Below are 144,179 nucleotides of genomic sequence, written 5' to 3'. Positions count from 1 at the left end.
AAATAAGGCCAATTGCCAGTCCACACAAAAGTCCTTGTAGGGGGACGTTGGGTAGGCCGTCTACCCCTAACTTGCCTGCACATGGGCTATTTAAGGGGATGTAGACCCTTGGGGGGCATCATCAGGGGCAGGACCAGGCACCGCAGGGAGAGGAGTGGGAAGGGTAGGTATGGTGGCTGCAGGGGTAGACGTATCCTCCTCAGTGGCTTGTGTAGAGCCAAAGGTGGACAGATACTCTGCGCTGCACACTGCTGCTAGTTCCTCCAGACCAACCCCTGCACCCGAGGACACTATGAGAGTGGAGGTAGAGGGCTGTGAGGGTTGCGGACTGTGACTCTGGCTGCATGTCTGCGGTCTAACCCCAGTCCCTGTGGGTGTGCTTTCAGCCCCCTGAGTGTGCATGCCAGGAGGTGTGCGCTTCGATTTTTGTGGGGTGTGCTGCCTGTGTCCGTTGGTGTGCGTGATCGTGTCTTTCTGCGTGTGCCTTGCACAGGTATGGGAGAGGGGAGTGTGGATGGGTCCGAAGGAGGGGGTGACGGACTGCTGCAGGAGGGAAACTGCTGCCATCAGTGGTGAGTCCATGGACTGCATAATCCGACATTGGTCAGACATCGTTGCTGACAAGCCCTCCATGAAGGACAACAACTGTGTCAGGATTCGAGTGTGGCCATGGAGGACATTCAGCATCGATGTCTGACCAACATGTAACTGGCGGAGTAAGTTCACAGACTCCGCACTGAGGGCAGCAGGGGAGACAGGGCAGGGGCTGCGGTGCCGGGCCGAAGGAGAAATGGGGGGCTGCACGGACAGAAGGGACGGGAGCAACTGGGAGGGTGGAGATGGTTCTGGAGGAGGCGGGGACAGACTCAGTGATACTGCCAGGTGTTGCAGCAAATTCCTCCTCCTCCAGGGAGTCGGAATCGGATCCATCGGCGTGGTAGGATGTGTCACCTTCCAACAGGTCCGCAGACTGACTCCCCTCACCCTCCATGCCACTAGCTTCCTCCGACTCCTCAGCGCTGGTGACACTGTGGCTGGGTCCCTCCTCCAGGTCCGTGCAGCTGTTTCCTCCAGTTTCGGGTGATGATGCTGTGGGTAAGGAGAAGAAACAGAAATGCATCAGTCACCTGTATACATCTGACACATGGGCACAAAATCAATAGGTCACAGTGCAAATCATGCCATGCATCATGAGTAACAGCCAGATAACTCTGCACATCTTTGAGCCTTGTACTGCCCAGTTAGTATAGACACAATGCTACTTGGACACAAGGATACAAAGAACGCACCAGGCCACAATTTGAATGAGAAATACCCAGAGAAGGTAGTGTTTGCTTACAGGATAGCAGATCAATACAATGAAGTGATGCCACCTCTTGTACACCAAGAAAGAAACAGTAGTGGTGCCCCTCAGGGCAAACTAACCCACCTCACTCATAAGGTGTCACCACACTCTGAGCCCTGTAAGTACATTGGTCAAAAAGTTAAAATTAAATAAATGTTGGTACCTTGGGACTCACAAAACTTTACACAATCGACATGTATTGAATGCTGTAATTCGCCATTTTGTGAAAAGAACACTTATGTGCCTGCATGAAAGATGTCTCAAAGGGAAATGCACACTAAAAAATATTTCCACATTCATTGAAAAAGCTGGCACACTTCAAAATAAAACACTGATAGGAACAAATGGTGTTGCAGATTGTCCATATACATGGTCCAACGGAGGTCTTGATGTCTTGACACTCCTTAGTTTGTATAATCGACAACAAAGGACTTTCAAGATCCCAAGACCACTGGGGGAACATGTATATAGAGATCAAGGCACACCATTTATTGCTAACACTGGCCTCTTTGAAAAGGTGCCAGTGTCTTACATGAAAGTGTAAATGTTGTTTTGTGTGCACTACCTTGTGAGACATCTATCATGCAGGCCCATACGTGTTACATACACAATTCGTCATATTAACACATTCTAAACATGAACAACTTTTAACAAGTGTTGTGAGTGCCAAGGTACTATCATTTATGTGACACAACTTGAATGATGTCCGTCCTCACATGGGCATCCATTCACTGATGACACAGTTGCTTGCACATAAAACCTACTGGCTGTCATGTGGAGTGGCACACATGTCCCAACTCAGGACAATGCTTAAGCTAATGGGCCTGCAATTGTGATGAAGAAAATCATTGCTGCATTGTGGACACACCCTTAACCCCAGGCAAAATGTCGACACAGATGTGTGCACACAAAGACAAAACAGCGATGCATCTGAACTACATACATGTGTGCATGAGACATCATATTTCCCCATGCATACATGTCTGCGTCGTGTCAATGGCTGTGTTGTTTTGTTGTCACGTGTACACCTTATTCGCAGTGTGTTTGATATGTACATTTGACATTCCATGTGACTTGTGCGTGTGCCTTGCACTCAGCTGTCTGTATGGGATGACAACTTTCCCCTGCAGGTATTGTGAGGTGTGTCACTCCGGTGATATCTCGGGCTGTTTACTCAGACCGGCCCAGCATCTCATTTCAGGGCATGTCATATTGGTTTGTCAATCAACATGTGTATCTGGCTTTTTTCGTAGGTGTGACCTGGATGTATTGCACACTCCAGACTCCATAGTGACCTGATGTCTAGTAGCAGTTTTGCATGTGCTATGTACCTTGCCATTGATGTTGGCTGACTGTCAATCTCCGTTATTCCAAAATATGTCCTGCAGGGCACCACCTGTACCAAGGCCATTCCCGGACTTGGCTACCATGAGGGAACGTGCCTGCATCCGACGTTACAGATTCACTCAACAGTTGATTCAGGACAAACAAACTGGCACCACATCTCCAACCGCAACACAGGTATCCTACTGCGCTGACCCCCAAGATAAAGGTGATGGGAGCCCTACATTTTTTTGCAACAGGTCCCTTTCAATTAACCATAGCTGATGTTGGTGAAATGTCACAGATGATGTTCAGCCATGTCCTGCGTGATGTTTTGCCAGCTTTTTGGAGCACATTGATGAATTCATCAAATTTCTGACTCCTGAAGAGTTGAGAGATGTCAAGGGTGATTTCTATGCCCTGGGAGGGATGCCATATGTCATTGGGTCCATTGATGGGACACATGTCGCTTTGGTGCCACCACAGGCACAGGAGAAGGCTTACCGCAACCTTAAACATTACCATTCAATAAATCCCATTGTGGTGTGTCTTGCTAACATGCTGATTTCCCACGTTTGTGAACATTTTCCAGGATCGGCAAACGATGCAATCATCATGAGGCGTAGCAGGGTGCCACAAATGATGCTGCAGCTGCGCAACGAGAGGGCATGTCTTGTTGGTGAGTAAACTCTGTTTGCCCTGAGTGTTTCAGTATCTTTCGCTCTTATGGCATCTCCTGACCCACTTATTTACATGATGTATCTATGCAGGGAACTCTGGATATCCCAACAAGCCATGGCAAATGACACCTCTCCGCAACCCAAGAACAGCTGCAGATCAGCGCTACAATAATGCACATGGGCAGACCAGGCGAGGGATTGAGAGGACGTTTGGCCTCCTGAAGAGCCGAGTCTGGTGCCTCGGTAAGACCGGCGGACCCAGCAGTGATCAAGCCATCAGGGGGAGAGAGGTCAGACGCAGGGTATCAGAGCCTCGACAAACTGGGCACATTCCCCCACAAAGAGAACCAAGCCGGCAGGTCTAAATCAATCGAGGACCAAGACCCAGTCGTGGCTAGAGGTCACTCACCCATACCGGGCCCTACCGCGCACCGAGAAGAAATATTACCCCAGGTCAACCAAGATAGGTTAAGGAAACTAATCCTGAAAGGCAAACTCGAGGGGGCCCCCGGTCCCAACGGGATACCGCCGATCCTATACAAGCAAGACCCAGCCTTCTGGTGCAATACTCTGACACCAGTATTTCAAGCAATAAGAGGAACGGCCAGCATACCAACATCCTGGAGAGGCTCAATAATTAGCCCATTCTACAAAAAGGGAGCCAGGAACGACCCAAGTAGTTATCGCCTTATTGCCCTCATCGATACAGAGGCCAAATACTATGCAGGCCTCATTTTGGAGGAATTAACATCTTGGGCAACAGGAAAAAACATCATCGCAGCAACTCAAACTGGATTCCGCAGCGGCCAGGGCACCTCAACCAACATCATGGCGCTAACCCTTCTGTCCGACGCTGCAAAAACCTCTAAGGGGGCACTCTTCACGTGCTTCATAGACTACAGTGCCGCGTTCGACCATGTGGATCGGCAAAAACTCTGTCGGAAGTTGGACAGATGGGGAATTCCAGGCCCACTTTTACAACAGCTGATAATGCTATATACCGACACCTGGGTCAGGATCAAGTTAGGTTCTGGCACGCATCTTTCGAGACAAATCAAGACCAGTAAAGGCCTGAAACAGGGCTGCGTCCTAGCCCCCACGATGTTTAACCTTTTTCTCGCAGACCTCCCCGACGACCTGGAGACAGTCAAATCCCACGCCCCAAGACTAGGCAACATCACGCTTTCAAATCTTCTATATGCTGACGACCTAGTCCTCATCAGTCGGTCCCCTATCGGTCTTCAACATCTCCTCAATAAAACCAATGCATTTTCAAAAACCAACTCATTAACTATCAACTTAAACAAAACAAAAGTAATGACAATAAACTACCATAAAAAACGGAAACCTGCATGGTTCCTGAACGGACAGAGGTTAGACCAGGTAACCTCCTACAAATACCTAGGAGTCATAATAGACGGCAATGGCTCCTTCAAACAACAACTAGATGCCATTCGCCGAAAGGGTACGACATTCCACCTGTCGATAAGACCCTTGCAGAAAGTACTCCCAGACCGGACTCTGGGCCCTCTCCTACAGGTAATAAAAGCTCGCTTACAGCCTATGCTCACCTACGGCAGCGAGGCCATGAGAGGGAAAGACGCAACAACACTAGACAATACCATCAGTCGAGCATACAGGGCAATACTCCATCTCCCCAACAACTCATCACCAGCACAAATTCGGCTAGAATTCGGCCTGCAGAAACAAGCAGTCGAGAGAAGAGGCGCATACCTAAAAAGCTGGCGGAAAATCAGTGATGCGGACCAAGGGTCCTTAAACGCCCATCTGTGGACGGAACTATCGATTAGAGACAACTCACCTGCAAGGACTTACTTAATGGACTCACTGAAGGTCTTAGGACTCACAGACTTATGGGAGTCGGCAACTGACCCTCGTACCTTCAAAAAAGTGGTGTCAAAAGTCACCAAGATGGTTTCACTAATCGAGGACAAAGCCACCCTAGCTAAGAGAGCGCACGGCTGGGCGGTGCTGAAAGGTTACAGCGCTCTAAAACCACAAGACTACCTAATGATGGGCCTCACACAAAAGACAAAAAACAAGTTTCTTACAATGCGCATGGGCAGAATTCCTATAGCTCCGCACCTGGCACCATGGGCAAGGGAAAACCCCGCAAATCAATGCCGTCTCTGTCTTTCTGCGAAAGAGGACCTTATACATATAATCTGCATTTGCACAAAACTCCTGGACATAAGGCGCTCACTGCTACGAACATTATGGAACCAGAAAGGCATAACGAGCTGCAGGCAGGCCGTGATGCTCTGTTTTAACCCTGATGAAACTCAGCTAAACTGCAGAATAACAAAATACTTTGAGATAGTGGCCAAAAGACTAAACGAAAAAACCAGATGGTCTTCTCTAGCAGAAGTCAAATAACAACAAAACAAACACCCCTGGCTACCACGGTCATCAAAGTGGAAGCAGAAAGGACACGAAAACTCCACAGACTCATATACAACAATAGCTGAGACTTTTTACATCTGAACTACTGCACTTTATTAGTTTTAACGAAGACACCGACTTTTTTAAAATTTGTACGTTTTATAATTGTGAGTTTTTATTAACTGTACAATAAACAAACCTTAACCTTAACCTCCCATATGCACCGGACAAGGTCAGTAAGATCTTCATCGTGTGGTGCATGCTGCACAACATGGCAGTTGAGAAGGCAGTGCCACTCATCCTGGATCCTGAGGAGCAGGAACATCCACCCGTTGAGGATCAAGGGCTTGGTCACGATGCAAGTGATGAGGAGTAGGAGGAGGATGATATCCGGAGTCAGCTCATACGCAAGTTCTTCTCATAATTGTGAGTCACTGGGTATGAGTGAGCAAGCTTGTAGCATTGAGTGGTGTAGTAAAACGTTTCCGAGTACTGGAGTTAGAACCTCCTGAAGGGGACTATGCACTTGGGTTCCCGGGTACAGAATGTTTATGTTTATGTTTATGTTTATTAAAACTTTTGTAGCGCGCTCTGTTACCACGGGGTATCCTGGCGCGGTGAGTGAATTTTGAGAACAGAAGAACTGAAAACAGAGTCTGGAGGAACTACTAGTAAGGGGCATTGAACAAATGGGTCTTGAGATCTTTTTTAAACAAAGCAATGGTTGGCGAAGCTCTGAGAGAAAAAGGGAGAGCATTCCAGGCAGAGGCAGCTTTGACTGAAATGGATTGGCCTCCTATGCGTGCGTATTTGAATTTGGGGGTGATTAAAAAACAGAGGTTGGCCGATCGGAGGGCACGGTTTGGAGTGTAAAATGAAAACCTTTTCTGCAGGTATGTTGGTCACCACACTACAAATTGACACCATACCAGCGAGGTTCAGTATAACAATTTCTTTAGATACAGCTGATTCTCTTTCACAGGTTCTATACATCAGTCGGGAAGGTAGGTTCCTCTTGAAAAGGGACCAGAATGAGGAGGGCAGGTGTGCGGGAGACTTCAGGGTGCCCTGGTTCTACTCACAGTTTTTAGTCTGGCCGGCCTGCTCTGGCTGAGGGGTTTGCGCACCTGGTGCGGGAGCTGGAAGTCTGTGTCCGGCGCACGGCTCTCAATCCTCGAGCGACGGGATGGTGGGGGGAGTGGCCACACAGAGGGATCCGGTACCCAACTCCCAATCCTTGAGTCGGGAGGTACCGGGGGGGAAGTAGTCTTGTAGAACGAGGGCGCACGCCCTTCAAGGCTCTCCTAGAACGGGGCGTGCAGAGCGAGGTGCGGATCGGCCCCGGGAGCGCAGCGATCTTCCCAGCTCCCTCCTGTGGGGTGCGAATGGTCTTTTGCCCTGAGCGTACCTCGGAGCGTTGCGATGGTCCCCGCTCCTCCAGTACGAGGCGCACAGCTCTACGGACGGCGCGTACTCCGGAGCGTACGATCATCTACGGCTCCTATAACTGGAGTTGGAACTAGCGTCCTCAGCCAGGCCACAGACCACAATCGTACCCATCCCGGGCTCACACAATCATCCATCCTTCATCATGTCTACCTGTCTTGATGGTTGATGTCTTACAAAGGTCTCCTTTTGTTCAACACCTTTTGTACAAAATGCCGGTAACTATGAGGGGTGTATGCCAATGGGATCACTGACATAATATCGAGTACACAAATATAGACATACAAAAATATCGAGGATAAAATATCGACTACAAAAATATCGAATTCCTATCTACAAACAGGTAAGTACAAAAATATCGAATCAAAAATATCGTTTAAAAATAATATAGATAGTAAAAATATTGAATTTTTGTAAATGTCTTAAAAGGAATTTAAAATAAATGAAATATTAAAAATAATTAACCCAAAAACTCTTTAAAATACTTAAATAACCTTAAAATTATAAAATAATTAATTTAAGCTAAAAAACATACTATTTTATTTTTTAAAACACATATATATATATATATATATATATATATATATATTACCTACTGGCGGTTGCCAGTAGGTAGTTATAGTTAGGATTATTTTCTATAGGAAATCCGCAATATTCTATTGGGAATAACTTTGGCGCCGGTTGAGGAATCTGCCTGAAAATTTCCTCAAATTTGTCTCGCAGCGCTCCGCTCCTTCCCTGAAAGTTTGGGGGGGATTCGTCAAGCGGGGGCCGAGATAAAAGGGGGGTCCCAAAACGTGTTTTCCCCATGTTAATTTCCATAGGGCGGTCGACCTCACTTTTACCCCGAACGGCTGAATGGATTTCCACCAAACTTGGCAAAATTGTAGGGACTGGTAGCCCGATGTGCCTTTGCTATGTCTCAAGATATGTGCTCCAGTGGATTTTGAGTAATTTAGGTTCAAAAAAATATGTATATCTATAAGTGCGCCCCGGTACGCGCACCAGGCGCTAACCAGCGTGCTACGCGAGTTTGCGCGCGGAAAGCTGATTGGCTCTCGGGTGTCTGTCAACATTCCAAACAGTCCGGAGCGGCCGCCATCTTGTGTCTTGGTAGGATCGAGACACAAGAGGTGGCAAAAACAAAGGGGGAAATGACCATAAGGGGGCAGGGAAGTCCCCCCCCCTGCCCCCTAGGTTTGATGAGGGGGCTATAAAAGGGCCCCGCGGGGCAAAAAAAATGTATTTTTTTTTATTATTTGCGCGGGGGGAGCGCCCTATACGCGCACCGGGGAGCGTACCATGGGGTAAAAAGAATGATAGAGTTTGTAAAAAATTTAGCCTTTTTTTATAATTTGGAGGTAGTTCTAAAAAGAACTGGTTTTTTTCTTCATTTTGTTGTTTTATATTTTTTTTAATGTTTTTTGAACATTTTGTACATTTTTTGGCTTTTATTTTAGATTTTTTTTGTTATTTTTATGGGGAGAAACAAAAAACAGGGATTTGAAAACGGCTCAACTGGAGCAAAAAAAAATCAGGAAAAAATGATGGATTTTTGGGGCATTTGTGGTTGTCACCAGCACGGTTGATGAGCGTTATGCTTTGCTCACCATAGGTGATGGTCTTACCACAAAAAATACAAGAGATCTTGTATTGCCCAAACTTTGGTTGAATGTTTGGGACCATCTACCTTGTCTCTGGTCCCGATGGAGTGGGTTGCTTTCTTTTGGAGGTGCTGGGTGAAGATTGGGGAGGGTCACTGGCCAGTTCTCTCACCTCTGCGGCAGCATAGTTGTTGGGATGGTTGTGCTGCATGTGCCGAATCATGGTGTTATTGCCAAATGAATATTTCTTATTAGGGTTCCCCTTGAAAGTTCAATGCCACAGATTTGGCAAGTCACCTTTGGCGCATTCACTTTGTTCTTGCCCTCTGGGATGGAAAAAACCTCCCATACAATGTGCTGCTTTGGCCTATATGGGGTATTGTCTTCTGGCAGCCACCTCCTCCCCTCCTCCTCCTCCCCCTCTTCTTCTTGAGAGCTTCAGCAGAAGCGGCCGCTCCACACGCTGCTCCCAGCCTCCTAGAACCGGTATCGTTACCACTGTGATCCGATCTCGCACTCTGCCTGAGCCTGCACAATCCAAGATTCTTCCAGCTAGAGCGTAGCGCTAGATTGCCCCGCCCGCTGCGCATCATTGCTTAAATTTGCCGAGGCCATTTAAATCGTTACGCTTGACGACCAAAGTGCGCTTGTGTGACTGCAATTCTTGTACTTTACTGCCTGAAATTGTATTAGTGCCTGTTATAGTATACTGTATTTGCCTGAACGCCATTCACATCGTGCTCGCCTACATTGTGCCCCAGTGTTGTTTTCAGATTGCCTGCTTGCTGCCATTTTGTTTGTTGTTGTCCTGCCTCCTTCCCCTGATCTCTACCCCACCTCCCTGCTGATCCTCCCTCGCCCCTCCCCTTCCACTATCCACATATGACAAATGCCCTCCCGTGCAGCGCCGAAGGTGCGCCAAAGGTAAGCCCGTCTACGCCCGTCCGCGCCTGGACCGCTCCCAGCACCAGACCCCCTGGCTCCCGCAAGCCGCACCCCGGCCACATTAAGTACGACGCAGCCACCCTCCTAGCTCTTAACCCCGGACGCACACCCCATTGCTACGATGCTGCCCCGGGACGTACTCACGGGCCCTTCACCTGCCACTCCTGCAAATATACCAGCATCATGACCCTTACCACAGCCACTAACCCCAAACACAGCTCTGACTCTAACCACCTGAAGTGCATCCTGCTGAACACCCGCTCGGTCCACAGACACGCCACCGAACTCTGGGATCTACTCGACGCCATATCACCAGACGTCGCCTTCCTCACTGAAACATGGGTGAATGCATCATCAACACCCGACATCGCCATAGCCATCCCGGACAATTACAGGATCATCCGAAAAGACCGATCCATTCAAACTGGAGGAGGCATTGCCATCGTCCATAAGAACACATTCAAAATCACGACCAACTCTGACGATAACCTTACCACCGCCGAACACCTCCACTTCCAGATCCACACGGACCCCAGAACCACACTCAGAGGCACCCTCCTCTACAGGCCTCCAGGAACACGTAAACAATTCACCGAGGACATCACTGACTTCATCAGTCCTCATGCCCTCGCCTCCGAGAACTACTTTCTACTAGGAGACCTCAACTTCCACCTAGAAAAGAAAAACGACAGCAACACCACCACCCTTCTGGACAACCTGGCCAATCTCGGCCTCAAACAACTTGTTGACACCCCCACCCATGTAGCCGGGCATACGCTAGACCCAATCTTCACTTCCAGCAAACACATCTCCTTCGATCGCACCACAGCTCTCCACTGGACGGACCACAGTTGTGTTCACTTCAGCTACAAAACCACCTCGACCCACAACCCCCCACAACCCATTCCCCGAAGAAAATGGAATAAAATCACCACCGACCAACTCCTCATATCGCTCAACCAAAAACCACCTGCCCTCCCATCGGACCCAAACCAAGCTGCCATCAAATTCAAACAATGGATCACTCACAGCGCTGACGAATTAGCACCCTTGAAAAACAATCACACCAAACAAAACAGCAAAAAGGCCCCCTGGTTCAACGGCGACCTTAAGAAATCCAAGAAACTATGCCGTACTCTCGAGAAAACATGGAGAAAAAACCCAACCGCCGACAACATGACCACCTTCAAGACAGCCACCCGCAAACACCACCAGCTGATTCGATCCACCAAGAAATCAGCACTCAAGAACCGACTCGACAACAATGCCCATAACAGCAAAGAGCTATTTAACATCGTCAAAGAATTTACCAACCCAACCGCAGCCTCAAACGACATCACTCCCTCCCAAGACCTCTGCGATTCGTTATCCTCCTTCTTCTACAACCCACCTCCTAAAAACCCACCTCTTCCATGGCATTTACTCATAATTTTCTCTCCCCCCGCTCACTGCCTCTTGTTGAATAAAGTGAATAGCGCCAAGAAACCGTCCGGTGAATGCCGCGCTTTATAAGTAATTTTTACATTACATTACATTACACAACAAAATTGCCGACATACATAACAGCTTCAAAAACAGCTCCAACGAACAATCCTCCCCACCCCCCTCAGAACCTAAACCGCCCTCTAACAACCTCAGCGCCTGGAACCCAATCACCACCGAAGACATCATCCGCCTAATGAATTCCATCCACTCTGGCTCGCCAACCGACCCATGTCCCCACCACATCTTCAACAAAGCAGACTCCATCATCGCACCCCATCTCTGTGATGTTATCAACTGCTCCTTCAACTCTGCTACCTTCCCAGAAAGCTGGAAACATGCCAAAGTCAGCGCCCTCCTGAAGAAACCCACAGCTGACCCCTCTGAACTCAAAAACTACCGACCAATATCCCTCCTCCCTTTCCCGGCAAAAGTCATCGAGAAAGCCGTCAATAGCCAACTCGCCGCCTTCCTCGAATCCAACAACTCCCTCGAGCCCTCACAGAACGGCTTTCGAGCCAAACACAGCACCGAAACCGCCCTCGTCGCTGCCACAGACGATATCCGAACACTACTGGACAACGGAGAAACAGTGGCCCTCATTCTACTCGACCTCTCCGCCGCCTTCGACACAGTCTGTCATAGCACCCTCATACATCGCCTCAACAACATCGGAATACAAGGAAAAGCACTGGACTGGACCAGCTCGTTCCTCGCCGGAAGAACCCAGAGAGTAAGACTTCCGCCATTCAAATCAGAGGCTACTGAAGTCATCTGCGGTGTACCACAAGGATCATCACTCAGTCCCACCCTCTTCAATGTTTACATGAGTCCACTCGCATCCATCGCGCGTCATCACAACCTTAACATCATCTCCTATGCTGACGACACCCAGCTGATCCTTTCCCTCACCAAAGACCCTAACTCCGCCAAAACCAACCTCCACGAAGGCATGAAAAAAGTAGCCGAATGGATGAAAAACAGCCTCCTAAAACTTAACTCAGACAAAACGGAGGTGCTCATCCTAGGATCATCCCCCTCTGCCTGGGACGACTCATGGTGGCCTTCAGCTCTGTGAACAGCACCCATACCCACAGATCACGCACGCAACCTGGGCTTCATCCTAGATTCCTCACTCTCGATTACCAGACAAGTCAACGCCGTCTCATCCTCCTGCTTCAACGTACTTCGTATGCTCAAAAAAATCTTACGTTGGATCCCCTCCGAGACAAGAAAGACTGTCACCCACGCACTAGTCACGAGTCGATTGGACTACGGAAACACCCTCTACGCCGGAATTACAGCCAAATTACAGAAAAAACTCCAACGCATCCAAACGCATCAGCGAGACTCATCTTGGACATCCCTCGCCAAAATCACATTACCGGCCACCTGAAAGACCTCCACTGGCTCCCCGTCAACAAGAGAATAACATTCCGTCTCCTCACCCACGCACACAAGGCCCTCTACAATCTAGGGCCCGAATGCCTCAACTCTCGACTATCCTTCTACACACCCACCCGCCAACTAAGATCCTCCAATCAAGGCCTCGCCGCAGTTCCACATATCCAAAGATCCACCATGGGAGGTAGATCCTTCTCCTACTTGGCGGCCAAGACCTGGAACTCACTCCCCACCCACCTCCGCCTTACACAGAACCACATCTCCTTCAGAAAAGAACTTAAGACCTGACTTTTCGATAAATAATGAACCCATCCCAAGCGCCTTGAGACCCTCTGGGTGAGTAGTGCGCTATATAAATTCTTGAACTTGAACACCAATGTGATGTTGTGGTGGTCCTCTTGATGGTGGTGGTGGTGCAGATGCTCCAGCTGCTGCTGCTACTTTAGCCATTTTAAAGTACAAAATATTACTCAAAGATCTCTAAACAGGTCTTCCTCAGTCAAAGGACAAAGTCAGAATAAGGAAAAAAGGTGGGGGCTTTCATCATTTGGAAAAAAAAACTGTCCTGAACCAATGAAAAGTGTTATTTTCAGGTCACATGACCCGGGCTTTCATCATTTGGAAACCAAAACTGTTCTGCACCAATAAAAAGTGTTATTTTCAGGTCACATGAACCGACGCGCTTACGGGATGCGCCCCCGGGCGCGTCGCGTAAGCGCGTCGGATGCTTACGTTGCGCGATCGTATTAGCTCGAGTGCTTCCGGGTGCGCTTACGCCGTGCGTATCACGCGGACGCGGCTACGCGATACGTCACGATGATGTTTTCGTTCGCGGCAATATCGCTAACGGGGCGCTCACTGGTGCGCGCCCCAGGGCGCGACGGAAAACTGCACTTTGCGGTGCGCTCACCGGGGCGCGCACCGGGAGCACACCAGGGCAAAAAAAAACAAAAAAATAAAATAGTATTATATAAATATACAATATAGGATTCATTATAAAAAATATTACATTTCATAGGTTTGAGGCCTTATATATGGTTAGGAATTAGCATTTAAAAAACCTATGAAATTCACTGAAAAAGCCATAGGTTTCACACCAGTTATAGTTAGGAATTAGCATTTTTTTAAAAACTATTAAATTCACTGAAAAAACCATAGGTTTCACACCAGTTAGCTGGAAATTTTACTGAAATAAAACCATTGAAATTCCCATGTTATAGTTAGTTGGACTCACTATAACTTGCGTGCCTGCAATGCACTGCTGATGACGTCACATATTACATCACTCATGACATCACAAGGGGTAAAACTTACTATTCCCACTCTAGTGAGCATAACAGTAGAGAAAGTAAATATTTAATATATTAATAAATAAAATTAAATATCAATACCAATAAAAAATTAATTAAAAGTAGATACCAATTTAATACAATACATTAATCAATTAAAACAATATTAATTATTAAAATTCTTTAACTATTAATACAAATTAATTACCAATTTACAATTAATTAATTAAAAAATAAAATGTAATTACCAATTAATTCAAAATAAATACCAATAAATAAATAAAAACATTTAATTAATTACAATTAAATAACTTCCCACCCTATTCCCCTATAAACCCACAACCCGCTACGGAAAATAAATTAATTAAATTCACATAATTATCAATTAATCCATTAATAAAAATGAATTACCAATTAAGAATTAATTAATTACCAATTAAAAATTAATTAACAATGTATTCAAAATAAATACCAATAAATAAATTAAAATATTTAATTAATTAGAATTAAATTACTTCCCACACTATTCCCCTATAAACCCACAACCGGCTACAGCAAATAAATTAATAAAGTCACAATTATCAATTAATCAGTTAAAACAAATGAATTACCAATTAAGAATTAATTAATTACCAATTAAAAATTAATTAACAATGTATTAAAAATAAATACCAATAAATAAATTAACATATTTAATTAATTATAATGAAATTACTTCCCACCCTATTCCCCTATAAACCCACAACCAGCTACAGAATTAAATCACGCAAAAATTAAATAACATAAAATTCATTACTTAAAATAAATAAAGAAAAAATATACACTTTTCACACATATACTAATATACAAAACACTTTAAAAAAATTGATATTATTAAAAGTTCGATAATTTTCATAACCTATATTATGTAAATGTACAGGAATTTATATAGCGCAAATCACCGAGAGGTTTCTAAGCGCTTGCTTAGGGAACCCGTCCTGGTATTCCCCTGTGAGATAACCCCGGCAGGGTATCCGCAAGGTGAAAGCCAGGCATCCCGCCGCGAGGGGCCGTTGTGGAGATTAAGCAAGCTATTGCCCAGAGTCGCAGAGTGTGAACCCGTGAATCGAGTAGGCACCGGAGCGAGAATTGTCGAGTCCATGGACATTTTTAGGACTCAAGACCCCGCCGAGCCGGGAATTGAACCCTGGTTCCGGGCTGACCTCTGCTTCCAGGTCTGCCTCCTCTAACCAGTGAGCCACACTTCTCCAGTGATGACCAATTCACCTTTATAAAGGGCCTTCTACTGCTCCGGAACATATGTCGCCAATAACCTATATTATATACTTTCTATATTTATAAAAATCAATCGATATTACATTACTTACCTTAAAAACTATATTTTTAATGACTATATTCTGTCCATTCGATATTTTGTCCATTCTATATTTTGAAGTCGATATTTGTGTAATTCGATATTTTTTACTCAATATTTTGTCTGTATACCATGCCAACGTCCGAATCTACTTCAAGTCCATACAGTTTTGGCTGGTGCTTTTGATCAAATGTAATTAAACTATTCATCTTTTTTCACAACTTTATTGTGAAATTTATCGAGGGACCTTCCTAACTTCCTCTATAAAGTGACATCTACATTTTCATCATTTTTGCAGGCCTAAAATGTTTAAAGCACACTGGTCACTACCGATTTCCCAAAATGTTCTTGATAGTTATGCTCCAAGCTCTCTGTGAAGTTATTTTAAATTAGTGATGAATTAAATTAAAACTTCACTTATAAATTTGAGTGGAATTTGGAAACTCCAAACTTCACGAAGAAGATGACGTTTTCTAATTTTCTATCGTTTTGGGCCTTCCAGGTATGATAATTTCCTTATGTAGAATGTCCCGGGTAGGTGGTTCCCCTGCAAAAATATGTTGAGTGTGGAGGCTCGAAATCTATCACCTGAGGTAAGAGGTGTCAACGGAAAGGCTGTGAGATGATGCCAGCTTTAAATCCAATCTAATTATTAGGATTTGAAGTTGGATTGTGGAAAGTCAAATGACTGTACTTTAATATGTACCTTTAAAAAATCCACATATTCCTTCACATAGAATCACACAGTGGGCACCCTGATGATAATAACCACAGTATTGATAGTACAGAAAATGGATGACAGAATAACAAATCCAAAATACTGACATGTAAATATATATTTTCTATACCATACTCCACATATATGTACTTATGCGATGTATGTATCTTGAAGATATGTAGATCTGGAGCTAAGAATAGTAAATATATATGCTTCTCTATATGCACTTATCTTTCGATATTCTGTTCTTGATGTTCGTGTGCCACAATTTTCTGGGGGTCGATATTTATTAGTACAACCAGAATTTAGGAACAAATGTACCTACAGCACACAACGTTAATGTTTAGTCGCAGCTGAGGGGGATGCCACCCCAATGCCTCCCTAAAAATATGCTTCTGTCTATGAGCCTGGCTGCGTCATTATCCCTCTTTGAAGAACCATAAGTGCGCGCCTACCTTCCCACAGTGTGATAAAGGAAAAAAGCGGAGTTTTTCAATATGGGCGACACAACAATGAGTGTCAACAAAGATGTGTTTGGGGGATGGGTTCATAGTATAAAGAAACATTAAGGGGCCGATTCCGATTCGTTAAAATCCCATATAAATAGCCATACGGAGCATATTTCCCTTACAAATCGTACCCTGAAACGTCCCCGTACGTACGATGAAATACGATTTGGATCCAACGCAGATCTCCATACGATTCGTGCTAAAAACCATACGACTGAAATATACGTACGATTTATATCTGGAAGAGGCATTACACGACGTCCGTACGTAATGAAGCAGCAGTTTCCGTCCCAGCAAGTACGATCCGTCTCTGCGACACTCCGTACGACCCTTTTTCTACGAGAGCTCAAAACGTCCGTAAAAGCAGAGTCCGACCCGAACCCCATCCCCGGTACGCGACATACACGCTAAGAACCCCATTGTCCGTGTCATGCCAGTCCTGTACGCCTACGACCTGGTGCACAGAAACCGACGACGGCGCACATGGTGAGAACAACGTACCGCAACAACGGAAGTGTACTTGTACGGTGCGTCTTAAACGCTCGCGTATGGCACCATTACAATAGTGATACGATGCGCACACACGCCATGAATATTAGGGTACGGTGCATTTCATGCGCTCGCGTATGGCACCATTACAATAATGATACGATACGCACACATGCCAGGAATGTTGTGGTACGGTGCGTCTCACGCGCTCGCGTATGGCACCATTACAATAGTGATACGAGGCGCGCACACACGCCAGGAATGTTTGGGTACGGTGCATCTCACGTACTCGCGTACGGCACCATCACAATAGTGATACGAGGCAAAAAAACACCATCAACCCCATGTGGCCAACAGTATGGGGGTGGGTGGATATGACTCCCAGCAGTGCCCAACAGTATGGGGGTGGGTGCAGAGGACTCCCAGCAGTGCCAAGACATATTAGTGGTGGGTGGATATGACTTCCAGCAGTGCCCAACAGTATGGGGGTGGTTGCAGAGGACTCCCAGCAGTGTCAAGACATATTAGTGGTGGGTGGATATGACTTCCAGCAGTGCCCAACAGCATGGGGGTGGGTGCAGAGGACTCCCAGCAGTGCCCAGACATATGAGTGGTGGGTGGATATGACTTCCAGCAGTGCCCAACAGTATGGGGTGGGTGCAGAGGACTCCCAGCAGTGCCAAGACATATTAGTGGTGGGTGGATATGACTTCCAGCAGTGCCCAACAGCATGGGGTGGGTGTGGAGGACTCCCAGCAGTGCCCAGACATATGAGTGGTGGGTGGATACGACTCCCAGCAGTGCCCAGCAGTATGGGGGTGGGTGCAGAGGACTCCCAGCAGTGCCCAGACATATGAGTAGTGGGTGGATATGACTCCCAGCAGTGCCCAACAGTATGGGTGTGGGTGCAAAGGACTCCCAGCAGTGGCCAACAGTATGGGGGTGGGTGGATATGACTCCCAGCAGTGCCAAGACACATGAGGGGTGGGTGGATATGACTCCCAGCAGTGCCCAACAGTATGGGGGTGGGTGCAGAGGACTCCCAGCAGTGCCAAGACATATTAGTGGTGGGTGGATATGACTTCCAGCAGTGCCCAACAGTATGGGGGTGGGTGCAGAGGACTCCCAGCAGTGCCAAGACATATTAGTGGTGGGTGGATATGACTTCCAGCAGTGCCCAACAGCATGGGGGTGGGTGTGGAGGACTCCCAGCAGTGCCCAGACATATGAGTGGTGGGTGGATATGACTTCCAGCAGTGCCCAACAGTATGGGGGTGGGTGCAGAGGACTCCCAGCAGTGCCAAGACATATTAGTGGTGGGTGGATATGACTTCCAGCAGTGCCCAACAGCATGGGGGTGGGTGTGGAGGACTCCCAGCAGTGCCCAGACATATGAGTGGTGGGTGATATGACTCCCAGCAGTGCCCAACAGTATGGGGGTGGGTGCAGAGGACTCCCAGCAGTGCCCAGACATATGAGTAGTGGGTGGATATGACTCCCAGCAGTGCCCAACAGTATGGGTGTGGGTGCAAAGGACTCCCAGCAGTGGCCAACAGTATGGGGGTGGGTGCAGAGGACTCCCAGCTGAGGGGTGGGTGGATTTGACTCCCAGCAGTGCCCAGACATATGAGTAGTGGGTGGATATGACTCCCAGCAGTGCCCAACAGTATGGGTGTGGGTGCAGAAGACTCCCAGCAGTGCCCAACAGAGGACTCCCAGCAGCAACCAGACATATGAGGGGTGGGTGGATATGACTCCCAGCAGTGCCCATACATATGAGGGGTGGGAGGATATGACTCCCAGCAGTGCCCAGACATATGAGGGGTGGGTGGATATGACTACCAGCAGTGCCCAGACTTATGAGGGGTGGGTGGATATGACTACCAGCAGTGGCCAACAGAATGGGGGTGGGTGCAGAGGACTCCTAGCAGTGCCCAGACATATGAGTGGTGGGTGGATATGACTCCCAGCAGTGCCCAACAGTATGGGGGTGGGTGCAGAGGACAACCAGCAGTGCCCAGACATATGTGTGGTGGGTGGATATGACTCCCAGCAGTGGCCAACAGTATGGGGGTGGGAGCAGAGGACTCCCAGCAGTGCCCAGGCAAATGAGGGGTGGGTGGGTATGACTCCCAGCAGTGCCCAGACATATGAGGGGTGGGTGGATATGACTACCAGCAGTGGCCATTGTTGAAGAGAACCGTCACCAAAAAAGGAAATGTGCACACATGTTAGCACAACAATTGTGCAGCTGTCTGCAGTCAGGTGGTACAGAGGAAGGAACACTCCTTGGGACAATGTCTCTAGACAAACTGAACACACACAACCAATAAATAATTGCAGAGACATTGTGATGGCACACAGATACCATGGTCCACCTCATGACCATCAACCAAAGAACATCTTTCTGAACCCCAAAACATTACCATGATACCAACTCCAGGCCCCTCATCATTAACATCAAATACCTGAAATGCAATGGTGTTGAACGTAAACTAAAAGGCTTTATTCAGCTGGAAAAAATAAGATGTGCAAAAATGAGTTCACCTGCTCAAATAAGGCCAATGGCCAGTCCACACAAATGTCGTTGTAGGGGGACGTTGGGTAGGCCGTCTACCCCTAACTTGCCTGCACATGGGCTATTTAAGGGGATGTAGACCCTTGGGGGGCATCATCAGGGGCAGGACCAGGCACCGCAGGGAGAGGAGTGGGAAGGGTAGATTTGGTGGGTGCAGGGGTAGACGTACCCTCTTCTGTGGCTTGTGCAGAGCCAAAGGTGGACAGATACTCTGCGCTGCACACTGCTGCCAGTTCCTCCAGACCAACCCCTGCACCCGAGGACACTATGAGAGTGGAGGTGGAGGGCTGTGAGGGTTGCGGACTGTGACTCTGGCTGCATGTCTGCGGTCTAACCCCAGTCCCTGTGGGTGTGCCTTCAGGCCCCTGAGTGTGCATGCCAGGAGGTGTGCGCTTCGATTTTTGTGGGGTGTGCTGCCTGTGTCCGTTGGTGTGCGTGATCATGTTTTCCTGCGTGTGCCTTGCACAGGTATGGGAGAGGGGAGTGTGGATGGGTCCAAAGGAGGGGGTGATGGACTGCTGCAGGAGGGAAACTGCTGCCGTCAGTGATGAGTCCATGGACTGCATAATCTGACGTTGGTCAGACATCGTTGCTGACAAGCCCTCCATGAACGACAACAACTGTGTCAGGATTCGAGTGTGGCCATGAAGGACATTCAGCATCGATGTCTGACCAACATGTAACTGGGCGGAGTAAGTTCACAGACTCCGCACTGAGGGCAGCAGGGGAGACAGGGGCAGGGGCTGCGGTGCCGGGGCCGAAGGAGAAATGGGGGGCTGCACAGACAGAAGGGACGGGAGCAACTGGGAGGGTGGAGATGGTTCTGGAGGAGGCGGGGACAGACTCAGTGATACTGCCAGGTGTTGTGGCAAATTCCCCCTCCTCCAGGGAGTCGGAATCGGATCCATCGGCGTGGTAGGATGTGCCGCCTTCCAACAGGTCCGCAGACTGACTCCCCTCACCCTCCATGCCACTAGCTTCCTCCGACTCCTCAGCGCTGGTGGCACTGTGGCTGGGTCCCTCCTCCAGGTCCGTGCAGCTGTTTCCTCCAGTTTCGGGTGATGATGGTGTGGGCAAGGAGAAGAAACAGAAATGCATCAGTCACTGGTATACATCTGACACATGGGCACAAAATCAATAGGTCACAGTGCAAATCATGCCATGCATCATGAGTAACAGCCAGATAACTCTGCACATCTTTGAGCCTTGTACTGCCCAGTTAGTATAGACACAATGCTACTTGGATACAAGGATACAAAGAACGCACCAGGCCACAATTTGAATGAGAAATACCCAGAGAAGGTAGTGTTTGCTTACAGGAGAGCAGATCAATACAATGAAGTGATGCCACCTCTTGTTCACCAAGAAAGAAACAGTAGTGGTGCCCCTCAGGGCAAACTAACCCACCTCACTCATAAGGTGTCACCACACTCTGAGCCCTGTAAGTACATTGGTCAAAAAGTTAAAATTAAATAAATGTTGGTACCTTGGGACTCACAAAACTTTACACAATCGACATGTATTGAATGCGGTAATTCGCCATTTTGTGAAAAGAACACTTATGTCCCTGCATGAAAGATGTCTCAAAGGGAAATGCACACTAAAAAATATTTCCACATTCATTGAAAAAGCTGGCACACTTCAAAATAAAACACTGATAGGAACAAATGGCGTTGCAGATTGCCCATATACATGGTCCAACGGAGGTCTGGATGTCTTGACACTCCTTAGTTTGTATAATCGACAACAAAGGACTTTCAAGATCCCAAGACCACTGGGGGAACATGTATATAGAGATCAAGGCACACCATTTATTGCTAACACTGGCCTCTTTGAAAAGGTGCCAGTGTCTTAGATGAAAGTGGAAATATTGTTTTGTGTGCACTACCTTGTGAGACATCTATCATGCAGGCACATACGGGTTACATACACAATTCGTCATATTAACACATTCTAAACATGAACAACTTTTAACAAGTGTTGTGAGTGCCAAGGTACTATCATTTATGTGACACAACTTGAATGACGTCCATCCTCACATGGGCATCCATTCCCTGATGACACAGTTGCTTGCACATAAAACCTACTGGCTGTCATGTGGAGTGGCACACATGTCCCAACTCAGGACAATGCTTAAGCTAATGGGCCTGCAATTGTGATGAAGAAAATCATTGCTGCATTGTGGACACACCCTTATCCCCAGGCAAAATGACGACACAGATGTCTGCACACAAAGACAAACCAGCGTTGCATCTGAACTACATACATGTGGCAAAAATGTATGAGTCTGAATCATGTATTGAACAAAACAACATAGGCTGCAAAGCTACAAATGAAATCACTGGCCACCATCACAGGGGCAGTGCATGGTGAATCATTGTTCAGCCAGTTCACACCCACAGGTCAGATCTGGCAAGGCTAAATCAGGCGGGCCCATGTAGACCTCTCCCGCACAACACACCCATACCTCAGTCAATGTGATTAATACAGCTCAAGAAGTGAGACCTCTGAATCAGGGTAACAAAAACTGTGCAGCAACAATTCCAAAAGTAACCCAACATCACCTCGTGGGACTGGCAAAACATATTTGTGACAAACAACCATCAACAGATTGTTGTGAATAGGCACACAGGCACTGCCCAGTGTGAGTACGCACAAGCCAAATGTTGTATCCCTGTCCAGTGGACACATGTAGCAGACACAGGAAAAATAAAAACTATGCCAGGGACCAATGCCACAGAGGCAGGCCCATGCTGAACCCACGTAGAATGGGCACAGTGTTGGATGACACACATGATTAGGAGGCCAGGGTGTCTCAGGGGACTGTAGTGGGCACACTGATCCGTGGGTCTGGAATGAGCTGACTGTACCATGAGCAACCGTCATGGCACTATGCATATCTCCCACTGATGTACATCATGTCTGAGGACACTACATATGTCATGCATGCTGCAAGGGTGTGCAGTTGAAACCTTACACTCCTATGTTGAGAGTCATCATCAGTGCCAACAAATATGGAGCCCCAACACAGTGCACAGTTCACGGCACAGGCAAGGTCCCAACACATGTCACAGACCACCCTCCCACATGATGCGGAAATCAATGTGCAGTCTGATTTTCTTGCACCCTAGATGAACATGTACACATGTGATTACATTCAGACCAGGGGACACATGTTAAGGAGGAGAAGGGATGAAAATGAGCACCTGGTGACCATGGGGAGCTGAAAAGGCACGGCACATATAACCTGTCTGAGCTGACACCCCAACTGTGGGAGTGTAGCCAGGCTTCAGAGCACTTCAAAAAGCAGCTGACATACAACACAACAAACAGCCATGTACCTACCCCCTCCTTGCTGTTGTCTGTCCTGCAACTGCCCATGGAGGTCTGGGAACACCACCGCCAGGACATGGAGCATGTGGGGTGTCAGGCGATGGTGTCCACCATTGCTGGCGTGGAGGTGACAACTTCAGCTGGACCCGGTAATACGCCGGGTCGAGCACCGGTCGTCCTGCCACCTCTTCTGCACGTTCTGCAGGCGCCGGCGAGTTTCCCCTGCAGACCTGACGGCCCTGACGATGTCCCGCCAGATTTCCCCCTTCTCCTGGGCAGTTACCTGTCAGGAAGACACAGTGAAACAACATCAGTACACCTGCTCCATGTCCCAGAGAGACACACTTGCACATCTTTGATAATGTGAACAGGGCATAGGTGCGTTTCACATGCAGGGGTATGGTATGTTTCACACGCTGATGCCAATGCAGGGGTATGGTGCGTTTCACACCGTATGTTTCACACGCTGATGCCAGTGCAGGGGTACGGTGCGTTTCACACGGTGTGTTTCACACGCAGGGGTACGGTGTATTTCACATGCTGATGCCAATGCAGGGGTACGGTGCGTTTCACATAGTGCGTTTCACACGCTGATGCCAATACACGGGTACGGTGCGTTTCACATGGTGATTTTCACACGCAAGGGTACGGTGCGTTTCACACGCTGATGTCAATGCTGGGGTACGGTGCATTTCACACGGTGCGTTTCACACGCTGATGCCAATGCAGGGGTATGGTGCGTTTCACATAGTGCTTTTCACAAGCAGGGGTACGGTGCGTTTCACATGCTGATGCCAATGCAGGGGTACAGTGCGTTTCACATGATGCATGTCACACGCAGGGGTACGATGCATTTTACACGCTGATGCCAATGCAGGGGTTCAGTGCGTTTCACATGATGCGTGTCACACGCAGGGGTACGGTGCGTTTCACACGCTGATGCCAATGCAAGGGTACGGTTCGCACAAGGATGTCTATCAAGTACTTGTCATTGCATACTTTCATGTGCAGGCCCTAGGTGTGGCAGCCAGTGACATAGCACAGAGCATCTAATCTTGTTCAAGTCTTGGGTCTTGGGTCAATGTCCGTGGATTCGATAATTCTCGCCTAGGTGCCTACGCTAACCATGGGTCCCACTCTGCAACTCTGGGCAATAGCTTGCTTAATCTCCACAACGGCCCTAGCAGCGCCGGGGATGCCTGGCTTCACCTTGGGGATGCCCTCTCACAGGAAAGTCAGGACGGGTTCCCCAGCGGTATACAGCGCCAGGACGCCACGTAACGAGGTAACAGTGAGCTTTACAAGTATACATACATTACATTACAGTACATTACATTGTTGCACAATCGATGTGTGATTACCTGTGGACACATGTCATGTGCGATGGGGCAGTATGTGGCACACATCACCTTGACACTTGTCACATGTGTATCATTTGTCCACTTTTGTCATGCACAGTAACACTGGGATGGCACAGTCATCACTACCAGCACCTGTCTCCTGATGCCAGGGACTGGGGCACTTTGTCAATTGACATGTCACGCTCAGCATGACCCTATGTGACTATGTCAGGTGTGTGTCATGTGTTATATTGAGCTTGCTGTTTGTGTTCCGTAAACTGCATGTGCTTTTGGTGCATCTAACATGGGTCTGTGTTGAGATGGGAATGGTTTCACATCTACGGACACCATGCCACACGTGGATTCCCACAGCTGTTGGGTCTGTGAGCATGAGACATCATATTTCCCCATGCATACATGTCTGCGTCGTGTCAATGGCTGTGTTGTTTTGTTGTCACGTGTACACCTTATTCGCAGTGTGTTTGATATGTACATTTGACATTCCATGTGACTTGTGCGTGTGCCTTGCACTCAGCTGTCTGTATGGGATGACAACTTTCCACTGCTGGTATTGTGACGTGTGTCACTCCGGTGACATCTCGGGCTGTTTACTCAGACCAGCCCAGCATCTCATTTCAGGGCATGTCATGTTGGTTTGTCAATCAACATGTGTATCTGGCTTTTCGTAGGTGTGACCTGGATGTATTGCACACGCCAGACTCCATAGTGACCTGATGTCTAGTAGCAGTTTTGCATGTGCTATGTACATTGCCATTGATGTTGGCTGACTGTCAATCTCCATTATTCCAAAATATGTCCTGCAGGGCACCACCTGTACCAAGGCCATTCCCGGACTTGGCTATCATGAGGGAACGTGCCTGCATCCGACGTTACAGATTCACCCAACAGTTGATTCAGGAGTTGACAAACAAACTAGCACCACATCTCCAACCGCAACACAGGTATCCTACTGCGCTGACCCCCAAGATAAAGGTGATGGCAGCCCTACATTTTTTTGCAACAGGTACCTTTCAATTAACCAAAGCTGATGTTGGTGAGTGAAATGTCACAGACCATGGTCAGCCATGTCCTGCGTGATGTTTTGGCAGCTTTTTGGAGCACATTGATGAATTCATCAAAGTTCTGACTCCTGAAGAGTTGAGAGATGTCAAGGGTGATTTCTATGCCCTGGGAGGGGTGCCACATGTCATTGGGTCCATTGATGGGACACATGTCGCTTTGGTGCCACCACAGGCACAGGAGAAGGCTTACCGCAACCTTAAACATTACCATTCAATAAATCCCATTGTGGTGTGTCTTGCTAACATGCTGATTTCCCACGTTTGTGAACATTTTACAGGATCGGCAAACGATGCAATCATCATGAGGCGTAGCATGGTGCCACAAATGATGCTGCAGCTGCGCAACGAGTGGGCATGTCTTGTTGGTGGGTAAACTCTGTTTGCCATGAGTGTTTCAGTATCTTTCGCTCTTACGGCATCTCCTGACCCACTTACTTACATGATGTATCTATGCAGGGGACTCGGGATATCCCAACAAGCCATGGCAAATGACACCTCTCCGCAACCCAAGAACAGCTGCAGATCAGCGTTACAATAATGCACATGGGCAGACCAAGCGAGTGATTGAGAGGACGTTTGGCCTCCTGAAGAGCCGAGTCTGGTGCCTCGATAAGACCGGCGGATCCCTCCCATATGCACCGGACAAGGTCAGTAAGATCTTCATCGTGTGGTGCATGCTGCACAACATGGCAGTTGAGAAGGCAGTGCCACTCATCCTGGATCCTGAGGAGCAGGAACATCCACCCGTTGAGGATCAAGGGCTTGGTCACGATGCAAGTGATGAGGAGTAGGAGGAGGATGATATCCGGAGTCAGCTCATACGCAAGTTCTTCTCATAATTGTGAGTGACTGGGTATGAGTGAGCAAGCTTGTAGCATTGTGTGTTGTAGTAAAACATTTCCGAGTACTGGAGCCAGAACCTCCCGAAGGGTATTATGCACTTGGGTTTCCGGGTACAGAATCAACACCACACTACAAATTGACACCACACCAGCGAGGTTCAGTATAACAATTTCTTTATATACAGCTGATTCTCTTTTCACAGGTTCTATACATCAGTCGGGAAGGTATGTTCCTCTTGAAAAGGGGCCAGAATGAGGAGGGGAGGTGTGCGGGAGACTTCAGGGCGCCCTTGTTCTACTCACAGTTTTTTAGTCTGGCCGGCCTGCTCTGGCTAAGTGGTTTGCGCGCCGGGTGCGGGGGCTGGAAGACTGTGTCCGGCGCACGGCTCTCAATCCTCGAGCCGCAGGATGATGGGGGGAGTGGCCACACAGAGGGATCCGGTACCCAACTCGCAATCCTTGAGTCGGGAGGTACCAGGGGGGAAGTAGTCTTGTAGAATGAGGGCGCACGCCCTTCAAGGCTCTCCTAGAACGGGGTGCGCAGAGCGAGGTGCGGATCGGCCCCGGGAGCGCAGCCATCTTCCCAGCCCCCTCCGGTGTGGTGCGAATGGTCTTTTGCCCTGAGCGTACCTCGGAGTGTTGCGATGGTCCCCGCTCCTCCAGTACGAGGCGCACAGCTCTATGGACGGCGCCTACTCCGGAGCGTACGATTTCCCAGCTCCCCAAGTACGATGCGACCAGGTATTCGCCCGGAGCGTACCTCGGAGCGCTTCAACGTCCCAGCTCCACAAGTACGGTGCGACCAGGTATTTGTCCGGAGTGTACCTCGGAGTGCTTCAACGTCCCAGCTCCACAAGTACGATGCGAACAGGTATTCGTCCGGAGCGTACCTCGGAGCGCTTCAACGTCCCAGCTCCACAAGTACGGTGCGACCAGGTATTTGTCCGGAGCGTACCTCGAAGGGCTTCAACGTCCCAGCTCCACAAGAACGGTGTGACCAGGTATTCATCCGGAGCGTACCTCAGAACGCTTCAACGTCCCAGCTCCACAAGTACGGTACGCACAGGCATTCGTCCGGAACGTACCTCGGAGCGATTCAACGTCCCAGCTCCACAAGTACGGTGCGAACAGGTATTGAAGACACGTAGAACTCGAACCGCGACTCAGTCAGCTGGGTTCGAGTCGGGGGTGTCCACGATGCGTTCTCACTGGGGCCAAGAGCCGCGACCACGTCTGCAGGGCTCTCAGTCCAGGATCCAACTGGTTCTTCCCGCCAGCTCTCGTCGTTATCTTTCGCTTCCTCCTTTGAAGTCTTCACCCTCTAGTTGGTGTCTCGGGGCCTCGGGCTGGTTGCTGGCGCGCCAGGCCATCTGGGGCTCGTGGTCTTTGAAGTCTGGAGGAGGGGCGGTCCGGCTGCCTGGCAGGGAGAGGGGCCGCTCTTGGCGGGAGGTGTGAACGAAACTCCCCCACCCCATCCTGCTGGGGGGAAGGATCGCCACCCATTGCGGGACAGGAGCAGAGGGGAGCCCAGGCTTCTCGGAGCTGGGGGCTCTGGGGGGAAGGTGCTGGCGGCCCGGTGTCCCTATCGGGGGTTCCTGGTGCTAGGCTTCCTGTTACTGGGGAGAATTGGGTGGTGTCCCTGGGGAAGGGGTTACTATTCTGCGGGGATCAGGGGGTTCTGGCAGTAAGGTGGCCCATGTCAAGAAGGACGGGTCTAACACGTGGCATGTGTTGCAATGTGTGTGTCCAGCTGACTGTATGCAAAGTAACTTTGATGTGTGTTCTGATGTGTCACTCGAGTGCTGATGTCAGGCACACAGTAATACGCAATGACTTTCTTTGAAATTTGCATGTGTCCTACATTGTTCATGTTTCGTAACTGCCCATGTCTATTGCAAAGATTCTTACCGGTGACCTCTTGTGTGTCTGTCATTCCCAGGTTGCTGTGCCTGTTGTCTGCTTGTGTCATCTTTGTCCTCCTACTATTCCTCATGGTGATTGCAACGTGGGCTGAATCAGCGTTCCATGCACAGAAATGTGTAAATGTAAGTTCGGGTAAGAGATTCAAGCAGGCTTTTTGGTGTTGGCACACTTTGGGAATGTGTGGAAACTGGTTCTGTGCATGTTGTAGTACCATGCATACATGTCTCATCACCATGGATCAAATTACATGTTGCACAACTCCCTTGACATGACAATCCCCTTTCTTGACAGTCTTCTGTATTGGAGTGTGGACTCTGGTGAAGGCCTCAGTGTGTGTAAACCTTGCCCCTGACACATTGCGGAGGCCACAGGTTGACATTGTGTGGGACAGCACAACAACAGGCTCAATGGGGAATTGCAGCCTCTTTGTGTGCAGCAGGATGTGTTTGGCTCATCCACTTAATCTTGAGTTCCCGTACAATTGGATTTCCAACATCCATGTTGTGAAGGTGGGGGTCAGCATATGTCCCACATGTTCTGTCAACTGTCCTTTGAGTCTGTTGGTATGAATTCATTGCCTTTGTGCCAGTATGTCATGTCACTGTCACGTCGCTTCCTCAGGGTCTGCGGAGAACACTGTGGTGAAAGCTTTCTTGGTAAGTGGCTGAAAATTTTCATTTCCCATGAAGCCAAGAACTTGGCGCTGATGACGTCACAACGTTGCGCGGACGCGAATGTAAACGCTTCCTTGGCACCAGTCGGGTGCCGTTAATTCCAGGATTCTCTTGTGGCGTGCTGCATATCCTGGTCACAGTAGGGGTGCATTTGCGCCTTCAATCCTCATTACCCTCTGTTGAGTTCCGACCCAGCAGCTTGGCATGTTTGGCATTTCAAAGCCCAGTTGGACGAGCCGATGACTGGCTCTTGTGGGTCTTCCTTGTGTTTACCTTATTCCCTCCCTCGTTGGACAAGCTTCTTAAGGCTCTTGCGGGGGCGTTGTAATTTCCCTTCTTGACCTTCACTGATTCCCTGGGGGAACTACGGATTGTTGGCTTTGTGTGAGACGCGTAGCAGCATATTTGAATTTCTGTTTATTGGTCTTTATTCATACACTGTGATTTTCTGGATTACCGCATGCCTTTAATTTTGTTGAAGCAACCTGCAGAGCGTTATACCCCCTCATATCGCTGCAATACTCTGCTAACTTTCATGTTTCTCCTGTGATCCCTGTGCTAGTTGCACAATCCTTGGAACAGGATCATAATATTGGCCATTTCTTTTGCAACTCGTACAACATTATCTTTGGTGTGTTATGGTGTTTCATCAACTTTACATGTGCTATGGATTCATGTGGATTGTTCATCTGTTTTCACAGCAGGAGCTTGTTGAGCATGTCCGTAAGAAAGCTCCAATTCCCCAGGTACGTGGCTCTTCAGAGTTTTTTGGGTATGTTGCTAACTGCTGGATAAATACATGGAAACGTATGGTACTGCCTTCTTTGTAAGTGTGTAGTAATGTCCTTGTTCGAACCTCAGATCCACTAGCACTTTCATTACTGTGATCCCAACTAGGATACAGTGGCTGTTGTTGTTTTCCTTTACAGGTATTACTGTTACAGTATAGGTCCTGAGGTATTCTGTGATTCAGTGACAAGAAGTGTAGAATCCTTATGCTTGTTTACCTTTGTTTCAGATCTCCTTCCCTGCTGTTCCCTTCCTTTCCTTCCCTCGCCTGTTCACCCTTTTGAGTCTGTCATTTCTTCTCAGACCAAGGGGCTATCAGGAGATGGACCCCTTTGAGCATCGCACGTTTCCGAACATTCAAGGCCCTGACAGTCACAGGCAGTCCTGTGCACATTGGATCACCAGCAGTACAGGTAGACTCATTACATGACTGTTAATTTCCGCAGACCAATGGCACTGGCCATGGACATTGGCTCATGCAGCATGGCCAAAAACACATACTTGATCCGTTTTTTTAGTAAATGTGTTCACCACAGTACATTTTGCCTCATCTCTGTCACTGGAGATCTCTTTACACTTTGCATGCGTCATCTATGGCATAATTGCCAAAGATAGTGCATATGGAAGTATGTGTACTTTGGCAACATGCATGCAGTTCTTCATGGCTAATGATCCCTATTGGATATATAGGATACAATGTCCCACTGGGTATCAGTATCAAAGACAGTTTGAAAGTTGCATACAATACGTATTACAGAAAAGGAACACAAGGAGTCTCAGTATATTTGTGAAAATGTTATTAATCACCAATTTTGATGGAAATGGGAAGCACAGTTAAGAAGCAGCACTGTACATGAAGGACATTCATGGAGCAACCCAAATGGCACTTGGTGACAAGGTGATGACAAAGTGAAAGTGACAACGCAAGTGAACGTGGTGAACAGCGTGGTCGGCGCAAAGTGATAAAGAGCAATCAAACATAGGCTTCACATTGAGTATACAGGATTAAAATGTTCAAATTCGACACAGTTATGAGCCTATTGATAGTGCGCCATGAAATCGCGCTGTGTTTGTCGACGGCGTTTCGATCCTCTAGGAACGTACCCAGTCCCATTTTGGTCTATGGGTTTCACTCCTGTTCCTTTTCGCTTAATGATCCCTATTGTGCATGAAGTGCTTGGTTGTGTATGTATTTGTGCTGCTTGCTTCCCACAATACTGATGATGTGTGTCCTGTGCGCAGCTTGGCCTTTTGGAGCCTGATCCTGTGCCCGTCATTTTTGGTTATTGTTCATCCTTTTTCTTTAAGTGACCCATGAGTGACCAGACACTCCTTCCTTTCCATACACCTGTTACACTGTGGCTTTCTAACCTCCTTGTCTTTGTGTGCTATTTGTTGCTTAGTTTCTCACCCCTGCCACCTTCAGGTGTTCACGCATTCCTGCTGCTGCCTCCCCTGTGGCACCGCCCCACCGAGGGCCCTGATTCTGCAACACGCACGCCTCCCAGATGCTACTCCCTCCCTCCACCCATTCTTGATGCAGGAATCAGCTTGTCTGTGCCACTGTTGCACCAACGCCGTGACAAAGGCAGGGCCGTCAGCGCCCATCTGCGCCTACAACGTGCACAGTGCAAGACCCTCTGGTGCTTGCATGACCCACGTAACACAACAGCCTCATGCTCCAGCCACCCTCCAAGCAATTAACACCAGGTAATCAACCACCTGCTGTCAGGCAACCCCTAAGCGCGCACACACGACAGCTTTGCATGCTGGGTGTGCAACTCCTACTGTCTACACAACGCTGCCCAGCCCACCAGACCATGTCCGTACAACTAAGTCATGTGCCTACTACTCCACACCCGCTTCGTCCACCAGCACGCCATTGGACTCTGTTACCTCCTCAACACAACAGCCCCACACATCGCCTTCATTACAGCAACCTGGTTGAACACATCCTCAGCACACAACTTCAACATTGCCATAACAGACGGATACACCCGCAGGGACCGCACCATCAATCCTGAAGGATGAATTGCAATTCATTCAGAAGTACACCCTCAGAGTCACATACAACACCAAGGACATACTCATCATTGTCAAGCACCTGCACTTCAGGTTTCACCCCCAACCCTCAGACTAACAGTCATCTACAGATCTCCAGGCCGCCACCCACTATACCACTAAGCCATCAACAAATACATCAGCACACAGGCCCTCACCTCCACAGACTACTTGTGGCTGGGGGACACCAACTTCTGGATGGAGGACAACCACACCACCATCCTTCATTGGTACATCAACATTTGCATCCAGTTCTCTGACAAGCAACACATTGCCCCACACTTCGCTACAGATCCCCCAAAGATGCTTGATCTAAGTCACCACAGACGGGCTGTGTGGCACCCTTGCCCAGGACACTCCAACCAACGCCACCGCCACTCCCTGCAACCTCACACACTGGATCAGCGACTGACCCAACACTTTTGCCACATTGGCGGACTTTCCTGTGAAGCACAGCAACAGTTAAGCCACCTGGGACAAGGCAGACATACTGGACTCATACAGATCTAGCCAGACTCTCGTGCAAACCTTGCAAAAATAAACAACCATCAGTTACCTTTCAGCCCTGAAACCCGCCACACCCAGTCATCACTATGTCATCTGCACGGACAAGAGGACATCCTTCAGGCAGGGCCTATTCACCAACACACACAACATCAAGGCGCTCATCAGCATCATGAGTGAACTATCTAACCCCAGCTCTCCATCCAAAAGACATCCCACCCTTGCAAGGCCAGGGGAATCCCTCGCAACATTCTGCCACTGCAAGCTCGTGGACATGCGCGACAGCCTCGCCACACAGAGGCAGACAGCGCTATTATCCACGGGACATAACCCCCCACCCCCTCAGGTCCTGGACTCCAATCAGCAGCAAAGACACGACCCAGCTCATGTACACCATCCACTCCGGCTCTCCGTTTGAACCTGTCCCACACAACATCTCAATCACAGCATACCCCATCCTTGAAGCCCACCTCCGGCATGTCATGCATGTCTCCTTTGAGTACCCCACATTCCATGGTAGCTGGAGGCATGCAGAGACCCAGGCCCTTCTTAAACAATGGACAGCAATACCGCAGGATCTCCTGGAACATCACCCTGCTTCCCTACCCGGCAAATGTCATCTCGAAGACAGTCAATGAGCAACTGACCAACTCCCTACAAGCAAACACCTCTAGGCAACCCGCCCCAGTCCATCTTCCACTGTAATCAGACCACTGCAACTGGCCTCATTGCCACCACCAATGACATTTTGGACCCTGCTCAACCATGGTGAGACCACCACCCTCATCCCCTCGGCCTCTCAACGGCATTGTACACCATGTGCTACTACACTGTCAGATCACACATCTCCAACACTGGGATCCAGAGGAGGGCCCAGGATTAATTCACAAAGTACCTCACCAGCAAGGTCCATGGAGTCGACCTCCCCCCTTTCAGCACGTAGTACACTGGGGGTCATCTGGCTGATGCCCCAGGGCTCATCTCTCAGCGTGGCGATCTTCAATGTCTCCATGACCCCACTCTCCACTATCACATGCACAGACAAACTCATCATCATGTCCTATGCCATTGACACCCAGCCGCTCCTCACCCTCACCAAAGACCCAGCCACTCCCAGATCCAACCTTCAAGAAGGCACGAGGTCTGTTGACAAATGGATGAACATCAGCCACCTGAGACTGGACTTGGACAAGACTGAGGTCATCATCTGAGGATTGTTCCCTTACGGCTTGGACAACTCCTTGTGTCCCACTGGCCCGGGCAGCACACCAGCACCCAGTGGCCACGCACGCAAGCTGGTGTTCATCGTAGACTCCTCGCTGACAATAACCATGCAACTCTACACTATCTCTACCTCATGCTGCAACACCCTCCGCATGCTGCAAATGATCCTCAGATAGATCCACTCCTAGCCAAGACAGACAATCACCCAGGTCCACAACATCAGCCGGCTCAACTACGGCAACTCCCTCTATGCAGGAACAACAGCCAGACTCCAGGAGGACTTGTACATATCCAGGGTGCATCCGCACACCTCATCCTCAACATCCCCTGCGACAGCCACATGACCATTCACCTGAGATACCTACAATAGGCTCACTGTCAACTGCAGGATCACCTTCAGACTCCTCAGCCACACTCAGGAGGCACTCCACAACCCCAGACCCAAAAAAGACCATGGACGTCTCATCCAACACCCCATTGCCACAACTCCGTCCAGAGAACCTTGCCCTGGCCACCATTCATCACATCCACAGAACAACTGCATGTGGGAGATAGCTCTCCAACCTCACTAAACAGACCTGGGACTCCCTCCCCGGGTACCTCCACATGACCCATGACCTGTACGCCTTCATGATACTCTTCCAAACTGGTCTGTCCGAGCAGTATGGCAAGCCCCCCTCACCCCCACCCCACTCAGCAAGTTTGAAACCATCACGGGTGAATATTGCGCTCCATGTATGTATTTAATGATACATTGTGACCTATGTGTGTCCTCGACCGGACTCAGATCTCAGTGTATGGATGGCTTGAGTTTGTTCCACACTCAGGCATACTTTGACATATCCCCACACGTATGTTGTAGATTCATGCTAACTGACTGCAACATCAATTTTACTTGTGAGTGTTTTGTTTAGTCATCAGTTCAGGTGAGTGAATCGTGAGTAAGTCAATCAATCAATCTGTTTATAGAGTGCGGTACTCACCCGTGAGGGTCTCAAGGCGCTGAAGGGAGGGGGGATGCTGCTGCTGCTGCTCGAATAGCCAGGTCTTGAGGTGTTTCCTGAAGGTGAGATGGTCCTGGGTCAGTCGTAGGTGGGCTGGGAGGGAGTTCCATGTCTTGGCGGCCAGGTAGGAGAACGATCTTCCCCTGGTGGTGGTTCTGCGAATCCGTGGGACGGCGGCGAAGGTGAGGCTGGCAGAGCAAAGCTGGCGGGTCGGAGTGTAGAACGTGAGGCGATTGTTGAGGTATTCGGGGCCCATGTTGTGAGCGCTTTGTGTGCGTGGGTGAGGAGCCTGAACGTGATCCTTTTGTTGACGGGGAGCCAGGGCAGGACTCTTAGGTGGGCGGATATGTGGCTGTGGCGAGGGATGTTGAGGATGAGTCGTGCAGAAGCGTTCTGTATGCGCTGGAGTCTTTTCTGAAGTTTGGCTGTAGTTCCTGCATATAGGGCGTTCCCGTAGTCCAATCGGCTGGTGACGAGGGCCTGGGTGACCATCTTTCTGGTTCCATTAGGGATCCACCGGAAGATCTTCCGGAGCATGCACAGGGTGTTGAAGCATGAGGATGAGATGGCGTTGACTTGCTTGGTCATCGTGAGAGAGGAGTCCAGGATGAATCCCAGGTTGCGTGCGTGGTCCGCGGGTGTCAGTGCGGGGCTCAGCGCTGTGGGCCACCAGGAGTCGTCCCAGGCGGATGGGGATGGTCCGAGGATGAGGTCCTCCGTCTTGTCTGAGTTCAGTTTCAGACTACTGAGCTTCATCCATTCCGCCACTGCTTTCATTCCTTCCTGGAATTTGGTTTTGGCGGTGGCTGGGTCTTTGGTGAGGGAGAGTATCAGCTGGGTGTCTTCGGCATAGGAGATGATGTTGAGGTTGTGTTTGCGTGCGATTGCGGTGAGGGGGTTCATGTAGATATTGAAGAGGGTTGGGCTGAGCCGTAGATGATCTCGGTGGCCGCGGAGCGGTAGGGAGGGAGGCGGACTTTCTGGGTTCTGTCAGAAAGGAACGAGATGATCCAGTCCAGGGCTTTTCCTTGGATCCCAGTGTTGTGGAGGCGGGTTATTAGGGTACGATGGCAGACGGTATTAAAGACGGCTGAGGGGTCTAGGAGGATGAGGGCGGATGTTTCCATGTTGTCGAGCAGGGTCCTGATGTCATCGGTGGCTGCAATGAGGGCGGTCTCGGTGCTGTGGTTAGCTCGGAAGCCGGACTGGGAAGGGGCGAGGGAGTTGTTTGCCTCGAGGAAAGCGGTCAGCTGTATATTGACACTCTACTCGATGACTTTTGCAGGGAAGGGAAGAAGAGAGATGGGGCGGAAGTTCTTGAGGTCTTCAGGGTCTGCTGTGGGTTTCTTTAGAAGGGCGTTGATTTCTGCGTGCTTCCAGCTCTCTGGGAAGGTGGCGGACGTGAAGGAGTTGTTTATGACGTTCCGGAGGTGGGGTGCGATGATGGTGTTGGCTTTGTTGAAGATGTGGTGAGGGCATGGGTCGGAGGGAGAGCCGGAGTGGATGATGTTCATGACGTGGGTGGTGTCTTCCGTGCTGGTGGGGGTCCAGGCGCTGAGGGTAGTGGTAGGGGGCGTTGTTTTGGTGATTGGAAGCGGAGTCTGGGCACTGAAGCTGTCGTGTATGTCGGCGATCTTGCGGTGAAAGAACGTGGCGAGGGAGTCGCAGAGGTCTTGCGATGGAGTGATGTTGTTCCTGCTGGTGCTGGGGTTGGAGAGCTCTTTTACGATGCTGAAGAGTTCCTTGCTGTTGTGTGTGTTGTTGTCCAGCCGCTCTTTGAAAGATGTCCTTTTGGTGGTGCAGATCAGCTGGTGGTGTTTGCGAGTGGCGTTCTTAAGAGCTGTCATGTTTTCTGTCATCTGTTCGTGGTGCCAGGTTTTCTCGAGAGTTCGGCAGGATTTCTTTGAGGGCGTTGGTGAACCATGTGGCTTTCCTGTTGTTGGTCTTGCCTGGGGGGTTCATCAGTGGGGCAAGGGCATTGGCGCACTTGGTGATCCACTGTGTGAGGTTGCGGGCTGCTTTGTTGGTCAGTGGTATTTAAAGAAAAAGGGGTGGCCCTGTGTCCCTCAGAACCTGGGTAATTAATGGTTAATATAAAAAACGGTTCTGTCGGGTGCAAAACATGAGTAATTCAAAGAATACTATTATTGTAGTTGAGGAACCCCCCCTTAAGACAACACAATTCAGAACCTCACAATTAATGACTCGAGGTCTTATTCATTGCATTTTCATATTTATATGAATTAAATTCATTCAATTGGTATTTCATGTAAAACAGACAAAAGACTGTCAAAGTGGATTTTTGTGCAAAAATAGTGACAATAGTGAATAGTGATCAAGTGGTGAAAAAATATGTACAGTGAGAGATACAATTCTATACAATCAATACATACATATATACACAGTTATTTTTTCAGAGGCCATATACTGATGGATGTCTAGAGGTCAATGGCCTGTTGTGGGATGTCGACGTTTCGACCCTTCTGCGCCTGTGTCTAAGGTCGCGGCGGGTCAGTGGTGTCGGTTGGTGGGTTCTGGCTCAGTGACGTGGTTAGCTGGTCTGTAGTGACTTTACTCCAGCCTCAGCGGGGGATCTGTTGCGGGCGGTCGTGGGATGTAGTCTTCTTGAAGGTAAAATGGATGCAGCTGTGGTCGGTCCAGTGTAGTCCAGTGGAGTGGCTGAAGGAGACGTGGTTGCTGGTGGAGAAGATGGGGTCGAGCGTGTGGCCGGTCTGTAAATGAGGGTTCCTCTGAGGGTGGTCCTGGGGTCGGTGTGGATCTGGAAGTGTAGGTGTTCGGCAGCGGTGAGGGTATCTCTGGTGTTGGACGTGGCGCTGATGGTGTTCCAATAAATGATGGCCATTCCTCCTCGGGTTTGGTTGATGCGGTCCTTATGGGGGATCTTGTAGCCGTCTGGGATGGCTATGGCGATGTCGGCGGCTGAGGAGGTGTTCATCCAGGTTTACGTGAGGAAGGCGACGTCCGGCACTGTTGTATCGAGGAGGTCCCGGAATTCGAGGGCATGCTTGTGGACGGAGCGGGTGTTGAGTAAGATGCACTTGAGGTGGTTGTTGTTGCTTGATCCGGAGGGCGGGGTGTAGGTTCAGAGGCAGGTGAATTTGCAAGCTTGGCAGGAGAAGGGTCCGTGGGTGCGCCTCGGGGTGGCTCGGTAGCAGGTGGATGGTCGGCCGGTGTTGAGTGAGTGGAGGGCGGCGGTGTTGTATCTCAGTCGGGTTTCCTGGCTTTGGCAAGGGCCAGGGGTCCTGGCGCTGGCTGCTGTCCAGGCACAGACGGGCTTGCCTTAGGCACGCCTTTGGCGCGCCAGCGCAGCGCCCGGCCGCTGTGCGGCCTCCATATGAGGGGAAGATGGAGGGAGGAGCAGCTGGGAGGCGGGAACGGGCGGTGAATGGGGGAGCAGGGGGGCGGGCTGCATGGGACGCAGCGGTGGGAGAGAGCAAGGGAGGGAGCGGGAGGGTGGCACAAAAGGTAAAAGGGCACAAAATAGGGACACAAAATACGGCGGGGCAGGCAGAAGGCAGGCAGCAACAATGGGCACACAGTACAAATGACAACAAGAATAAAATAAACGCGGCGGAAACCAGAGGACGAACCGGGGCACAGCGAGTGGCAGCAGCAGGGGTTGCGTCAAACAGGAGGACCGTGTGGTGGCTGAGGGGGCGACCTACCTGGTGACAGGTAAGTGATAGGTGCTGTACAAAACTGCCAGGAATCCAAAGTTCACAGAGGGAGATGTGATGCCTTGCAGTTGGAGTCACCAGAGTCCAGGCCTCAGTGCTTGGCATCATTGTTCAGAATGCAACCAGCAAGTCCATGTGGCAGAGTAGGACAGTCAATGAGGTGATGCTGTTGCACACAAAGTCCAGGTGCCAGACCAGGTGACCTGGGAGATGCACATGGCCCGCTGCCTCTCACTGTCTTTTCCGTGGACGACCCACCTTCCTTGGGGGCCCCTCATATGCAGGCCTTGACGATGCATGGGATGCTCAGTCGGATGATTCCTCCTCCTCCTCCCTCCCTGTGCCTGGTGGCGGTCTTCACCTAGAAGTGTCTTGCCTGGTGACACAGGGAGGGAGCTCCATGCTGTCTGCGATCTGATGGAGTGAATAGCTTATGTCCCTTTGCACCGCCAGGAGCGCAGCAAGTCTTGCCTCCATCCGTCTTTGGTATTCGTGTTGACTGGCGTGTTGCTCGGCCTGCAGGTTTTTGATCTCTGGTAGGATCCCCACAGCCTGGCTGATCTCCCTGGTGTCTGGCCGGTATGCCTCCATGATGTTGTGGAGTTCAGACATACCAGGCCCTACAGCTGGCTGGTCAGGTTCTCGCCTCCGCCTGGTGCCACTCCTACCACCCCTGCCCACACGAGCCTGGCCTGCCGTTGTGGGCACATCGGGTCGACGGGACCCCTGAGGCATTGCAGTGGTGGTGTTGTCTGCCACCTCCTGGGTGCCCGGCGAACCTTGTCCCTCATTATCAGACTGGCTCAGTTGTTCACTGTGGGCAGGGCTTAGAGATGTCTGCTGAGATGTGGCATGAATAGTGGTGGTGGTTGGAGCCGATGTCCCTGATCCAGGTGCTGCAGGGGTTTGGGCACCAGAGGTGCCAGGTTGGTCGGATCATCCGTGGAGTGGTGTGAGGTGTCGCTGTCGGTGGGATCAGGGTCCTGCGGAGCCTGGGACTGTGAATCATCTCCCCCATTGTTGGGGGTAGATTCTGCACGTTGCCCTGTGGGTGTGAGAGACAGACAATTTCAATGCCATTTAATCCAACGTCCATTTTTCATACACATTGTACTTGGCACTGTTCCACCTGGTAGTTGTCCCTGCTTTGGATTGTCATCAATGTTCACTTGTGGATGGGTATGTTGTGGGGTCAGATTGATATGTGCTCCAGAGTCATTGACATGTGGGGGCATATTTACAATAACTGGCACAGCCCTGCATATCAGCAGGGATTCACCAGTCATTGTGCACCAAAGCTATGCCAGCATGGATGCAACACATTTACAATGCGGAGCACCATGGTAGAAAAATGGCACCGCTGCATCACGCATCTGTGCTGTATAAGTAGGCCCATTGCTGGAGTTGCGTGACCAGTGCAACGCAGCTCCAGCAATGGTCTGTGGGGCCCTATCTGCACAATGCTGCGTCAATCCTTATGCCTGCTTCAAGCATGCACAGGGTTTTGACGCAGCATGTGCTTAAAAGTGGCAGTGAAATCTTGTAGATTTCACATAGCCACTTTTCGGAGGTGTGGCTGTGCCGTAACTCCCCTCCTCCCTGCCCCCCCCCCCCCGCGCCAGAACGCCTACTTCTGGCACAGGCCTTTAGAACCTGACACATTTCCCAGATGCAAAAAACTCAGTTGATGGACATAATGCAGAACAATGTCTTACATTCACCCCAGTACAAAGATCTGGGCCTAAATCCATCGTTTTTTTGCACTCCACACCACCCTAGGTCAGACAATGGCTATATGCAAATCAGCCTTGACCCTGTGCCTCATGGGAACAGTCCAGCCCAAACTACCTAGCCATGTCTTTCCCAGACCGGAATCAAGCATCCAAGGACCGGTTTCTGGCTATCAGCCTTCTTCAGCCTGGATAGCTTGACTCCAGTGATGTGGAGTGCCTGGGACTCAGGTCTGAGCATACCCAGCCCACTCGGGGTGAAAACTGCAAAAAACTCAGTTGATGGACAGAATGCAGAACAATGACTTACATTCACCCCAGTACAAAGATCTGGGCCTAAATCCATCGTTTTTTTGCACTCCACACCACCCTAGGTCAGACAATGGCTATATGCAAATCAGCTTTGACCCTGTGCAAAAAAACGATGGATTTAGGCCTGATGTGTTTTACCTAGGAACCCGATCATTATTGTGACCTTATGCCCCTAGACGGCTATAATCAATGCATATCCCTATAATGGCATAAAAATCAAAGCCATATTTTCAGTAAATCGCCTCTGCAGTCCATGACACAGCAGAAGCTACTTCCTTAGATTCCTAGAGAGCACACTGAGTTCTTTCGACACACCAAACCTCCAGCAACCTGGGAAAGCCTCGCTTGCTTTGTTTTGATTTGTAATAGAACTCCTGCGAGCACTGTAAGAACGACCAGTTCTTAGTCACATCTTTATTGACGTCTTATGTCCAAAACGTACGTGAAACCCGGCACCTTTAAGGTATAAATATGCCAACGCTGCCTTAAGCAAATACACAGTGGTGAATTCTGGAGCAGAACAGCTGTCCCCTTGCAGAAAGCCCAGCAGACGCGAGAAGCCCACGGACGCTGCCCCTCCTCTTTGACGCGCTGAGAAAGACGCTGTCTTTTCTCCTGCCGAGAAAATCTAGCTCCGGCGTTTCCAGCCTACCCTTGCGGGTGACTGGGATATCGGGTCCTGAGAGGGAGATACCAGACCTCCTACATTCTATTCCAGAGGTACGGTGCTGACTAAACCCTTAGAGAGAATTCTTGGATCAGACTCTTGGCAAAACCAACTTAACTTAAACTGCTACTTACTTACTCCCTCCCACGTATTAGGCTTAGGTCAGGTACATCGGGGTAGGCGTAGTTAGAAGCACCAGTTGAGGTTGTTAGCCAATGTATATATGAATGTATATACTGTATATATTTTATTCATTTTAACTATCTTATGGCTAAGAAACAATATCAATGCTTATACAGTATTATTTCATAATACTCCTTTTTCTGTACGTACTTTACTTTATATTAAGTATTCCAATTGTGGCAATCCATTTCTCTTGCATAAGAAGGAAGACTGTTCAATAAATCATACCCTATATTGAAAACGCCCGTCTCTCTCTTCTCTGCACTCTGGTGAAACTAAGAACGCACGTCTGACTGAGTGAAATAATTGTCTATTGTTTTCACACGACTCTAGAGATTGACTCTTATTCTGGGGAGCAAAGTTGTCATGTTTATGCGATTGTTGGAAGCTGAATCCCTTCTTGTCTGAGCCAGGGAAGCTGATCACTTCCTATTCAGTCAAGAAAGTTTCCAGTGACCTCTGAGCTAGCTGGCGCAAACCTAAATTAAGTCTAACAAAGTCAGTAGAGACCTAGAAGACCTCAGTCCTACGTCTAAACTGCTGTTTATGTTATTCCAATGCGCAGGGCCTATAGGGAAAGTAGGAACTACACTACACGGCACCCAACGTTTGGTTAGGCGATAAAACCAACACAAGACGTTAGAGTAACTCAGTCGTGCTTTTTCACACAGACCCTTTTTCCCGTAAATACTCCAATAGACGTCTGGAGTGGGTGAAAGGTTAAAATCCGCCGGAACTTAGTAGGAAGAGATTCCTATGTAGAGTTTTTGGTTTAGTCAACGTTGAAGGATACAGTGTTCCAAAATATTGTGCACCTAATCTTTTGTCTCCTTGAAACTTGATCTGCAACAAAAAACCTTTCTGACAGTAAAATGCCAGATAGTGAAGACGAAAGGGAAGCAGCTAGATTAGCAGCCCAACTAATGGAGGATGACACAAGTCTCCTACAGAATGACCAGAATGCTATCCTTATTCCGGTCAATATAAGAAAAACTATAACTTTAAAACTTATAGAAAATGGACTGTCATCACGAGGTGGTACAGTCATTTTCGCGATAGAGGCACACGAATATCGGCAGACAGAGGTATTCTATTCATGGATAAACTTTCCAGCGGCAAACGCTACAACACACGAATTCCACTATTACAGAATAGAGGAACCACCGGATGAATATACTCCTTTCGAGGAGATTGAAATTCCATTAAAATACCAAGAGCACCTGCTCTGGTTTAAAGGCGCCCTAAAACATAATGATCACATTACCAGGCTCAGTCCACTAGGTAGACCAGGAGCAACGTGGCCGGTTCTAGCCAGCTACACACCACATCCAGACATTGATAAAATGTCAAGAGAAGAACTTTTAGCACAGCTAAAATTATTAATTAAAATACACAGACAGGTAGTCCAATATGTAATGTGGACAGCAACAGTCCAACCAGCTGTTAATATTCCACAGCTGCCCCCTCATCAGGGGAACACAAATAAAATCACACCACAGATCATACATTCATGTCTGGGAAAAACACCCGCAAAACGGGAACAAATTCCATTCTGGCTAGCACAGAAAATAACTCAAATAGAGGTAGTATTCCCGAATACTACCCCTATTGAGAAACACAGAATTCTGACTATCTGCCTTCCAATGGGGGTCGCACCACATGTGGAGGACTGTGACACTTGGGGTACAGTCTTTGCTTCCATTTACACAAAAACACATGGAGTTCCGTCCATGGCGGTAATACCAGATGTGCTAAAACAAATTCAGAATGAATACGGTCCAGAACCTGCTTTAACTCTTGGTATGAAATTGCTAAAAGACTTCAAGCAGGTCTCGGCTATATTATTAGCCAATATAAAGGGAGAAGCAGCATCTGTGGCGATCCGCCAGAAATTGAAAGAAACAGATATAACAGATCAACCAATTGAACTTGCCAGAATCATAGAAAAATGCTATGAAGAATTAGGTAGAGATAGTTTGGGTGGGAAACCAGTAAAATCCCAACTTCTTGAAAATCCTGAAAAATTATTTATTAAAAATAATCTAAAAACTCCTAAAAAGAGCTGGGATGGAAATAAACAATCCACTCCCAAAGAAAAAGTTTTCCAGTCCAGAGGAAGGTCTCCTTGGCGGAGGGAAAGAACTCCGAACCGAGAACACCAGTCCCCCCAGAGGGAGCCCTCTGGGAAAAGATATAATCTTAGAAATAGGGATAACTTGAAAAAGCTTGATAGATATCAAAGTAATGATACACGTCCCTCTCGATCTTTTTCGCAGAAATCGGAAAGAAGAGGACGGTCAGAACCAAGGGAAGAGCACACCAAGTCCATAGACAAGGAACCTGCTCAAAGTAAAAAATTACAATTTCCAAAAAAGAAGGTAGCCAGTATTAGAGTAATCGAACATGCCGAGAATACTGAGGACACAGCTGAAAAACGGAGAGTGGGCACAGACAATGCTAGACAGCGCAGCAGAAATCAGCATAGCTCGCAAGATCCTGATGAATCATCTGGAGACAGTGGACACAAATGAATACATTCAAGTGGAAACGGCAGATACCAGAGTTAGCGAACCTCATAAGATATACGAAATAACACTGCGTATAGAGGGAGATAGGACTAGGAAAATAAGGGGTCTGTTTTGGGATAACCTCTCAAAAGGCTATGACATCTTATTAACTGAAAAAGACTGGCCACCAGAATTTGTCAGGGAGTGCCCTCATGGCGAAGAAATGATTATGCCTGCCTTCTCAAATCATATTCCAATTCACACTAAATATATATATGCAAGGACATGGGCAGTAGCTCAAGCACCTGCATTATATAAAAATCATGTAGGATGGGATGAGGACTCTCCTCACAAAATCCAGTTAAAATGTCAACAAACTGCACAAAGGCAGTACCCAATTAAGCAAGAAGCTAAAAAACAGGTCAGGGAGATTTTAGATCAACTTGAATACCAAGGGGTGATTGAAACATGCACCTCTCAAATGAACAATCCTTTGTTTCCTGTCTCCAAACCAGACGATTCATATCGTCTAGTCTTGGACTACAGACACCTTAACTCATGTTGCAAAACATTTGCTGTACAAAATTCGCACAGTGCGGCACTAATGAATAACATAGTTCGCAAAAAATACAAAACAACATTAGACATCTCTAATGGGTTCTTTTGTCAAAATATTGCACCGGAAAGCAGATACTTGACCGCTTTCTCAATAATGGGGTCACAGAAAAATTTCTGTAGACTCCCACAGGGATTCAAGAACAGCCCAGGACTATTCTCAGCCAGAGTAACAGAGTTACTTCAAATGTATGATGATGAGGCATTATCTTATGTCGATGACATCTATCTCACAGACGACGACTTGGATACTCACTTGAAATGAGTGAACACCATAATACTTGGGTTTGCAGCAGAGGGTTACAAATTCAACTTTAAAAAGTCACGAATTGCCCATCTAACGGTCTTGTTTTTAGGATATGAATTATCAAGTGAAGGCAAAAGCCTAGCAGACAACTTATTAGAGAAGTGCGCTGTACTCCAAGCACCGAAAACGCTGAAGAACTTACAATCGATTCTAGGCTTTCTGAATTTCGGAAGAACTTACATTCTAAACTATGCAGAGAGGAATAAACCTCTCTACGAATTAATAAAACCTGATTTTAAACCAATCAACTGGACTCAAAAACACACAGAAATTTTGAGATCACTGCAAACAGACATGTTAGCTAAAACAAAATTAGAAACACGTGATAATACACGCAACCTTGTAATCCTGGTCATCCCAGGAAGATGTGGATTCACGTACCTGACCTCTAATGAGGGAGAAACAGTACCAATAGCTTACAAATCACATTTGTACACACAAACAGAAAAAACATTCAGTCTAACAGAAAATACTGTAAAGGCAGTGCAAACTGCTGTAGCAAGAGAACGAGCCCTAGCACAAAGCAAAAGAATAACTGTTTTCACAGCAGAATCAGCCTTCGAGGCGCTGTTCAGCCCAGTAAATCTAAAAACAGTGGCACTAGATCCGAAATGGATACAGTGGGAAAATTCTCTTGCTGCAGAAGACGTGACATACTATTTTGTCCTGAACATGAAAAAACTGAATGATTTAAAATATGAAATAGAATATCCTCTGCCAATCGAAATTCTGCCTCTAGAACAGTACTCTTGTATAATTTATACAGACAGATTTGTACAGCATTACAATGTAGATGATAAATCCTACAATGCAGCCTGCGCGATTGTTAAAGGTCGCTGGCTCTGCGGTAAATTCAGACCGAAAATAACAAAAACTGAATCACTGAGAAAATGTTCGGCTCAGCGAGCTGAAATCAGATCTTTAAAGATGGCGCTTGAAAATGCTGAACGTGAATTCCCGACACTAATCGTGTGCGATTCCCATTTTTGCGTCAATTCTTACAATAATGATTTGCAGAACTGGGTTCAAAATGATTACAAAGATGACACAGGTGCCACAATCAAGCATAAAATGCTTTGGAAACAAGTAGTTCTTTTACAGAAGGAACTACAAAAGACTCACGTGATACACACTCTGAGTCAACGTATATATGAAGCTGTTGGCAGCCATCATCCATCCATTCGGCATTAAGATCATCAGCTATGCAGCTAGTGGTATCTCTGGGCCAAGATGGAAGATCGTCTGATAGGCTGGCACCCTGCCTCGAAGCAGTGGCCGGATGGATGAAGGACTCCTACCTCCGTCTTAACTGAGAAAAAACTGAGATTATGTTACTAGGCAACTCCTCCCCCACCCACTTATTCCCTCATGGCCCGCATGCCTAGGCCCAGCTCCACCGCCTAAGTCGCATATAAAGAGTCTGGGTGTGTGGCTTGATGAAATACTTAACTTCAATCATCAAGCCACTGTTTTATCATCAACTTGTTACGGCTTGTTGAGGATGATACGTAAAATTCTCCCCCTGCTCCCTTTTGAGGGACGCAGGATCATGATCCAGGCTCTGATTCTTTCTCGGCTGGATTACGGGAACTCCCTGTACCTGGGAGCTGCACTGTCCACAATGAACAAACTACAAGTGGTACAGAACAGCGCAGCAAGATTGCTCCTCCAGGTCCCTAGGAGACAATCGGCAAAGCCAGCCCTTCGTCGACTTCACTGGCTACCTATGGGTGCCGGAATTCAGTTCAAGGCACTGCGCATAGCCCATAAAGCTATATGGAAAACAGGCCTTAACATTCTTCATTCTATACTACCACTTTACCTACCATCTAGGTCCCTCCGCTCCAGTAATCAAGTTTTAGCGACCACCAGGAAGATCAAGAAAGCAAGGTGGGGACTGGAGGACGCTCCTTCTCATACTCAATGGCCAGGTTGTGGAATGCTCTTCCCCAGCCAGTAAGAGAGATCCGCAGCCTGACTGCTTTCCGCAAACATCTGAAGACTTACCTATTCGATCGGTAGTCTTTGCGAAATTGAAATGGCCACTCCTGATTCTAAGCGCTACGAGGCCTCCGGGTAGTATAGGCGCTATACAAATATTCTTTCATTCATTCATTCATTAATTCATGGGCTGTATAGGGTGAAATCAGGACCTGTGAATTTTATGGGGAACGTTCTGCAAAACATAGGGAGCATGGCAACACCATCATCTTAAACAAGGCAATCCTCCCCATGATTTTGAAGGAGTAAGAGTGTGAGAAGTTGGCCTTGTATATGATGTCCACTATTCTAGTGGGCACCTTGCACCAGTCCAAACGACCCTTATTGATGGTAGGTTGTAAAGTCAACCTTATATAAAGCTATCCTATTGGTAGCTGTGGAGAGCAGCCTTCAGGCTAAGACTTAGAGGCGAGTTACGCAAGTTGTTTTACTAATTATAATCTCGAGTACCAAATGAAAGCACACCACACAAGGTATATATCAAATATATATGTATTTATTCTAAACACAACCCCTCTGACTCTTTATGAGGTCAGAGGTAAAAGAACAATACAAGTTCCTCAATTAGCATACGATAAGTTGCACAATGCACAAAATACAGTAATTCGGACAGATTCAAACATAGACGGGGCACGTTTTTCTTTTCATTAATTGTTCCTCTAGGTTGGCGAGAACTTGGGAATTAAAGGAGCCATGAAGTGGCCACTGTAATTCCGCGTTACTTTGTGTAGTATATTTTACCCAGAAATAGGAAAACATTATGGCAGAAGGGCCACGTTTAACATACATCGTTCGGCCAGGAGTCCCTTCTGGAGGAAGCGGACAAGGCGCCTCCAGCAGGGAGTCCTGCGTACACATACAACAACATATTCTCTTGAACTTACTACTGACTGGCATGCTTGAAAACAGATAACAGACACCAGTGGGTTTTAAAACTCACCTCGCTTGCTTGGCTTTTGCAAAAGTCAATAACAGCAGAATCATACAGAACAGACACCAGCGGGTTTTAAAAACTCACCTCGCTTGCTTGGCTTTGGCAAAAGTCAATAACAGCTTGGCTTTTGCGAAAGTCAATAACAGAATTATACAGAGTTGGAGGGTGATCAGTCCACCCTTACCTTACAGGGGTAGTTCTCTTCTGCAAACGTAGGGCTGTGTCCTGCTCCAGAAATTATTTTCTAGGGGACTCCATCGAGAATGCGGTCATGTGGCCCAGGCCGGGTGGGGAGGAACAGCGGGCGAGTTGTTCGGCTTACCGAATTGCAAGAATCCCTCGGATAGGGTACCTCCGTCGACGTTTCTCCTTGCACCTCCTCACATCCACCGGGCCTGACCTTCGTGCTCGTGGAATCCCTGTTCAGGCGCCATTTGAAGAACCGGATTAACCCACTTACTGGGTCTCGGCGGCGGGGGAACCGCCCAAGCCTTCCATACCCTTCATACGTAGTAAAAGGAGACACAGGAGCCTTCGTCTGCAGGAGGAACCCCGATTTATTCAAATAGCCCGGGTTATGGAACAGAGTCCCAAGCTTGTCAGAAACAAGACAGAGGAGGCTGCTGCTTTACTCCGCAGGTTACAAGCCTTTTATACTTTTTCATCACAGTCTTTTGGCTGTTAGTTCATTGTTCAATCAGGGCAGTGTTTGCCATCTACAAACGTCCAGACGACGTTTGGAGATGGTGACCTGGTCAAGGCTTGGTACACAAATCATTGTTCACTCGGCTTGATCATGGCTCAGTTTTTCAGGTCATTGTTTAATCACATTGATCAAAGCCCGGTCTTTCAGGTCATTGTTTAATCACCCTGATCAAGGCCCAGCAGTCAGACCATTGTCCAGAAAACCTGATCATGGTGTCCAGGATGTTTACCAGGCTGGGAGCAGGAGATGGAAAAACAAATCATTTACACAGGGTGTGAGTGTCTCATGGCTTTCTGTTGAACTGCAAGAACAGGGGGGGTTGGGTGTGCGACAGTTCCTGGGCAGAAATGCAGGCTGCAAGATGGCTGTTGTTGTGTTAGTTAGATTTTCGTCAGTCATCAGCAGAAACAACCAGGTGTGTCTTGTGGAAGTTTTTGACACGAGATGGCAATGAAAAAGCAATGGAGTCTCGGTACAAATGATGCCGATCAGAAGAACACTTTTCCTCAGGGTAGCCACAATCAACAAGTCAAGAAATGACAACTTGTGTTTATTGACCTCCACTGTAAATTTAAAAAAATAGTGCTGACCATTCAGGCAGGTAAGGAAGCCATCAATCGCTGCTATTTCCCCTCGCCAGATGACCACAATGTCGTCTATATAATGCCTCTAAAGGCGTATTGACTCGTGATAGGGATTTGTAGTTGTTAAAACATGCTCCTGTTCGAGCCCATGAACATAAAGGTTAGCCAGGCTGGGAGCAAAAATGCTCCCATACTGGCCCCGGAGGTCTGAAGGTAGATGGTATTCTAAAATTTAAAGACATTTTCCTTCATAGCGATCTGTGCACACGCCATAATAAAATGCGTGGGAGTTATAGAGTCTAGATCTCTCTCTGCCAAGAGTAATGCAATGGCATCCAGTGTCTCGTCCTGAGGGTTTGACGTATAGAGAGATTCTATGCCGAACGAAACAAGTACATCAGTTGCTCTGTTAAATTCAACATCTGGCAGTAACTTCAGGCCATCTTTAGTGTCCTGTAAGAAGGTTGGCATTTCCTTTACCATCGGTCTAAAAAAAATAATCTACGAATGTAGATAAGGGTTCCAATAAGGAACCAATGCCCGATATTATCGGGCGTTCAGGCGGGGGCCTCGTGGATTTATGTACTTTTGGCAGCACATAAAAAGAAGGCATCACAGGATGTTTGGTCTGTAGAAATGTAGCCTCCTGTTCAGTAATCCACCCTTCACTCAATGCCTCTTCCATCATGGTTGCAATGTTACTCTTGATTCTCTCCGTAGGGTCTTCTTTTAAAGGGTGATAAGAGTTCCTGTCCCCTAATTGTCTTAAGCACTCAGCTCAGTATACCTCTGTGTTGAGGATCACAATCGCCCCGCCTTTATCGGCCGGTTGAATTGTGATTCGGTCATCAGAAGTGAAACTGCGTAGCGCTGCTTGTTCTTTTTTAAGGAAGTTCCAGAACGTTTTCTGGTCCTTTTCGAAAATCGCCGTTATGTCGTTACTCACAGCTTGTTCGAATGTCAGCACTTGGGCCGGGACCAAATAAGTGGGGGGGATTAAATGTAGATCTCTTTTTGAGCCTGGTGTTGGGATCAAGGTATCACCAATACAGCATGTCTGAACTGGGGTGGCGGAGTGAGCTAAAGAATGATGATGGATTAAACCCAGATCAGTTGCCTGGGGGTGAGTGCTTTCAATGTTCAACACTCAGTCCATTATCCCCTTTGGTTTTGCTTTGCCATTGGATTCAAGCTAGCCTGGCTTATGACGGCTGATTAGCCAGAAACCGGTACCAGGATGCTTTTTTCCGGTCCAGGGAAGACATGGCTTGGCAGTTCGGTGTGGACTGTTCCCATGAGGCACAGGGTCAGACTGATTTGAATATGACCATGTCTGAACTGGGGTGGTGGAGTGAGCTAAAGAATGATGATGGATTAAACCGGATCACTTGACTGGGGGTGAGTGCTTGCAATGTTCAACACTCCGTGTATTATCCCCTTTGGTTTTGCTTTGTACGCCCTAAGTTGGCAGGGTATGCCCAGATGAGGGTCCTTTGCTCACTTTGCCACTGGATTCAAGCTAGCCTGGCTGATGGCGGCTGATTAGCCAGAAACCGGTCCCAGGATGCATGTTTCCAGTCCAGGGAAGACATGGCTTGGCAGTTCGGGCTGGACTGTTCCCATGAGGCACAGGGTCAGACTGATTTGCATATGGCCATGTATGAACTAGGGTTGCGGAGTGAGCTAAAGAATGATGATGGATAAAACTCAGAACAATTGACTGGAGGTGAGTGCTTTCAATGTTCAACACTCCGTCCATTATCCCTTTTGGTTTTACCTCCTCGACAGCACCACCCTGGAACGTATCGTTCCTCACCGAAACATGAACCAATACCTCCTCAGGACTGCACAACGCCATCGCCATCTGCCAAGGATACAAGATCTGCAGGAAGGATCGCCCCAACCGCCCGGGAGGAGTAATCGCCATTGTCCACAAATCCACCCTCTGCCTGAGCACACTCCCCAACGAGCCCACAGACCTGATGGAACACCTTCACTTAAAAGATACTGGCCAGCCCCACCACCACCCCCTGGACCCTGCGGACATTTTGTCGATTCCATCACGGACATCATCTCCCTGTAGGCCCTCGCATGCACCAACTACACCCTTCTGGGAGACCTCAATTTCCACCTCGACAACCTACTGGACCCCAGCACCACATCCCTCCTGGACAACCTCCACGACATTGGACTCCGCCAGATCGTGACCAAACCCATGCACTCAGCAGGACACACCCTCAACCCCCTCTTCACAACAGGAAACTCCATTAACTTGAGTCACATCATCGAACTCCCATGGACCAACCATCAGTGCGTCCACTTCACCTTCAGAACACCCACCATCCACAAACACCAGCACCTGCTTCCACGAAAAAAATTGACCACAATCACCGACGACCAGCTAACCTCATCACTCAGCAACTCCACCCCTACCGTTGCGGAAAACAACGACCCCAATGTTGCAGCCCAAACCCTGCACAGATGGATCACAGACAGCGCCAACACCTTAGCCCTCAAGAAAAACAACAACCTCCACGCCAAAAAAGCTAGATGATTTACCACCAAACTTCGAGAGTCCATATGCACCTGCAGCTGCCTCGAAAAGGACTGGAGGAACACCAAATCCACAGACGCCCACAACAACTTCAGAGCTGCCACCAATGTCCACCACTAACTCATCAGAAAAACGAGGAAAAAAGCGATTGAAGACAAACTCTCCACCCAAGCACACAACAGCAAAGAACTCTTCAACATCATCAAGGAGTTTGCCAAACCTTCCAGCGAGTACACTGACATCCCACCATCACAAAAAGTCTGTGACAAACTGAGCATCTTTTTCCACCACAAAATCAAGAGCATCTACGACTACTTCGATAAAGACAACCAACACACTGAATCCTCACCAACCACCCCCGACACCATGAAGCCAACGATCGACAACTGGACAGCCCTCACCACCGAAGACACACTGAAGATGATGAACTCAATCCACTCCTGGCCCACATGGAACCCTGCCCCCACCACATTTTCAAAAAGCCACCGACACCATCTCACCCATGCTCCGCCACACCATCAACCGCTCCCTGGCAACTGCATCATTCCCCTATGACTGCAAACACGCCGAGATCAACCCCCTCCTCAAGAAGCCCTCGTCGGGCCCCACCAACCTCAAAAAATATAGACCCATCTCCCTGCACCCCTTGCCAGAGAAAGTCATCGAGAAAGCCAGCAACAGCCTACTCGCCACATTCATAGGAGAGCACAACATCCTCGACTCCTTCCAATCCGGCTTCAGAAAAAAACACAGCACGAAAACCGCCTCCTCGCCGCATCAGATGACATCCGCACCCTACTGAACAAAGGAGAAACAGCAGCCCTCATCCTCCTCGACCTCTCAGTGGCGTTTGACACAGTTTCTCGCTGCACCCTAAAAACATACCCCATGCCGCAGGGATTCAAGACAAGGCCCTCGACTGGATCCGCTCCTTCCTCTCCGGCAGAACTCAGCGGGTCAGACTCCCCCCTATCCTCTTGGACCCTACATCAACCACCTGCAGAGTCCCCCAGGGGTCATACCTCAGCCCTACATTCTTCAACGTCTACATGGCTCCGCTTGCCCCCATGGTCAGAATCTATGGACTCAACATTGTGTCATACACAGACGACACCCAACTCATCCTCTCCATATCCAACAAACCCAACACCGCCAGACACAATTTTCGAGAAGGCATGGAAGCTGTCGCCAAATGGATGAAAAACAGCTGCCTTCAACTAAACATCAACAAAACAGAAGTATTCATCATGGCCCAATCCCCGATGCCTGGAATGACACCAGGTGGCCCCTCACCCTCGGAAGTCCGACACCCCCACGGACCACGCACGAAATCTGGGAATCTTCCTGGACTCCGAACTCAAAATGGACTGCCAGATCAACGCTGTCTCATCCTCCTGCTTCTCAACTCCAGAAGCGGGGGTCGGGGTACGCACTCCTTAGTGTGATTGTTAAATTCTTTACAGGTGGGTGGTGCCCGTGGGGTTAAACCCTCTGTACTAGGGTGAAGTATGATTCTGTAATGCACTATTCTGTCAAGAAAAGTGTCTCCCCAGAGCACTCAAAATCCAAATTGTTCAAATAAAGTTCAAATAAAGGTGCAAACCATGTAAATCAGTTTCAGTGTGTTTCTTTACTTGTGCATCATTTCATGATTCTTCTCATTATATACACATATTTAACTCATTGGCCCAATGCATTTCGGGCGGAGCACTTCCTCGGGGGCCCTGTAAAATCCTGTAATGATGGTGATAAAGTACAATTTCAAAAAGCAATTCTTTAAACATTTGTTCATACAAAACTCAAACATTTTACCACATGCAATGGGGGTAAAAAATCGGTGTTCATAATTTGACATTGTGCTAATGTTGCGGGATTAAATGTACTCAAAACTCTTTGCTGGGAACATGCAGAAATTAAGAGTGTCTAGAGGGTGGCCGAATAAAGTGCTCGTGGAAAAATGCAGGAATTAATAGTGTCTAGGGGGTGGCCGAAATCGCCATGTTATTAGATAAAGTGCTCGTGAAAAAATGCTCAGCAAACCTGTTTAGGCGTCTATGTTAGCTGCGCTGATATGCAAGTTATCTGTAAACAAACGAAAGGTAACGGACATTAAAAGAGCGTGTCTGAATTAGACAGCAAATCTCCGTTGAAGATACGATCGTGAATGATGCTTACCGAGTGAGGTTTTAAGCCGGGTCCGTGTTGGAGTCCGGTTAAAGAAGTGGCGTTTCCGCGTTCGATGTGTAAAACCGGGTCGCGAAGCTCCTTAAATGTAAGAGCAGCGCTGATACGTTAAAGTGTATACGCGGTAACGAAGATAGCGATTGGATGATACATGGTCACGTGTCAAGCTACGTAGAAGCGTTGTGTTTACATATTATCTCGGTGCTACGAACTGTCTGAATTAGAAGAATGTTTCATAGAAAACGGAGTGTTAAGGTCTTTCAAGCGTGGATAGTGAATGACGAGGTAAATGAAGGATAAAAGGGATATAATACAGAAACTGATAAAGGGTGTTCTCATATTAAGAGTGAGGATTTCACAACAATAGCATACAATCAATGGCGAAATAAATGAAAAAACAGATGAAAAATGATATGTCAACAATAGTCGGAATTTATAGCTATAAATAGCAACCAAATTCTAAACGTTCATTGAGTCCTCTTGGCGCTGTCGATGACAGTTTGTTAATCCAAAAAAGTTCACGTCTTAACAGATATTGATCATTGTCTCTACCTGGGAGTAAGGGAACTGTTTCTAGAATACAGAACTTCAGTTGGCTTGGGTTATGCCGGTGCTCATTGAAATGTACTGCCACAGTGGATTTGTTGGATTTTAGACGAATGTTGCTGCGGTGTTCTGTCAACCTGGTTTTTATTTTTCTGGATGTTTTGCCCACGTTTGGGAGTCCACATGGACACTTCAACATATATACAAGGTTAGTACTATCACATGTGCCATTTACTCTTAATTTGATTTTGCTTCCACTGGAAGGGTGATTGATTTCATTCCCTTTGATAATGGAATTACAATTTCCACAGTTGTGACAGGCCATTGTGCCTTTATATGTTGTCGAAGTTTCTGTGATTTTGGGTTTTAGTAATTCTTTTAGATTTCTTGTTCTCTGATATGCAAATCTTGGGTTCGAGGAAAAAATTCCCTTGAAATCTTCTTCCAGGGCCAACAACGGCCAATGTTTTAGTATGATTTTTCTAACGGTGTAACTCCTGGTGGAGTATTTTGAAATGAACACTGATCTTTGTTCCTCCCTTGCGGTGGATGGTGTCAAAAGTTGTTGTCTGTTCAAATGTTTTATTCTCTCCACAGCTGGTTCCAGTATGATTTCCGGGTATCCCCGGTCCTTAAATTTGTTTATCGTGTTGTCTTTTTGCTCGTCATATAGTTGTTGAGAGGAGGCAATGCGTTTAACGCGTAGCAATTGAGAGTAAGGAAGATGATTTTTTAATGAAGGTTGATGGAAACTCTGATAGTGTAGCAAGTTGTTTTTGTCTGTGGATTTCTGAAATACTGTGGTGAGTAGTTTGTCTTGGTCTTTGATGATTAGAACATCTAAAAAAGATAGTTGTTTGTCATTGAAGTTATAGGTGAACTGAATCCGGTCATTAACTTTATTGAGTTCTTGGATGGCTGATGTGAGTTGAGTAGTGGATCCTTTCCATAGTAGAAAAATGTCATCTATATACCTCTTGTACAGTATGAGGTTGTTTCTCCATGATTCGTTGTTGAGGATGTGCTCTGTTTCAAAATGGTGCATGAAAATGTTCGCATATGCCGGAGCAGCACAATTTCCCATGGACGTTCCGTTACATTGTCCAAAAAATTCATTGTTGTACTGAAAATAGCTGTGGAATAGTGTAAAGTGCATCAATTCCATAATAAGCACCTTCAAATTTGTATCTTCTGATTCATAGTTTAGCAGAATGTTCTCCAATGCTGTTAATCCTAGGTCATGAGGGATCGAAGTGTATAATGACTTCACAGGTCAAAATCATCTCAGTGGAGAATGAGGTCTTGTGTTCTTCTAGGATATTCAAGAAATGGGTAGTATCCTTTATGTATGTAGGAATCTGCTGTACTAATGGTTGTAGATGTTTGTCGATGAATTTTCCTACTGGTTCATGGATTGAATTGATGGTAGAAACAATCGGCCGGAATGGGGGAACTGTGGGGTGTTTGTGTATTTTTGGAGTCATGTAAATATAGGGTACGGATGGATTTTGTTTGATCAGATATTCTTTTTCCTTATTTCCAATGGTTCCTGTGTCAATTGCTTTTTGGATGATAGTAGTCACTGCTTCCACACCCTCTGCCTCCTACGCAAGACTTTCAAATGGATCCCTCTCGAACACAGAGAGACTGTCACTCATGCCCTGGTCACCAGCAGACTTTACTAAGACAACACACTCTATGCCGGAATAAACAAAAACCTCATACGCAAGCTACAGAACATCCAGGACACCGCCGCAAGACTGGTCCTCAACCTGCCAAGACACTGCCACATCTACCAGCATCTGCGCACACTCCACTGGCTCCCCATCGAAGCTAGAGTCACCTTCAAGAATCTCACCCACACTCACAAGGCCCTCCACGACACCGGACCAGCATACCTGAAAAGCCGACTCAAATTCCATGCACCCCAAAGGACCCTACGATCAGCCCAGCTCTCCTACTACGTGGTCCCCGCACCAGAAACACCAGATCAGGTGGCCGCTCCTTATCCTTGCTCGCTGCCAGAGCCTGGAGCGCCCTCCCTCTCCACCTCAGACAGACAACATCATTCCCCATCTTCACAAGAAACCTCAAATCCTGGCTCTTTAACAGACCCCCTCCTTGATGGACTGGAACCTGCGAAACTCCCCACCCCAGCGCCTTGAGAACCTCAGGGGTGAGTAGTAGCGCTTAACAAACACATGATTGATTGATTGATTGATTTCCCTAGGCTTGTTCCTCACAATTAAAGTCATATATGATATTGCATATGGTAATACGCTTCTTGTTTAGTTTATTGATGGGAATAACATAGATGTAGTTCTGAGTTAGATGAATACTTGCTTAAACGAGCCATCTGGTCTAGAGTAAACGTACACTGCTGTGCAGTGCTCGCTAGGCGCGAGACCTAAAAGCAATTCTCTTTATTGACCAGTCCTGCATCGCCAACAGTCTCCTACGACAGTCGTTCTGGATGTCCATTTGGTTGATGATATCTGCTAGGGTTTTGAGATCTATTGTGATATCATCCATCGGCCAGTTCCTTTAAAATACGGTACAAAAATGGCCTTTCTGAAACAAGTCACAAGTGGCCTAGCATCATTTGGGCCGCTACGACTCTAACATGCAGCAACTGTGACCAATTTTCTTTGTATGATACATTCAAATTTAATGAAACTTTATACAAATTGCATTTCAACAAAACGTTTATCACTAAGAGCATACATTTCTAGTCATACTTCTGGTATGCCAAATACAATCTTATTTTTAAGCAGCAGTATAATTATACATTCATTGATAACGATTTCAAATTCCAACCCAATGCATTTCGGGACTGTGTCCCTTCGTCAGGTGTCTATCTGAAAGAACAAAAAAGTAGGACAACAAAATCATGTATTGCACATTTTCAATGTCAAAGGATGTTAGTAAAAACGAATATCAATCAGCAAAGTAGACTCCACACATGTGAACAAACACCATCACCCATGTGAAAAAATAAGCTTAAACTTACATAAAATCTCTAAACGGTCCACTGCTGTCCACTAGAATCAAAAATCAAACAAGCTAAGCAAAATTCAAATAATTAAGAGTACTGTCCCTGTATATGAAATCCATAAACATACCTCAAAACAAACTAAGTAATCCTCCAAAAACTGTTGTATCTTTTTTAGTCACTACCAGATATTCTGCGGTGACTAGAGTGTATCTTATTCAAATGTCCAAACAATCTGTGAAGAGAGAAACCATGATTCTAATTTCCACTTAATGTGCGCGACAAACTACTTATGATGCATAAAGTCCCATATATCTCACTTACTGAAATGCGAAGCCAAGAATAGATGATACACTGAAAGCGTCCTCACTGAAGATATTTAGGCATCATTCTGAAAAGTGATCGAATGATAAGAATCAAAAATTAGCTAGCATTCGCACCAAGAATTTTCAATTCTATTAAGGACACGGAGGCGAGGATTATGCTTCTCTTTCTTTTACTGTAAACTCACAGCAGCCAATAAACACACAGTTTTATAAAAATAAACTACATTAACCATGATGCTTGGCCCAAGCCACTCCTCCTTTAGCCCTACAAGAGCCCTGGTAACAGTCCCAGTATCCTCTTTCTTTGCACGAACAAGCAGAATAAGTCCAAAATCCAAAAATCTTATACATTCTCCAACATGGAATAACACGGAAATCTCTTTCCAACTTCAGAATAATCTCCAACATGGGATAACAGGGAACAGCGTTCCAACTTCAGTCTTCCGTAGAAGAATATTCAATCCTTTTTCTTGTCATTACCTAGAAAGAAAATAAAGAACCCGTAACTTCTGTATAAACCAGCATCAATCATATAATAACGGGTGGGTAAGCATGATCATAACATGACATAGCTGGGTGGGATAATCCTCGCCTCTGTGTCCTTAATAGAATTGAAAATTCTTGGCACGAATGCTAGCTAATTTTTGATTCTATTACAGGACCGGAGGCTTCAGATTATGCTAGTTTAACGCTGAATCAAAAACAACAGAAGTAATATCTCCCACCGGCTTATAGTAGAACTGTTTGAATGTCAACTCAGACGACCAATCCGCACAATGCATAATATCTTGAATATTAGCTCCCAGCAAATATGACTTCGAAGCCATAGCACCCCTCACCGAGTGCGCCCCAAACAGTTGAACATCAACACCAGACTCTTTCATGATAAACTTAAGCCACCTAGCAATAGTGACAGAGGACACAGGTTTAAATGGTTTTTGCACAGCGATCAAAAGCTGGGTAACCCCAGGCGATCTCAAAGAACGAGTACTCTCCTTGTAGGCTTTCAAGCATTGGACAACACAAAGTTTGGCATTACTATGAAAGGCATTATATTCAATCAGTCTAGACATAGTTTTTGTGCGACCTGTAATAGTAAAGGAAACTCCCTCCGGAGTAAACACTCTACCTGTAATATCCAGTGCACGTACAGCCGAAGATCTCCTACAGGCTGACAAGCATAGTAGCATAGCAAGTTTAGCTGATAACTGCTTCCTAGAAAGCAATTCATTAGAGGGCCAACCATCCAGAAGTTTGATGACTAAGGAAACATCCCACAGCCCGAGTATTTGGGCTTGGGAGGATTTGCAACACAAATTCCCTTGAGCAGTTTGCATACCAAGGGATGCACTCCCACTGGTTTCCCATCAATGTGGGAGTGTCCCGCGGAAATAGCCGATCGGAAGTTATTCACCGATCGATAGGCTAAACCGCTAGCTGCCTTTTCAGACACAAAATTCACAACATGTGAAAGGCTTGCCCCCACGAGATCCAAGTCCCGTTCCACGCACCAACATAACCATCCCTTCCATGCGGAAGAATACCTTTTCCTCGTGGAAGGAGCCCACGCCTGTTTGATGAAGTCGTTAGCTGTTCCTGAAACTCCAGGCAAGTTCCACTGTTGCCTGAAAGTCTCCATGCCATCGACATTAGGCGCTGAGACAGGATCAGTGGATGTTGTTCCCGAAGAGGTCCCAGAAGAAGGGATTCCGACCAGGGCAACATCCTGATCGCAGCACATCCCCAACAACGTCGGGAACCAAGGTTGCGACTTCCACAGAGGTGTCACCAGGATCACCTCTGCTTTCTGCTTGAGAATGTACGACGCTACTCGTGGAATGAGAAGAAAGGGGGGAAACGCGTAGTTCACTGCCCCCGTCCAGTCCTGCAGAAAGGCATCCGTCGCTGCCGCAGCTGGGTCCAGACTCCAGCTGAAGAATTTGGGCAGATGGCTGTTCAGCCTGGAAGCGAACAGATCGATCTGACAAGGGCCCCAAAGGTCCTGCAGCCAGTGAAACATTCTGGCATGCAGCTGCCAATCGCTGTAATCCCTCAGGTGTCTCGAGTTCCAGTCCGCTACCACGTTGGACTGTCCCAGAATGTATTCTGCTATAACCGTGATCTGACGGTTGAGGCAATAATGCCAAAAGTCCTTGGCTATTTGCACTAGCATGGACGATCTCGTCCCTCCCAATTTGTTTATGTATCGGACCGCTGAGACGTTGCCCATTCTGAGAAAAATGCAACGCAACGTCTGCTGCGGAGAGAGGGTTTTGATCGCGAAGGATCCTGCTAGAAGTTCCAAGCAATTTATGTGTAACTCTAGCTCTTGAGGAGACCATCTTCCTCCTGTTGAAACAGCACCACAGCGCGCCCCCCAGCCCCAACGGCTGGCGTCGGATTCTATAACCACCTCGGGCAGAGAACCGAAAATGGCCCTGCCGTTCCACGCCTCTACGTGGTTCAACCACCATTGCATCTGGTCTCTCACCTCCTGTGATAATGGCACCAGGTCTGAGTAAGCCAGCCCTCTCTGTAGCGCCCTGTAGTGAAGGGGCCCCAGAAATATCGCTTGAACAGACGACGCCAATAAACCCACTACTCTGGCGACCGTCCTGAGCGAGACCATCTGTTTGTTGAGAAGAGATAGGATCTCCTTCCTTATGTCTTTCAGTTTCGACTTCGGAAGACTCAACTGTGCTGCCTGTGAACTGATCACAAACCCCAGGAAGTCCGTCAACTGCGAAGGAATGAGAGCCGATTTGGTCTGGTTTATTACAAACCCCAGATTCTGAAGTAGTGAAATGGTCGTTTGCAGATGTTGCGACACTAGATCCGGGTTCTGAGCCATGATCAGAATGTCGTCCAGGTAGATTATCAACCGTATACCCTGTTCTCGAAGGTGAGTGACCACCGGCTTCATCACCTTGGTGAAGCACCAAGGAGCTGAGGGAAGCCGGAAAGGAAGGGCCGAGTATTCGAACCATCGTCGGTTCCACTGAAACTGAAGGAATCGGCGATGAGGCGGATAGATGAGAATAGACAGATAGGCGTCTTTTAGATCCAAACGGACCATCCAGTCGCCTTGCCGCAATAGATCTGCCAACAGATGGATGCCCTACATCTTGAAATGGTTGTACACCAGGAAGTAATTGAAGTCTTTCAAATTTAACACAAGTCTGTGACCTCCTCCCTTCTTCTGAACTAGAAAGATATTGCTGCAAAACCCGTGTGGATTGTAATCGCACACCGCTATAGCGCGTTTGTGAAGCAATTCCTCTATCTCGCTGTCTATAAAAAGTCTCTCTTGTTGGGAAAAATGGAGAGTTCTCGGTCTGGCCCTCTGTCTGGGAGTTTCGTAGAACTCCAGTTGAAAACCCTGAACAGTCTGTAAGACCCACGCATCCTGGGTCAGAAGACCCCAATTGTGAAGGAAATGTCTTGTGCGACCCCCCAATGGAATGGGAAAACAATCGATTGCGCTCACCTGTGGAGTTCTGGCGTGGAAGCCTGCTCTGTTACCGCCTCCTTGAAATCTGCCTCCTTGAAATCTGCCTCTGTTGAACCGTCCCCATGTGGGATAGAATGTACCACCTCTGGTCAAGTCCCAGTCACCTCGGCCTCTACCAGAATCACCTCTGGGGGGACCTTGGTTGGCGAAGTGGCCTGGCGAGAGCGCCCCCGACCTCGTCCGGCCCTGTTAAAAATTTGTTAATGAAACACACGCTTGATTCCTGTTTGAGCCTTATCTAACAAGGTGAAAGTCCCCACGTATTTGGAGATGTCTTTAACGAAACGATCTCCAAACAGATTGCCCTCAGCTAAGGGACCTGGTTCCGCCGCTGCCAATTCAGTCAAATTAGAGTCCATTCTCATTAGCAGTGACTTGCGTCGTTCCGTGGACAGCGCGCAATTAGCATTGCCTAATAAACAGATGGCGCGCTGGGTCTAACCAGCTAAGATATCCGGATCAACTGGAACGTTGGATTCCTTGGCCTGCAGTGCCATCTCGAGAATCTTTGCCAATGGACCTACCACGCCCAGCATTTTATCCTGGCAACCGCGCCAGGCGTGGTCGATGCCCTTCTTGGGATCCTTTGCAATTTTTTTCGAAAAGGTTAACAGACTAACATCTATTTCGGGAGTTTCCGCCACCTTATGGGCGAGATCGAGTCGAGGGCATTCAGATCTCAGGCGATTACGGACCTCTTTATCAAACCCTTTTCTAAGGTTTTCTTGCAGGTATTCTGCCACAGCCGTGGCCGGGACCCAATCCGAAGACCTAGGGTGAACAATCTCTGTAGGGTTGAATGTAAAGTAGTATTAGGGGGAGGGACCGAGGCCGAAGAGGCTCATTTCTTTGCCTTCTTCGTCGGGGGTGGTTCCTCGTCCTTGGTGTCGGTGCCTGTGGTGGTAGTGTCCGTGTCCACATAGTGCTGCTTGCTCTTGCCTTTGCCACTGGTAGAGTAGCCATTATCCTGCCCAGATGCCGCCGGTAGGGAACTCAACGCGTCCGTGTGTGGCCATTGGTCAGTGTTGCCTGCCTCCGTAGCTGGTGGAGCCTTTTTTGTGGACTTGTCTTTAGTAAAGCCATGGCGTTTTGCAAAGTTCTCGAATTGTTTGGTAATAGGCTTAAGTGCTGCCGCCAATGCTTGTTACACAGTAGTAGGCACTGTGCTCTCTACTGCCTTGTTGACCGAGGCTTGTACCGAAGCGTCCAAGGCCTCAGCAATTTTATCCTCCACTGCAACAGCAGGCTGCTCCTCATAGGTTTCTTCCCCTGCCTCCTCGTCAAAATACACCCACTCTTCCATAGCTACAACACACAGAGGAGTAATAAGGGGGGGGGGGGTCAGCCCCACTGCACACAGGAATTCACAAGATTTTAGTACCAGACTCCCTCAGCAAAGCTGTATAGTGATTATTGCAGCCCACAGAGCCGAGAAATTAAATATATGGAGCGTGTGCTCACTCCCTAAAAGGCAAACTATTAATTGCAGTCAGTCAGGTGTCTTTCTCAACCATCTCACTCGAAAACGCGGTGATAATCAGTGGAAAAAACGGCCAAAAACGTGTGTAGCCCAAGTCGAGTCCAAAATTCTACCAAAATATAGCCCAATGGACGCGACTGGTGCTTCACGCGTTTGCCGAGTGGTTGTCAGCTCTTTCCCAGCGTTCGGGCGATTAGGGGAGCCCTCCGCCTTCCTGCGACCGTCAGAAGCGTCGACCCAGGAGTGTAAATCCCGCAGAGCGGGTCAGTACTTCGGGCGCTGAAGCGCGAGAGCAAGGAGCGAGGCTCCGAACACGAGCGCTGTAGCGCTCTTCACACGGCCGCCGCCGCAGACCCGCTGAGTGGTCCCAGAGCGCGGGAACACTGCGTACAAGCAAAACAACAATTTGGCAAATATGGCAAATATACAACTCGTTATATAGTAACAACAGAGGAGTGAATAGCACAGTGCTCAAATTATAATACTAAGCTACAAAGAACAATGTGTCAAAAAAACATTTCACAGGAATAGCAAACACCTCCCCCAGTTGGGTTGTAACTACAACTGGGCACCTGTATCCCACATTGTAAAACAGGACAGGGATCTCCCTTTTGTAGAAGGACCCTCACTCACCACTAGCTGGTGACATGCTTCATCATGAGGTCCCCGCTGGGGTGGTCTAATACCCCCCCAGCGTGCTACAACGCCTGTTTACAGCGGAGCAGGATGTGGTGAATGCAACAGTGCCCAAATCAAAATGTAGTGATAATATGTGCAGATTAAAAAAAATACTAGGTTGTAGCCTTTATACCTGTTTTAATAATGACCAACCAGTATTTATTAAAAACAAGTGAGCGGACTAATAGGTTCTGTATTGAACAATCTGTGTCCTTTATAATTATAGAAAAATTGTGGTCAACATGTTTCTGCTGTTTGTCTGCGATTTGCTCAGCATTCGTCAGGACCTTAAAAATAGACCCCCAGTGGTATGCGCGCGCTAAGGCGCACCCTACTGTGAGGCTCAAAGTGTGAAAAACAATTAACAATTAACCATCACGAGCAGTCTCCGTGATAAAGGTCAATACAAAATGTAAGACCTAGCCAAAAAACCTGTGAAGAAATAGATTTAATGACATATAATGCACATGCTTACACAATGCTCACTGTAAAGACAATTGATCCATATGGGGCATCAGAACTAGACTAATGCACTAAATCTTAAGATGGCAATGCAAAGGTCCCACAGCGTCACATAGTGAACGCGTGCACCCTCGTAGTATCTTGCCATCAACCCTAATGGGTAAGTGTTCTCAGAAGAACTAAATCGTAGTTCACAATCAAAACAGGGCTGATCACGTCTTCACCATGTGCCTGTCTTGTGAGTATCGTGCCTAATGCTCGACATTGATTATAGGTAGTACTTTAAAAATTGCTTGGTTAATGATTGCGTTGTTGGGGCAATCGCTAGGTCAGGGAAAACACCCTCACACAGGGAAGCGGTGGTATAACCAGGATGATGCCACATGAATGAGAAAAAGCACTATGTGTCAGGAAAGAATGGACACCGGTGCTCCTTGCGCAGTGATATGTTATATAGATGCCGGGCAGACATTTACAAACACACAAGTAAACAGTAAAATAGGTTCACTCACGCTAATGGCAATGCCAGGTCGACGGAATGCCATGCAAATGAACACAAAGCGTCACGACTTATGCTTGTGGCAGAATGGTCAGTGCAAGCCAAACGAACAAATAATGCATTTAGAAAAGCGTGTGGACAAAAAACCACACAACAAACACACTCAGTGACCCGATATTAGGGTCTACTCACGCCATTAGCGAAGTGTAATATCTCCCATAGGTAAAGACAGCATGGGTAATCTTAACCCGGTAACTGTCTTCAGAAAGAAAAACGCGTGATTATAAAAGGTAAATAAACCGGCGAGATAGAGAACAGATGCCCCCGCTATCCTTAGCGGAATTGAATTAGACTTACTGCCTTACTCGCGGCTCCCCGCTCGCAACCTATGTTCAAGGCTGCCGTCTCACCCGGAAGAAGCCCATGGACCTCCGGCAAGCCGCTATATGCTACTGCAGATTGGTGGAAGGCGGTGACGTGCAGGCTAACGTCAGGACACACCCGGTTGTCTGTTAAAGCGGTACGCACTGTTAAATATCGTGAGGAGACTGTCAGTCAGGGTTCGAGACCCCTGGTCCCCATTTGTTCAAAAATATTTTGTAAATAGTGCTGTGTGATACAGAAATTAGGCGCAAATACAGTGGGGGAAGCCACAAAAATTACAAATTGATTATTAAGGTTGTATCTACCACGGGGCTCAAATCACTACGATGTTTACTTAAATTGACGCCTAAAATAGGGATACAGGCTTCAGGACTAAATTGCCGTCCCGCCTTATTGAGGGAGTCAAAAATGAAATTAAGCAGCGGGAAAAGGCTGGGGTTATCTCAACAGCCTGGTTTTGCTGATAAAGTTTACAATACTGTTACCGGTGAAAGTTTACAAATCCACGCGATTGGATGCGATAGCCTCAAGAGAGCGCCCTAATATATGGAAACCTCAGGGTGGATACAGGTTAATGCGAAATACTGCCCCAGGGAATTTCATCGTTCAGCCCTGATTTGTGGGTGCCTAAACGGTAAACCCACCGTTGTTCCTTTTCAAAAAGTTTTTGCTCAGAGCCAGAAGTCAGGTGCTCCAGTATTGTCCATTGTAAATCGTTTGGTGTGTGATTGGACTGTAAGAAATGCGTCGTTAGTTTTGTAGTGGTTTTCTTGCATCGAATATTACTTCGATGTTCACAAATCCTGGTCTTGATACGTCTGGTGGTCATGCCCACGTACTGGAGGTTACAACGACACGTGATCAAATATACAACGTTCGAGGTGTTGCAATTGGTGTGTCTTCTTTGTTACCACCTTGTGCCATCTGTGAGAATAAGGAATTTTATTTCAGTGGTGAGATGACACACGTTACAATTCCCACAGGGGAAATGTCCAAGGACAGGGGGTAAACCCCAGGCGTCCAATACACTTGGAACCTGCTTATTTGGTGGGGGCCTCTGAGGGCGGGTATGTACCAGCGAGTCTTTTAAGCTTGTAGCTCTTTTATAAGAAAAGAGGGGTTTTTGCCAATCTGTTTTGTTGCTGGTGATGATCCTCCAATTTTTCGAAATACATTTGCTTACTGCATTGAACAGAGCATTAAAAGTGGTTACACATGTCAGTGGGGGTTCTTCTTTCTCTTCTTTCTCTCTGTTGTTGTGATCCTCCAATAGTCCATCTATCGGTTGGTTTCTTGCTCTCTTTTGGCTTTTGTCTAGAATACCTTTGGGATACCCTCTTCTAGCCAGTTTGTTTGTCAGGTCATGTGCCTGTTGCTTATAATCAGACAAATTGCTGCAATTTCGCCTTAATCGTAAGAATTGCCCGTAAGGGAGATTTTCACGAAGGGCCCTAGGGTGGTAACTTGTGAAATGCAGCAAGTTGTTTTTCGCTGTGGGCTTATAGAAGGTCTTGGTTTCTAAATGATTATCAACCCTGTTGATGGTGACATCCAAAAAGGTTATCCTGTCTCGGGAGTGTTCATGGGTAAACTTCAAGTGATTGTTACAGTTGTTGATCCAGTTGTAGAAACTAGACAATAAAATCTCATCACCTTGCCAGATCATCAAGACATCGTCTATATAGCGTTGCCATAAGACAATGTTGGTTCCAAAGGGGTTAGTAGGATTCAAGATATGACTACGCTCAAAATCAAACACATGCAGGCCTGCCACCGAAGGGGCAAATGTGCTGCCCATGGATGTTCCCGTGGCTTGTAGATAGGTCTTGCCATCGTGCTCGAAATAGTTGCGTTTTAGGGCAAGTGTTGCACAATCCACTACGAAATCCCGGGTGGTTGTGTATTCCCATGTACTTCTATCAAGAGCCTCCTTCAGCACCTTGATTGTGTCATCCTGCGGGATGCAGGTATAGAGGCTTTCGATGTCCATAGTTACCAGAAAGCACGGGTATGCAGGGAGGGTGATGGATCTGAGTAAAGCGAGCAAGCTTTTGGTATCTTTTAAATACATGCTTGTTGATTGGATGATTGGTCTCAGGAAGAAATCGCAGTATTTTGAGAGGGGCTCAAGCAATGAGCCCAACCCAGAGACAATGGGTCTTCCTGGGGGAGGTAAGATGTTCTTGTGGGTTTTGGGCAGTATATAGAAATAGGGCACCTTACCCTCTGATGTTGTTAAGAAATCTGCTTCCTTCTTGGTGATTAATCCATCTCTTTCTGCGGTGGAGACTAACTCGCAGATTTCATCTCTAAGATCATTGGTTGGATCAGATCTGAGAGGGACATAGTTGGTGGTGTTACTCAGGAGGCGTTGGCATTCGGTATCATAATCGTTCTTATTCTGTTTCACAACGCCGCCCCCCTTGTCAGCAGTCTTTATAATGATATTTTTGTTCATTTTAAGAGACTGAATGGCTTTAAATTCCTCTGCTGATAAATCTTTGAAAGGTCTTGGTTCTTGTAATTGCTCAACTTCTTTGAAGACCGCCTGTTCAAAGGCTAGAATCTCTGGTGCCACTGTATGTGGGGGTGGTTGGAAATTGGATTTCAATTTGAACTCCGTATCGCCTTTTGACCCCTCCGTCTCAGTCCTTTCTCAAAGAAAGTCTTCAATCGCAGTTTCCTGAAGAATTGGCTTATTTCGCAGTGTAATTTAAAGCGATCCAGCCTAGGTGTCGGTATGAAGCCAAGTCCTTTCTCTAAGACTTTAGTTTCTGCTAAAGTCAGGTCGTAGGTAGAAAGGTTGGTGATCAGGGTTTCTGGTTGCTGGGGCCTGGTCTCTGGTCCCCTGCATTCGTGTTGGAGTTGGCCCCCTTCTCGTCCGTAGGACCCCAATGGACTTGGGTGTTGTTCTTCTGTCTCCCTCTCCCCCGCCTTCCTCTGTCTAAAAAAGGATGCGGGTAGCCCTGGTGGTTGAATTGGCGGTGTGGTGCGAAATTAGGATTCCAGCCCATCATAGGAGGGAAAGGAGTTTGAAAAGGACCTTGTTGGTAGGGTCCCATGCCAGGATGAGGGAAAGGGACTTGCCATCCGGGAGGCGGGTACCCGTGGGGTTGTTGATATTGTCCTCTTCCTCGCCCTCTCCCTTTGTTCCTGCCTCTCCCCTTTCTGCCTGAGCTATCTGTACTGGATCCACTGGTGTTGGAATCTCCAGAAGTATCAGAGTTACACCCTGTATTAGTAGGAGGTGTATAATCAGGACATGAGTAGGGGTAAACTTTAGAGTAAGACCACTTCTTTAAGTCTTTCTGAAGTTTTTGTGATTTGATTGGGCCAAACCCTCCCTGAACTCATTCTGTTCCTTATTTAGTTTGTCTAATATTTTCGTATACCCCGTTATTGTAGCTTTGAAGTGGGCCTCCGTAGTTTGTATCTCTATCAACAAGGCCTCCGAAAGGCGTAATGCTGTTTTTATGATTAGGATGCCCCAATCCCTCGTGCAGTGCCACGCAATTTGTGCCCACTCTTTGTGGAACACTGCATCGTCCAGAAAAATTCTCGGGGCATTCGTGACCAGAAGCCCTTTTGGTGCTGCATTATTGTTGAGATATTCTTTAATCATAGTCCCATGCAGAATGGCCCTGATTCTATTGCGCTTCATGTCACCTAATTTCTCCCAGTCTCCTGTCTGTGAGATTGCATGTGCTAATAAGGGGTCAGAGAATAAAGAGTCATCTCCTAGAATGGCATCTACTTCTTCCCTGGAGAAAGAGAGCCCCTGATCCTCCATAATGTCAATAATGTTAAAAAGTACTACTCTAAATACCAACTCTATGACTCTCGCAGCTGCGCGCTGCTCTAACTATTTAGTAACAACAGGAGAGAAAGGGCTTAAGGCAACACTCCTGTGCCCCCAGTCAAATATATAGTAACAACAGAGGAGTGAATAGCACAGTGCTCAAATTATAATACTAAGCTACAAAGAACAATGTGTCAAAAAACATTTCACAGGAATAGCAAACACCTCCCCCAGTTGGGTTGTAACTACAACTGGGCACCTGTATCCCACATTGTAAAACAGGACAGGGATCTCCCTTTTGTAGAAGGACCCTCACTCACCACTAGCTGGTGACTTGCTTCATCATGGGGTCCCCGCTGGGGTGGTCTAATACCCCCCCAGCGTGCTACAACGCCTGTTTACAGCGGAGCAGGATGTGGTGAATGCAACAGTGCCCAAATCAAAATGTAGTAATAATATGTGCAGATTAAAAAAATACTAGGTTGTAGCCTTTATACCTGTTTTAATAATGACCAACCCGTATTTATTAAAAACAAGTGAGCGGACTAATAGGTTCTGTATTAAGCAACCTGTGTCCTTAATAATTATAGAAAAATTGTGGTCAACATGTTTCTGCTGTTTGACTGCGATTTGCTCAGCATTCGTCAGGACCTTAAAAATAGACCCCCAGTGGTATGCGCGCGCTAAGGCGCACCCTACTGTGAGGCTCAAAGTGTGAAAAACAATTAACAATTAACCATCACGAGCAGTGTCCGTGATAAAGGTCAATACAAAATGTAAGACCTAGCCAAAAAACCTGTGAAGAAATAGATTTAATGACATATAATGCACATGCTTACACAATGCTCACTGTAAAGACAATTGATCCATATGGGGCATCAGAACTAGACTAATGCACTAAATCTTAAAATGGCAATGCAAAGGTCCCACAGCGTCACATAGTGAACGCGTGCACCCTCGTAGTATCTTGCCATCAACCCTAATGGGTAAGTGTTCTCAGAAGAACTAAATCGTAGTTCACAATCAAAACAGGGCTGATCACGTCTTCACTATGTGCCTGTCTTGTGAGTATCGTGCCTAATGCTCGACATTGATTATAGGTAGTACTTTAAAAATTGCTTGGTTAATGATTGCGTTGTTGGGGCAATCGCTAGGTCAGGGAAAACACCCTCACACAGGGAAGCGGTGGTATAACCAGGATGATGCCACATGAATGAGAAAAAGCACTATGTGTCAGGAAAGAATGGACACCGGTGCTCCTTGCGCAGTGATATGTTATATAGATGCCGGGCAGACATTTACAAACACACAAGTAAACAGTAAAATAGGTTCACTCACGCTAATGGCAATGCCAGGTCGACGGAATGCCATGCAAATGAACACAAAGCGTCACGACTTATGCTTGTGGCAGAATGGTCAGTGCAAGCCAAACGAACAAATAATGCATTTAGAAAAGCGTGTGGACAAAAAACCACACAACAAACACACTCAGTGACCGGATATTAGGGTCTACTCACGCCATTAGCGAAGTGTAATATCTCCCATAGGTAAAGACAGCATGGGTAATCTTAACCCGGTAACTGTCTTCAGAAAGAAAAACGCGTGATTATAAAAGGTAAATAAACCGGCGAGATAGAGAACAGATGCCCCCGCTATCCTTAGCGGAATTGAATTAGACTTACTGCCTTACTCGCGGCTCCCCGCTCGCAACCTATGTTCAAGGCTGCCGTCTCACCCGGAAGAAGCCCATGGACCTCCGGCAAGCCGCTATATGCTACTGCAGATTGGTGGAAGGCGGTGACGTGCAGGCTAACGTCAGGACACGCCCGGTTGTCTGTTAAAGCGGTACGCACTGTTAAATATCGTGAGGAGACTGTCAGTCAGGGTTCGAGACCCCTGGGCCCCATTTGTTCAAAAATATTATGTAAATAGTGCTGTGTGATACAGAAATTAGGCGCAAATACAGTGGGGGAAGCCACAAAAATTACAAATTGATTATTAAGGTTGTATCTACCACGGGGCTCAAATCACTACAATGTTTACTTAAATTGACGCCTAAAATAGGGATACAGGCTTCAGGACTAAATTGCCGTCCCGTCTTATTGAGGGAGTCAAAAATGAAATTAAGCAGCGGGAAAAGGCTGGGGTTATCTCAACAGCCTGGTTTTGCTGATAAAGTTTACAATACTGTTACCGGTGAAAGTTTACAAATCCACGCGATTGGATGCGATAGCCTCAAGAGAGCGCCCTAATATATGGAAACCTCAGGGTGGATACAGGTTAATGCGAAATACTGCCCCAGGGAATTTCATCGTTCAGCCCTGATTTGTGGGTGCCTAAACGGTAAACCCACCGTTGTTCCTTTTCAAAAAGTTTTTGCTCAGAGCCAGAAGTCAGGTGCTCCAGTATTGCCCATTGTAAATCGTTTGGTGTGTGATTGGACTGTAAGAAATGCGTCGTTAGTTTTGTAGTGGTTTTCTTGCATCGAATATTACTTCGATGTTCACATATCCTGGTCTTGATACGTCTGGTGGTCATGCCCACGTACTGGAGGTTACAACGACACGTGATCAAATATACAACGTTCGAGGTGTTGCAATTGGTGTGTCTTCTTTGTTCCCACCTTGTGCCATCTGTGAGAATAAGGAATTTTGTTTCAGTGGTGAGATGACACACGTTACAATTCCCACAGGGGAAATGTCCAAGGACAGAGGGTAAAGCCCAGGCGTTCAATACACTTGGAACCTGCTTATTTGGTGGGGGCCTCTGAGGGCGGGTATGTACCAGCGAGTCTTTTAAGCTCGTAGCTCTTTTATAAGAAAAGAGGGGTTTTTGCCAATCTGTTTTGTTGCTGGTGATGATCCTCCAATTTTTCGAAATACATTTGCTTACTGCATTGGACAGAGCATTAAAAGTGGTTACACATGTCAGTGGGGGTTCTTCTTTCTCTTCTTTCTCACTGTTGTTGTGATCATCCAATAGTCCATCTCTCGGTTGGTTTCTTGCTCTCTTTTGGCTTTTGTCTAGAATACCTTTGGGATACCCTCTTCTAGCCAGTTTGTTTGTCAGGTCATTTGCCTGTTGCTTATAATCAGACAAATTGCTGCAATTTCGGCTTAATCGTAAGAATTGCCCGTAAGGGAGATTTTCACGAAGGGCCCTAGGGTGGTAACTTGTGAAATGCAGCAAGTTGCCTCTATGCCACCCTTTTCATGGTGGGTTCACCGCCATGAAATGGCCGGTGGAACGGCAACTCATAATATGCTCTGCGGAGCCGCAGCGGCACCCGCAGCATATTACTGCTCCTGACTGCTGCAACACTGATGTGTCCTGATCCCAGCTGTCCTGTGGCGGTGCTGCAACACTGCTGTGTCCTGATCCCAGCTGTCTGTGGCGGTGCTGCAACACTGCTGTGTCCTGATCCCAGCTGTCTTTGGCGGTGCTGCAACACTGCTGTGTCCTGATCCCAGCTGTCCTGTGGCGGTGCTGCAACACTGCTGTGTCCTGATCCCAACTGTCTGTGGCGGTGCTGCAACACTGCTGTGTCCTGATCCCAGCTGTCTGTGGTGGTGCTGCAACACTGCTGTGTCCTGATCCCAGCTGTCCTGTGGCGGTGCTGCAACACTGCTGTGTCCTGATCCCAGCTGTCTTTGGCGGTGCTGCAACACTGCTGTGTCCTGATCCCAGCTGTCTGTGGCGGTGCTGCAACACTGCTGTGTCCTGATCCCAGCTGTCCTGTGGCGGTGCTGCAACACTGCTGTGTCCTGATCCCAGCTGTCCTGTGGCGGTGCTGTAACACTGCTGTGTCCTGATCCCAGCTGTCCTGTGGCGGTGCTGCAACACTGCTGTGTCCTGATCCCAGCTGTCTGTGGCGGTGCTGCAACACTGCTGTGTCCTGATCCCAGCTGTCTGTGGCGGTGCTGCAACCCGGCTGTGTCCTGATCCCAGCTGTCCTGTGGCGGTGCTGCAACACAGCTGTGTCCTGATCCCAGCTGTCTGTGGCGGTGCTGCAACCCTGCTGTGTCCTGATCCCAGCTGTCCTGTGGCGGTGCTGCAACACTGCTGTGTCCTGATCCCAGCTGTCCTGTGGCGGTGCTGCAACACTGCTGTGTCCTGATCCCAGCTGTCCTGTGGCGGTGCTGCAACACTGCTGTGTCCTGATCCCAGCTGTCCTGTGGCGGTGCTGCAACACTGCTGTGTCCTGATCCCAGCTGTCTGTGGCGGTACTGCAACACTGCTGTGTCCTGATCCCAGCTGTCCTGTGGCGGTGCTGCAACACTGCTGTGTCCTGATCCCAGCTGTCCTGTGGCGGTGCTGCAACACTGCTGTGTCCTGATCCCAGCTTTCTGTGGCGGTGCTGCAACACTGCTGTGTCCTGATCCCAGCTGTCTGTGGCGGTGCTGCAACACTGATGTGTCCTGATCCCAGCTGTCCTGTGGCGGTGCTGCAACACTGCTGTGTCCTGATCCCAGCTGTCTGTGGTGGTGCTGCAACACTGCTGTGTCCTGATCCCAGCTGTCCTGTGGCGGTGCTGCAACACTGCTGTGTACTGATCCCAGCTGTCCTGTGGCGGTGCTGCAACACTGCTGTGTCCTGATCCCAGCTGTCTGTGGCGGTGCTGCAACCCGGCTGTGTCCTGATCCCAGCTGTCCTGTGGCGGTCCTGCAACACTGCTGTGTCCTGATCCCAGCTGTCTGTGGCGGTGCTGCAACCCAGCTATGTCCTGATCCCAGCTGTCCTGTGGCGGTGCTGCAACACTGCTGTGTCCTGATCCCAGCTGTCCTGTGGCGGTGCTGCAACACTGCTGTGTCCTGATCCCAGCTGTCCTGTGGCGGTGCTGCAACACTGCTGTGTCCTGATCCCAGCTGTCTGTGGCGGTGCTGCAACCCGGCTGTGTCCTGATCCCAGCTGTCCTGTGGCGGTGTTGCAACACTGCTGTGTCCTGATCCCAGCTGTCCTGTGGCGGTGCTGCAACACTGCTGTGTCCTGATCCCAGCTGTCTGTGGCGGTGCTGCAACCCTGCTGTGTCCTGATCCCAGCTGTCTGTGGCGGTGCTGCAACACTGCTGTGTCCTGATCCCAGCTGTCCTGTGGCGGTGCTGCAACCCTGCTGTGTCCTGATCCCAGCTGTCTGTGGCGGTGCTGCAACACTGCTGTGTCCTGATCCCAGCAGTCTGTGGCGGTGCTGCAACCCGGCTGTGTCCTGATCCCAGCTGTCCTGTGGCGGTGCTGCAACACTGCTGTGTCCTGATCCCAGCTGTCCTGTGGCGGTGTTGCAACACTGCTGTGTCCTGATCCCAGCTGTCCTGTGGCGGTGCTGCAACCCGGCTGTGTCCTGATCCCAGCTGTCCTGTGGCGGTGTTGCAACACTGCTGTGTCCTGATCCCAGCTGTCCTGTGGCGGTGCTGCAACACTGCTGTGTCCTGATCCCAGCTGTCTGTGGCGGTGCTGCAACCCTGCTGTGTCCTGATCCCAGCTGTCTGTGGCGGTGCTGCAACACTGCTGTGTCCTGATCCCAGCTGTCCTGTGGCGGTGCTGCAACCCTGCTGTGTCCTGATCCCAGCTGTCTGTGGCGGTGCTGCAACACTGCTGTGTCCTGATCCCAGCAGTCTGTGGCGGTGCTGCAACCCGGCTGTGTCCTGATCCCAGCTGTCCTGTGGCGGTGCTGCAACACTGCTGTGTCCTGATCCCAGCTGTCCTGTGGCGGTGTTGCAACACTGCTGTGTCCTGATCCCAGCTGTCCTGCGGCGGTGCTGCAACACTGCTGTGTCCTGATCCCAGCTGTCCTGTGGCGGTCTGACTGCCACATTCAAAATACTACGGGCGGACCCACAGTGGTAGTAGTGGTGGTTGGACCACCACCGTGAGTAAGGCAGTCCTGTGGACCACCGTACTCGTAATAAGGCCCTTAGAGTTCCGCACACCAGGTTTATCCTGTCTGCTATATTATAAGTCCATTATATCCCAAGGGACAGTTATCCACATTCCGCCACATTTGTGAGGAGCCCCCCAAACTCTAGATCAGGACCGTGGCCATCCTTGTTGCTTAAGCTGCTGTGGCTTGGCTACAAGGAGTTGGCCCAGGAGATCCAGCCCATCGTTAAAGCACCAGGCCCGACCTCTGACGATGACTATCCTAAACTTCCATCTGGACGTGTGATCTTGGACAGATCGCAGAATCTCTTTGTCCTTCGGTAGCCCCAGTTTGTCCAACTCTTGAAAAGTCGCTCACAGAAACAAAACATCTTGATTTATCGCGGTCAGGTGGGGATCCCTGGATAATGTTCAAAGTCAGGGGTTGTTGTCTTTTAAGGGTTTTAGAACCCGGCCGGACCCCTCTTGACACCATCCCGACGCAGAAGGTAACCCGGTGGAGGTTAAAGTGCTTTAAAGAACATAGGTGATGTGGTAATCCAGGGTACTTACTGCCGCCAGTGTAAAGAGGGGGTACGTGGGGGGCAGCAGAGTCCAGCGGCGCAGCCCAGCCTGCACCTTGAAAACTTTGGCATTTCAAATAGAATTTCTAAACTTGAATATCAAAATTGAAATTGATAAATGCGTATTCTCGAATGCAAATTGCTCTCCAAGATTTATTTGTAAGTAAAAACATATTCGTATTAAGAGATTCTCCGAAGTACATTTCTGCACAAATTCTGCTATGCTTTTGTAAACCTGGCCCAGGGAGCGGATCAGAGCGGTTTGGGGGGCAACAGGGGGCCCCCGGCACGCTGTAAACTCATCTGTTCACAAACACTGGAGATCCGATGAGTTACTGATCAGGTGTATTGATCTAATGCCCTGTGATCGCCTCTCCAAACATCCCATCAGACCCCGGGGAGGGTAAATTGCCGTTTGCACTCCCAGCTGCATCCCAGGGGCATGTTTGAGGAAGGCAAGTGGGTGTGAGCAGGCTTCGCCCTCGGTGGGTGTGAGCAGCCTCCCCTCCAGTGGGTGTGAACTGCCTTCCCCCTCCCGCTGCTTTGCATATTAATGCCCTGATTACACCTCTGAATGGAGACCCTCTCCTAACGCCCCCAGAGTTCGCGGGCCCCAAAGGAGAGCGGACGCGCTTCCACGCCGCTGCCCAGCCTGGGTCCACAGAGGTCACAGCTCACAGGCACTGCTGCGTCCACGGATACTCACTGGACCGCCACGGGCCACTGCACTGAGGCCACTGCACCACAGCACTGCACCCCAGCCTAAAACCTTGCTGCACGCGCACTCCCTCAGCTCACAGGCACTGCTGCGTCCACGGATACTCACTGCACCGCCACAGGCCACTGCACCACAGCACTGCACCCAGCCTCAGCGCAGCCTAGAGCTTGGCTGCACGCGCGCACCCTCCGCTCACAGGCACTGCTGCGTCCACGGATCTTCTCTGGATCCCCACAGGCCACTGCACCACAGCACTGTACTCCAGCCTCAGTGCAGCGCACAACTTCAGCTCACTGCTGCGCTTTCCCAGTGCACCCAGACCGCACTGCCCTGAGCCCAGACCGCACTGCCCTGAGCCCAGACCGCACTGTTCTCATCCATTCCTCTCCTTAGACCCCACTGCATTACATACAGTAGGCTTGCACAACATACCCCATCCATCCCAGCCCCACTGCACTCTCAGGCTCCCCTGTAGCGCCGACCCGCACTGCCCGCCCCAGACTCCGTGCTACCGCTATAACTTATACCGTGCTCTGCAACTACCAGTGCACCAGGCATTGAACTGCATACCTAACCTCCACTGCATCCACAGACCAGCCACTGCACGCCAGACTCCAGTGCCGCCCAGACCTCGCAGTATTCCACAGACCGACCACTGCACGTCAGACTCCAGTGCCCCCCAGACCTCGCAGTATTCCACAGACCGGCCACTGCACGTCAGACTCCAGTGCCCCCATGGGGTATTCCACAGACCGGCCACTGCACGCCAGACTCCAGTGCCCCTAGACCTCGCAGTATTCCACAGACCGGCCACTGCACGCCAGACTCCAGTGCCCCCAGACCTAGCAGTATTCCACAGACCGGCCACTGCACGCGAGACTCCAGTGCCCCCTCACCCAGCTCTTGCACTCCTCCTAACCCCCAGGTCTTGCGCTGCACCCTGGCACCCATAGCTCACTGAAGGCCGGCTAAATGCTGCAGATGCTGCAGGGCGCAGCCTTCCCGGGCTTCGGCCACCTGTGGAGAGACTCCGACCCCCCGAGGGCGGCCCCGGAACTGCCCCCTAAGAGCTGCTTCAACATCGACTCCATCCTGGCCACGCGGGCGCCTCGTGTCCCAGCAGAGGGTGCCCCCTGGCAGTCGGCAGCTGCCCCGGTGCCCTACGGGGTTGGACCCTACTACCCCGGTCTGTATCTGTACAGGAGCGCGGGGTTCCCGAGCCTGGCAGCGGACGAGCAGCCGGACACACCGCAGGGAGGATACCCCTGCACGGACCCGAGGTGTATGCAAGGTAAGAGGGCCACTGCCCGGCGCCAAGGGTCACTGGAAGGATGCACCACTGCCCAAGTGGGTGACTGCCAAAGGGCACTGCCAGGGCGAGTCAGAGGAAGGAGGGCACTGCCCAGGGTTACTGTCAAAGGGCACTGCCAGGGCGAGTCACAGGAAGGAGGGCACTGCCCAGAGTTACTGCTTGAGGGCGCAGTCTCTTCCTCGTAAATATCCATAATGCACTGTGCTGTCCTCGCAAATACCCCTCTCTTCACAAATACCCAGGGCGTTATCTGCTCTCCACAAATACCCACGGCGTACTCTGCTCTTTACAAATTCCCAGGACGTACTCTGCTCTTTACAAATACCCAGGGCGTACTCTGCTCTTTACAAGTTCCAGGGCGTACTCTGCTCTTTACAAAGACCCATTGCGAACTCTGCTCTTTACAAAGACCCATGGCGAACTCTGCTCTTTACAAATACCCAGGGCGTACTCTGCTCTTTACAAATTCCCACGGCGTAATCTGCTCTTTACAAAGACCCATGGCGAACTCTGCTCTTTACAAATACCCAGGGCGTAGTCTGTTCTTTACAGATACCCAGGGAGTACTCTGCTCTTCACAGATACCCAGGGGGTACTCTGCTCTTTACAAATTCCCAGGCCGTACTCTGCTCTTTACAAATACTCAGGGCGTACTCTGCTCTTTACAAATACCCGGGGCGTTCTCTGCTCTTACAAATTCCCAGGGCGTAGTCTGCTCTGTACAAATACCCAGGGTATATACTCTGCTCTTTAGAAATACCCAGGACGTACTCTGCTATTTACAAATTCCCAGGGCATACTCTGCTCTTTACAAATACCCAGGGTGCACTCTGCTCTTCACAAATACCCAGGGTGTACTCTGCTCTTCACAAATATCCAGGACGTACTCTGCTCTTCACAGACACCCAGGTGTACTCTGCTCTTCACAGATACCCAAGGTGTACTCTGCTCTTTACAAATACCCAGGGTGTACTCTGCTCTTCACAAACACCTGGGTGTACTCTGCTCTTCACAGATACCCAGGGTGTACTCTGCTCTTTACAAATACCCAGGGTGTACTCTGCTCTTCACAAATACCCACGGTGTACTCTGCTCTTCACAAATACGCAGGGCGCATTCTGCTCCTCAGAAATACCCAGGGCGTACTCTGCTCTTCACAAATACCCAGGGCGTACTCTACTCTTCACATATACCCAGGGCGTTCTCTGCTCTTCACAAATACCAAGGGTGAAATCTACTCTTCACAAATACCCAGGGTGTACTCTGCTCTTCACAGATACCCAGGGTGTACTCTGCTCTTCACAGACACTGGGGTGTGCTCTGCTCTTTACAAATACCAGGGTGTACAGTGCTCTTTCAAATACCCAGGGTATACTCTGCTCTTCACAGATACCTAGGGTGTACTCTATCCAGGGAGTACTCTGCCCCTAAGAAATTCCCAGGGTGTACTCTGCCCTTCACAAACAACCGTAGTGTACTCTTCCAAGGCATAGTCTGCTCTGCACAGATACGTTGGTTGTACTCTGTTCTTCATAAATAACCAGTGCACACTCTGCCGAGGTTGCACTCTGCTCTTCACAAATACCCAGGGTGTACTCTGCTCTTCACAGATACCCAGGGTGAACTCTGCTCTTCACAAATACCCAGGGTGAACTCTGCTCTTCACAAATACCAAGGGTGAACTCTGCTCTTCACAAATACCCAGGGCGTACTCTGCTCTTCACAGACACCCAGGTGTACTCTGCTCTTCACAGATACCCAAGGTGTACTCTGCTCTTTACAAATACCCAGGGTGTACTCTGCTCTTCACAAACACCTGGGTGTACTCTGTTCTTCACAGATACCCAGGGTGTACTCTGCTCTTTACAAATACCCAGGGCGTACTCTGCTCTTCACAGACACCCAGGGCGTACTCTGCTCTTCACCGATACCCAGGGCGTCTGCTCTTCACAAATACCCAGGGCGTACTCAGCTCTTCACAAATACCCAGGGCATACTCTGCTCTTCACAAATACCCAGGGCGTTATCTGCTCTCCACAAATACCCACGGGCGTTATCTGCTCTTCACAAATGCCCAGGGCGTTATCTGCTCTCCACAAATATCCAGGCGTACTCTGCTCTTCACAAATACCCAGGGCGTAATATGCTCTTCACAAATACCCACGGCGTACTCTGCTCTTTACAAATTCCCAGGACGTACTCTGCTCTTTACAAATACCCAGGGCGTACTCTGCTCTTTACAAGTTCCAGGGCGTACTCTGCTCTTTACAAATTCCCAAGGCGTACTCTGCTCTTTACAAAGACCCATGGCGAACTCTGCTCTTTACAAATACCCAGGGCGTAGTCTGTTCTTTACAGATACCCAGGGAGTACTCTGCTCTTCACAGATACCCAGGGGGTACTCTGCTCTTTACAAATTCCCAGGGCGTACCCTGCTCTTTACAAATACTCAGGGCGTACTCTGCTCTTTACAAATACCCAGGGCGTTCTCTGCTCTTACAAATTCCCATTGCGTAGTCTGCTCTGTACAAATACCCAGGGTATATACTCTGCTCTTTAAAAATACCCAGGACGTACTCTGCTATTTACAAATTCCCAGGGCATACTCTGCTCTTTACGAATACCGGGGGCGCACTCTGCTCTTTACAAATACCCAGGGTGCACTCTGCTCTTCACAAATACCCAGGGTGTACTCTGCTCTTCACAAATATCCAGGATGTACTCTGCTCTTCACAGACACCCAGGTGTACTCTGCTCTTCACAGATACCCAAGGTGTACTCTGCTCTTTACAAATACCCAGGGTGTACTCTGCTCTTCACAAACACCTGGGTGTACTCTGCTCTTCACAGATACCCAGGGTGTACTCTGCTCTTTACAAATACCCAGGGTGTACTCTGCTCTTCACAAATACCCAGGGTGTACTCTGCTCTTCACAAATACGCAGGGCGCATTCTGCTCCTCAGAAATACCCAGGGCGTACTCTGCTCTTCACAAATACCCAGGGCGTACTCTACTCTTCACATATACCCAGGGCGTTCTCTGCTCTTCACAAATACCAAGGGTGAAATCTGCTCTTCACAAATACCCAGGGGGTACTCTGCTCTTCACAGATACCCAGGGTGTACTCTGCTCTTCACAGACACTGGGGTGTGCTCTGCTCTTTACAAATACCAGGGTGTACTGTGCTCTTTCAAATACCCAGGGTATACTCTGCTCTTCACAGATACCTAGGGTGTACTCTATCCAGGGAGTACTCTGCCCCTAAGAAATGCCCAGGGTGTACTCTGCCCTTCACAAACAACCGTAGTGTACTCTTCCAAGGCGTACTCTGCTCTTCACAGATACGTTGGTTGTTATCTGTTCTTCATAAATAACCAGTGCACACTCTGCCGAGGTTGCACTCTGCTCTTTACAAATACCCAGGGTGTACTCTTCACAGATACCCAGAGTGTACTCTGTTCTTCACAAATAGCCAGGGCGTACTCTGCTCTTCACAGATACATAGGGCGTACTCTGCTCTTCACAAATACCAAGGGTGAACTCTGCTCTTCACAAATACTCAGGGTATACTCTGCTCTTCACAGATACCCAGGGTGTACTCTGCTCTTTACAAATACCCAAGGTGTACTCTGCTATTCACAAATACCCAGGGTGTACTCTGCTCTTCACAAATACGCAGGGCGCATTCTGCCCCTCAGAAATACCCAGGGTGTACTCTACTCTTCACAAATACCCAGGGTGTACTATGCTCTTCACAGATACCCAGGGCGTACTCTGCTCTTCACAGATACCCAGGGCGTACTCTGCTCTTCACAAATACCAAGGGTGAACTCTGCTCTTCACAAATACCCAGGGTGTACTCCGCTCTTTACAAATACCCAGGGTGCACTCTGCTAGTCACAAATACCCAGGGTGTACTCTGCTCTTCACAAATACGCAGGGCGCATTCTGCCCCTCACAAATACCCAGGGCGTACTCTGCTCTTCACAAATACCCAGGGTGTACTCTGCTCTTTACAAATACCCAGGGCGTACTATGCTCGTCACAGATACCCAGGGCATACTCTGCTCTTCACAAATACCCAGGGTGTACTCTGCTCTTCACAAATACCCAGGGTGTACTCTGCTCTTTACAAATACCCAGGGCGTACTATGCTCTTCACAGATACCCAGGGCGTACTCTGCTCTTCACAGATACCCAGGGCGTACTCTGCTCTTCACAAATACCAAGGGTGAACTCTGCTCTTCACAAATACCCAGGGTGTACTCTGCTCTTTACACATACCCAGGGTGTACTCTGCTATTCACAAATACCCAGGGTGTACTCTGCTCTTCACAAATACGCAGGGCGCATTCTGCCCCTCAGAAATACCCAGGGCGTACTCTGCTCTTCACAAATACCCAGGGTGTACTCTGCTCTTTACAAATACCCAGGCCGTACTTTGCTCTTCACAGATACCCAGGGCGTACTCTGCTCTTCACAGATACCAAGGGTGAACTCTGCTCTTCGCAGACACCCAGGGTGTACTCTGCCCTTCACAAACAACCGTAGTGTACTCTTCCAAGGCATAGTCTGCTCTGCACAGATACGTTGGTTGTACTCTGTTCTTCATAAATAACCAGTGCACACTCTGCCGAGGTTGCACTCTGCTCTTCACAAATACCCAGGGTGTACTCTGCTCTTCACAGATACCCAGGGTGAACTCTGCTCTTCACAAATACCCAGGGGGAACTCTGCTCTTCACAAATACCAAGGGTGAACTCTGCTCTTCACAAATACCCAGGGCGTACTCTGCTCTTCACAGACACCCAGGTGTACTCTGCTCTTCACAGATACCCAAGGTGTACTCTGCTCTTTACAAATACCCAGGGTGTACTCTGCTCTTCACAAACACCTGGGTGTACTCTGCTCTTCACAGATACCCAGGGTGTACTCTGCTCTTTACAAATACCCAGGGCGTACTCTGCTCTTCACAGACACCCAGGGCGTACTCTGCTCTTCACCGATACCCAGGGCGTCTGCTCTTCACAAATACCCAGGGCGTACTCAGCTCTTCACAAATACCCAGGGCATACTCTGCTCTTCACAAATACCCAGGGCGTTATCTGCTCTCCACAAATACCCACGGGCGTTATCTGCTCTTCACAAATGCCCAGGGCGTTATCTACTCTCCACAAATATCCAGGCGTACTCTGCTCTTCACAAATACCCAGGGCGTAATATGCTCTTCACAAATACCCACGGCGTACTCTGCTCTTTACAAATTCCCAGGACGTACTCTGCTCTTTACAAATACCCAGGGCGTACTCTGCTCTTTACAAGTTCCAGGGCGTACTCTGCTCTTTACAAATTCCAACGGCGTACTCTGCTCTTTACAAATTCCCAAGGCGTACTCTGCTCTTTACAAAGACCCATGGCGAACTCTGCTCTTTACAAATACCCAGGGCGTAGTCTGTTCTTTACAGATACCCAGGGAGTACTCTGCTCTTCACAGATACCCAGGGGGTACTCTGCTCTTTACAAATTCCCAGGGCGTACCCTGCTCTTTACAAATACTCAGGGCGTACTCTGCTCTTTACAAATACCCAGGGCGTTCTCTGCTCTTACAAATTCCCATTGCGTAGTCTGCTCTGTACAAATACCCAGGGTATATACTCTGCTCTTTAAAAATACCCAGGACGTACTCTGCTATTTACAAATTCCCAGGGCATACTCTGCTCTTTACGAATACCAGGGGCGCACTCTGCTCTTTACAAATACCCAGGGTGCACTCTGCTCTTCACAAATACCCAGGGTGTACTCTGCTCTTCACAAATATCCAGGATGTACTCTGCTCTTCACAGACACCCAGGTGTACTCTGCTCTTCACAGATACCCAAGGTGTACTCTGCTCTTTACAAATACCCAGGGTGTACTCTGCTCTTCACAAACACCTGGGTGTACTCTGCTCTTCACAGATACCCAGGGTGTACTCTGCTCTTTACAAATACCCAGGGTGTACTCTGCTCTTCACAAATACCCAGGGTGTACTCTGCTCTTCACAAATACGCAGGGCGCATTCTGCTCCTCAGAAATACCCAGGGCGTACTCTGCTCTTCACAAATACCCAGGGCGTACTCTACTCTTCACATATACCCAGGGCGTTCTCTGCTCTTCACAAATACCAAGGGTGAAATCTGCTCTTCACAAATACCCAGGGTGTACTCTGCTCTTCACAGACACTGGGGTGTGCTCTGCTCTTTACAAATACCAGGGTGTACTGTGCTCTTTCAAATACCCAGGGTATACTCTGCTCTTCACAGATACCTAGGGTGTACTCTATCCAGGGAGTACTCTGCCCCTAAGAAATGCCCAGGGTGTACTCTGCCCTTCACAAACAACCGTAGTGTACTCTTCCAAGGCGTACTCTGCTCTTCACAGATACGTTGGTTGTACTCTGTTCTTCATAAATAACCAGTGCACACTCTGCCGAGGTTGCACTCTGCTCTTTACAAATACCCAGGGTGTACTCTTCACAGATACCCAGAGTGTACTCTGTTCTTCACAAATAGCCAGGGCGTACTCTGCTCTTCACAGATACCTAGGGCGTACTCTGCTCTTCACAAATACCAAGGGTGAACTCTGCTCTTCACAAATACCCAGGGTATACTCTGCTCTTCACAGATACCCAGGGTGTACTCTGCTCTTTACAAATACCCAAGGTGTACTCTGCTATTCACAAATACCCAGGGTGTACTCTGCTCTTCACAAATACGCAGGGCGCATTCTGCCCCTCAGAAATACCCAGGGTGTACTCTACTCTTCACAAATACCCAGGGTGTACTATGCTCTTCACAGATACCCAGGGCGTACTCTGCTCTTCACAGATACCCAGGGCGTACTCTGCTCTTCACAAATACCAAGGGTGAACTCTGCTCTTCACAAATACCCAGGGTATACTCTGCTCTTTACAAATACCCAGGGTGTACTCTGCTAGTCACAAATACCCAGGGTGTACTCTGCTCTTCACAAATACGCAGGGCGCATTCTGCCCCTCACAAATACCCAGGGCATACTCTGCTCTTCACAAATACCCAGGGTGTACTCTGCTCTTTACAAATACCCAGGGCGTACTATGCTCGTCACAGATACCCAGGGCATACTCTGCTCTTCACAAATACCCAGGGCGTACTCTGCTCTTCACAAATACCCAGGGTGTACTCTGCTCTTTACAAATACCCAGGGCGTACTATGCTCTTCACAGATACCCAGGGCGTACTCTGCTCTTCACAAATACCCAGGGTGTACTCTGCTCTTCACAAATACGCAGGGCGCATTCTGCCCCTCAGAAATACCCAGGGCGTACTCTGCTCTTCACAAATACCCAGGGTGTACTCTGCTCTTTACAAATACCCAGGGCGTACTTTGCTCTTCACAGATACCCAGGGCGTACTCTGCTCTTCACAGATACCAAGGGTGAACTCTGCTCTTCGCAGACACCCAGGGTGTACTCTGCTCTTCACAGACACTGGGGTGTACTCTGCTCTTTACAAATACCCAGGGTATACTCTGCTCTTCCCAGATACCTAGGGTGTACTCTATCCAGGGAGTACTCTGCCCCTAAGAAATGCCCAGGGTGTACTCTGCCCTTCACAAACAACCGTAGTGTACTCTTCCAAGGCCTACTCTGCTCTTCACAGATACGTTGGTTGTACTCTGTTCTTCATAAATAACCAGGGTGTACTCTGCTCTTCACAGATACCCAGAGTGTACTCTGCTCTTCATAGATACCCAGGGCGTACTCTGCTCTTCACAAATACCCAGGGCGTACTCTGCTCTTCACAAATACCCAGGGTGTACTCTGCTCTTTACAAATACCCAGGGCGTACTATGCTCTTCACAGATACCCAGGGCGTACTCTGCTCTTCACAGATACCCAGGGCGTACTCTGCTCTTCACAAATACCAAGGGTGAACTCTGCTCTTCACAAATACCCAGGGCGTACTCTGCTCTTCACAAATACCAAGGGTGAACTCTGCTCTTCACAAATACCCAGGGTGTACTCTGCTCTTTACAAATACCCAGGGTGTACTCTGCTATTCACAAATACCCAGGGTGTACTCTGCTCTTCACAAATACGCAGGGCGCATTCTGCCCCTCAGAAATACCCAGGGCGTACTCTGCTCTTCACAAATACCCAGGGTGTACTCTGCTCTTCACAGATACCCAGGGCGTACTCTGCTCTTCACAAATACCAAGGGTGAACTCTGCTCTTCACAAATACCCAGGGTGTACTCTGCTCTTTACAAATACCCAGGGTGTACTCTGCTATTCACAAATACCCAGGGTGTACTCTGCTAGTCACAAATACCCAGGGTGTACTCTGCTCTTCACAGATACCCAGGGCGTACTCTGCTCTTTACAAATACCAAGGGTGAACTCTGCTCTTCACAGATACCCAGGGCGTACTCTGCTCTTCACAGATACCCAGTGCGTACTCTGCTCTTCACAAATACCAAGGGTGAACTCTGCTCTTCACAAATACCCAGGGCGTACTCTGCTCTTTACAAATACCCAGGGTGTACTCTGCTATTCACAAATACCCAGGGTGTACTCTGCTCTTCACAAATACGCAGGGCGCATTCTGCCCCTCAGAAATACCCAGGGTGTACTCTGCTCGTTACAAATACCCAGGGTGTACTCTGCTCTTTACAAATACCCAGGGCGTACTCTGCTCTTCACAGATACCAAGGGTGAACTCTGCTCTTCGCAGATACCGAGGGTGTACTCTGCTCTTCACAGACACTGGGGTGTACTCTGCTCTTTACAAATACCAGGGTGTACTGTGCTCTTCACAAATACCCAGGGTATACTCTGCTCTTCACAGATACCTAGGGTGTACTCTATCCAGGGAGTACTCTGCCCCTAAGAAATGCCCAGGGTGTACTCTGCCCTTCACAAACAACCGTAGTGTACTCTTCCAAGGCGTACTCTGCTCTTCATAGACACGTTGGTTGTACTCTGTTCTTCATAAATAACCAGTGCACACTCTGCCGAGGTTGCACTCTGCTCTTCACAAATACCCAGGGTGTACTCTGCTCTTCACAGATACCCAGAGTGTACTCTGTTCTTCACAAATACCCAGGGTGAACTCTGCTCTTCACAAATACCAAGGGTGAACTCTGCTCTTCACAAATACCCAGGGCGTACTCTGCTCTTCACAGATACCAAGGGTGAACTCTGCTCTTCGCAGATACCCAGGGTGTACTCTGCTCTTTACAAATACCAGGGTGTACTGTGCTCTTTACAAATACCCAGGGTATACTCTGCTCTTCACAGATACCTTGGGTGTACTCTACCCAGGGTGTACTCTGCTCCTAAGAAATGCCCAGGGTGTTCTCTGCCCTTCACACATAACCGTAGTGTACTCTTCCAAGGTGTACTCTGCTCTTCACAGATACATTGGGTGTACTCTGTTCTTCATAAATAACCAGTGCACACTCTGCCGAGGGTGCACTCTGCTCTTCACAAATACCCAGAGTGTACTCTACAAAACCATGGTGTACTCCGCTCTGGGAGTACTATGCTCTTCACAAGTACACAGGGTATACTCTGCCCAGGGCATACTCTGCTCTTCACAAGTACACAGGGTATACTCTGCCCAGGGCATACTCTGCTCTTCACAAGTATACAGGGTGTACTCTGCCCAGGGCCTACTCTGCTCTTCACAAATACCCAGGGTGTACTCTGCCCATGCTGCAATCTTCTCTCCTCAAATAACCATGGTGTACTCTACCCAGTGCGCACTCTGCCCATGGCGTACTCTGCTCTCCACAAATACCCAGGGTGTTCTATGCTCTTCCCAAATACCCTGTATGAATTCTGCCCCTCATTAATACCCAGGGCTAACTATGCTTTTCACAAATATCTAGGGGTGGGCAAACAATTTCTCTCCGGCCGGAATAGTTCGCGTATTTTTGCCCATTTGGTTTGGAGTGCAGAGTTCCCGCAAACCTCCGCGAAGTGAAGCAGAGCGGAGTGTTTTCTCTCAAGCAGCTCACCGCTGTTAAGTTGGAGAGTGCTTGCGAGAAAAAATTGCTTGCTAAACCTCCCCGCGAGATTTCTCAACAAGGGCAGTCTCAGCAGGTCATGCCCGTTCTCGTTGAAAAATCTGCCCCTCGCGTCGAGGACGCTTCCGCTCAAGTAGAATGTCGACTTGAACGGCAGAAAGCAGCAGCGCCCTCTGGTGTGACGCGTAGTGCAGTTCGCTCTGATTTTACTGCGTGGGACAAACTCCTGACACTAAAGATCAATGCGCGCAGCGTGTACTGTTCCTCAAAAATAGCTGATATGTTCTCTGCTTTTCAAAAATACCCAGGATGGACCCTGCTCTTCGCAAATAGCCAAAGTGCACCATGCTCCTCAGAAATAGCCAGGGTGTACTGTTCCACACTAATAGCCGGGGTGCATGCTGCCCCTCAGAAATTTCCCTGTTGTACTCTGCTCTTCAGATATACTCCGTGGCTACTCCTAGTATTAGGGCACAAAAATATGTTAAAATTAGGATAATACATACGCAAAATGAGTTCACCCCTATTTGCTTGTCCTTTCCTACCAGGAGTAGCCAGCGCAAACGTTGTGCCACTTTTTAGGGTGGAGACTGGATCTTGTTACTGCACAGGTCACTTTTCATCAGTCCCTATGACGAAAGCAGCAAAATCAGTGCAAAAGCGTTACACCTTTTTTTACCCAAATGCAACGTTTTTAGATAATACAGTATATTAGGAAACCTGCTAGCTTTCTGGTAGATTGTGCTAAAAAGACATGATGGGGCCATATTATCAAGAAAGGGCGATACATTATCGCCGCTTTTATCGGCAGGAAACTGCCGCTAAAGCGGCGACAATGGGCTTGATAATATGCCCTTGTGAATTCCCATAGAAGCCCAGGTTAACATCAGAACCTGGGCTTCTATGGGAATTTACAAGGGCATGTTATCAAGCCCATTATCGCCGCTTTAGCGGCAGTTTCCTGCCGATAAAAGTTGATAATATGGACCATGCTTATGTTCGAAATGTCATCTCTGATCCACAGAAAAGGGTGCGAGGGTTGGGAATCCCTATTTTATTTCGAAATGTTGAACGTATTTTTTAGATGATATTCTGCATTTTGAAGTCTTAAATCCAGATTTATTCTGAGGCATGAAATTCGGAGAAAGCATGTGTTCATGCACGTGAGTGTGTGGGCAATCGCGCAATAATGGACACATGTTGCATGATAATCATTCCTGTGATCAAAGTTACCACAGAAAAAATAAACTATTTTAGAAGTAGGGAAAAATATAGTAAGAAAGGCGGGCAATTAATTATGGTCCTATAACGCCAACGCAATGGGGTCCTAATGGTATTTGCAACCAAAGTTGGCCATACGGCCAAAACCCCAAGATTGGAATATATATCTATAAGATAAAGTACCACCTGGTGTACAGTATAAGGATATTGTAAGCCACTGAGGAGTTCAGAGAATATATAGTAGAACGAGGCTAAAGGTCACGGAGTTCCGAGGTGACATGTAATATCCATTTTAATTAGATTCTTTTTATACTATTTATTCATGTATAACAAAACTTTTGTATAGTATGCATTTCTTGCGTTGTCGTTTTAAAATCTAGCATTGGGCATTTTATTCCTTGTAATATATGGTTACACCATCAACCTTTCCACAAACCCTTTAAATCCTTGGGGGCAGATTTACAAGCCCCTTGCGCCACTTTTGCGTCACTTTTAACGTGAAAAGTGACGAAAAAAGTGGCACAAATGGCTTGTAAATCTGCCTCTTGGTGTCTTGCCCTTTTATTTGAAAGAAATAGTAAGTTTACACTCATGAAGATTAAAAGTAGAATCTGTATTCCAAAATGAAACAATAATTATCAGTTAGTAATTTATTGCAAAAATATATTTAAAAAGTTCAATATAAGTCAGATTTAAACATTGCAGTAGCTCAAACCGTTGACTAAGGGGTTTATAAAGAGCTGCTTTTCTACAGGGATTGTAGACTAATGCATACTACAAATAATGATGCACTGTGGTCCTATAGGGCCATCTAGTGGTCGTAACATGAAAGCAACAGTTTTAATTGTTCTCAAAGGGAAATAAAATACACACAAAAACATCTTCTGTCAAATATTCTGCAAATGTCGACCTGTTCCAAATTAATAAATCCATTCAAAGTCACCTACCACCTATCGTAGAACTGGGCTAATGTATATCTCTAACTCCAGTGCAGCACAATTAGGGCTGATGCTTGGTGATATGGGCTGTTAGCACCAGCTTGTGAATGGAGCGATGAATTTATCAGCACTTTGGCTGTGATAAAGTACTGATAACTCAGCAATACATCCTTGAGAATATGCCCCTATGTATCAGAACTGGCCCCTTTGATCCAGCATTTCGGCTTTAGTCTAACATTGTATGCCCATGACACACAGATTGTGGTTGCAGCATACAAAGATCAAGCTTCTCCAGCACCGCAGTTTCAAAACGGTATGGTGGAAATTAACTGACGGATGGGCAAGCACTGTCTTAAATTAAACTCTGAGAAAACTAAAGAAGGGATCTTTGGGACTCTACAACCCAGATGGGACAGCCTTTGGTGGCCGGCTGAGATGGGTGAACTGCCAAAACCAGCAGAAAAGGCAAAAAATCTAGGGGTACTGATTGATAACAAACTAACTTTATCTCAGCAGACCAATGCTATTGTGTCGGACACCTACTATCTGTTTAAGAAACTAAAGAAGATTCTTCTGTATATCCCCATCGACTCCAGGAGGACGATAGTGACTGCAGTTTTGCTGTTAAAATTAGACTGCTGCAACTGACTCTACCTGACTATGCAAAAAAAAAAAAAAAAACAGATGGTACAAAATGCAGCAGCAAGACTCTTATTTAATATCCCTAAGTATGAGTCAGTCTGGGGCATTGGGGATGGGCACACTGCCTGCTACTTTACTGTGTATTGTATTTTGTTTATGCAAACTCTGATAAACAAAATAAAAAATAAATAAATAACTAATTCACTAAGGAAATCCGGAGACTCCACTGGCTTACTGTGGCACATCGCATCAAGTTCAAATCACTATGCTTAGCATATAAGGTCCTGAATAAAACTGGACCAGTGTTTCTTAAAAACCTTTTCTCTGAGGAGGGGTTCACGTGGAGAATAAATCCGTAGGCGGAAGTCCGAAGGGGTGGGGCGGTGAGAGTTGCTGTAACACTGGTGTGAGTCCGGAAGGGGGATTGTTTCCCCACGGGACCCCCTCCTGGATTCCACGGATTCCCCAGAGGACGCGATCCTCCTTTCAACAATGGACACGGCTTGAAGTCCTCCTGTCTGTCCAAAAAACCCACTGAAGTCGCCCAACTACAATGGATCCTTGCCTCTACCCCTGGACCCACTTATCGCATGGGGCTCCAGCTAACCAGCGCACACCCATGGATCCTTGATTAATTTGCCTCTGGACATCCCTCTGGAAGCTTACCGCTCGGACTCCCACCCTATATTCCCCAGACGCAGTGTTTTCCTCCAGTGCCCAACCCGCTTGGTCTTGAATCTTCATACCCTCCGGCACTGTTCCCTAACAAACTGTAACTTGGTCCTGATGATGGCCTAACATTGCATACAGGCACAAACTCTCTCACCTTGCACAGCGTCATTTACAGCACTTTCTCGTGATTGCCCCCCTGAAATGATCTTGTACCAACTTCATTTATTGTATGGGCTTCACTACGAAAACACCTTCTATATATAATTAGTTTTGTTGGCACCCTTCTTCCTCTGTATATACTCCTTCACGTGTCACCAGCACTGTTCACCCTTTCAGTAGCACTTGTACACAGTATAACACAGGTTACATGCCATTCAATGTAACACAGTGCCTTTTTGTCTTTGAATATATGACTAAATATATGGAAACATTTCTAATTTACCACATGTCTCGGTTACTTATTGTCTCCCTGCTCCCCTTCCCTTGGTCTTAGCAATTAATTGTGCTCCTTTATAAATTGTTTTTCTAAACGATACCCTCTGAGACACTGTGTATGCTCCACTATCAACATACCATACATGCAGTATGATGGGCATGACTACCTCCAAATCTAATTCACGCCCTCTCTATCATCTGAAGGAAGACCTCCCATTATTGAAAATTCTATTGTCCATGACTATGGATGTGCCTTCCCAGGGTGTTCTGGCAGTTTGAGTGTTTACCATTTATTGCAGTATTATCCTTGTACCTGTGTATGGTACCCTTTTGTAACTTGCACACGTCACTTTTCTCTTATAACACACTGTTTGCTTCCTCTCACATTTTGTTTGCTTTAGATACTTGCACAGGTGCCACCATTGCCTACGTAACGTTTGTTCTTGTGCTGGAGTGTCTGCCATTTATTGCAGTATTATACCTCTACTTGTATTTTGTACACTTTTGTAACCTGCACACATATCTCTTTTTCCTCCTGTAATGTATCGTTTGCTCCTCATGTATTTTGGTTGCTCACTATTGTCACTTTTGATTCATGTAATTTAACGTTTGCTTTTTAAATGTATCCACTTGTAATTTTCTCCTCTTGTATCATTGCTGTTCCTATTGTGAAGCGCTCTGACATCTTCGGGTAAAGTCTGCGCTATATAAAAACGCATAAATAAATAAATAGAATCACAGTAACACGACACCTCATGAGATAATAAGGGCAGCAGTGGGACATCCACATGTCAGTGCACGCATGTCTTTTCTTGCATGTATGACCTGTCATCACCAAGCCTTTTCTTTCCCTCACACAGGTCTGGGTCTAAGCCAGTGTATGGCTGCCCCTCACCTCACTTCCGCCCCCTGGAGGCCAGGAGGCTGCAGGACAAAGAGGGTGAGAACGGTCTTCACGCCCGACCAGCTGGAGCGGCTGGAACAGGAGTTCCTGAAGCAGCAGTACATGGTGGGCACCGAGAGGGTGCAGCTGGCAGCCACTCTTCGCCTCACTGAGACACAGGTAGGAAGCCCCAACCATGCCTGGCCGCTCCCCTACCCCTGGAGCATACAGCAGATTCAGGAATGCATTGATGGCCAGCACCCACTCCACTCCTGCCACACTCTTAGATGGGATATTGTGCTGCTGGCGAACACTTCTCACTTTTACAAGCTTTACGTTCTATACTTCCCACATGCTCATTTTCGATGGAATGCTTCTTCTGTGCTTTACCGCTCTGCCTTTTTTACCTGACCACCAACTTATTGTGCTTCATTCACTTCTTGGCCTATCCTCATTTGGCCAACATATAGCTGTAGCTATGTTCTCATCCAGAAGCCACTTTATATGCGCTTCGGATGCAGGGCTTGCATAGTGTTGGGGTCAAAGCCTTGGCCATGGGATACCGCAAGTCTGGACCCTACTATGGGTCTTATACAGTATGGATTTGCTATTCTTAACTTCTCTTACATGTACCATGATGATGATATATATATATATATATATTTATTGTGTGTGTGGTGTGTTTTGTTGTTTTTTTTGCTACTAAAGGAAGAGCATCTTTTCATTTGTCAATAACTTTGGCATCATTTGATGAATACTTACGAAATGTTCAAAACTAATACAACACTCACTTCAGCTGCTATCTTTAAAGTTTTGTGGTGATCCGTCTAGTGGGGGCAGAGAAAAAGGGGGGTCCCAAAATGTGTAGCATATGAACTTTAGACACAGCTACAGCCCGAACTGCTGAACAGAATTACACCAAATTTTGCAGAAAGTTAGATATTGGTCCAGGGAAGTGTCTTTTTTTGATGTGGTGTAATTCCATTCAGTAGTTTTAATGATATTAACTGAAATCCAAATTTATATATATAAGGAGGCGAAGGCTTCGCAAATCCTCACAATCTCGTGCTCCGATTTGATTGGCAGTGTTGGCAGCTGTCTTGGGGACTCGGATTGAGCCGAATCCCACAAAAAATGTTAGGAAAAGAGAAGGGGGCAGGGTAGGCATACCCTGACACCTTAGGCCTCTTAGGGAGGGGGGGTGTGGGGGCCCATAGGGACACTGCCAGACCAAAATACATTTTTGTGAGGGAGCTACACTGGAGCCATGGCTCCCATCGGAAAAATAAGTGTGGGCTCACGCACTTCATTACTAATAGGCCCCCTGGTGGGCCAGGTCCCGGGGGCATTACCAGATATAAATATGTGAGGGGTGCCGGCACAGCACTCCCCTCACCCAGGGACTGCCACTTCCCTAGGGTACTATCGAAATATATATGCCCCGTCACCTCTCTGCGCGAGTCAAATTATAGAAATGCGGGGGGCCCGTGTGCCCGCAGCCCCAGAGACCACCACTTCCCCTGTGCTGAAATAAATGAATGTAGGAGATCCGATGCAGACCCCAACCCCTGGGGAGTTTTTATGATGGAGGGGGGCAATGGGGCCCCCTCGTGGAGCCATATGTGGCCCTGGGGAGATGGCCGGCTCCTGCTATGTCCCGGGTTGCCCACCCCTGGGACATAGCTGATTGCGGTGGCTTGGCAGGAACTTTAACAGCTCCCACCAAGCCATAGCAAACACTCTGCTTTTAGCAAGTGAGAGCAGTGAAAATACTCTTGCTTGCTGAAAGCATAGACTCCGTTTGTTTCGCTGCCCTCAATCAAGCGAGCAGGGAAACAGACAAATTGCTTCTGCAAACAGGGAGCTTCATGTTTAGCAGCTCCCTGTGTTTGGAAACAACTCTGGATCCTGCACAGGAGATGGGGAACCGGCAGGGACTGCGGTAGCCTTGAGGCTCCACCCACAGTCCTGTGAAAAGCCAAAAGAGGCACAATAAAGGTTTGAAACGAGTAGAAAGAGGCAGAATATAGGTCAGAAAGAGGCAAGATAAAGGTGAGAAATAAGCAGAATAAGGGAGAATTTAATGCCCCTCTAACCTATGATTTATTTTAGGTGAATTTCTAAGACTTTTTAATTCTATTTCCTAACTATAACGTCCCTGTAAGCTTTGTTTTTTCAGTGATTTTCTATGTTTTTAATGCTATTTCCTAACTATAATATCCCTGTAAACTTTTGTTTTGTGAATTTCATAGTTTTATTGAAAATATAAATTGTACTACAATTTCACCTATAAGTTCAATTTAGTAATAAACATTTTTACAAGTTTATAAATACATAGTATTCCCATATTTATTCCTATTATACATTTGGGCGCATTTGCCAGGAAAAGGTCAAAGGGGCATGTGCAGACAAATAGTGTCTCACATGCTCACCCCAGCGCCGGTAGAAGGAGTGTGTGCCCAGCTGAAACGGAGCCGAGATTCACAGGCCCCTGGCACTAATTGCAACATCCTCGCCTCTGAAAGCAGTAAGTTAAGCCAATGCCATCATTGTTATTGCTGGCCCCATATTTTGTGGTTTTCTGTTGCAAAACTCCTTGTTCATGCACCGACACAAAAAGTAAAGATATCCTTTGTGGTTTTCGAGGGGGCTTAAAATTGGGCAGAGATATGTATGTATTTATCTTCGATTCATTGCGAGTGGTTAGGTTTTTACATATTAATTTAGGGGAACGTGACAGTAGATGGCGCTGTTGCTGCTATCTGTGACCAATTTATCATCAGCTGAAATTGACTTTTTATGTGAGTTAGTTCTCCCCGAGATAACAGGCAGGGGGTTTTAGTGGGCCAGGTGCTTCAAAGCAGGCGCTGAGACGATAGCTATTGGGGCTCCATTTTTGCCTTCAGGGTGAAAAAATATAAATATCAACCAGGCAGCAACTACTGCTCAGAAAGCCTTTGTCGGTTCAAATCGACTGTTTTCATTCTTTCAGTCTCATCATTTCAGACCTCAAGCGTTTTCAATATTATATACAACAAAGCCATAGTTTTTGTATATTTAGCTTATGCAACTAACAACCACTTGGGTCTCCATTTTCGGTCCCTTAGGTAAATCTCAATTCAACAGCAGCACAAAGCCTTTGATGTAATTCCAAATAGGCTCGTATAGTTTGTTCACAGTTTCATAATTTCAGAACTGAAGCATTTTCAATGTTCTATATTATATACAACAAAGTCATAGTTGTTGCTTATTTATCTTATGCAACTAACTATCAGGGTCTCTATTTTCGCCCTCATAGTGAACAAAAAAAAATCTTATCTCAGTTAACATCATTGCACAAAGATTTTGATGTAATTTCAAATATATTAGTTTTAGTTCTTTCACTGTCTCATCTTTTCAGAGCTGAAGCATTTTCAATATTATAATTTTTATATACAACAAAGCCATAGTTGTTGCTTATTTATTTTATGCAACTAACAACCATTGGCAAAGCCAATAGTCCCGACTTGTTGCAGGTATAATGTTACTGGTTGTGTCTGATATATCATGACAAACAGCAAAATACCAGTAGGGTGGCACACGATGCTAAGCACAGATTTTGTATACATGTTTTTAAGCCATGCCCTTAATTTTATCGGTCATGGCCCTTTTAGAGAACCCCCAGGTTTTTCATCCCACTTAAAGACCTGTACCCAGGCGATCCGTGTCAGTTATGTGTATACATCGCCCGAGTTTGATCTAAAAATCTATGTTTAGGTTTTGTTGCGTGTCTGTTTATAGTAGAGAAATACTGCTATTTAAAGAGAGAGCGAGACTGACTGACTGAGAGAGAGACTGAGAAAGAGAGAGAGAGACTGACAGAGAGAGACTGACTGACAGAGGGAGAGAGACTGACTGACAGAGTGAGAGAGAGACTGACTGAAAGAGAGAGAGACTGACTGACAGAGAGAGAGACTGACTAAGAGAGAGGCTGACTATAAGAGAGAGCCTGACTGACTGACTGAGAGAGACTGACTGACTGAGACTGACAGAGAGAGACTGACTGACTGAGAGAGAGACTGACAGTGAGTGACTGAGAGAGTGACTGTGACTGAGAGACTGACTGACTGAGAGAGTGACTGTCAGACTGAGAGACTGTCTGACAGATACTTACTGACAGAGAGAGAGAGATGGACTGAGGGAGAGAGACTGACAGAGAGACAGAGAGAGAGAGACAGAGAGAGATGGGCTGAGAGAGCGATAGAGAGAGACTGACAGAGAGGGAGAGAGACAGAGAGAGAGAGACAGACAGAGAGAGAGAGAGAGAGAAACTGACAGACGGAGAGGCTGACTGACTGAGAGAGAGTCTGACTGACGGAGAGAGAGAGAGACTGACTGACAGAGAGAGAGAGTCTGTGATGGAATTGGGGTCAAAGTGTGTATGAAGCTATGCAATGCCTCTTAAGATTGCTATTGTCTGCTAAAAAATGTATTGTCAAAATGTGCTCTTTGTAGTTACATCTGCTTTTGAAATACAGCATTGCATAATGTTCTGAAAAAGTTTTTTTTTACTCTAGACCCGCCCCCCCACTGACCCCGTCCCTTCTGGTGCGGCCCTCGGCCACAAACCACACTGTAATTTTGTCCCTCGACAGAAAGTTTGTGAGTACCCATGGTATAGCGCATAATCACCGACAGGTCTCTTAGCGCTTAGAGAGAGTGGCCAAGGACCACTGGCAGCTGCGGACCTGGCATGGACTGTGTTTAAACTGTGTCCAGAACCTCCCTGGATAGGAGTGTTTTGAGCCATTTCCTGAAAGGGAGGAGTGTGGACTCCTTGCGAAGGTGATCAGGCAATTGATTCCAGAGTTGTGGCAGTAGGACAGAGAAAGCTCTACCACCTTTGGATGCTGTTTTGAAACGTAGATAGGACAAGCAGCAAGCCTCGGAAGACTGCAGTATAAGACCCGATACGTAGTTCCCAAGGCGTTCTTTAATATAGACGGGAGCTTGGCCATAAATTTCTTAGTGGGCAATGCAGGGACCCTTAAACTTTGCTCTCTGCTTAATAGGGAGCCAGTGCAGCTTGCACAGCAAAGGGGTGGCATGAGTCCTTCTAGGAAGCCTGAAGTTCAGCCTGGCTGTTTCATTCATGGTCACCTCTAATTTGTTAATGAGTTTCTGAGGGAGGCCAAGATATAACGCATTCCCATAGTCTAATCTTGAGACAATTGTGGCTGACACGATCATCTGTAAAGTGGCGGTTGAGAGAAGGGGAGAAGGGGACGAGTTTCCGCAACTGTCTCAGTAGACCTGTACAGGTTCCAACCACAGTGGTAACTTGATTGGCCATGGAGAGATCTGCATCAATCTTGATGCCCAGGCTTTTTACGATGGGTACTGGTGTGGGGGTGATGCCAAGCTCTTGAGGCCAGAAAAGGTCACTCCAGGGGTTGTTTTTCGAGTGGATGACAAGGACCTCTGTTTTGTTGGAGTTGATTTTTAGTGAATTTGCTGTCATCCAATTAATTGTATATCTGAGGATGTTTTGCACCAGAGCATGGGCATGAGGGGAGTTGTCAATCTGTAGGATAAGTTGTGTGTCGTCCGCAAAGTTACAAACTTGGCAGTCCATGTGAGCTAAAGCAGCCACCTGTCGCTGGAGATACATGTGAAAGAGGAGCGGGGACAGTGCGAAGCCCTGGGGGACGCCACAAGTGAGGGCGCCCCTGCCCGATACCTGCTCACCTAACTGGACCCTCTGGGACTGACCTGACAGGAAGGATTCAAGCCACCAGTGTGCCAACACACAGATGCCTAAGTCCGTGGTTCGGGCCAGAAGCTGTACATGATTGACCATGTCGAACGCCTCTGATAGATCTAACAGAATCAGGGCGCTCGATTTTTTGTTGTCAGCCATGAATCTGTGCTCGTCGAATACGGACAGCATCACCAGCTCAGTACTATGATGGGCCCTGAAATCAGCCTGTCGTGCCTGGAGTAGCTGATGTTCCTCCAACAAGGAAGAAAGTGTTTTGGGGACGTGTTGCTCCACAACTTTTGCCAGGAAGGGGAGCTGGGAGATGGGTCTATAGTTCTTGAGATTAGCAGCATTTGCCCCTTGTTTCTTCAACAGGGGGATGACTCTGGCCTCCTTCAGGTCAGAGGGTATGTAACCAGTCTCCAGAGAGTGGTTTAATAAGACGAGGATCGCACTTTCTAGCCCAGGGAGGGCCATTCGGAAAATCCTCAGGGGACAGGGGTCTGCTGGAGAGCCTGATTTGACACGACTCATCAGAAGTGACAGGGAAGCCAGATCTAGATTTGGATGGGTGGCAAATTGCTTGCCGGGGAGAAGAGGGATTCTGGACTAGGGGGCCCTGGTTGATAGGGGTGTTATCAATCTCAATTAGAATGTCCCTGAACTTATGAAGAAAAAAAGTCTGAAATATGTTGCAGTCTACTGGCTCGGCTGCAGATTACAGCTCTGACTTCTTTTAATATTCTAAAAGTCTCTTTCTGTTTATTTGCAGTGTCTGTAATTCTTGCCTCATAGTATTCAGCCGTCCTAGTCATAATGGCTTTTTTATATGAGTTAAGCACGATTTTGTAGGTTACAAGCTCAACTGGATTGAATGATTTACGCCATTGCCTCTCGGATTGGTGGAGAATTTGCTTCCTCCCCCTCAGGGCCTCATTGAACCAGGGGCCCCCTTGCCCTTATCTCTGACTCTGTCCCTCGCTCCAGTGTCACCTGGTCTATGGCTCCACAAAGAATGTCAGTGAAGGCTTTGCTCTCCTGGTCAAGATTACCTTTAGTTAATTTTATGATGGGGAGCCTAAGTAGGGTACCTACTAGAGTGTCTGCCTTAATTTTGTTCCAACTTTGCACCCTTTTCCACTCTGGGGGTGGTTGTAACAGTTGGCTGCCCAGCGGGGATGTATGACATTATAACGCATGCTTTTACAACGCATGCTGTTACAACGCAGGTTTTACTACGCATACCTTTAGAAAACATTACACTTTGGGGTGCTGGATAGTGAATAGTTTAGTTTACTATTCCAACTCCAGTCCCCGTGGACAATAGGGAAGGTGTTGGATAGTAAATTAAACTTATTCCCTATCCTAGAGCGCCCCCCAGTGTAATGCGTTGTAAAGGTATGCGTAGTAAAACCTGCGTTGTAATAGCTTTCCGTCATAAAAGTTTTGTTCTAAAGGATGTTTCCCGCCCAGCGGGTCCCAGCAGCTAATTAGCGAGTAGTCGAACCAAGCACAGGGGCTGATATCTATTAGTCTTGCCGTGGTTGTGAAGTCCAAATGAGGTCTAGGATGTGACCCTTGGTATAGGTAGGGCCATCAACCAGTTGATGGAGCCCCATCGAGCTCATAGCTGTCTCAAATTGGCTGACAAGCGGCTCTCTTGCTGCTTTATCCCAGTGGTAGTTGAAATCACCAACCACTAGCAGTTGTTGATAGCGTGAACAGAGATCAGTAACAATCTCCGAGAATAGTACATTGAATCTAGGGGTTGATCGCTGCGGGCGGTACACCCCCAGGAGGGAGAGCCAGGAGGCTTTAGATGAGATTTTTTCCGTAGAGTGTCCGCATTTTCAATGCTCCTCCACTATCTTAGCTACCATTAGCCGTCTATTATAGAAGATGGCCACTCCACCTCCTCTAGTCTTTTCATGTCTGTTATGCCATAGGGTGTCAAAGTCCCCAGGGAGGGCTGCAACAATATCTAGGACTGAGGTGTCGCCAAGCCAGGTTTCTGTAAGCTCCAGGATATCTATGTCTCCATCCTGGAGGAGCGAAAAGATTTCAAGGCAGTGCTTCTGTAATCAGCGCGTGTTGAGAACTGCCACCTTAAATTCTGGTGGTTTGCCAGGTACAGTGATTTTCTGGGAAGCTTGTTGCGGTCTACTACACTCTCGCCTAAAGCATGGCTCCCGGCGGCTAAGGTCTGTAGTTCTTCCACTGAGTAAATCAGTGATTGACCAGGGGTCCTGGCCGGTGGACCTGGTCAGACGCAGACCGGCTTGCCATAGGCGCGCCTTTAGCACGCCCGCTGCACTAATCCAATGCGCGTTCGCTCCAGCGTGGCATTTATGTTATTCCCTTCCGCCCACCAAGTAATCAGCTCTGCGTTGCAGCAGCCGTTCTTCCCCTGGGCACTAGACCACGTTAGCAGAGCGGAAGTGCAGGTGACCTGGGAGGGTGCTATCGGTGAGGGAAATGCGCTACAGGTACGGGTCAAATTAAATTCCAATACAATTTTAAAAGTAACGATTAACAAATCAAGGTAAGGTAACTTATGTAGTCTTTCAATACATACAATACACCAAGTCTCTTTTTTTATTGGTTTTATGGATCTGTAAAGCCACTGCGAATTCGAGAAGGGAGCCGATATTAGTATGGTTACTAGTTCCTGTGACAGAACCGCAGTGGACCAGCAGATTCAATAAAATATCAAATAAAAAAATTAAATATCATATACAGGCCCCACAAATTTTAACATTGACATCAGAGAAACAATATCCATCAATTAATATTTAGAAAACTATCTGTGTTTCACAACATATGTATTCATTTTGCAACCTCTGATACTGTACCATAAAGAAGCACTTTGTTCATTTCTCCAAAACTCAATGTAGGACTTACAAAGTAAAGACTTCAACAAAAATTCGCATTTTTAAATGATGAACAGCCAACATTCACTTTTACTCACTTTCTTCGATATACACGCCAGTGAGAGTCCTTGTAAAGTAGAATATTTCCTGACTTTGCATGGATCAAATGCTTGAAACATTGCAATTTTCCACTTCACACGGCTAGCTAGAAATTGATATAGAACATTTCTTAATGTAGCAATTGATTCTTGGCAAATACTATAAATTCTGCAGCACTCTCATTTACACACAGGGTCATATTTACACCTTGCTTGTACCTCTTCACCCATCTCTTCCTCTACATTCCTAAGAATCATCTCCTCTTTTGAAAATGGAAGCACCTTCTTATACCCCATGGCATCAGCCAGTTGTTTCAACTGTGTGCACTAATTTGTTCTGGTGTAAGTAACTTTGTTCATTAAAGAAAGTCTCAGGACTAGGCATAGACTTCTATTCTCTTTTGAACTTTTATTAATAAACCTGTTTTGGCTTTTTTTCTTTATAGACATCACAGTTTTATCCTGTGTTCTCATTCTGTTTATTCAAAATTAATAGTTTACACTTCAGGACAAAACTTTATTAACCATACTCTCAATATATTGTTTTGTTATGTGGCAATTCGATCTGATATATGATGTTTTACAGGACAACAACGTAAGAATAAACTCACCAATTAGCTACGAAGGCTCTTTAGGCTGTTCATTACTACAATTAATGGATTCTACACGTAATATTGTTGTAACAGATACGAAAGGTACACATCAGAACCATATGTATAATACTACTGTTAGTGATTTGAAAAAGAGTTTAGCACTGGGCAGAAGTGCTACTGGTACCTATGTGCTAACAAACATATCATAGATATACAGACAAAAAAACTGATCTAGACACACATAATATACAAAAATATATCCTTTTTATTATTATTATATATTTTTCTTTTTTCCCATTGGTTTTTAGTTATTATTAAAAATTCTGAATGAAATTTCATACAAACAAACAATAATAAAATTGCACATGGAAAACAATCCTTTGATATATCAGTTTCTCTAATGAGGTATGACCACACAAAAAAGTAAGAGAATATTACTTAACAAAAACAGATATTTTTGTTAGCACATAGGTACCAGTAGCACTTCTGCCCAGTGCTAAACTCTTTTTCAAATCAGTTGTATTTCTTTGTTTAGGGTATTATCCTTCTTTACAGGGGCCCCGTGAATTTATCCAGAAATAATACTACTATTAGACCTGTTATACTCCAAAGTGATCCTAATCTTGTTATGTTTGAAACTGATACGAAAGGTATGCATCGAAAACATGAATATTACTACTGCTATACCTTTTGCACTCTAAACGGTTTACAACATGTAACTGTGAAACACTCTGATACCCATGGGTCATATTTGTGCTATATAAAACTAAATAAATAAATATTATGCTGTGTTTCAACAAACAAAGGAAACTCAAGGATACCCAGCGAGCGAGGGTAGTTTAAGTTATATGGGCCAAGGGTGCCTAAGTGTACATAAAAGTAAGTGATACTCTGGGTACACAGAAATAATGCCAAGGAGGAATTCAATCATTGACCAACCAATAGCTTATTTGTGTAGAAATTAAAATTGGTTTGTACTAGTGTGTACCCCTATGGGGCACACCAAAACTGGTATTGTGCAAACACACAGGCATAAAAACAGGTTTTGTGATAAAAAAAAGGTCAAAATGTTTATTGCATAGTTAATTAAAATCATTACAATTTCCACATGTCAATATTATAATACAAAAAGTAATTGCTACTAAAAAGAAGATTGAACTCTTCCTTTATTAAATGATATAACACAATTTTAAAACAAGATTCCTCAGGTAAACTCCCACCGGCATTAAGAGGTCAAAATGTTTGGTTCATGTTAGTGCAGGGTACCGGTCTTAGGGATCAGGGCAGAGTTATTACACCGCTTATATCATCATGTCCTTGTTCCACAAAACTCAAGCATTTATTCACTTCTGCCAGGAATTTTGTTCCCCGGCATGCTAAAATGATTGAACTCCCTCCTAGCCAGCAAGTTACAGCTTGCCTACAGGTACGAATTTTTAACTCGTTACAGATCTGTTTCAATAATCTTCGACGTTGTACCAGGAGAGCCGGACAAACGCACAAAAAATGGGCTAATGTTTCCGTTTTGTAGCCACAAAGTCTACAGCTCTTGGTCTGGTGTTTCCCTTTCCAAGAAGGTGCTAAGTCTTTCGAACTGTGCATACCCATCCTGTAGGCCATAAAGGCTCTTTTTATGTACACATTAAAATGAGAGGTTAAATATGCAAGCGGTCGTCCGGCTTTGAAGGAGTTGATTATGGTCCAACCATGTCGCCGCTTGAGCAGTAACGCTCATCACTGCTGTGAGCAGTCGCTCCCCTGGCTCCCTGCTCGAACTGCTTTCTGGTATCGTTATACTGCGCTTGAAATTCCTGCTCTGATATTCACAACGCGATCATTGCACAGAGCTGCGCTTGAGATCTGGCTCCTTACTTTTAGCGCGTTATTTTGCACTATGACGATTTGCTTTAAATGTGCCTCATTTTGTCTGCATAGATCAATTGAAATTGTTGCGCATTTAATTTGAGTGTGCCTTCGTTGCTCTCTTCTGTGGCGCTCTATTGGTAGTGCTTGGCGCTTTGTTGCTCGTGCTTTACCACACGCCGCCATTTGGTTGTTGTTGTTTTTCCCTGCAAGGCCGTCCTCTAGAGCCCGCCCCGCCTCCCAGCTGAGCCCCCCTCCCACTGATTACTTATAGCGCTCCCGTCCCCGGAAGCGCTGTGACTGTCTCATCACTGCTGTGAGCGGTCGCTCCCCTGGCTCCCTGCTCGAACTGCTTTCTGGTATCGTTATACTGCGCTTGAAATTCCTGCTCTGATATTCACAACGCGATCATTGCACAGAGCTGCGCTTGAGATCTGGCTCCTTACTTTTAGCGCGTTATTTTGCACTGTGACGATTTGCTTTAAATGTGCCTCATTTTGTCTGCATAGATCAATTGAAATTGTTGCGCATTTACCGTATTTTCCGGCGTATAAGACGACCTTTTAACCCCTTAAAATTTTCTGGAAAGTCGGGGGTCGTCTTATACGCCGGGTACAAAATTTTATGGTATTTTTTCATGCGCTTTTTCATAGCGAGGACTTCACTCGAAGGTGTCAGACCGCTTCACAATACGAAATAACAAGAAACAACACACCTTATGTTAAAAAATACAGCCACCGACCCTGGCAACGTCCAAAAATACAGCCACCGACCCTGGCAACGTCCACACCCAGGCCCCGCGCCATGAATTGTGCAAGTATCGAAAGCGAGCGTGTTTTTGTCATAGCGAGGACTTCACTCGAAGGTGTCAGACCGCTTCACAATAGGAAATAACAAGAAACAACACACCTTATGTCAAAAAATACAGCCACCGACCCTGGCAACGTCCACACCCAGGCCCCGCGCCATGAAGTATCGAAAGCGAGCGTTTAGAGATGACTAGGGAAGTTTCAAATACCGCCATTTTATGTGAACTGCGTCACAGGTCATGGTCTGATGATGAAAAATAAATTGCAGTTCACAAAATTGATGCGCTTGTGCACACCACCTGGACAATTTCAGCACTGCTTGGTACCCCTTTTGATACAGAGTGGCAGTGAGACACTTATTTCACACCTGTCTTTCTCAGTACCTGTGACGCATGACGAGAAACTGTTGCCTTGCTAATATGAAGATTGGCCAAATGAGATGCTTGGTGTGATATACCTAAGCGAAGAAGAATTCTGATAATTAACTGGGAATATTTACCAGAATTTAATGTGGTAAAGTACTGCTTATTTTGTCTGCCCATTGTCCTGATGAGGCCTGAAACTGTTTGACAGGCCGAAACGCGTCGACAGTTGATTATTGATCTCGACACACTTTGTTTTACTTGGAAGTAATATGAGATATATGCTCGAGGAGTTGGAGTGACTTGAGAAGCCAAAAAAACATTGAGTTGTGCTTCAACAACTCCCATAAACAATTGTGGTGTTCGAAAAAGGAATTAAGGATATAAGAGACATTTCCAATTTTTCCTTAGTTGTAAGCTATTGGGCTTCAGACATAACCCATGGATTAAGGGTTAACAATTGTTCAAATGTTATTTTGTTATTTGTTTTTCTGCCTGTATGTCTTGTTGAAAATTGTTTGACAAAAGAAAATAGATATTGTGTAATTTTGATGTATATGATTACAATACAAAAAATTCCCCAAAAAAATTTTCTTTGAAAAGATTACTAAAAAGAAAAAATGATATCATTTATGTGTTTGGTGTTTCTTTAGAAATTTAACCATAAGATGAACTAAAAAGTAGGACATCAGATCAAGTCATTGTAAATGTGTATAGTGGAGAGGGATAATTGACGGTATCCTTGTCCTTAAATAATTACGTTCAAATTGGACACCATTGGCATCACTTGTATTTTGCTTAAGGCAATATGGAGTGACAGAGAAGATGGTTCGAGCCTGGAGAGCAAATGAGCAAGCATTGCGGAGTATGCCAAGGGGCAAGTGTGCACTAAGAAGAGGCACCCCACATTGGCCAGAACTGGAAAAGCATGTAGCAGACATGGTGGCCGAGCATCGGCAAAGCGGGTATGTCGTGACCCGAAATAAAATCCGCTTGGTTGCACTTCAGTGGGCCAAATCTAATCCCGATCTCAGCCACAGATTTAAGGCCACTGTGTCCTGGTGTACCAGATTCTTGGGAAGGCATAATCTGGTATTGCGGCAAAAGACAAAAATTGCCCAGAAATTACCAGCGGATCTTGATGCCAAAATGCATAGCTTCCATCGCTACGTCATTAGGCTGCGCAATGAACATGTGTATGCGCTAAGTAGCATCGGAAACATGGATGAAACTCCGATGAATTTTGATATGATCGCCAACAAAACTGTCCATCAAAAAGGCGAAAAGACAATTTTAATAAAAACAACAGGACATGAGAAGTCCAGTTTCACTGTGGTACTTGCATGCACAGCTGATGGTGGCAAACTGAGGCCAATGGTTATTTTTAAAAGGAAAACAATGCCGAAACTCAAGTTTCCTGCTGGTTGTTTTGTGCATGTGAATGAGAAAGGATGGATGGATGAAGAAGGGGTAAAGCTATGGCTTGATAACGTATGGAGCAGGCGACCAGGTGGACTTCTACAAAGGCGTAGTCTACTGGTGTGGGATATGTTCAGGGCTCATTTAACTCCCAGCACCAAGCAAAGGCTGGCAAGACTGAAAACGGATGCTGCTGTTATACCTGGAGGACTGACATCGTTGGTGCAGCCACTGGATGTGTGCCTAAACAAGCCATTTAAAGATCGCATCCGAGAACAGTGGAATGAGTGGATGGTTAGCGGTGAAAAAACATTCACAAAAGGAGGAAACATGCGTGCGCCACAGTTGGATGTTTTGTGCAACTTTGTCATAAAGGCCTGGAACGACATCGATGCAGAAACAGTCATAAAGTCTTTCAAGAAGTGTGGCATATTGAACTCATTAGATGGTATGGAGGACGACTATCTGTGGGAAGGTGAAGAGGATGCCGAAGAAGAGACCACATCATCTGATACGGAATTGGTACAAGATCCATACGATGACTGCCTTACAGATGTACCACAAGATCTCATAGACTTACTTATGAGATCAGATGACGAAGAGGAGGATTTTGAAGGTTTTTAAAGGGAACGTTATAAATCCTGTAGAAATCGCTTGGATTTATGGGAAGTTATGGAACGTTTAATGCACTTGCACTGTTTCATGCACTACGTTATTTATGTTTGCCGTTATTCAGAAGTGACAGTTTTTGATATGGTTTTAAATAAAATGTTTCCGAGTAAAGCAAGATTGTTTCTACAACCAATTTCTTTGCGTTCAGTCTTTCAGTTTGTAAAATAAACGCTTATAGGTACCCACTGCCCACTGATAAAGCCTTACTGCTCACCCACAGGGAGGAGGACTAGACTAATACGGCAAGTTCAAAATACCGGTACATACTCGGAATGGCTATGCTGCGCTGGAAGTGGGGGGTCGTCTTATACGGCGAGTATAGCACTAAACCTAAAATTTTTCTGCCAAAGTCGGGGGTCGTCTTATACGCCGGGTCGTCTTATACGCCGGAAAATACGGTAATTTGAGTGTGCCTTCGTTGCTCTCTTCTGTGGCGCTCTATTGGTAGTGCTTGGCGCTTTGCTGCTCGTGCTTTACCACACGCCGCCATTTGGTTGTTGTTGTTTTTCCCTGCAAGGCGTCCTCTAGAGCCCGCCCCGCCTCCCAGCTGAGCCCCCCTCGCCCCTCCCCCTCCCCCTCCACCCATTTATGTCAGATGCACCCACGCGCAGCGTCTACGCGCAGCGACCGCTCCCAATCCGCGCCGAAGGTGCGCCAAAGGTAAGCCCGTCTACGGCCGTCCACGCCTGGACCGCGCCCAGCGCCAGACCCCCTGGCCCCCGTTCCACCCACCCCACCCGCATTACATACGCCGCCTCCACCCTCCTAGCCCTAAACCCCGGCCGCCCCCCCAACTGCGTCCAAGCCGCTCCCGGACACATCCATGGACCCTTCTCTTGCCTCTCCTGCAAGTTCAACGGCACAAAGAACATCCCCTCACCCACGAACACAAAACAGCTGTTGGACACCAAACACCTACAATGCATCCTGCTCAACACCCGCTCAGCCACAGGCACGCCATCGACCTCTGGAATCTGCTTGACACCACCTCTCCAGACGTCGCCTTCCTAACTGAAACATGGGTGAACGCCACATCAGCCCCAGATATCACCATTGCCATCCCGGAAGGCTATAAGATCATCCGTAAGGACCGTACCGACCAAACAGGAGGACGCATCGCTATCGTCCATAAGAATTCCATCCGCATCTCAACCAACTCTGACGTCAATCTCGCCAACTCTGAACACCTTCATTTCCTGATCCACATCGACCCCAAGACCACACTCAGAGGCACCCTCCTCTACAGGCCACCAGGTCCCCGGGCACAATTCAGTGAGGACATCACGGACTTCATCACCCCACACGCCCTCCCCTCCGAGGATTACATTCTTCTGGGAGACCTCAACTTTCACCTTGAAAAGAACAATGACCGCAACACCACCACCCTTCTGGACAACCTCGCCAACCTCGGACTCAAACAACTTGTCACTACCCCCACCCATATCGCAGGTCACACACTTGACCCTATCTTCACTTCCAGCAAACATATCTCCTTCAGCCACACCACAGCTCTCCTCTGGACGGATCACAGCTGCGTTCACTTTACCTACAACAAGACCACTTCCAACAACCTTCCTCAACCCACTCTGCGAAGAAACTGGAACAAAATCACCATCGACCAGATCTCCTCATCACTTCTTCAAAATCCCCTCGCCCACTCCTCAAACCCTGACCAAGCAGCCATTAACCTCACCCAATGGCTTTCCAACAGCGCCGACACCCTAGCACCATTGAAAAAACATCAAATCAAACTAGGCAGCAAGAAGGCCTCCTGGTTCAACGATGATCTTAAGAAATCCAAGAAACTCTGCCGCTCCCTTGAGAAGACCTGGAAAAAAGACCCAAACACCAGCACCAAGGACGCCTTCAAAAATGCCACCCGTATACACCACCAACTAATCCGGTCTGCCAAGAAAGCCGCGTTCAAGGACCGACTAGATAGCAACGCCCACAACAGCAAGGAACTATTCAACATCGTCAAGGAATTTACCAACCCCTCAGCCAACTCCAACGACATCACCCCCTCTCAAGACCTCTGCGACTCCCTAGCCTCATTCTTCCACAACAAGATTGCAGACATCCACAACAGCTTCGACAACCGACCCGAACACCAACCCACCCTACCCTCTGCAGTACCCCCACCCCCCTTGAACACCCTCAATCACTGGAACCCAATCTCCACTGAGGACACCATCTGCCTAATGAACTCCATCCACTCAGGATCCCCCACAGACCCTTGCCCTCACCACATCTTCAACAAAGCAGATTCCATCATAGCACCACATCTCCGAGACGTCATCAACTACTCCCTCAACTCCGCCATCTTTCCGGAAAGCTGGAAACATGCCGAACTCAGCGCCCTTCTGAAGAAACCCACAGCTGACCCCACCGAACTCAAAAACTACCGCCCCATCTCGCTCCTCCCATTCCCGGCCAAAGTCATTGAGAAGGCTGTCAACAACCAACTTGCCGCCTTCCTCCAACAAATCCCTCGACTCCTCTCAGTCCGTCTTCCGAGCCAAACACAGCACTGAGACCGCACTCATCGCAGCAACAGACGACATCCATAATCTGCTAGACAACGGAGACACAGTCGCCCTCATCCTCCTCGACCTCTCCGCAGCCTTTGACACAGTTTGTCATAGCACCTTAGTACAACGCCTCAGAAACATCGGAATCCAAGGAAAAGCACTGGAATGGATCACCTCGTTCCTTGCCGGAAGAACTCAGAGGGTTCGCCTTCCTCCATTCAAATCAGAAGCCACCGAAGTCATCTGCGGCGTGCCACAGGGGTCTTCACTCAGCCCCTCCCTCTTCAACGTATACATGAGCCCCCTTGCAGCCATAGCTCGCCAACACAACCTCAACATCATCTCCTACGCTGATGACACTCAACTGATCCTATCACTCACCAGAGACCCTAACACCGCCAAAACCAACCTACATGAAGGAATGAAAGAAGTAGCCGAGTGGATGAAGAACAGCCGTCTGAAACTGAACTCAGACAAAACTGAAGTCCTTATCCTAGGCACCTCCCCCTCCGCCTGGGATGACTCTTGGTGGCCAGAGTCCCTTGGAAAAGCACCCTTCCCGACGGACCACGCACGGAACTTAGGTGTCATCCTGGACTCCTCACTCTCTATGAACAGACAAGTCAACGCCGTCTCATCTTCTTGCTTCAATATTCTTCGCATGCTCAAGAAAACATTTCGCTGGATCCCCACCGAAACTAGAAAAACGGTCACCCACGCACTGGTCACGAGCCGCCTGGACTACGGCAACACCCTATACGCCGGCACCACCACAAAACTCCAGAAAAAACTCCAACGCATCCAGAACGCATCAGCCAGACTCATACTAGACATCCCGCGCAAAGACCACATCTCTGGACACCTGAAAAACCTCCACTGGCTCCCCGTTAACAAGAGAATTACTTTCCGCCTCCTAACCCACGCACACAAACCACTTTACGAACTTGGACCCGAATGCCTCAACTCACGACTTTCCTTCTACACCCCCTCCCGCCACCTACGATCCTCCAACCAAGCCCTTGCAACTGTACCCCGCATCAACAAAACCACCATGGGAGGCAGATCCTTCTCCTACCTGGCAGCTAAAACCTGGAACTCACTTCCCACTCACCTTCGCCTCACTCAGAACCACCTTACATTCAGAAAACAACTTAAAACCTGGATATTCGACAATTAATTCCCAACCCTTCCTCAAGCGCCTTGAGACCCTCTGGGTATGTAGCGCGCTATATAAATCTCTTGACTTGACTTGACTTGACTTGACTCCTCTTGAAAAGATTTCGACCTCGCTGCCTTATTGGCTAGTCTACTTATTGTTGCTTTGTCCGTCACAGATTCCCAAATTCCTTCCAGCCCCAGCTCTTTCACGCAGGTTTTCAGGTATTTTCCCCAAGAGCAAGGGGTTCCAGTTGCTCCTTGATTTTTTATAGCTTCCCAGTTTAACCAATCCATTGAATCCGGATCTGCAGATCTTAATTTGTGACACAGTTTTATGAAGCCGCTCATGCTCCTATATCTCTGGTTTTGCAGACCGAATTCCAGCCTTACTTGCGGTGCTGAAGCACTATTAGGGAGGTTAAAAACTGCTTTGTAAATTTTTGTTTGGAGCTCGTTTACCAGGTCTGCTTCCTTGCCGCACCAGGTGACGAGACCGTAAGATAATGATGGTAATATTTGCGCTGACATGACCTTCAGGAGGTGACTGTGATTTGGGCAATTCATTTTTACTTTTAGCAATCGGTAAGCAAAGTCACTGAACGGTTGCCGTCTGTACAAGGAAGACAGATCGTTTGTTAACGCGGTCTGCACAGCGCGAGAGAGAGAGAGAGAGAGCGTTTCCGCAGCGGAGCAGGAGCAGACGAGAGGAGCAGGAGCAGGCGAGAGGCGGTGAGCGACGGCGGAGGTGAGAGGCAGCGGCGTCCCTTTGCCTTTGCCTTAACGGGAAACGTGAGCCGTGAGCCGCCGTGGTTGAAGCTGAATGCGAGCGCCATCAAGCCAACAAGCCGCTCCAAGCCTCCAAGCCCCAAGCCTCCAAGCCACGGTGCGTACAGTATCTCGGAGCACCGCGGCTGCAGCAGAAGCAAGCTGCACACGAGCGCTCTTCAAGCCGCCTCGAGCACAGCGTCTCGGAGCATCGCGGCTAAAGCAGAAACAAAGCCGAAAGCCGCCGAGCCTCTGAGCGCGCTGATCACCAAGCCTCCAACCGTGGTGCAATCTACACGTCGAGTAAGAGCTGCAAAAGTCGATGTAAAAGTTGATGCAAGAGAGCCCGATCCAGTCCATGTTTTACAGCTGACCTGCAGAAAGCTGTTGAAGCTGCAAAAGTCGGCTCTTTGATGCAAGAGAGCCCGATTCAGTCCGTATTTTACAGCTGACCTGCAGAAAGCTGTTGAAGCTGACGATTGAAGCCCGCCTGCAGTTGCCTGTCCGTAACCGCTGGACATCACGGCATCCCGGTGAGCTGGTGAGCCAGGGGCTGGGCTACCTTCTTCAGCAAAAGCGGTAAGCCCTGGCGACTTATTGTGACTTATTGTGACATTTTGTGTCTCTCTGCACGGCGACGTTAAAATTAGGCAGGAGAACGTCAGGATCACGTTTTCCTCAACGCAAGCAGCAAGCAGCAAGGAGCGGTGGGGGGAAAGAGTTGTGAGTAGCTGGGAGCGGGCTACTTTAATGAAAGTAAAAATCAGGCACTAATCCGGTACCAACCCGGTATCACTAATGAGTCCTGACACAACATCAGAAAGCTATCTCCAAACCCAGGGCAATACTTGACCATACAAAATACCTGGTAAATTTGCCCTTTAAAAGTGTCTCTTAAAGCAGCACTTACCAGAACTTGTACGATACACCTCGCTAGTCTCCGCAAAAACGTAACTGCGCCTCGCTATCCTCCCTGACGGCAGCTATTCCTATTAGAGGGGTAGATAGGCTTGGGAGGTGGGGGAGTGCAGGTGGAGTGGGATTGGAGGTACAGTGGCACAGTGGTAGAGCTGGTACAACGGACACCAGGATACCAAGTCACCAAGGTATCAGTCTGCTAGGCTTTCTACCTAATAGATTTAAAGAATGAGATCTGGAAAACTGCGCCTCAACACAAGTGTAAGATCAAGAAAAGACGAAGAAGACCAGACCCAGGGTTCAAATAAGCCAAGTAAAAAAAGGAAGAGGATGGCACAACAAAGAAAGAGACTAGTGTCGGCACCTGAGCTATCAACCCCTAGCTCAAAACAACCTAACATAGGGATTCAAAAATTCTTTTCTCCTAAGGAACTCATGACGTCAATTCATGGGCAAATGCAGGAACAAGCCCTCCAATCAAGCCTGATCACATCGGCAACATATGCAAAGGAGGATGTGCAACGCCAATCAACTAGTTCAAAGGAGAAGAACAGGGATTCACAGGACACTCACACTGAGAGTTGTCCTATTAACAAATCATCTGACAAGAAACAAATCTCTCAGTCTCCAGGCAAACAAAAATGCAACATTGGCTGCGGCAATCTCATTGTGGCAATAGCCCAAATAAATAAGAACGCTTCACAATCCCATGAAAGTGATAAGGAAATAAAGTCCACGGACCAGGGCAAAGTCGAAGAAGTAATACCAAGGAATAAATCAGTAGCGGGTCAAACTGCCGCACAGGAAGACTCATGGCCAACTTCCTTCTCCCTACCTGACGACATAAGCTTGGACATACAAACAGGAACGGAAAACATCAACCAACCCCAGTTACAAGTTCATCCAAAACCCAGCCAAGGTACACATGACACCTTCAGATCTCAAGATCATGTGAAAAACGGACCAGGGTGTAATGGAAGACTGGAATCTACACCTTTACACCAAAATGTCAACCCCCATGAATGGGACAAAGACCGAAATAAAAATATAGGAAGGAGCAACAACATTTTAAACCTGGAATCTCCAATTACGATATCTTCAATGAGCAGGACAGACGAAGATTTAGATGTCCAGGAAACATCGCCCAAAGAAGAAGACAAGACCCCATGGAGTAAAACACTTCTAAACACCTTAGAGCAGGCAATCAAAGCTCTGAACTTCCAGTCGGATAAAATGGACGTTCAAATCGATTTAATAAATCTCATAGCGAGCCATATCTCTGGCATAAACATCAGGCTGGACCACATGGCAACCCTGCTTCATGGGAGAGCTGACAAGGGACTTTGTACCGAGATTATCCAGCCTAGCTGTGTTTGTGGCAAACTAGTGGATAATATGTCAAAATTACCGTTAATATTAAATGACATACTAAGGGCGGTCCAGTCATCAATGGATATAAAACATAACTCCAAAACTCTGAGTAACATTGAGTCAATAAAAACAGATGTGGGAATTGGAAGCGAACTTATAGTAAGAGATTCCACACAAAACAGCTATGTAGAAGAAGAAATAAGGAAGCAGCCTAAAGAAAAACCTGACAACGATCCAGGTCAAAAAGAGGAAGCACAACACGCAATGACCCAGTCTAAAGAAAAGCTAACAAAAAGACAAAGGAAGCGCGCAAGGAAAGGGAGGGTTCAACTTAAATTTCAACCATCAACAGATATTCATACCTATCCAATCTTTCATCACACCGCTAATAGGAAACAGAAACCAGCACCTGAAGTAATTGCATCAAAACACATCAACACACCCCCGGTCCAACCGAACCAGTCAAATGCTGTGAATGGGACCATCCTGAGTATAGAAACTTCACCCCTCCAAACCTCCTCAAAACCAAACCATATACAATGGATTACACAACCGAAAAGTCAAATAAAGAAAAAAGAAAACTCCCCAAGAACTCAGGATAAAGATAAGATGAAAGAGGAGTCTGACGAAAGGGTCTTAAATAATGAAGTCAGTGTAAATCACACAGTAATGATCCACCAGACAGATGAAACGCAATCACTCCAGGTCAAATCAATAAACCAGGAATTAAGGCATCAAAATGGCCCAATCTTCGTGGATATCGAACAAAACATAACAGATAAATACAAGCAAAGTCAACCTATAAAAAGAGCAGATGAAAAGGAAAACAAAAGAACACCAATAAAAATAAATTTAAACGAAGATGGACGAACCTGCAGTACTTACCAACTAAACAAACAAACAAGGCGCATACATATACCACAAAACCCAATCATCGATAAAAACACGGACAGGAATAATGAACCAACCACCTATCTGAGAAGAACAGACGGTCCATTCGAAGATCTAATAATAAAAACATTAAGTCAAGGGAGAAGAATAATAACAAAAGGGGAAACAACAGTAAATTCAAACCTAGAAGAAGACACACAAGCTAAAACGAGTTCACAATTACAAGCAGAAACAAATAATAAACTGACATTTATACCGGAATACCAGACATCAGGACCACAAGATTTTCTGAATAGAGGTAACATAATGAGGCTATTAAGAGAAGTTCCAGAATTGAATGACATAGAATCTCAAGATCTCGTCAGTAGAATTTAGGTGCACCAAAAATATGTCAGAGGTAGAAGAGTCCTTAACCACCTGGTCAACTAAAGAAACAGTTGATAGAATACTTGAAATGAGTTCGTCATTTGAAGCCCGGGGCATTACACTGAGGCGAGACGATCGGAAAAAATATCCTTTTCCACTTTTAAAAACTTTAACTTTATGTAAAAAGACAAAGACTGAGGGGAACATCCAAAAATCATGTTTAAAAGGAGCGTGTGCGGTATCTCCGCAAAAAAATACACCACAAAATAGACAAGAAAATGCAGCGGCACAAAGAGGCACCCGTGAACAGGCAACAGATTGGACCTGGGTGGCTTCGGCTTTGAACAAAAAATGCTCCTAACAAGACGAGTCATTTAGAAAAATATACCATGTCACACCATTGGTCAACAGCTGACAATCAAGAGGAATCCATTGCTGCAAATCCGCACACGATCAGCCTCTGTTCCTGGAACGTACATGGTTTCAGCAGCTTGTGCCATGACCACGAAACTGCAATCTTCTTGGAACAACACGACTTAATACTGCTACAAGAAACCTGGAACCTGCACCAAATCTCCATCCCGGGATACATCGAATTTCACGTCCTCGCCGAAAAACCCTCTAACTTTGGTCACCCTAGAGGAGGCTTATCAACGTATATCGCCCAACAACACAGATGGCATACTGAAGAAGTAGACACTATGGTTAAATGGATACAAGTAATAAAACTCACGGAGAAATTGGTTGCTGGCACAGGCTCTTGTAATCTACTATTGCTCAACGTTTATGTTCATCCGGAAAAGAAGGAAAAAAATGAAAAACTGATTACTCTACTCACCTTGATCAGGGCCTTACAACTCACTCATGAGAAGTATTCCATGATTATATCAGGTGATTTTAATAGCAACCTAAAAAAAGATGACAAGATAACGCAAGCTCTTGAAGAACTGGGCCTTCTTATTCTAAATAAGGAAGTCAGTGGGAATAGTGGTATACCAATAACCTTTCTAAGCGGTAACCGAAAGTCAACAATAGACTTCACAATATTGAGCAACAGCCTGTTACCAACGGTGAGTGCTTTTTCAGTGGAGCAACGTGTGGAAAGTGACCATTTCCCTCTAATTACCAAAATGATAATGTTGATTACCAAGACGGAAAAACAAAATACCATCATCCAGTATACTGAAAAATTTAATCTACGTAAACTAAAATGGAGAGGAAAGGATATAAAACCAACAATGGATAAAATCAAAAATGAACTGCTTAGTTTAACACCGGAAGAAAAAGGAAATCTGGTAAAAACATGGGAACACCTATGCGAAGCAGTAACAAGTATTCCCCCACGTACAAATCAAAACCCAATAAGATTCAACACTGGCAAAAAACCTTGGTACACTACTACCCTGAGGGAAGAAAAAAGAAAAATTGCACGCGAAGTCCGCAAGCAGGCATCATTGATAAAAAATGGAAAAAAATCAAATAAATCGGAATTGAAAGTTATGCGAAAAAAATATAAGATCATGCTAAGGAGCGCAAAAACACTGTACCAAGAGGAAATGTGGGCTAACTTACTAATAGCTAGTAAACATAAAAATGCCAGTACATTTTGGGGTATTATCAATAAATTGACAAGGGGGAATACCCTAAAACAGGAGGCAGGTATTGGAGAAAATATATGGACCCAGCACGTTACGAACATGTTCAGCGTGTAAAATGTGAGCCCATACCAGTATCGATGCCCGGGCTACTGGCGCAAGACGCCTCTTAGTTCCCATTCTGAATAATTACCAAATGAAGAGACGGGCGCTGGAAGCAGGAATCAAGAACAGAGTTTTATTTCTCATGAGGAGAGCCAGTCATTTCGGACACGAAACACAGTGTCTTTCGGGAGGTGCTCTAACAAGTGAGCTGAGACTCCGTCTTTTATACCTTATAAAACACTTGGCATTACAATTAGGACATTGTGACACAAAGAACAGACATCCCCATAATCCTCGTGTCAATCCTACCCCACATGGGTTAACAATAGGGGCCCTTGACTTGCTGATAAGAGGGGAGGGCAATCACGCAGCTGAGTGTTCCGTCAACTGTTTGGGATGGGTGCGCCTGATCATAGCCATGGGGGTGGGGTGGCCAGGATCAATAGAGGGTCCTTTGAAGGGGAGCGACCTCACATGATAAGGGGCAGTAAATGATATCTCCCGGCTTAGGCGATGGCCTCGGACCTGTGTGGTCAGCTGGACACGGGGGAAGGGATCATCAAAGGAGTGGTATTCATGCCACGTGGACAATTGAGCGCGGAGGGAAGGCTTGTCAACAGAGGGACATTCATGGAAGGAGAGGAGGGGTTGGTCAGGCGTGACCGTGACTCCCAAGGACAGGGCTTTGCAGAAGAAGAGGGTTTATGACTTGTCCGTGTGAGGAGAAGGGAGGGGGAGCCAGGGTGGACACAGGGACAGAGTCACGTAGAAAGAGAGATCTTATGACCCGTACATGAGAGAGCGGGGGCAGTCAGGTGCAGCTGGGGAGGGCTATGTCAGCTAAGGCGAAGGATGCCTCTTCAAGAGGGAATGGGGGGGCTTTGCGTGGGTCAGGCAGAAGGGCTGTCTTTCAGGGCAGGGTCGCGCAGAGGGAGAGGGTTTCATGGTTTATGCAGGAGGGAGAGAAGGGGGGGTTTCAAATACGAGCAGAAGGGAAGCCGGTGATTCTAATCTTAGGCAGGAAAAAAGGGCCAGGGTGCCTAAAATGGCTGTCATGTACACATGGGTACAGGCCTTTGCTGGCAGAGGGAAGCAGTCAATGCTTTACGGTATTCATGGTGCATGCAGGGAGAGGAGTGGAAAAAGGGAAATGAACGTTGCTTATGTACATCAATATTTCTAATTTTCTACAGTCGCCCCTTTTTACATAGCAAAGTTCATTTTCGTAATCGACGGGGGTACATATAAACAGGTGCGGTCGAAGAATTTGCATTTGTCAATACTAACATTTGGCATATAATCATGGACAGTTGACGTCATTGACAGGATGCAGCATATAGAAAATTGCATTTGTCGAGTTCCTAACATTCAAACGCACTACATAGCATAAACGTTTCCAACTTAAAAATGTGACCAACGAACACCTTGACCAAGTAGTTAAGGGGAGGGATTCAGTTCAATATACAAGATCTCTTCGTCCCAGTGTCTTTTAGCAGTGAACCATCACTGGTAGGCTCTAGTCCGTGTCCTTTCGTTGGCGCTGTTGAGCACCGGCGGTGGAGCTATAGGTCCAGCTCGGGTCTTATCCTTACGCGTTGCAGGGTGCAGTCAGTCCTCTGCTGTTAGACCACAGTCCTGTTCCCTAAACAATCCGTTTAGCGGCGCCTTATGGTCGGCACCTATATTTCCGTGGCAACACCCCATTTCCACCTGGATGCTGTCCTTCCTTTCGACAAGAAGTCATGTGGAAAAGAGGGTGTATGGTTTCGACAGTCGATGGGAGTGAGAGGGCGGAGTGGGGGCAGATTTTCCTGGGATACACCAAAGGGACCAAGGGAGCAAATGATAACAAGTAAGCAAGCCCATCAACCGGGGTAAAAGAGGGGGACGGAAGCTTCAGGCACGTGTGGGTAGGCGGACAAAAGGCTTCAGGACAGCCCTTCATCCTTTCGTTTAACCACATTGGAGAGTGCTGTCTCGTCCCGTATTCCTGTCGTGCTGGGGCTCCACCTTTGGTCGATGTCGCATGTGTCCCATGATCTGCGGCCAGGCTGTGTGTCACATCCGACCCTTCTCCTCCGGTGATCGTAAATCTTTGAATAGGTACAAAACAAGCTTTAGAGAACTGGCAGAAGAAGAAATCCATGCATGTGAATTCCTCCCTCAATCCTACGCACCCGGGAGATACGTTCATTGGTCACAGTTAGAAGTCTACTACTAGGAAGTGCATATGTCGGCATTCCTACTGAGTTCATGCCAACTTTTATTTATCATCTATTCATGTCATATATGTACAAAGGTCATGTTCTTATCAACTGTGCATGTCATTAAGTTCAACATTTCGGAACCTCTTGGGAGACTTGTCTTCCTAACCTTAGCCTTAACAGTCTGACATTCCCCTTCAAGGCCGGCTAACCTTTTCAAAACAGGGCGGGGGCACTACCATGGATATTCAGGGTAAAACAAGCTTTTCTCGAGGGACGACAGTTACTCATGGTCATCATGTTTATATCCGGGACAGCAGCTGGGGACAATCAAGTGGGGTGGGGATGTGTCGGGCATTCGCGCTTGGGTGCGAAGGGGTGGGGCAATCTGGGCATTGGGGGTCAATCTAGACGTTGGCGTTCGTCTCTGATGAACAAAAAAATAAGGTGCCATTGACATACAGTTCCCCTATAAAAGGCCAGATTGGGGGACCTTAGTCGTCTTACCTGTCCTTTCCTTCTCAGCCAATTCGAGTTCATTCATTTTGCAGAAAGGAGAGGCAGTAATATGGCGAGATACAATCATTTTGGTTTCGGTCAATTTCGCTGAACACCTTCGCGTTCAATAAGTATCCAATCAGACTAGTGCCAGCAAGGCACATTTTTACCATAAAAAGGAAGATGGAACAGGGGGACTCTCGTGGAGAGTGAGAGTCGTCCGCAATCTAAACGAGCCATTCGGTACACGTATGACATGTAGAGAGAGAGAGAGAGAGAGAGAGAGAGACAGAGTGAGGGAGAGAGATAGAGAAAGGGAGAGACGTGTACAAAAATAGGTCATTTAGTGCGTTCACAACACAGAACAGTAGGGGGTCAGGTAACGGAGAGACGCATACAAAGGGAGAACATAAACCCCTACAGTACACACACACACAAACTCAGACGAAGGAAGACAGTACCTGTATTACATATATGGAACACTCACAACAAAACAGAAAACAATAGTTGGCCAATAAGATCTATTTTTTATATCCTACTTATCTTTTACTATCCTATTTATCTACGTGCTTAGCTCTTTTTATCCTTCCCTCCTTTTCCTTCTCGCTTGATATCTCTGCGAGCGTTCTCAATTGCCAATACTTACACCTCGGTTAGTCGATCAGAAATTAACCTGATCGCGCTATTTACCCATGGTTGGATCTTAAACCATTTTTCAGTTTCTTCCTTTGGTGGGAAGTCTCCAGGCTGAGGCAACGGCAAGTATTGATCGGGAGAACAGTCGGACAGCTTGGCTAGATCTATAAGAGTGTGAGAAGGGGGGAGCAGTATATTTTGAACATCAGCAACATTTCTAACTTCCCAGACGGGAGCAGCCTTGGTAACCCTTACCCGTGCATTTTTCTTTTGTCCTTTCCGTACCTAGTCAAACGTCTAGTTACATTCTTTAACGTGTTATTTCAAGTCAATTTTCGTCATACAGTACCCGTCAAGTCTCTATGTCAGTCCATCCTCCCAGTCGCTATGTTCTAAGGAGGGACAGTCATGTTTAAGTCTACGTCTTTTAAGAACTTATCGTCATTAGGACCATGCTCATATTCCCTCCTTCCCTTTTTGTCGGTGGTCCAATCATCGCTCTCCCACACTTCAGCCGACGTTCTGACGTGACCTGCAGGAGGGAGGAAAAAGAAGGGGTGGGGGAGGCAGCATTCAACCCACATTAGCATGCAGTAATCCGAAAATGTTTTTACCTACCACATACTCGACCTATCTCCACGTACTGCATTTCTTTACCATCTCGGCGTTTAAGCCCAGAGGGACCAGTAATGTCAGGTATATAATATCTACATGGGTTACTTGGTCGCAACCCCTTTTGTTGGGTGCAAGGGTGGCGGTCAGGTGGCGTTTCTGTGGTGTCGTTTTAAGTGTGTTTAAAACATTTTTCCAGCTGCCTGTGACACATAATGTAGCTGCTAAATATCTGGTCCTTTTTAACCTTCAGCTTTCATCATACTTATTCTCTGCTCATAGTAGCAAAACATTCGAAACTCATTAATGCAACCACTACAACTATGCTTTCTTTTTCAAAATACTTTTAATAAAAAGTGTTGATGTATAAATACAGGCCTACAACCCAGTGGACCGGCCACGGAGCAGGCTGGAACTGTACATAAGAAGAACGAAGTTGGAGGTAGTTTATTGCATAAAGTGCGGCAGTGCAATAAAATCGTATCGAACTTTCCTACAGAGCAAGCATGATGCATGTCAAGAAGTCAGTTCTCAATTAATTCATTAATTCATTATCCAGATGCTCACTCAGTTCCCAAATTACATCATTTCATTGTTCCCAATCATAATTAGTACCCACCCTAGATCAGTTCATTGTCCAAACACATGGTCAATATTTGTCTTACATTGCTTCTTTCTTTAAACACATACTCATTATCCATCTTATCGACTTCCATTGTCCAAAAAATGCATACATATCTCAGAGCATCAATATTCGAGCAATCCGGGTGAACAGGGAGTTCGAAAGTTTCATTTCGGGTATCGGCGCCATTTTGGGCGAGGTCAGGCAGGTTCCGGTATAGTCAGAACGTCTTCAATGACTCATGGTTGGACCAGAACCTTCCGTTGGCAGTTCAAAAAGTTTTTCGCAATGTGGTAACAGTCTAACAATATGGACCATCAGTTCAAAGAGTGGGGAGGGCGGCAACAATTTTCCTACCGGGTCATTCTGGTGTTCCACCGGAACTGAACAAGTCTGTACCTTGGCTGTGCTTTAGCCATTTCCAAACTGAGGCTGGCACCGGCAGGAGTGCGTCGATGTCGCGGTTCCCAGTGAGGGGGACGGGGGCGCCCATGCGGAGGGGTCGGGTAGCCCCCCGGCTCTCATAGAATCTTCAAAGTTGAGGAGAGAAGGCATGGGACGTGTGCCCGTCCCGGGCAAAGGACCGCTTTTCGATGTGGACCCTCTTTAAGTAAGAGCGTTGGGGCGTCGCTGGAAGCCTCCACCTGGAGGGAGGTGGGGGAGGCTCGTTCGCACCACCTCCCCCTTCCAGCGACCCCGCGCCGATCCTCGGCTCCGCCGCTTCGATATTGGCCGTGCCGGCTATTGAAGATGGGGGGGGTGGTCGGTGGCTGAGGCAAGACAGCCCCCCCCCCCGCCCCTTGACATGTGGCGGGACTACCTGCAATTGTCCAGGCGTCGACATGTGGTGGGACTACCTGTAATTGTCCAGGCATTGAAATGTGGCGGGACTACCTGTAAGTGCCGCTGTCCTTGCTTCGGCTTCGGCCTTCTTTGCGGGCCGGATCAGGCGAGAGGAAGAGAGGGGGGGGGGGGGGTCGGTGGCTGAGGCAAGACAGCCCCCCCCCGTGGCCTGCAGGGCAGCAGAAGAGGAGAGAAGGAGAGGCCATCACGGTTTTCTGGGCCGTCCGCCCCACAGCCTCCCCTTCCGACTGCGGCCAGGCGAGCCCCGCATGCCTCGAGGCCTCGCCTTCCGGATGGGCGTAACCGCGGACCTGTGGCACTTCGGGAGCTTCTGGAATGGGGGTAGGTACCTGTTGATTTGTATCTATTTCATGTGACCGTTATTTGGGCGTGGTGGGCAATGAGGCAGACATGTTTGGAGCAGGAGTAGGTAGCGTAACCTAGCTACCTCGTGGCTATCTTGTTGTCAAAATTTTTCGCCATTTTATATTTCTTATTACGAACTGTTTCTAATGTTTCTTATTTTTAGTGAAATAAAAAGCTCATCAGGGGGTTACTGACTTAGCCTGATTTCTTTTTATTTTTATTCTTCTTTTCCTTAGCGTGTTTCGAGCTAAAGTTTCTTGTTAATGGGGTGCGGTGATCACTTCATATTTTTATGGGTCCTTTTCATTAGGGGCACTCCTGGACGGACCAGACGAGTTACCTCCAATAAATGGTCCGGGGTGGAACTAGATTATCGATCAAAAAGGGGAACATATATTCCTTCATTAGGGTATCATCCTGGACAGACCAAACGATGTACTTCCACTTACTAGGGTAGCCTCCTGGACGGACCAGATGGTCTATTTCTACTAAATGGCCCATGAGTGGGGAGCATATGTCCTCCATAAGGGTAGTCTCCTGGGCGGACCATGCGAGCTACCCCCCAAATAACCAATCAGTGGGGAGTGGGTAGGACTGACGAATTCACAAAGGGGCATAACCTACCCTTTACTACTTGCAAAGACTAGACAGAATATTTCTATTCCACGTTGTTTGCAAATAGAAAATACCTCAAACGAAACAATTCCTGGAACAACAATGTCCAGGCAACCAATCAATCAGTGGGGAGAAAAACAGGCATGACGGATTACAACGGGGACAAACGTCTGCATTACCTGCCCTTCGCTATCCACAAAGAAAGACAGAATATTCCTATTCGTCTCTGTTTGTAGACAGGGAAGATCTCAAAGAGCAACAATCGATTATTAATCGATTCCAAACAATCAGTGGGGAGAAAAGTAGGCATGACGGATTACAACGGGGACAAAAGTCTGCATTACCTACCCTTCTCTGTCTGCAAAGAGAGACGACGTTCCTATTCGCCGCTGTTTGCAAACAGAGAATGTCTCGTTCTCGATAAGAGAACCAATATTTCAAGTAGCATCCAAAGCTAAATGAACCAATAACAACAATATCAGTATTCAAATACCGATTCCAATACAATCAATCAATCAATCAGATGGATAAAACCATCCTACCAATCAGGCGCAAAACGCCCTACTTAATCTTACCCGGACCGGACCATGCGGACAGTTCTTCGTCTTCCTCCTCCAGCGCCCGATTGTTCTCTTGCTCCGCGTAGCATTCCTGTGGGATTCCAGTCAGGACAATAGGTCACTCGAGAGAGGTCCGTTCAGAATCGGTGAAGTTCATTCAATCGGCAGCCGGACGAGGGCCCTCTCAAGGCAGGTATACTCCGATCATTTAGATGTTCACTTCATCGTCTGGATCTCTCTCACTGGACCTTATGTCACTGATGGGCCCTACGTTGGGCGCCAATTGTAAAATGTGAGCCCATACCAGTATCGATGCCCGGGCTACTGGCGCAAGACGCCTCTTAGTTCCCATTCTGAATAATTACCAAATGAAGAGACGGGCGCTGGAAGCAGGAATCAAGAACAGAGTTTTATTTCTCATGAGGAGAGCCAGTCATTTCGGACACGAAACACAGTGTCTTTCGGGAGGTGCTCTAACAAGTGAGCTGAGACTCCGTCTTTTATACCTTACAAAACACTTGGCATTACAATTAGGACATTGTGACACAAAGAACAGACATCCCCATAATCCTCGTGTCAATCCTACCCCACATGGGTTAACAATAGGGACCCTTGACTTGCTGATAAGAGGGGAGGGCAATCACGCAGCTGAGTGTTCCGTCAACTGTTTGGGATGGGTGCGCCTGATCATAGCCCAGGGGGTGGGGTGGCCAGGATCAATAGAGGGTCCTTTGAAGGGGAGCGACCTCACATGATAAGGGGCAGTAAATGATATCTCCCGGCTTAGGCGATGGCCTCGGACCTGTGTGGTCAGCTGGACACGGGGGAAGGGATCATCAAAGGAGTGGTATTCATGCCACGTGGACAATTGAGCGCGGAGGGAAGGCTTGTCAACAGAGGGACATTCATGGAAGGAGAGGAGGGGTTGGTCAGGCGTGACCGTGACTCCCAAGGACAGGGCTTTGCAGAAGAAGAGGGTTTATGACTTGTCCGTGTGAGGAGAAGGGAGGGGGAGCCAGGGTGGACACAGGGACAGAGTCACGTAGAAAGAGAGATCTTATGACCCGTACATGAGAGAGCGGGGGCAGTCAGGTGCAGCTGGGGAGGGCTATGTCAGCTAAGGCGAAGGATGCCTCTTCAAGAGGGAATGGGGGGGCTTTGCGTGGGTCAGGCAGAAGGGCTGTCTTTCAGGGCAGGGTCGCGCAGAGGGAGAGGGTTTCATGGTTTATGCAGGAGGGAGAGAAGGGGGGGGGTTTCAAATACGAGCAGAAGGGAAGCCGGTGATTCTAATCTTAGGCAGGAAAAAAGGGCCAGGGTGCCTAAAATGGCTGTCATGTACACATGGGTACAGGCCTTTGCTGGCAGAGGGAAGCAGTCAATGCTTTACGGTATTCATGGTGCATGCAGGGAGAGGAGTGGAAAAAGGGAAATGAACGTTGCTTATGTACATCAATATTTCTAATTTTCTACAAGCGACAGGAAGGGAGGTGAAAAAAGGCACTGTAATTCGGAGTGCAAAGTATGCACTAGAAACTGCGAGCATGCAGAAAATTTGCTGGGAAAAGGAGTTAATGCTCCAGGAGACAAGCTGAAGCAATCGTTGGGTAGTGGAAACAAGATCAACCCCAAAAATTCACAGTTTAGTAAATCAGAAAAAATAGTGAATGCCGTGACCGACACCCTAGTAACAACAGATCAGCTTAAAGGCAAAATAAAACGCCTGAAAAAAGAGGGTGCAGCGGGTCCAAACGGGCTCCCAAATGCTATTTTTAAACATTCGCCTGAATTTTGGGCAGAATATTTAACTCCACTCTTCAATGCAATTTATAACCAGAACAAGCCACCAAGATCCTGGAATGGGAGCATAAGTTCACCCCATTTTTAAACACGGTGACCACAACGAGCCGGGGAACTACAGGCTGATATCGCTAACGGATGTTGAGGCAAAACTATATGGATCATGCCTATTATCACTCCTTCAAGACTGGATGGAAGATACGAACATAATACCAATGTTCCAAACTGGCTTCCGGCCAAGGACGGGTACATTGACAAACCTGACAACCCTGGCGCTCCTGAAGGAAAAAGCTGCAAAAAGGGGGACGAGACTGTATGCTTGCTTTATAGACCTTCGAGCAGCTTTTGATAAAGTGAATAGATCCCGGCTATGGAAAAACTAAGATCATGGGGTATCCCGAAGAAGTTATTGGAGGCAATTATAGTTCTGCACAGCAACACCTGGGCTCGAGTAAAACTGGGAGACGGTAGCAGCGTAACGGCCGAAATAAGAACACAACAGGGCCTAAAACAAGGCTGTGTACTGGCCCTAAGTTTATTCAACCTGTACATGGCAGATATTGTCAATCACATGGAGATTGGGGAATGCCATCCACCCCACATGTCAAAAATCCCAATTCCCTTCCTGCAGTATGCAGACGATATTGTTGTTCTGAGCCAAACCCCAATAGGGTTGCAAAGATCGATCAATAATTTGACAACCTATTTGGAGCACGAATGCTTGGAACTGAATAAAGAAAAAACTAAGGTTGTCCGCATTGTGGATCCTAAAAAGCAAATATTCAAATGGTATGCAAATAGCACCCCAATAAAGGAGGAAACTTCATACAAATACTTAGGTTTGAAATTGGGGCGAGGGCCGACGAACAAAGAACATAAAACCGAGCTAAAAGCAAAGACACAGTCTCTGATCTACGCATACCGGCAATTACAAAATAAGCTGAGTTGTCCAAATTATTCACACCTGCTGAAAGTGATCAAAGCTCAAACCCTACCATCCTTATCATACGCACTGGCCACCTGGTGTGGCAAAGAAGCAGGGCTGTTAAACAGCCTACAAACAAAAGTATATAAGGCAGTACTAAACCTTCCAAAATCATCAGCTCCGGCGCAGGTTCGCCTAGAATTTGGCCTTCTAAATCAAAAATTTCGCAGTATGGGAACCTTTGTGAAACTCTGCCATAAAATACGCATGTCGGAAGCCAATACATTGGACAATCTGTGCTGGAAAGAAATTGAAACTCAACAGAAACAGCAAGTTCCAAACAGTTGGGGAGGCTACCTGTCTCAATCCCTAATCTGCATAGGAATTGAAGAATCCTGGGACATGAATCCAGACAGATCTACCTTTGATAAAATTGTAAATAATGCGGTCAAATGGGAATCCTATCTGGAAGACAAGATAATTACAGCAAAAAGACGACACAGGTGGACCGTGATAAATTCATATACCGGGATAAAACCGCAGTCCTACCTAGAAAGTCACTTTAACAATTCGTTAAAACAAAGATATATAAAACATCGATTAGGTCTACAGTTCTCAAAAGACCTGCTACCAGCCTGGAAAAACTGCCACACCGACCCTCATTGTCGCCTATGTGGATATCGAAATGAAACACTACCGCACTTACTATGTGTGTGCCCGGCACTTAAGGACTTGAGGAGACGGCTTTTAAAGAACATTTTTAACAAATTGAATATTCGGACTTGTAGGCAAGCCGTAATCCAATGGCTAGATGGATCATGTCCTATGCTGGCCTGCAGAGGGGTCAAATATATGATGAAAGCCCAATCTCTCCTACAGCAAGCTGACCTTGGAATTATACCACCAACCTGAAATAACTGACTCTTACTTGTCACTTACAAACAGTTTTAACTGCCAAAATTTTAAAATGTGTTTTATGTCTCAAGTTGATCTAGATGCATTTTGTAACGATTTTTAATAATTTTATACAATAAAAATTGACTTGACTTGACGGTAAGCAAAGATTAGTTTTTGTGCTTTTGCTCGAATTGCGGTTTTGTGCTCTGTTAGTTTTGCTCCCTGGGATATTGTTACTCCAAGGTATTTATACGAGCCTTGTTCGTTAACCTTTGTTCCGTTAAATGACCATGTGTAACTAAGTTTTTTTTGGTCCACTAAACGTACTACTTTTGTTTTTTCTTTGTTTAAGTCCAATCCTTCTTGTCTTAGGTACTCTGCTAAGATGTTTAAAGCTCTTTGCAGACCCACTGGAGTTTTGCTCAGCAGGACAATGTCATCTGCATATTGCAGACAAGGAATTCGCCGGTTTGCCAATGAGGGTGGATGCACCTCATCTGTGTCCAACACTGTTGCGAGATCAGAAAGGAATAGATTAAAAAGGGTGGGCGCTAGAACACAACCTTGTTTTAGGCCCTGGAATGTTGGTATATTCCTCGTTGTATACGCTCCGTCTCCCAATTTAACCTTTGCCCATGTATCTTTGTGCAAAGCTTTTATTGCCTGTATTAATTTTAAAGGCAACCCCCAACGCTGCAATTTTTCCCATAGGCGCTCTCGATTTACTCTGTCGAATGCAGATTTGATGTCGACAAAACAGGCGTATAATCGTGCGCCCTTTACTGCTATTCTGTCCATTAAAACTGACAGGCAAGTTAAGTTGGTGATTGTCCCCATGTCCCTCCTAAATCCCGTCTGGAACCAGGGGATTCTCTGAGATTCTTCTATCCAATCTTGCAGCTTGAGGAGGATACAAGAGGCATAGAGCTTGGCTTCCACATCTATCAATGATATTAGTCGGTAATTTGTTGGGTTACCATGGTTGCCTTGTTTAACGATTGGGTGAATCACGTTCCCCTTCCATGATGCAGGAACCTATGTGTCACGATAGATTTGGTTAAACAATGGTGTCAGCATTTCTGCCCAAAATTCCGGATCATGTTTAAAAATGGCATTGGGTAGTCCATTCGGACCTGGTGCTCCTTCAACCTTTAGTCTAATAATGATTTTACACAGTTCCACTCTAGTTGTCAATTCTGGGACTGTCAATTCCTCTTTCGCGCAATCCTTTATTACCGGTCCTTCCGTGCCTGGGTTGTAGATTTCCAACTGGCCATTCTCTGCTACATTTGTTACCTGCGTATTATTTGGAAGACCAACTGTTCTTGTGCAGTAAAGGGATTGCACATGTTGAGACCAAGTGTCGGCTCCTACTCCCGATTCTTGAAAGAGTTTTTGTCCTTTATTTAGGTCATTGATAATGCCCCAAAATTCATGACTGTTGGGATGTTTTCCGGCACTTAACAGTCTATTCCATAACTTCTCCTTATGGGCAGATTTTGCAATGTATAAAGCCTTCCTGTAGGAACTTCTGGCTTCTGTCAGAACCCCTTTGTTTGTTGGTAACCCCACCTTTTTATTCCACGCGAGGTGACGGACAACATTTGCTACCCTCCTTTTCTTTGTTCTCAGTTCGTTGGTAAACCAGGGCTCCTTTTTAGCGATGGATTTACTCCGTACACCTGAAGTTTCAGGAAATTTGTGAAGAAGGTCCAGGACCAGTAGCTCCCAATTTTTTACAAGGTCCTCCTTTTTTTGCATCCCTAATTCGGATTTTCGAGCCATTGCGGCACAATGAATTCTTTCCAACATTTCTCCTCTCCATATTAGTTTCTTTAAGTTGAATTTAGTGGCTTGGTGACGCAGACTTGCTAATTTCGGTGCCGAGTTTAGCGCAGTGTTTAGAGAGGTTATTTGGGGGAAATGGTTGCTTTCTGATCATTGGCCGATTTTGAAGGTCTCGATGACTGGGATTAATTTGTCACTTACTATTGTATAGTCTATTGTTGAGTGGACCCTACCACTCAGGAACATGACGCCAGCCGGCCTGTCCCCCGTCATGTTGCCGTTTAGAACTGTCAGACCCAGCGCTTTTGGGTCAAAGGCTAACCCAATGCCTCCTTTGGGCGGTCGCTTGACTTCTTTTGCCCTCAATTTTCCATTGAGATCACAGTTAAAGTCCCCTGAGATTAATAGAGGACATCCTTTATAGGTTTTTTGCATCGTTTTGATCAGCGACGTCAGGCACATTTGTTTACCTTGTTGTAGCTTACGGTCAGGATGGATATAAACATTAAAGATTATAATTTGCCATTTTTTGTGCCCGGCTGACGTAGATTCCATGATTCTGATCACTTGTACCCAGTTTAGGCCTACATCCAATGCTTCTGAAGACCAATCAAATTTTTGAGTGATATAAGTTGATAAACCACCCCGAGGGTGTCCAAACTTTGAGTGTCTTTCTGCAGGGATGTAGTGGGTCTTAAAGCCTGGTATTACGCTTGGTGCTAGTTTCCATGCCTCCTGAATCAGGCTTATATCTTGGTTGGAAAAAAAGATTTGGGTATCATGGTCCAGCTCCATTTCGTGGAAACCATGTACATTCCATGTGCATACCGAGACTTTTGTTGAAGTGGTTTTGGCACTCTGCGCTTCCACCCTCCTACGTGGAGACCGGGAAGAATTTTTCTCCGTATTAGGGACTCTTTTTACACAGGAACCTTGGGACCCAGGACCAATCTGTTGTGTCCCAACCGGGCTGCCTATTTGGGTGTTTGTGGTCTGTCAGATTTACCTCTTCATCTACGCTTGCATCGGCTGGAGAGGTAGCACGGGTTCCTAATAGGCAGGAAAACGGAAGGCGTTTATCCCCGACATCCTTTGTTTCTTTATTGGTGATTTTTTGTAACGGAAAAGGATATTTTGGGATTATGTTTCTTAAAAGCGAAATTCCCCAAGATTCGAAGTGATCTCTAGTGGAGAGTATTTTGTCAGCAATGACTTTTGAAGCCCACGTTGTGACGGTGACTTCAGATTCTATGTGCTGGGGGATTCTTTTGAATTCAACGGACAGGAGGTCCTGAGAAGTAATCTCTTTTAACTCCTCTATTTCCTGGAATAATCTTAGCAGATTGCCCCGGTTTAGGAAATCCTGAAGCCCCTTTGATGAGTATTCCAGAATGAATGTTAATTTGTGGGGTGTTATTTCAGAATGGAAAAGGATTTTTTTATCGACTTTAGACTGTTGGGGCTTTATAAATCCGTTGGATTTCGGAGATAATGCGGAGGACTCTTGCCCCTGGTCCGTAATTGCTGACGACGTCAGGTTGGTTGTGCTTTGATTTGTACCTGGGTTTTGATAAACCTTTGAAGGAAAATTATGCCGAGTTTGAGTTAGGGCACAGGTGCGGTGTTTTTCTGTAATGGTAACACACATGCGGGTAGGTACGGTTTTTGGCTGTGATCCATTTGATTCTCCTGAGTTATTTTTTAAAATGGGTCCAGATTTCTGACAACTAGGCTGTTTTCCAGTAGGCTGCGGACTCTTATTGTTGGCCGGGTTAGACTGACCATGTCCCCTGTATGGTTGCCCGTGTTTTTTCTGGGCCTTGTTTGCTCAGGTGTTCCATTTTCGGCGGTTCCTTCCGTATGAGTCCAGATGTTTTTCGGTACTGACGGATTTTCCGTTGGGCCACTAGGAGCTTCGGCTAAAACCAAATTTGTTATGCTGTGATGGTTAACAGATGTTGTGAGTGAGCTCTGCCTGGGGTTATCCACCCTCGGTGGAAGTTGGGACTCTTGATTCACTGACATCTGGGTTGAGCCTGTCTTGCCGTCTTGAGGCGTGGCGGGACAATCGGAATTTAAGACCTGGGCAGAGTTTACGTTGAAAATTGAAAACAGCTTCCCTGGATCTAAGGATTGTTGCTGTTTATACTTTAGTCTAGCTTTCCTGGCCTTTTTCTTTTGTCTCTTTGTTACTATTTTGTCCTCTTTGACGGCAATTTTTTCCTCTTCACTTATAATTTGGGAAGACGATATTGGTTCCTGTTCTTGTGCTGATCTTTCTATCCCCGCTTCCCTTGAGATGTGGTCTGAGACCTTCAGATGATTACTAGCTAAATGCTCCTTTGAAATTGACCTGCTGCGGAAATGTAGTTTTTCTGGGGAGAATTTTGTGATCTTTTCAGCTGTGTTGTGCTGTTGCCTTACTTCCCGCAGAATATCCGTCAGAATTGCTGGCAAACTTGCTAGTTTTTCAATTATTAAACCACAACCGCAGCAAGGATGTTTTTTATTAAACTCTGGTTGGGCTACTAGTTTCCCTTGACTTCTTAATAGCGAGGTAAGTGCATCCATTTTTGAGTTTAAGCCCGCAATGTGGCCTGCCACCAAAGTGATAAGGTCTATCTGCACCTCCATTTTATTTGATTGAAAGTTCAAAGCTTTTATAGCTTGGTCTAGAGAGTTTAGTAGTGACTGAGTCCAAATGGGCGATTGATCTTCTTGAGACACAATTGCCACTTTCGAATCAGTGTCCATCAGACTGCCTGACAAGATGGTGATTGGAGCAGAAGGATTTATGTAAGGATCATTTATTGACTTGTTGGTACTGTTGTTTATGGTGCAGTCTTGGAAGTTTCTTTTTTCTACTGGCCCTCGAGGGGTAGACATCGCCGGACCTAGACTCGGATGTAAATTTTTCGGACTTGGATCAGATTGTAATGCTTTGCCTTGGGTTTCTAGGTACATTGAGATCCTTTCCATTAGTTCTTCCAGTTCTGTGTCATTTGATAAAAACAATGGTTTTTGCCATGGATCAGTTTCGAACATGGATTCTACGTGTAAATTTGCCTGGCCTTTTGGGCCCTCCTTAAAACTCTTTGAACTATTAGGATCTTTTACTTCCACCACGTCGGATGATGTTGGGCTGTCCTGGGGTCTTATTGGACCTTTAGGATTTTTTACTTCCACCACCTCATTTGGGATTATAATGTCAGTTGATGTCCTACTATGGACCTTTGTGGTGTCTACCGCCATAGTGTGCTTATGAGTTTCTGAGGGATCACTCTCCCCTGCGTGGGCATTTGAATGGTGTACTTGTGCGGCAATTGTCAGTTTGCTTCCCTTAGGAGAGAAGCCCTTGGATAATGTACAGGGGTCGCTCATATTTGACTTGTTGTTATCCCAGGAAGGTAGAGCACTAATTGGCAAAATTGGATTTGGTAAATTGCTTGCTTCAACTGATGACGTGTAGATTGCTGCAATTGGGTCCTTTAAGTAGAAGAATTTTAAGAGCCCTGACTTGTTTCAGATTTTTGACGTTGTTTCCGGGGTGGGTACTGAGACCAACCTCTCCCTTTGGTCGGCTTGTGCCCCCGAAGGTATATCCCCTATGTTTAACTTCTTTAACTTTTTTATGTTCTTCTTATTTTCCACCGGGTGTCGTGTTCTCCCCGACCTCATTGTGCCCTGGTTGGAGGCCTTAGACCGTTTCTACTTTGTTTTCACTTAATCACCCTCTTCCTGCGTGGGTGGGCTACAGGAACTTCAGGCGCTCGCCGTCTGGGTACCTCTGGTGGGCACGCCGCAGTGGTGTGTTAGCGACAGCGAGGGGACCGTGTTGGATTGTTATCCTAGCTCAGTACGACGTTAGCACGTCACAGTGGTGTGTCAGCGACAGCGTGGGGACCGTGTTGGATTATTGCCCCAGCTCAGTACAGCGCTAACACCCACGTTAGCTCTCCCACCCTGCAATCACACCTACTCACGGTCACGGTCGGTGTGGTCTCTGGTCTCTGGCTCCCTCCTCCTCGGGCTCCACCCCAGGCCACTGGTCAACGTCTCTCAAGCGGATGAGTGGCTCCGGAGGTGCAAGCAGCTGTGGCCACAGGTCCCCAAGTTTCACCACGGACCGTGACCAGACCGTGATCTACAACCGACGTCCAAACATCAACTCTCTGCACATGCGCACTAATCAGTGCACGAGTCCTCTTGCCCTCCGGCTTGTCCACCGGCGCCAGCACCAGTTCTCTCTCTCGCTCTCTCGCTCTCTTCTCGGCTTTAGGCTTCTGGCTCAGCTTGTTGGTGACCGAGCCGCTCAAAGGCCAAACATTGCTGGCTCCCCCCTCCGCTGTGGAGCTGTTGTCGCAGCGCTTGGAAACTCAGCGCTCACACCTTCCTACAGCGCCTCAGCGACGGGGGCTGGGTTTGGTATCTCAGCGCTTGGGGTAGCGCTCATGCCGCCTGTGGCACCTAGTCCCATATGCCTTGCTGGAGACTCGTGAGGGCAGTGGGGGAGGGGGAGGCGGTAGCAGTGGCGGAGGCGGTATTGTTTTCTCAGCGCTTAGAACTGCGCTCACACCTGCCTTCAACCCGCCTGCAGCCGCGATGCCCCGTCCTACCCCCGCTCCTGTTCGTGGATCGCTATGCAGCCTGACAGACCTTATGGTCGGGCTGGCAGGCGGATCGAAGCCGGCCCGCTCTGCTCCGCTACTCCGCTGTACCTTTCCCTGAAAGGAATCTTTTTCTTTTCCTTTTCCTTGGGTCCCGAATCCCGCAGGTCCACAACGGGTGGAGACAGCAGCAGCCTGCACCCGTCTCGTTCGATCGGCGAAAGATGGCGATCTGGCGTTCAGTGACTCTCGGGCTCCCTCCAGTGGCAACTCGGCAAACCATTAGTCCTCATTCCCAGGTTTTGTGATATCAAGAGTTATATAAAAATCAAAAAGTCACATTTCTTATTAAGGGCAACAGTACTGCGCCCAATCTTTTTTTTCCATAATCACACAGGTCAGAGAGATTTTACATGTTTCTTGTGTGCAGTAGTGTTCTCGTTAACAAGAAATGTGACTTTTTGATTTTATATAACTCTCGATGTCACAAAATTCATTTTTATACCTGCATGTTTGTGCAATATCTGTTCTGGTGTGCCCCATAGGGGTACACACTCCGACAAACCCATTTTATTTGATAGGGTCAGGACTTTAAGTGGTTGGGGGAGTGGAGAGTGTTATTGATTAATTGTTGTATGATTGATTTCTTAGATGAAAAGTGATGCTAATGGGAATATTTTTTAATCCTCACCAAAATATTTGGGAAAATGTTTAATTTATCTAAGAGGGTTATAAAATGCTGGTTAAAAAAACTAACTGTGGGTGTTTGAGGTGGCTAGATGGGTGCATGAGTGGTTGTTTTACTGGCTTTGTGGGTGTGTAACTAGGAGTGAGACTGACTGTGTGGGTGTATGAGTGGCATTCTGGAACTGTGAGTGGGTGTGTAAGTAGATTTATGGGTGTGTGAGTCTCTGTATGGGTGTGTAAGTGGTTCTGTGAGTGGGTGTGTGACTTGGTGTGTGTCTGGCAGTGGGGTTCTGTAAGGGGCTGTATAAGTGACTGTATGGCAGAGGTCTTCAATCTGTGGGGCGCGACCCCCAGGGGGGTCGTGGAGTCCTGGGAAGGGGGTCGCAGATTCTGTTGGAGCGTGCAGCAGTTCCTGGCGTCAGGCTGATTGAGGCCGGGTGATCACGGTGGAGGCCTAATTCACGCCTCATTAACAAGTAAAGGTCTTCTGAAGACCTGTGAAGTGCTCGGGTGTGCCTTTCTGTGTGTCCCGAAGCTGTTTCAGCCGGGCTCACTTACACATGCTGGGGAGTGGGGGGGGGGGGGGTGTCTGGGGGAGGAGGCTGTAGCCCTTTGAGTTCAATCAATGGACTTAGCTGTGGGGTTTACTTTTATTTTTAACGTTTTATATAGCGCTAGCTTAACCCGTAGGTATCAGAGCGCTTTACAAACACACATAGCAAACAGCAGAAGGACATTACAGTCATTGGTTCAAGTCCCACATACCTGGCGCCTGTGCAGGAGAAATGTGCCTGAAACTGTTCTTCACTGTGAGGTGTTTATACAGCCTGTTCCCCCCCCCCCCCCCAAGCAGGGAAGCACAGAGATGCCCTCCCATGAGAGAGGAAGAAGGAAGAAGACACAGAGAGATACTGACCCCACCCCCATGAGAGAGGCACAGAAAAGGTGGGTGGATGAAGGATGAATATATGTGTGGATGGAAGGATGAAGGGTGGGTGGGTGGATGGATGGATGGATGGATGGATGGAAGGAAGGATGAAGGATGGATGGGTGGATGTAAGGATGAATAGATGGATGTGTGAAAAGGTGGGTGGATGAATGATGAGTGGATGGATGTAAAGATGAAAGGGTAGATGGATGGATGAAGGATGAATGGATGGATGTGTGAAAAGGTGGGTGGATGAATGATGAGTGGATGGATGTAAAGATGAAAGGGTGGATGGATGAAGGATGGATGGATGTGTGAAAAGGTGGATGGATGGATGAAAGGGTGGGTGGGTGAATGATGAGTGGATGGATGTAAAGATGAAAGGGTGGATGGATGGATGACGGATGGATGGATGTGTGAAAAGGTGGGTGGATGGATGGATGAAAGGGTGGGTGGATGAATGATGAGTGGATGGATGTAAAGATGAAAGGGTGGGTGGATGGATGGATGAAGGATGGATGGATGTGTGAAAAGGTGGGTGGATGGATGGATGAAAGGGTGGATGGATGAAGGATGTATGTATGGATGGATGTGTGAAAAGGTGGGGGATGAATGATGGGTGGATGGGGGTGGATGGATGGATGGATGGATGGATGAAAGGGTAGGTGGATGGATGAAGGATGGATGGATGAAAGGGTGGATGGATGAAGGATGTATGTATGGATGGAAGGACAAAAAGGTAGATGGATGAAGGATGGATGTATGGGTGGATGGAAGGATGAAGGGTGGGTGGATGGATGGATGGATGGAAGGAAGGATGAAGGATGGATGGGTGGATGTAAGGATGAATAGATGGATGTGTGAAAAGGTGGGTGGATGAATGATGAGTGGATGGATGTAAAGATGAAAGGGTAGATGGATGGATGAATGGATGGATGTGTGAACAGGTGGGTGGATGAATGATGAGTGGATGGATGTAAAGATGAAAGGGTGGATGGATGGATGAAGGATGGATGGATGTGTGAAAAGGTGGGTGGATGGATGGATGAAAGGGTGGGTGGATGAATGATGAGTGGATGGATGTAAAGATGAAAGGGTGGATGGATGGATGAATGATGGATGGATGTGTGAAAAGGTGGGTGGATGGATGGATGAAAGGGTGGATGGATGAAGGATGTATGTATGTATGTATGGATGGATGTGTGAAAAGGTGGGGGATGAATGATGGGTGGATGGATGGATGGATGGATGAAAGGGTAGGTGGATGGATGAAGGATGGATGGATGAAAGGGTGGATGGATGAAGGATGTATGTATGGATGGAAGGACAAAAAGGTAGATGGATGAAGGATGGATGTATGGGTGGATAAAAGGTTGCATGGATGAATGATGGATGCATGGATGGATGTGTGAAAAGGTGGGGGGATGAATGATGGGTGGATGGATGGATGAAAGGGTGGGTGGATGAAGGATGGATGTATGGATGAAAGGGTGGATGGATGTATGGATGGAATAATGAAATGGTGGATGGATGAAGGATGGATAGGTGAAATGGTGGATGTATGGATGGAAGGATGAAAGGGTGGATGGATGAAGGATGGATGTATGGATGGATGGGTAAAAGGTTGCATGGATGAATGATGGATGGATGGATGTGTGAAAAGGTGGGTGGATGAATAGATGGGTGGATAGGTAAAGGATGGACGTATGGATGGAAGGATGAAAGGGTGGATGGATGTGTGAAAGTGTGGGTGGATGAATGATGGATGGATGGATGTGATGAGGTCTAACAGGCGCATTTATGGTTGTCGATAGTTGTTGATGATGAGGAGTACCAGTTTCTAGAATCTTTTGTCGTAAGGGGGTCCTTACGCCTAAAAAGGTTTTACAAGGGGGTCTCCGCATCAAAAAGTTTGAAGACCTCTGCTGTATGGGTATCTGAGTGGTTGTGTGGGTGTGTAACTGGGTGTGTGAGTGTGTTGTTAGTGCTTATGTGGGTCTGTGAATGGGTGCGTGCGCGGTTCTCTGGGTTTGAAAGTGGATGTGTGAGTGGCTGTATGCATTTGTGAATGGGTTTGCAAGTGGTTTTCTGGTCTCTGGATGAGTGTGTGACTGTCTGTATGGGTGTGTGAGTGAGTGTACGAGTGGCTGTATAAGTGTGTACTTGAGTGGGTGAGTGCCCGTGTGGGTCTGTGAGTAGGTGCTTGAATGGTTCTCTGAGTCTGAAAGTTGGTGTGTGAATGGCTGTAAGGGTGTGTGAATTGTTGTGCAAGAGGTTTAGTGGTTTTATGGGCCCCTGAATGAGTGTGTGATTAGCTGAATAGGTATGTGAGTTGGTGTTTGAGTCGTGTGAATGTGTAAGTATGTATAAATATGTGCAGGATGTGTGAATAGATTGTGATTGCCTTTGGGGATCTGTGAGTGGGTGTATGAGTAGTTCTCTGGATCTGTAAATGGGTGTGTGAGTGGCTGTATGGGTGTCTGAGTGGGTAAGTGGTTGTGTGGTAGTGTGAGTGGGTGCCTGAGTGCCAGTGTGGGTCTGTGTGTGGGTATGTGAGTGGTTCTCTGGGTCTCTGCGTGGATGTATCAGGGACTGTATGGGTGTGTAGGTGGGTGTATGAGTGGCTCTATGAATGTGTGGCTAGGTGTGTGAGCTGCTATATGAGTATGAAAATTGGTGTGTGAGTGGTTTTCTGGGCCTCTGACTGGGTGTATAAGTGCCTGTGTGGGTCAGTGTTTGAGTGTGTAAGTGGTTCTATGAGTGGATGTATCAGTGTATGGGTGTGTGAGTGGGTGCTGGTGGTTTTCTGGGTCTGTGGGTGGGTGTGTGAGTGGCTGTATGGGTGAGTGGGTGTGTGAGTGGTTGTGTGGGTGTGCAAGTAAACATGTGAGTATGTGGTGGGTGTATGAGTGTGTGTGCAAGTGGCTACATGGGTCTCTGAGTGTGGTTTTGCTGTATGCATGTTAGAGTGAGTGTGTAAGTGACTGTATAGATGTGTGGGAGGGTGTGTGAGTGACTGTATGGGTATGTGAGTGGGTGTATGGATGTGTGACTGTGTGAGAGGGTATGTGAGTTGGTCTGTGAGTGGGTAGGTGTATTTTTAATTGGAGTCTGGATAGCAATTCTGCCGCAGATTCACATGGAGGGGGACATGCCTAGTGCCACAGTGGATCCACAGATCCTCATGTGCCAAGAATAAAGTCTTCACAGACTTCTTCATCAGTCCCATGGGGTCAGCATACCTCTATCTTGACCCATTATATCCTATTTATACTTTATTCTCCCCCCCAGGAACCTTGCCCCGATTCACAAAATAGCTGCCGCAACGTTTCTCTCAGGTTGCGGTTAGTCAATCACAGCATTGCTGTTGGCACGTGGATCCACGTCTCTAGATGTACATGCATCTTTTTCTGTTTATTTACTCCAAAATTACTGAACAGATTTTCCCCAAAGTAAAAAAAATACTCTTTCTGAACCAAGATCTAACCTTCTGCCAAATGTGGTGTAATTCCGTTCATCGGTTCGGGCTGTAGTCGTGTCTAAAACCCCCACAGGAAATTGAATTGGAAAATGAATTTTGGCCACCCCCTTTTTTTTCTCAGCCCCGCTTGATGAATCACCCCAACACTTCCCAGACAGCAGCTAAAGTGAGTAGCAAAATGTTTTGAAAAATTCATGAAGATTCGTCAAACTGCGGGGAAAGTTATTAACATAACAAAAAAAATGTTGTATGGAAACTAGGTTTTAACTGTAACTAACTACTTGCAACCGCCAGTAGGTAATGTATATATGTGTACATCTGAATATATACATACACATATGGTCGGGGTACTTTAGGGTGTATGTTGCGTTAAGAGCAGTAAATCTATACTCCTATGGTATACTCACATTCTCAATATTGTGGCAGTCGATATTCTACTTACTTTTGTAGGACGATATTTAATATGAAGTATTCTGGTACAATCCTGTTCTTGGAGTCTTTGGTTATCTCAGACCTGGATAACACCATAAAACTCCAGCCATCTAGGTTTATGGAAACTCAATATTGGAAACTCAATTGAGTTTTTTGGTGACAACAACCTTAGACACTTGGAAATTTGCAAGAGTCATTAGCAGGACACATCTACCCACCACTCACTGATGAAATGAACAGTCCCAGTTTTCTCTCTCTGTCACCTACACATACAAAAAATAACACAACATTTAGGCTTACAGAGCGCATTACAAACAGTTGGGCTGTAGGAGCTGCTGTATACCTACAAGGTCATCAGATAGGGAAGCATAGCCATAATGCACAGCCCAAACCTTCAGAAATCTGTATACCTTCTCTTTGCAGTACTTGTTGACATATAACCAGTCTCAATCTTATCCTTGCAGGTGAAAGTATGGTTCCAAAACCGACGGATTAAGTGGAGGAAACAGAGCCTAGAGCAGAAGAAAGCAAAGCTCTCAAAGTACGGTGTACTACCACCTGCTGCTGAAGACCAGTCTGAGGACAAGGACAGTGACAATGACCACGTGGAAATTGAGCTTTGAAGAACAATCCCTTGTGCCGTCTTGCAGCTCGTCCTTGCGACGGCCGACTATCAATGGACAGTGCTGATATTTGCAGTTACCTTCCAGGCTGTGTCTGGGGTCCTACTGGAAAATGTCTTCTCCACAGACGACAGCGCTGCTGAATAAATGTGCCTTATTTTATCCATAGGACCTCATGGATCAATGTCCACCATGTTTGAATAATTGGATATAACATTCAATTGGAACCCTGAAATGTTTATATTGTGGGTAAGGAACGCAGTCTGTGCATCTTATCGTTTCATTGTACCCCCTTGGAGCCAGGAACCCTGTTGCCTTTGATGCCAATCCAACCAGCAAAGACAGGTCAATGGTAATTAAACGATCGCAGAGTAAAGCAGTGATTGCCTCTAAGTGAGGTAGAACAGTGACATGCTTGCTTAGGAATACCATCACAACAGAGGTGAATGGAAATCTATGTAGCATGGCAATCGCCACTTGGTTTCTGTGCACTACGTGCCTTCTGGGTCCGCAGACTACATGGCACAGACATTACTTCAGAGTTTTTACAGCTTGGTATATACATTATTGCTCAGTTTCTTTCAGTCTATTTACAGTAATGAAATCTGTTTTCAGACTATTATATATATTGTTTGCCCAGTTTTTCCCTCTGTTACAGACATGGCAGTCTCAGGTTTCAAGCCTGGTCCAGATTCTATTGTCCAATGTTTCCAGAATGCTATGCAAGCTTCTTCTTGATGTTTTAAAGCCTAGTGTCAATATTACTGCTCAGTGTTTCAAGCTGGCCAGCGTTGTTGCCCTTTCATAATGGCTTGGCGAGACACCATGCCGGCTGGATTTTCCAGCGATACAAATGTAACATTCTACGTATTTGTTCCACGAACTTGATTTCCAAGCCAAATTCACTTGGTTTTCCAATTGTAACCTGCTTCATACCTCATGACTTACTGGGTTAAATTGGAGTGCATTGAACAGACCCAGATATTACACTAAGCAGTAACCTAGAGCTGAGGTGATCTACCAGGAATCTAAAAGGTCAATGGTGAAGGTGTTTTCTAGTGATATTGAGTTCTTGATTTGCGCAAGCAGTTTTTTCCATAATTTCTAGTTCAAATTCAAATTAATAAGGGTTATAAGCACTTGCTGAGGTACATAGCTGTATGTTAAATGTCTCTCTGACCTCGTGATCTATAGAGTGGGTTGAACTTCTCAATGCAGGGAACTGTGTCCACAAATGTAATTTTTCTGAAGGTAAGAACAGATCACTTGCCAATATAGACAACATATCCCTACACCTCTTTCCGTCTAATCCATTCAAAGAGGTCAGTTGGCAGTGTGTGAATACTCACAACAGTACAGCCGTCACTGTGAATTTCCATCAGATGTCATTGTAACTCGGGGCTACCACAAAACTCTAAATTCACCTCAAAGTGGATTTGTTTTTTTTGTTTTGTCATATTCATTATTCTTCAATTCCTTTCCCACAGGCTACAGTACATGAAGGAGATGATTTAGAGTTTTGCATGCTACATGTCTGTCCACTGGTAAAGTTGATATAGGTTCTCTGTTGCACTGTCAGTGGTGAAAAATCCAACGCACTTTGGGCCTCATTTATGAAAAGTGACGCATCACTGCGTGAAAGCAGCGATGTCACTTCTCATTGTGCCCTCCTTGCGACATGATTGATGCATCATATTTACTGTATGACGCATCATGTCGAAAGGAGTTACAGATAAATCAGTAATTCTGACATATCTGTACGGCTCAAAAGTGACGCATTGCTAGTGTGACACAAAAGTGACGCAACTCTAGCAATGTGTCCTTTCACATGGGGCACGCCCCATGTGAAAGGGCCTGCGCAGTCTTACGCCTGCTGTGAGGCAGGCGTAAGATATTGACGCATTTGCGTCCTAGAAGTGGAGCAGTGAAATCTTATAGATTTCACTGCGTCACTTCTATGACCCTTTCTTGCGTTAGAACGCCCCCCCCCCCTGCATACATTATACCTGGCGCAGGGGTTTACAAAGTGACACATATACCTAGATGCTTCACTTGGTAAATATGGTGAAACAAGGCACATTTATTACGCCACCAATGCGTCACAAAAAGTGACGCACCGCCGGCGTAAAAGTGACGCACGAGCCTCATAAATAAGGCCCTTTGTATTTGTCTCGATAGCAGCAGGTTTCTCTTTGAAAGCAGCAGTCCACCCCCTCATATTCTTTTTAATACGCTGGGTGATATTTTCCAGGATGTTATGAAGACTTACCTTTTTCTGAAAGTTTGCAGTCACCTCCATAGAGGTCTACAGTAGTGTTAACTCGCTATCATGGTGGATCATCCACTTTAAATGGGACGGCTGACGGCAACCATCTTTTGGAGTCAGCATCACACCTTGGTATAACTAATGGTGAACCAGGCAGTAATTCTCAAGCCCACATTGGTGAAGCTAACCATCTTCGAACCTTGTCCACAGGTGACCTAGAAACACTTCGGCATATGTGTATAGAAACGTCCCTCAAGTCTCTGCATACATTGCAAACTGATTTGCCCTTCCCTTGCACTAGAGGTCTCTACACTGTACTCCTCATCAACATTTGACTATCCTTCTCCTACCTCGCCGCCAAGACCTTGAAGACCCTCCCCACCCACATGCGGCAAACCCAAGACATACTCGCCTTCAGAAGACTCCTCGAGGCCTGGCTGGCTCTTTGAGTAGTAGCAGCACCACCCCCCTCCCCTCAGCGCCTTGAGACCCTCACGGGTAAGTAGTGCGCTTTACAAATACTTTGATTTATTGACTGATTGATTGATTTATTTTCTGCTGGACTAACTCTGTCAGAACCAATGCCAAAAAGACAGGCTGCTCCGAAATTTTGCGATAACTTATGGAGCATACTTTAAAGATGTCCAGACCGAATAGATTTTTATAAATGTTTTATTCTTGTATGCTTATTTATATTGTTCCAGTATACTGGCTGTTTTTTAAATGTTCTATATTTATTGGCCTCTTTTTTACCTTAATAAAAATGTAGTTTATTTAAGAGAATGCTTCATGTCTTATTATCATTCGTGGAAAGCACTAGCTTCCCTGTTGATGCCAGAGAGCAGAACTGTTGTTATATTAATTCATCAAACATATGGTATTTTAGTTTTTCATAAATTTGTCCATTTTGTAAGCTTGGGCATTTTTCTGTTTGGTAGGAACTGGGACACAATCTTTACCCAGCCTATTATTTTTGTATTATTTATATGTTCATCATTCATACTATTAGCATTAATAAGATCATCATTCAACGTAGCTACACTCATAAGATCACCATCCATACTATTATTAATAATACTCTCATCATTCATACTATAGACATTCATAAGATCATCAGTCATACTATCATTACCCACACTGTTATTATAAATACTCTTAGCATCCATTCTATCAACATTCATAGGATCATCATTACCACTATCATTGCCCAGACTATCATTATTAATCCTCTCATTATTGATACTATCAACATTCATAAGATCATCAGTCATACTATCATTACCCAGACTATCATTATTAATACTCTCATCATTCATACCATTCACATTCTAAGATCACCGTCCAAACTATCATTACCCAGACTATCATTAATACTCTCATCATTCATACTATCAACATTCAAAAGATCACCATTCATACTATCATTACCCAGACTATTATTAATACTCTCATCATTCATACTATCAACATTCAAAAGATCACCATTCATACTATCATTACCCAGACTATTATTAATACTCTTATCATCCATTCTATCAACATTCATAGGATCATCATTACCACTATCATTGCCCAGACTATCATTATTAATCCTCTCATTATTCATACTATCAACATTCATAAGATCAACAGTCATACTATCATTACCCAGACTATCATTATTAATACTCTCATCATTCATACTATCCACATTCTAAGATCACCGTCCATACTATCATTACCCAGACTATCATTATTAATACTCTCATCATTCATACTATCCACGTTCAAAAGATCACCGTCCATACTATCATTACTCAGACTATCATTAATACTCTCATCATTCATACTATCCACATTCTAAGATCACCGTCCATACTATCATTACCTAGACTATCATTAATACTCTTATCATTCATACTATCAACATTCAAAAGATCACCATTCATACTATCATTACCCAGACTATTATTAATACTCTTATCATCCATTCTATCAACATTCATAGGATCATCGTTACCCCTATCATTGACCATACTATCATTATTAATCCTCTCATTATTCATACTAACAATATTCATAAGATCATCTATCATTGCCCAGATTATCATTACTATGCTCTCATCATTCATAGTATCAACATTCATACTATCAATACCCAGACTATCATTATTCTCATCATTCAATTTATCAATTTTCATGAGATAATCATTCATTCTCTCAGCATTCATAAGATCATCATTCAAACTATCATAACCCACACTATCATTATTCATCTTCTCATCAGTCATAGTTTCATTATCCTGACTATCATTATTCATATTCTCAGCATTCATAAGATCATCATTCATCATCATCATCATTCATATCATAATCCAGACTGTCATTATTCATCGTCTCATCATTCGTAGTATCATTATTTAGAGAATCATTATTCATATTTTCGTCATTCAAACCATCAACATTCATTAAATCGCCATTCGACTAGCATTGCTCCTATTATCAACCTTCATAAGGTCATCACTCATGCTATCCTTATCTAGACGATCTTTATTCATACTGTTATCTACTATACTATCAAAGTTCGGAAAATCATAAATCACACTATCATTACTCAAACTACCATTATTCATTCATCAACTTTCATAATATCATAATTCATACTATCAGCGTTGATAACATAATCATGCATACCATCATTGTTAATTCACTCATCATTCGTATTATCAACATTCGTAACTACATCATTCAAACTTTCACCATTCTACTTCTAACAATTCATAATATCAACATTGATATGATCATTCATATTATTATTGGCCATCTTATCACAATTCATCTTGTTTTCATGTTTCCGCACTAGTGATACTGTGAAGGCCGATACTAGTAATCCTGCTAACACAAGTCTTCAACCCGCAGTCATGCTACAATCTAACATTCCACTCAAGCTTTTCCTATCCTCCAGGATAGATCTTTCAAATATTCAAATGCTTGACTATCACCTCAATGATAGGGAATGATTCACATGCTTCAAAACAGTGTCCCAGGCGCTACATAAAAGCAGTATCAGAGTATACCCGGCCTTAATACATTATCACTTAAGTAGCCTTGTCACCTCATTCCAAAAGACCTAAAGTCCTACCAATGAGCTGAGAGTGACCTGGCTGTGCCTGCTCCCAGTGGCCATTTTACCTCTACTGCAAGCCATGTGGAAAAGAAGGACTAGATCATCATCATAATACCATTTTACATTTCTGTTTCTCGCACTGCGAGAAAGCAGTGGGGAGACGCTCCTCCACCCACGTGTAGGAGCCACCCCTGGTGTTAAACAGAACCTGAACTCATAATCAGGGTCAAAGCCTTTTCCTTTATTGTG

General features: G+C 46.9%; 1 protein-coding gene across 1 annotated transcript; it reads left to right on the top strand.

The window, feature by feature from the left end:
* The first annotated feature begins 76,139 nt into the window (after nucleotides 1-76,139).
* Nucleotides 76,140-138,558, top strand: LOC147725981 (homeobox protein not2-like). The gene is made up of 3 exons (XM_086962846.1): nucleotides 76,140-76,449; nucleotides 91,289-91,491; nucleotides 138,400-138,558. The coding sequence occupies exons 1-3, from the start codon at nucleotides 76,140-76,142 to the stop codon at nucleotides 138,556-138,558; spliced, it is 672 nt and encodes a 223-aa protein (XP_086818972.1).
* The last annotated feature ends 5,621 nt before the right edge of the window (nucleotides 138,559-144,179 follow it).

The sequence above is a fragment of the Lissotriton vulgaris genome, chromosome 3_1 (assembly GCF_964263255.1).
Source record: "Lissotriton vulgaris chromosome 3_1, aLisVul1.2, whole genome shotgun sequence".
In the NCBI taxonomy this organism is placed as follows: domain Eukaryota; kingdom Metazoa; phylum Chordata; class Amphibia; order Caudata; family Salamandridae; genus Lissotriton; species Lissotriton vulgaris.
This window is presented reverse-complemented; position numbering and strand designations above follow the sequence as displayed.

What these genes read in the sequence shown, in the direction of transcription:
- LOC147725981 (XM_086962846.1), top strand. Translation starts at nt 76,140, where the DNA reads ATGCTGCAGGGCGCAGCCTTCCCGGGCTTCGGCCACCTGTGGAGAGAC. An exon ending in GGACCCGAGGTGTATGCAAG is followed by an intron (nt 76,450 to 91,288) that starts GTAAGAGGGCCA and finishes TCCCTCACACAG; the next exon opens with GTCTGGGTCTAAGCCAGTGT. An exon ending in TTCGCCTCACTGAGACACAG is followed by an intron (nt 91,492 to 138,399) that starts GTAGGAAGCCCC and finishes TTATCCTTGCAG; the next exon opens with GTGAAAGTATGGTTCCAAAA.